This window comes from Amblyraja radiata, chromosome 8 (assembly GCF_010909765.2).
Source record: "Amblyraja radiata isolate CabotCenter1 chromosome 8, sAmbRad1.1.pri, whole genome shotgun sequence".
Lineage (NCBI taxonomy): Eukaryota > Metazoa > Chordata > Chondrichthyes > Rajiformes > Rajidae > Amblyraja > Amblyraja radiata.
This window is the reverse complement of record NC_045963.1, coordinates 13,474,105-13,588,483: the sequence shown is the minus strand read 5'-3', so window position 1 is coordinate 13,588,483 and position 114,379 is coordinate 13,474,105. Positions and strand designations below refer to the sequence as shown.

Here is a 114,379-nt window from a genome sequence, read left to right as displayed (position 1 = left end):
TAAAAATGAAGATCTGCAGGGACCAGGCTGTCTGGGGGATTATTTTTTAAATAATTTGATCATGGTGTGAATTGGGATTTAGAAAAAAGTGGGCAAATGAAGGGAAGAAGTCGTGAGAGAACCCTGGAAGAAGGGTTTGGGGAGATCCCCAAAAGCAATGGGATTAGGGAGCGAGGTTTTGGTCAAGGAATGGAGTCGGGGGTCAGGCAGAAGGGAAGGAGGAGGTTTTAAGCAGGTGAGGTGGATTCGCGCAGGAGGGACAGTGGGACAGGTTGAGAAGAGAGTTTCAGAAGGGATGGACAGGGGACTCTGGCAGTTTGGCAAGTGGTTCCATGGGAGATGGCGAAGTAATTTTGGAGGAGGGAAAGATGTGATTCGCGGGGGAAGGGAAAGGGGAAGAGTTTAAGGGGGACGGGGAGATTTTCAGGGGAAGGTGAAGCAGAGAGAGATTGAATTCAGGGAAAAAGAGAAGTGGTGAAAAGGTCCTGTATGACGTCTATGCTACTTCCATATGTTTTAATTCTCAGTTTTCTCTTTTGTTACTTGAATACCCATAATGTTTGCTGTGTCACAATCCATGGAGATATCGGACAACTGCAGATGATAAATACCAATTCATCTCGTATATCTGTAGCCACCTCTTTTGAAACTTCAGGCTATACGCCTTCTGATCCAGGTGATTTGCCAGCATTTTGTTCCATTAATTTAATGTACTCTTTATTTAATGATCTCTTTAAATTCATAATTCTGACTAGAACATTAATCTTCATATTTCTATATATTTTTTAACTTCTACTCTGTAAAAGGATGCAATATGCATTTTTTCCTTAAATGCTGGTTATTTCTCCTGTATACCTATCGGGTGCCTTGCAACTAACTTTAAGGTCTCCCTCACCCCACCACTCCATCCAAGATCAATCTTCCTAAATTAATGGAGGCACAAGAAATTCCAGCTGTAGCCTCCTTTACATTGACAAGACCAAGCAGAGACCAGGCAACCATTTCACTGAAAACTTGCATTTGGGACCCAAGGATCTCTTGATTGCTGACCATTTTAACTGCCATTTCCATTCCTAAACGGACTTTTCTGTCCTAGAGCTCCTCCACTATTTGCCAGGCTTTTCCTGTTCCCACCTCTCTTCCAGTTTGTTCTTCCCCCCTCCTCATCACAACCAGTCTGAAGAAAGGTCTTGTCCCAATATGCACCTATTTATGTTCCCCAGAGATGCTGCCTGACCCGCTCCAGCACTTTGTGTATTTTTTCCACATATTAACAAACTAATCTGGAATGAAACACTTGAATGTATACCACAGCGTTATAGAAGAGATAGTTTATCCAGTCTATATGAAGATTGTCATTTTAACCATGTTACAAGCACTTTGTAACATTCTGTTTTGTCACAACTATTTTTATGTTCAATAAATTTGTAACTTTTACAGAAGAAATATCCATGTATGTATTTGGATTTCAGGAGTACAAGAGATTGATCCCTTCCCCTCCCCTGCCCACATGCACCATGACTTGAGGTAGTCCCATGTGTATGAATCAAACATGCTTTGCAGACTAAATTAATTGAGAGTAGCTGGCAAGTTTGTATTCTTTGTGTGATAGTGATAGTAAGAAACGTATCTTCTTGGCTGATAAAGAATGCCAACACATACTCCAACTCCCCCAGCTTATAAAATGTAGTAGCTAGGTTTCCTCAATATACTGGCTGAGGGAAAACAACTTGAATGAATTCCACAAATTATTTTGTGAGTTGGTGACCTGACTGTGAAACTGGACGTGACAGATGTTGAAAACTGTTATTGCCAAACCTCGATAACTGCAGCTGTCTTGACTTTGTCAGTCTACTTGAGTGAAGTGTATTGACTGCAGACACATTTCATTAGTCTCACACAAGTTTCACCAATCTTATATTTCCTTTTATAAAATAGGATTTTTTTTTAATTGACTTTGATATTGAAAAACAAGCAATATATATTCCACAGCTAACAACATTTGTTCATCCAAAGAATTATATTGTTTAAATTGATAATTTTTCCTTTCCACTTCATTAACTAGACATCAAAGAGATGCCCTTCCTAAAGCCATTGTCCCCTTTCAACCAAGCTGTTATTTTAGTGTTTTTTATTTTTCCCTCATCTAACAATAGCGACTCAACCACTGTCATTTTTTTTTTTTTTTTTTAAACATTCCATCCTTAGAAAGTGAGAAGAGGCTACTTTCTCAGCATTCATCAAAATATGTGCCATATCTGCACCAGAGCACGCAATCCCATGGAAATCAAGGATAGCTTCGTTTCACAAGTTTAGTTGGTTTTCGTGGGGGCTGAACAGTTCCATGCAGGATCCACAACCCATCAATAAATGGGCCTGGCGATGCTTGCGGTCGGTCATTTGGGATGTTTTGCATTCCATTGCAGTTCTTTTCCCATCTGAGAGACTTGAGGTATTCAGTACATTCCCAGATGCTTCCTTTGCTTTTTGGTCAATTATGGACTTGGATTCCATGAGCCGTGGGGATTTTTAATGCATCTGGGAAGAACTTTCCCTGTCCTTCTTGAAATTATGGACCTTTGAAATTGAGTGCTTGTTGCAGGAGTGTGGTTTGCTGTGGACCTATGTGGCTCACCTACCAAATATAGTTGGGTTTGATCAGAACCTCAATGCTTGGGATGTTGGGATGGGAGGTTTGCTTCACCTGGTAGACACCTGGTCTCAAGTCTCAGCAGGTCCCACAGCATTTGTGGAGAGAGAAACAGAGTTAAAATTTCAGGAGAATGATATTTCATCAGAAGCAAACAAAGCTAAAAGGTATGTTTAAGTTGTGGAGAAGAGGAAAGAAGAATGGAAATGGCTGCATTAGGGAGACTAAGAGAGACTGCATTCTAAACATGGTACGCCTGAGTAAGGACCTTTAAAATTACACCATTATTTGTCTAGAGTGGATGAATGTCAACAGAGAGAATGTAAAATAATCAATGCTGGGACAATAAGATACTCTACATTGCAGTTTCTGAAAATCTGAAATAAAGGGTAGTGTTGAAAATACACAGAGGATATCTGGTGTGAGAAAAAAACTGGATTTCTCATCGGATTATGATACCTTCCACACTAATATTACTGAGATGTCTTTGTCTTTATTCTTGGCTTTCCTTCCACCATCATCGATAGCGCTCTCCAACATGTCAGTTTCATTTCACAAATTCTGCTCCCAATCCCAATTACACCCAAGCCAAGGCTCTCTTATCCTTTCATTCCAGCCTCCATCTTCAACCTCTGTAATTTCCACCAACTTCAACAGGGTATTACCACCAGACACAGCTTCCCTTAATACCCACTACTACACTGCCATTTCACTTCTTCCCTACCCATTATCCAAGGAATCAAACACTCTTTCCAAGTAATGTGGCCATTCATTTGCATTTCGTCCAATTTGTGAACTGCATCAGTTTCCATGATAGTCTCCTGAACATTAGACAAAACAAACCCAGACTAGATTTCAGTTCTGCAGAACACCACCATTCAGTCGAAGATAATCATGCCTGACACTTATCTGCATCTCTCCCAATCTAACACCAGCTTTTTAGCCTCTTCCATCTTACCAATGTAAGTTTAAGAATAGCATCTCATCTTCTAACATGGCAAGTTATAATCCTTAGGACTCAACATACAATGCAATAATTTCAGATTATCAGCCTTCCAGATTTGAGTACTTATAATATTCTGTATTACAGATTCCAAACAAAAAATTATTTTGTCTCATAATTCCAGTATTGTTTCTCGCCATTCATCTTCCATTTACTTCTCGTCCACCAAGATAATCTGAAACTACCATGTACTCTCAGCCAGCACCATTTGCTTCACTCGGTTCTCTAGACAATGACCAAAAACCAAACAGCTGGAGGAACTCAGCGAGCCGGACAGCATCTGTGGAAGGAATGGACGGACAACATTTTGGTCTTTTCTAGATTTCTTCCCTGTGCTCCATCAGTCTGAGGAAGGTCCCACTGCAAAACATCATCTGCCCATTCCCTTCACAGACACGGCCTGACCTGCTGAGATTCTCCAGGGCTTTGTTTTATGCTCAAGATTCCAGCATCTGCAGTATCTCGTGTCTTCTTTGAGCCTGTCTTGACATCACAGCTTTGGTTATAATGAGTTGTTTCCACATGGGTGCCTTTGTAGACAATCCCTTGAAATGCAGCATGACTGGGAGAAAGAACTGGGGCCACATGGAGAAACCGAATCTGCTATGAGACTAAGTGGGGAAAATAAGTCTCTCAGAAGGTCACATGTATCCATATTCATGCAGAAGCATACAGCACAACCCTTTGGACTACTGGTTCTGTGCTGACTACAGCATTAAGCATACATTTACATGAAACCTACATAAATTCCATTGTATTCTCCGTAAGTCCTCATTCACTGCCCCTGAGATTTTACCACTCACCCACACTTTATGGGGCAATTTACAGTTGTGACTGAATATACCATTCCAGACATAATTGAGGTGTGGAAGGAAATCACCTTGATGACCTGGTGGAAATAAACGTGTACACGGGGAGAACATGCAAGCTCACCATACAGTGCCAAAGGTCACGTCTGAACCAGATTCACTGGTGATGTGAGGGAGTAATTCAAATGTAGAAGCAAGGAACTGCAGATGATGGTTATTACACAAAATGGTGGAGTAACTCAGCAGGTCAGGTAGCATCGATGGAGAACATGGACAGGTGGCGTTTGGGGTCGAGACCCTTCTTCAGACTGATGTATGGCGGGGAGAAGAAAGTTCACCCTTTAGCTTCTCCTAGTTTTCACTCCTCCCCCCGCCCGCACACATCTTAGGACTCGACCAAAAACGTCACCCATCCTTGTTCTCAAGAGATGTTCGATATGCTGAGTTTAGCACCGTGTCCTTTTTGGACGGGTAGTTCTGTTTGCTGCAACTCTGTGTGTCGGTAAAGATCTTTGGTAAACAATTCTCCGCCTCCATCACAGACATTCCCTTTCCACTCTTTGGTCGCAATGTATCTGTTTTCTCACTTTCCTGATTTTTATTAAAATAATCATCAATCTGAAATACTAACTAGCTCCGCGGATACTGCCTAATCTGCTCAGCAATTGCAGATTTCCATCATCTGTGCTTTCTCCTTGTTTGGACTGCAATGGATCCGGACTCCGGAGAGGCTGGCGCGGAGCGTTGATGATTGGAATTGACTGGAATGGATCAGGCAAGGCTGGAACGGAGCGTGCGTCTGCGGAAGCGGACTGCGGCACCGACCGAGATGTCTCATGAGCTGTGCTGCTAAATTAGCCATTTGCTTGAGTTTTTTGGTGATAATGTCAAACGAGGGGTCGACAGCAGCGCGCTTCAAATCGGTAGATTATGAGATAAGTGGCCAAGTACAGGGTATGTAGCATATACTCGGGATAAAAATAGACCGTGCCATGTAGGCTGGGCAAAATAGTGGATTCAAGTGGAAATTAACTTTCAATGCGGCATTTTGTGGTTTTATGAAATATCTGTGGCTGGTTTTCTTAAACTTTGAAGGCTTTTAAAAAATTCGCAACTATCGTGGAAAAGTGGTTACTTGAGTGCGTCTGAACTCCGCCTCCAATAACTGAGAGATGGAAGCGCTGAGACCGGCGGGATAAACGCCGCAATGTATTTTTGATAAGGAGACGGATGCTAAGTTAACGAGGAAAGCATAAGGATTGACCTTTGAAAATGCAGCGCGTCACTGGCAGGTGCTGTTTTGCTGTCTTGTGAGAGATGATCCTCGAGAAGCCAAATAAATGTCTGGGAATAACTGAGGCGGGCTCTCGCCATTTCCACGGCCAACAAGCCACAGATAAACACGCCAGTAACTCCCGTATATTAAAAGACATTTCGCGTCCGGCCACCTGATCGGCATGCAGAACGACGCAAACACATGATCATCTGACACATTATTGAAAATCCAGAGCGTTAGACTATTTTTCGCACCATCTCTTTATTTGATTCTAACTCAAATTGAAACTATTTAGCCTGGGACACGAAAGAAATGATGTTGGCTTAATGCTTAATGGCTTAAAGTGGCTTTATGGACTTCAGAAATAGACGATCTTCAATGCCTTGCCATAAGTATCTGTCTAGAATTAACTAAATCGCTTAAATTATTATTTGAATTAAAACAAATATTTAAACTTTCCTAAATATTAAAAAAAAAGTGAGATGTTCTAAATACAATCTTAAAATGAAAACACCTGAAAGCTAAGTATTTTGCAACATCATAATATTTTATTCAGTCTTTGATTTCTGTGCTAATTTGTCACAGAGAAGAAGATCTATTATGTTAATGCTGGATGTAGAGAAAGACCGTTGAGACTACATTCAAAGATTTCAAAGGTCTTTTATTGTCACGTGGACCAATTTAGATACAGTGGAAATTCAATTTCCAGCTCTCAGTTCATGGCCTTACAAGTTGCAGCACATCAGTTTTTAAAAAAATACCGAGTTTGCTTTTACTATTATTGCTTTTACATTATTAATTGACCATTCCTCAGTTATTAACCTTTTTGCTGAAGGAAATCGGTTCTTCCTGTTCTACCCATACAGGCATCTCACAATTTTATACAAGCCATCTAATTCTTTCCGTAGCCTTTTCTCTTGTATAGAAAACACCCCAGGCAGATCTGATCTAATGAACTATATGTTCCCAGTCCCAGAAATATTCTTGTAAATTCTCTTTACCGTAAGAACTTTGCGTAATACAAGTTGCCACATTACAGGAAGGATGTGTTCATCCCCTATTTCATATTTTATCCAACTATTTCATATATCTTCAACATGGCCTCTGCTATCATAATCCACACCTTAGCTAATTAAAAGAAGCATCCTGCATACCTTCGTAGCCACTACTTGCCAGCTGCCTCAGGATCATTAACTTATAACTCTGAACTCTCTTAAGAATGGTGTTCTGCTTTGTATTTTGATGTAGTTTTACATGTATAATGTTCTGCCATCTTTCCCTGGGAGTGACAATGTGTACAAAAACCTTAGGCTGAATTTAAGAAATTCCAGCACTTGCATACTGAACTACCAATACATCTTTTCTGGTGCTAACTTTCATACTTATCTTACACTTCCTGATTTTTCTCTTTGTTACTTCAACATCTCTGGTAAATTTGCCGTAACCTCAGCACAACAGAAGAGATGATCATCTTTCAGTGGTGCTTGATTTTGAAACAAATGCAATAGGTAGATTTTAATGGCACTAGACTAAGATAAATGGAGGGGAGTGGTGGCAAGCATGACATTTTTGGGATGTTATTGGTTTGCAGGATTGGGGTAGATGCTGTGTTGGACAAGGATATTCACACTTCTTGTAGAGTTCCTCTTGGTCTCCTAAAGGGTAATGTCTAACTTTACTGGAATAAATGTTTGGGCCATCTATGATTGCATCTACTGAAGGAAGCTTCATAGTGGACTACTATTGTGCTATAATGCTGAGAACTATATTCTGCACTCTGTATCTTTCCTTTTGCTCTGTTGCACTTATGTATGGCTTGATTGTGTTTATGTGTAGTATTATCTGTTTTGATTGGAGGGCAAGCAAAACATAGCTTTTAACTGTACCTCAATACACATGGCAATAATAAACCAAAACCTTATCTCCAATTCATTCAGCAATTTTCAGGAAATGTGGTTGGCCATTTAAAAACTAGGAAGAGAAATTTTGTTAGCTATTTTGAGTTTTTTGACGAGGCAGTGTGATAGATGTTGTCTATGTAGATTTTAGCAAAGGTTTTAACAAGGTACCTCATGGAAGGTTAGTTGAAAGGTTATATCACATAGGATTCAGTCCAAGCGAGCCATTTGGATACAAAATTGGCTTATGGATGGTCAGTCTTTTCCTTGGAATAGGGGACCAAATACCAGATGCCATAGTTTAAGGTGAGGGGAAAGAGTTAAAAGGAACCTGAGGGGCAACTTTTTTAATATACAGGATGGTGCGTACTTTGAACAAGCTGCAGGTTACCCAGATCAGATCAATTACCCCAATAAAATAAAAAATTGGCTTGGTGATAGGAGGCAATGGATAGTGGTAGAAGGATGTTTTTCCTTTCAGAGATCTGTGACCAGTCATGTACTACAATGGTCAGTGCTGGGACTCCTCTTATTTGTGACATATTATCGACTTGCATGTGAATGTAGGAAGTATAATCAGAAAGTTTGCAGATGTTTCGAAACTTAGTGTTATGGATAATGTTGTCTTAGGCTGCAGCAGAATATAAATCAAATGAAAATTGTGCAGAAAGTTGGCAGGTGGAATTAAATCCCAACACGCATGAAATTATACATTTTGGGAAGTCAATTAATGGTAGGATATTTACAGAAAATGTTAGGATGTTAAAGAATGTTCATGAACAGAGGGACCTTGCATTCAAGTCCATAGCCTGAATGCAGCAACACAGGTAGATATGGTAATGAAGAAGGCATATAGTTTGTTTACCTTTATAGATTGTGGCATAGAATATCACAGTCGGGATGTTATGTTACAGCTTTACCAAATACTAGTTAAAGTGCATGGTATATTGTGTGTAGTTCAGATCACCACCCAATAGAAAGGACCAGGTTTTGCTGTAGAAAGTGCAGAGGATATTCACAAGGATATTGTCTGGATTAAAGGACTTTAGTTTTGAGGAGAGGCTTGGCTTGTTTTCTCAGAAGTGAAAGTGGCTGAGAGGATGACCTGATGGAGGTGTATAAAATTATAAGGGTCATAGAGGGAGTAAATAGTGAAAAACTTTCATCCATGGCAAGGGTATCAAAAATAATGGGACAGGTATAAAGTGAGAGGTGGAAGTTTTAAAGGGGATCTGAGAGGAGAGTTTTTACACAATGAATGGTTGATATTTGGAATTCATTGCCAGAGGACGTGTTGGAATCAGATACAATCACTATGTTTAATAGATATTTAGATGATTATACAGGTAGGGCATAGAAGGACATGGGCAAATAGGATTACTGTGGATAGGCAAAAATGTTGACTTGGACATGGTAGTTAAGGGGTCAGTTCCTCTTCTGAACTCTATGACTGAAAGGACCAAAGAAGCTTCGAAATAAAATAAAAACATCAGATCAAATAACGTTTGTGAAAAGAAAACAGGCACAAAGAAAATAGGATAAATGCCTCGTGCCATACATTTTTATAATTCCGTAAATCATTGACTGTGAGTTTTTAATACATCTACTGAGATCTTAGAACAAGTTTTATTCAATGTAAACTAACTTATAAAATATGTAGTCTTATTGTGTTTTCATACTGTATAGTTAATCTGTTTTTCTTTCTTTTACTCCACACAGGGGTCTGTTTCAGAATGGTAAGATGACCTTTTCAATATTTTTTTGAAATATTTTTAGATTAGTTGAGCAAATACTGCCATTTTAGCTTAGAAATTTGAAGTGAATTCTGATGATCATTTTAATTTGTTCAGTAAATGCTCAGCTTTTTTGTCTCTTGCAGAGAAGCTAGGAGATGGTCTGATCGGAAATGTTCAAAGAAATGGAAGGGTTTAATATACAATTAATGAGGTGCTCTGCAGAATGGGCAAAAAGCAGAGGTTTCTGATGAAAAAGTTACTTTTATAACTACTAAACCAGGTTCGCTTCTTAATAAACAGACACCACACAAACTGTTTGGTAGACCAGTTCAAAACTTTACTTAACATCGGCCGATGGAAGGGAGCGAGAATTCCAGCTAAGTGACCAATATAGACACTCGACTGTCCTCGGTCCCCTTCTCTGAACAACAGAATTACATTGCCTTAAATAGGGTTTTTTTGTCCCCTTAGCACATTTCACAGACATTAGTCATGGTCAGAGGTACAGGAAAAGGTTTCCACAGAATGCATCACATCAAAGGCCTTTTGTTTACATGTTACAAGATAACATTGGCCATTTGGTTTACGACATTTTATCTTTCTACTTTCCTGGTTCCTCTCTCGTCCTTCATAAACATTGGCCATTTGGATAATGCCATTTTATCTTCACAGAGATCACCCTAGCTCTTTCGCTGCTTCCTCGCTGTCATTTGGTCCCTCATAAACATAGGCCATTTGGTTTATGGCATCTTACTTCAAAGATGTGACTAGCTGTTTCTTTCTCTGTCACTTCCTCACTTGGGAGACAATGTTATAGGATTTATTATCTCACACACCCGCAACCTGAGGCAAGCCTAATTTGAGACTAAATATAAGCTGTAAACTAGCCCAGAAGCCAATTTAATATCTTCTTATATTTTTAACTAAAATTCGGCTTCATCACTGATTTAAGCCAATACAGTAGCAAAGAAAATAAGATGGAATATGAGAAATGAAAAATAAACAGGAAATTATGACCTTGGATACACTGCAAGAGAGGGTGTAAGCAGATTCACTAGCGGCCTTCAGAAGGGAATTACATAAACAGTTGGATGGAGAAATACGGTAGATGAATGGTGAGAGACGAATTGAGTCGAAATGTCTTTCAAAGATTTGCACAGTGGACAAGTGACCTCTTGATGTACTGTATAGTTCTTTGTTTCCTCTAAACATTAAAGATCGTACTGAATCATGATTTCACATCAGAATCATTGTGGCAGCTCTGAATAAAAATAGTAGTGGTGGGCAATCAGGGGCAATGTTGTTACAAAGAAGTTTGCTTGAATATCAATAATTAATCGAGAACGTCAGAAAAGATAACTGGCTGTAATCCATTATTTCATGAGGTCACTCAATATTCAAATTTTCACACTGTTAGAATAAAAGCTTTAAAATATTAACATGAATACTGCATTAGCTAGCTATTTAAACATGCTTTTCTCAGAACAGATGTTACCCTAATAGGCTGAGTTATTTATCACCTAATGGTATTCCAGAGATAAAAGACCGTAGCTAGATAGTTTCTTGAAATATTGCCTTATATTAAGTCACATGGGCAGTGGGATCTAGGAGTGCAGGTATATGGTTCCTTAAAAGTGGAGTCGCAGGTAGATAGGGTGGTCAAAAAGGTTTTTGGCACATTTGCCTTCATCCGTCAGAGTATTGAGTATAGAAGTTAGGAGGTCATGTTGCAGTTGTATAAGACATTGGTGAGGCCACATTTAGAGTATTGTCTTCAGTTCTGGGCACCATGTTATAGGAAGGATGTTGTCAAGCTGGAAAGGGTACAGAGAAGATTTATGAGGATGTCGCCAGGACTAGAGGGTCTGAGCTATAGGGAGAGGTTGAGTAGGCTGGGACTCTATTCCTTGGAGTGCAGCAGGATGTGGGGTGATCTTAGAGAGGTGTTTAAAATTATGAGAGGAATATATCAGGTAGATGCAAAGAGTCTCTTGCCCAGAGTAGGTGAATTGAGGACCAGAGGACATAGGTGAAGGGGAAAAGATTTAATAGGAATCTGTGGGGTAACTTTTTCACACAAAGGGTGGTGGATGTATGGAACAAGTTTGCAGAGGACGTAGTTTAGGCCGGGACTATCCCAAAGTTTAAGAAACAGTTAGACAAGTACATGGATAGGACAGGTTTGGAGGGATATGGACCAAATGTGGGCAGGTGGAACGTGTAGCTGGGACACGTTGGCCTGTGTGGGCAAATTGGGCTAAAGGGCCTGTCTCCACGCTGTATCAATCTAGGTCCCCATGACTATGACATGGGATCCAGGGCGAGCCAGCCTATTTCATACAAAGGAGAGAAAGTTCAAATGTTATAGGAGTAGAATTAGGCCATTCAGCCCAACGAGTCTACTCCGCCATTCAATCATGGCTGATCTCTGCCACCTAATCCTTTCCTGCCTTCTCCCCATAACCCTTGACACATGTTCTAATCAAGAACTTGTCTATCTCTGTCTTAAAAATATCCACTGACTTGGCCTCCACAGCCCTCTGTGGCAATGAGTTCCACAGATTAACTACCCTTTGACTAAAGAAGGTCCTTCTCACCTCTTTTTTAAAAGAGCGCACTTTAATTCTGAGGCTATGACCTCTGATCCTTGACTCTCCCAACAGTGGAAACATCCTTTCCACATCCACTCTATCTATGCCTTTCATTATTCTGTGTGTTTCAATGAGGTCCCCCTTCAATCTTCTAAACTCCAGCGAGGACAGGCCCAGTGCTGTCAAAGCTCATCATATGCTAACCCACTCATTCCTGGAATTATTCTTGTAAATCTCCTCTGGACCCTCTCCAGAGTCAGCACATCCTTCCTCAGATATGAGGCCCAAATTTTCTCACAGTACTCCAAATGTGGCCTGACCAGCATCTTATAGAGCATTACATCTCTGTTTTTGTATTCCAGTCCTCTTGATGTAAATGCTAGCATTGAATTTGCCTTCCTTACTACCGATTCGACTTGTAATTTAACTTTTTGGGAGTCTTACACCAGCATTCCCAAGTCCCTTTGCACCTCCGATTTTTAGATTCTCTCCCCATTTAGAAAATAATCTACGATTTTATTCTTATTACCAAAATGCATAACTCCACACTTTGTTGTACTGAATTTCATCTGCCACTTCTCTGCTCACTCTCCTAACCTGTCCTTCTGCAGAGTCCTTGCTTCCTCTACACTGCCCCTCCACCTATCTTAGCATCATCTGCAAACTTGGCCACAAAGCCTTCAATCCCCTTATCCAAATCATTAATATACAACGTGAAGAGAAGCTGCCCCAGCACCGACCCTTACGGACCTAAAGTGGCAGTGCGAGGGATGTTTTCAGAGTGAAGGCCTGTGACCAGGGATGCCACGGGGATCAGTGCTGGGGCAACTGTTGTTTGCCACATATATTAATGAATTGGATGGAAAAGATGGGTGGCATGATGAGTAAATTTGCGGATGACATAGAAATTCCTGGTGTGGTAGACTTTTAAGTACTCAGACTACAACATGATCTAGATCAACTGGGGAAGGGCCAAGGGATGGCAGATGGAATTTGCCATTCAAGTCATGTGCAAAGTGATGCACTATGATACATGAAACATTATGATACGTTAAACCAAGGTAAGATATAAATAGTAAATTATAGGGTCGCATGGAGTGTTTTTATAATATAGAGACCAGGTGTAGACGGATACATAGTTCCCTGAAAATGGGAATATAGATAGGTAAGTTGGTGAGAAAGCCATTTGGCATGCTTACCTTCATAGGGCAGGGCTCTGAGTTCAACGGTTGGGATGTCATGTTATAGTTGTTCAAGACTTTGATGAAACCACACTTGGAATATTATGCATCGTCCTGGTCACGTTGCTATAGGAAGGATATCAATAGGCTAAAAGGGTGCAAAAATGATTGGCAAAGATGTTACCAGAATGGGAGGGTTTGAGCTTTAAGGAGAGATTGGATAGGCTGGGACTATATTTCCTGAAGCCGCCGAGAGGTGACCTTATAGAGGTTTATAAAATCACGAGGGGCATCAATAAATTGATAGTCATACTCTTTCTCTTGGGATAGGGCAATCTAAAATTAGAGGGCAGAGGTATAAGATGGGTGGGGGAGGATGTAAAGGGGACATGAGAGACAGGTTTTCATACAGTGGATGGTAAGTTCATGAAGCGAGCCGCCTGAGTAAGTGATGGAGCCGGGTGCAAATACAACATTTAAAGGACGTTTAGAGAAGACATGGCTAGGAAAGCATTCGAGGGAAATGGGCCAAATACAGGCAAATGGAACTTGGGTATACACCATGGAAGAGTTGGACCAAAGGGCCTGTTCTGTGCTGCATAAATCAATGATTGCCAACACTGCCATTTATATAGCTTCATTAATTCATTTTTGTTGCTCTTGGGTATGTTTCTGAAATATAAAACAAAATTACTCGAGTACAAGCTACTTTGTTCCCACATTATTCATACAAATAGGAAGCCCATATTTCCCTTTCAATGCAATTCAGCTTAATATTTACACTTTCAACTTATAACTATGTATTTTGTTTATTTTATTACACAACAAAATAGATCCCCAACTACTGTGATTATTAAAAGGTCATGTAACCTGACAATTTGAAATAAAACTAAATCCAAATCATACAATTTTATTGTTTTTTTATAGTACACGGAGGATCAAGCAAGGAAACTTGGTGTTGTAGGATGGGTTCGAAACACCAGGAGAGGAACTGTAGATGGACAGGTGCAGGGCAAGGAAGAACTTGTAGAATCAATGTGAGTGATACATACACTTCTCTTTATTGCAGATTAACATAATGAAAAATATTTACTATGTAGGCTCTGAATTTATTTGCAACTCTTAAGAATGAAATTCATTTTTTTTTTGCATTTGCTTAACTGTCATGATTATGTTTGGACATCATTAAAACTGCACAACTCTTACCATAGGGACATTGTTGTTGAAAGGTCTGCAATGTAGTTTAAAATAATTAGTTTAAGTTACATTTATTTTTTACTTTGCTTTCATTTGTCTAAATATATTCAGCCATCATGGTCCAACAAGACCAAGATGGCTGAATATAAAATGGAACATACTCACTCACTCCAAAGTGTCATTTGAACAATTGTACCAGACACATTTATTGAAAATTCAAATGGCCTTATTTTTGCTACTAAAATAAATGTCATTGCCATTTTAGATTTTTAAAAGGACTATGTGAAACTTATGATAGTGAGCAATCTGCTTGGCATAACTACAAAAATGGCAAAGAAAAGGGGAGCACCTAAGTAAAGAAAATGAATTCCCTGCAGGAAATAGGGAGTTTGAAATGGATTGTTCGGAGTCTATTCTTTTATGCATTCAGTTGCCAATTGTACTTTCAGAAGGGATCCTAAAAATAAAGATATATTTCTGGAATGCGCAGGAAAGTGGTTTGGCTGTGTATTCTTAATAAGTGGCAACAGCATATAGAGAGAAAGGAGAGTATGCCATGAATCAGTGTGCAACATGTAATTTAAGGTTGTCACTATCTTTTTCAAACGCAACCCTCCAGTGTTGGTCGGCCTTCTTAACCTCCTGCAATTTATCTCAAAGCTGGAAAGGGTGAAAGACCCAGATCTGCCAGTGCTATTTAAAGAGAAAACATGGCACTGCTTAAATCTTCCTGAAGCTGGTTCACTCGGATTTATTAATCATTAAAAGTATTATATACCTTCTAAAGTTTTGGCACACCTCAGGAGGTGAGGGTTGGTCTGGGATTCGTTTGGGAATAATTCATATTATTTTCTGTTAAGAGTGGGTCTGGTATTTGAACGTACCTGGGAAAATAAAGACGCCATAAGAATCAGAACTGGGCAAAACGGCCCACGGGAACTAGGCCTCTGATGATAATTCTAATCACCTTCAAAATGGTAATGACCAAAATGTGATGTACCCTTAAACCAGGACAAAGCTAGCATTGTCTGCGGTGGCCAAAGTGGCCACGAGCTTTATTTATGATGCGTAAGAAAGAACTGCCGATGGTAGACACAAAATGCTGGAGTAACTCAGCGGGTGAGGCAGCATCTATGGAGAGAAGGAAGAGACCCTTCTTCAGACTGATGTTGGGGGAGGGGGCGGGACAAAGATAGAAAGTAGGCGGGGGACAGTGGGACTAGTAGTGGAACTGGAAAGAGGAGGGGAGGGAGAGAGAAAGCAAGGGCTATCTGAAATTAGAGAAGTCAACATTCATACCGCTGGGGTGTATACCCAAGGTGTATTCTACTTCCTGCACAATTCTACTTCCTGGCATTAACTTGTTTCTATAGTTGGCAACACACTGGCCCACCTACCCAAGCTAAATATGATGTGCTAATCCTCCAATTTGCACTGGGCCTCACTCTGACAATGGAGGAGGCACAGGACAGAAAGGTCAGATTGGGAATGGGAGGGGGAGTTGAAGTACTGAGCAACCGGGAGATCAGGTAGGTTACGACGGAGTGAGCGGAGGTGTCCAGCGAAACGAACGCCGAGCCTGCGCTTGGTCTTGCCAATATAAAGAAGTTGACACCTGGAACAGCGGATACTGTAGATGAGGTTGGAGGAGGTACAAGTGAACCTCTGCCTCACCTAGAAAAACTGATTGGGTCCTTGGGTGGAGTTGAGGGGGGAGGTAAAAGGACAGGTGTTGCATTTCCTGCGGTTGCAGGGGAAAGTACCCGGGGAGGGGGTAGTTTGGGTTGAAAGAGACGAATTGACCAGGGAGTTACGGAGGGTACAGTCTCTGGAAAGCAGAAATGGGGCTAGCTTAGATGGGGCACCTTGGTCAACGTGGACAAGTTGGGCCGAAGGACCTGCCTCCATGCTGTATGATTCTATTTCACAGGTTTACCATGTTATCTATTATTTAATTGTGATCCAGCCTCCTTCCAGACACTGTTTTGGGGGGAGGGATTGTGTCCAGTTTGAGCACCTATAGACTATTTTGTTTTCCATTTGTGTAGGACCATTAAGTTACATTGAGTGAGTTCCTTTTTCTTACAGTACATTGGGAAATTGTGTTACCACAGTTTAAAGCAATGTATCATTCTGTCCTCTAGAGGTCGTTGAAATTCTGTGACTTACCAACCATGATGATGCAGATTTTTTCACAATTCTACTTCCTGGCATTAACTTGTTTCTATAGTTGGCAACACACTGGCCCACCTAACGTTATTTATATTTGAGATCCAGATAATGCAGCAAGGTAAACAGTCTAAAGAGGTGAACAGTTAAAGCAGAGCCTGACTCCTTTGCAAACACCTTGGGCTGCCCTTGGTTTGACTGGGATGAACCAGAAACAGATCCAAGTTGAAAACCATAACCTTATTGGTCCATATGATTTAATGATCAGTGGCACATTTACTGAGCCTCGAGGTTTAATATTCATCTTATTATCTTAGAGGCCTTTTTTCTTGGGTGCAATTTAATCAAAGTATCAAGTTTTCAGATATTTTTGATCTCAGTTTCTGTCTATAGTTAATTAAATTGATTTTGAATAAACATTGAAAGTAAGTATAAAAGACATGGTGTTTAAGAAAGAACTGCAGATGCTGGAAAAATCGAAGGTAGACAGAAATGCAGGAGAAACTCAGCGGGTGAGGCAGCATCTATGGAGAGAAGGAATAGGCGACATTTCGGGTCGAGACCCTTCTTTAGACTGTCTTATGATGACCATGTCAAATTATGTCAAACCATGTCAAATGATGACCATGTCTTAATAGACATGGTCATAATTTGTCAGAAGATGATCCATGCAGGGTACAGGGCAAAGATGAATTAAACATTTCTTTGCTTGCATGTTTACATGTAGAGCTTTGTACTGAATGTTAAGGCAGCGGTTATTTCACTCATTCTGGATCTCTTTTCTTTGAAATGTCTGCTCTGACCTATTCACTGCCAACAAGCTGTAAAGTATGATGTAGGGTGTATATTGGCTATTTCATACTAGCCAATTATAGTGTTTGTTAGTAGTGGCTCCGCCTATTGTGTGCTTCATATTATCAAGAGCTTGCTTACGCTAATTAGTTTAGAGAAGCAGCTCGGAGATGTAATGTCTGCAGATCCTTGCTGTAAGTAGATTTAATAAAGGTGGTGTATCTTGATGTGTGTTCGAGTTGACTCATTACATGGTGTCAGAGAGTGAATCTTGCTCGCTGCACTCATGTTTATCGGGTTTTATTTTCTTTTGATTATTTTGTGTGTTTATTACCTCCATCATGTAGCAATGTTACAATATTTTGAGATTTTAAAAATCAAGTCTGCAATTTATCCCATCAGATAAAGCATAAAAAGAAGTTTAATTTGACACCTAATTCACTTTCATATCTTCAGTATTAAAAAAAGTTTTGGCCATTTTCATACTCGGAAATTAGCATCTTGTTCCCTATTGCTTTTCCATTGACTTAACACAAAAGTTGTGATCAAGGACAGTCAAATGGCCATAACTTTATTAAAAATTAAGAGAACTGAAATACATTTTCAGTTATTATAGATTGAAGCATTCTGAAACAAATATTAAACAATCTCACTTGGATGACCTGAAATTAAAGCATATAATTAGTTAGTTACCCAATTGTAGCTAATTCCAAAATTCAATTACTAGATCTAAACATCTATCCATTTCTTAAGAAAAGATTTACATTTTTAAAGAACATTCCAAAGAACATTCACACAAGAATTCACAGTAAAACATGATTTTTAAATCTCATTGTCATTAATTTATAGGCCAAATGGAAGGAATTTAGTGTTTAATTGCTGTAAATTAATGGCCATTTAAATCAGCTTGCGAGTGGGACGCGCTGGTTTGGAACGTTGCGATTGCAGTGATTTTGAAGCCCATGTCGGCATGAAAAATACTGCCGGTTCGGATGGGCCACCAAGTCACCTTCTCGCAACTTAAAATTTTGAATAAACGGATCTTAAGAAGCACGTTTTAATGTAAAAATAAACAGCCTACCTAGCCTTGTCCCCTACATGAGATCCGTCCCATTGTCGGCGTTCGCGGCTTTAGAGGATGATTTTTAATTTACTATAGCAATTAAATAATCCAATTTAGTTTAAAAATAACTGCAGCGAACGAATTTCGCAGCGATTTTTCGTCAGCAACTAAGCAGGCTGAACATCCTTGATTTCAATAGCCTATAGAAAACGGCGTTTTAAACCCGCCCCCCTCTCAAAGGCGCCAAAGTCGCGCACACGGTCAGTGACAGAACCGCAGCGCCGCTGAAGGTAAGTTTTGCAACAAACCTACATCATGGCAAATCCTCTGATCTTTGATTCTGACAACTGAACGCTGGCGTCTTTTCGAGCGTGACTACACTCATTATGCTTGCATCGTTCATCGCAATGACCCAAAAGTGCAGAGGTTGGATTTCAGAATGGAGAGGAGACCGGCTGAAATGGATCTGAGGGACCGTGAGGGTTGGTAGGGGGAGAGGAGGTCAGTGAGATAAGGGGGGGGGCCAAGTGGTTGAGGGCTTTGTAGGTGAGGACCAGGATTTTGTAGATGATCCGGTGGGAAATGGGAAGCGAATGAAGTTCTTTGAGGACTGGGGTGATGTGGTGCCAGGATTTGGTGTGGGTAATGAGTCGGGCGGCTGCATTCTGGACCAGTTGGAGTCGGTTGATGTTGCTGGAATTAATGCCAAAGAGAAGAGAGTTACAGTAGTCCAGTCGGGAGGAGATGAAGGCATGGATGAGTCTTTCAGCAGCGGGGGGTGTGAGAGAGGGTCTGATTTTGGCAATGTTGCGAAGGTGAAAAATTGATGTTTTGACAACATGGCGGATGTGAGGCTCAAGGGAGAGGGTTGAGTCAAAGATCACGCCAAGGTTGCGGGCCTGAGGAGATGGGGAGACAGTGGTGCCGTCAATTGTGAGAGTGGGGTTGTAAATTTTGGTAAGTGTTGATTTGGAGCCAATGAGGAGAAATTCTGTTTTGTTACTGTTTAATTTAAGGAAGTTGAGTTGCATCCAAGATTTGATGGCTGACAGGCAGGAGTTGATATGGGAGAGAGGGGGGTGGTGGGGTGACTTGCTCGATTACAGCAGATCGACGCACCTATTGAACGTTTTATCAGCGATATGAAGCACATGGCTGCACGCTGTCGATTTTGTGATTTACGGGATGAGCTCACCCGAGACAAACTTGTTGGAAGAATGCTTGACAGCAAGCTACAAGGTGAGCTTCTTCGTAATACTGACTTAGCCCTTGAACAAGCAGAGCATGCCTGTCGGATTTCTGAGATAACGTCTCCCCACACGGACTCTGTGCCCCTCGGTCACCGTTCGCAACATAGTGTCAATCTTACAGACTTCTCCTCTCGCAACCCCCGCACCAGGTCTGCTGTTCCTTGTCAAAATTGCAACTATTTCCATGCTACGGGTCGCCAATTCTGTGTTGCCTATGGGAAAGCCTGTAATTTCTGCAAGAAATTAAACCACTTTGCTCGGTGCTGCCATTCCCATGTGACTCCTGTAGCTTCAAGGACGAGACTGCACCTGCTTCGACATAAACTTACTGATAATGACTTCCAAGAGCCTGACTTGCCATCCCCCGCACCGCTCTCAGAGAGTACAGATACCAGTTTGCCATCCACACTCTCCTCCCTTCGTGTAACGAGCAACTTGACCCTGAGGTAACCATGTTTGTAAATAACAGACCTTTGATCGCTAAGGTAGATACTGGCGCCAAATGCAACGTCATCTCATAAAGAGAGTTTAAAAAAATCCGTAATGCTGAACGTATTGATAAGGCCTCCACAACACTTCGGCCTTATGGGAGAGAAGTTCTACACCCACTTGGACAAGCTGATTTAAAGTGCACCATAGACGAACAGACCCGTACCTTACAGTTTTATATTGTTAAGGGAGATTCAGAGACTTTGCTCGGTATCAATGCATGTCACGATCTAGGCCTGGTTAACTTTGGCCGCGCTGTCCATAAACTCTGTCTCGCTAACGGGCCCATTCAACAGCTCCTCTCTCAATATAAGGAACTGTTTAACGATGAGCTTGGCAAGTTGCCTATCAAATACCACATTGCTGTCGATCCCAAAGTTACTCCTGTGGTCCAAGCGCCACATCATGTTCCGTTTGCCATGCGTGACCGAATACACAATGAACTCAAGCGCATCGTCTGCATGGGTGTTCTTGCTGAAGTTACTGACCCGTCTGACTGGGTTTCCACCATGGTGGTTGGAACAAAGAAAAACAAGGAGGAGATCCGTATCTGCATCAACCCCAGAGATCTTAACACTGCCATCAAACGCCTGCATTACCCAATACGATCGACAGAAGTTGCTGCCCAGATAGGCAACGCAGCAGTATTCTCAGTTCTGGATGACAAAAGCTCGTTTTGGCAGATTCCACTGGATCCAGACTCATCCAATCTCACTACATTCCGCACTCCCTTTGGCCGATACAAATTTCTGAGAATGCCCTTTGGCATCAACTCTGCCAGCGAAGTTTTCCAGTGCACTATGGAACAATTGTTTGCAGAGTACCCATGCCCCATCATTGTTGATGATATTCTCGTCTACGGACACAATCTGGTTGAACATGACGCCAATCTAAAGAAAATACATGACTGTGCCAAAGGCATTCAGCTCAAACTCAATCCCCTGAAGTGCAGGTTTCGAGTTCCAGAGGTTACGTCGGACATGTATTCGTCGGACAAGTGATGGTCTCAGACCAGACCCGTCGAAAGCTGCAACTATCAACAAAATGCCGGTTCCTACTGATGTCGTGAGCTTACAAAGTTTCCTCGGAATGGTCAACTACCTAGGAAAATTTATTCCCAACCTCACGGACATATCTTCCCCCAGGCCCGTACGAAGCTTTTCAAAAAGGGGGGTGGCATGACAGGATTACAAAAAACTTAATGTGAAATAATATGCGTGCTGCGCTCATCACGAGCGCAAAGCGTGAAGTCCCTCGATGCCAGGGTCCAGGGCTCGCTTAAGGGCCGTGGAAGCTCAGGGGTTTTAGATGCTTTCCAATGCAATCTGAGCCTTATTTTGGAGCATTTATGCACCAAATTTATGACCAATATTTCAGAAATTAACAGGAATCTGAGAGGTACTGTAGCTTTTTCACACAAAGGGTGCTGGGTGTATGTAACGAGCTGCCAGAAGAGGTAGTTAAGGCTGGGACTATCCTAATGTTTAAGAGACATTTGAACATGTACATGGATAGGACAGATTTAGATGGATATGGGCCAAACGCATGTGAGTGGGACTAGTTTAGATGGGACATGTCGGTCTGTGTGGGCAAGTTGGGCTGAAGGGCCTGTTTCCACACTGCATCATTCTATGACTAAAAAGTTAAGAAGAAAAATGCACGTAGATAAGTAGAGCAGATTTGAAAGAGGAGTGAAATGTAAAGGCAGAGAGAGGTTTATGGGTGGAAAGGAACATAGGAAACGAGGGGAGAGAGTGGGCTTGGGCAGATGGGTGAAAGGAAAATAGTCACAAAGTGCTGGAGTAACTCAGTTGGTCAGGCAGCATCTCTGGAGAACATGGATAGGTGACATGTCACAGAGTGCTGGAGTAACTCAGAGAGTCAGGCAGCATCTCTGGAGAAAAGGTATAGATTATATTTCGGGTCAAGACCGTTCTTCAGTAATATTCATGATGTGACATGCATAGATATTCCTGAATGTTACCCAAACCATCGTGAACTACTTTGTTACTGTGCTTGCCTTCTCCTATAACGTCTCTGCTGCCTTGGGTGATGCAGGACAGGACACAAGCTTTGGGGCATGGTGTGAAGCTGTTGCCGTCTGTCCCAGCCTGGTAAAAACCTGGATGGAGTGGATTTGGAGAGGATGTTTCCACTAGTGGGAGAGTCTAGGACCAGTAGCCACAGCCTCAGAATTAAAAGACATTCCTTTAGGAAGGAGATGAGCAGGAATTTGTTAAGTCAGAGGGTGGTGAACTGTGGAATTCATTGCCACAGACAGCTGTGGAGGTCAAGTCAATGGACATTTTTCGGGAGGAGATTGATAGATTCTTGATTGATACGGGTGTCGGAGGTAATGGGGAGAAGGCAGGAGAATGGGTTTGAGAAGGAAAGATAGATAGAGTCATAGAGTGATACAGTGTGGAAACAGGCCCTTTGGCCCAGCATGTCTCATCTGCACTAGTCCCACCTGCCCACGTTTGATCCATATCCCTCCGAATCTGTCCTATCCATGTACCTGTCTAACTGTTTCTTAAATGTTGTGATAGTCCCTGCCTCAACTGCCTCCTCTGGCAGCTTGTTCCATACACCTACCACCCTTTGTGTGAAAAACATACCCCTCAGATTCCTATTAAATCTTTTGCCCTTCACCTTAAACTTATGTCCTCTGCTCCTCGATTCACTTACTCTGGGCAAAAGACTCGACCATATCTATCCAAATCATGATTTTATACACCTCTGTTAGATCATCCCTCATCCTCCTGTGCTCCATGAAATAGTCCCAGCCTACTCAACCTCTCCCTATAGCTCTGGCCCTCTAGTCATGGCAACATCCTCGTAAATCTTCACTGTACCCTTTCCAGTTTGATGATATCTTTCCTATAACATGGTCCCCAGAACTGAATACAATACTCTGAATGCGGCCTCACCAACTTCTTATGCAACTGCAACATGACCTCCCAACTTCTATACTCAGCCTGACCCGCTGAGTTACTCCAGCACTCTGTGAAATGTCATAGAACAGGGCAAGATTAGCAAGTTTGCTGATGATACATAAGTGAGTGGTTTTGCAGATAGTGAAGATGGTTGTGAAAGATTGCAGCAGGATCTGGATCAATTAGCCAGGTGGGCAGAGGAATGGTTGATGGTTGCATGGTTCCTTGAAGGTCGTGTCGCAGGTATATCAGGCCTTCATCAGTCAAAGTATTGTATAGAAGTTGGGAGATCTTTCCCTCTCAAACCCATTCTCCTGCCTTCTCCCCATTACCTCCGACACCCGTATCAATCAAGAATCTATCAATCTCCTCCCAGTGGGGGTGGCGTGGGCCCAGCAGGAGTCAGTGGGGGTGGCGTGGGCCCAGCGGGGGTCAGTGGGGGTGGCGTGGGCCCAGCGGGGGTGGCGTGGGCCCAGTGGGGGTCAGCGGGGGTGGCGTGGGCCCAGCGGGGGTGGCACGGGCCCAGCGGGGGTCAGCAGGGGTGGCGTGGGCCCAGCGCAGGTGGCGTGGGCCCATTGGGGGTGGCATGGGCCCAGCGGGGGTGGCATGGGCCCAGCGGGGGTGGCATGGGCCCAGCGGGGGTGGCGTGGGCCCAGCGGTGGTGGCGTGGGCCCAGCGGGGGTGGCATGGGCCCAGCGGGGGTGGAGTGGGCCCAGTGGGGTTCAGCGGGGGTGGTGTGGGCGGGAGATGGCTTGGGCCCCGGCGGCGGGGGGAGGCGAGGGGAGCAGGCCCCGCTGCAGCGGCGTCTGGTGTTGGGGTTACAGCCGCTGGGTTCAGATTCAGCCATTCCCACCCGGCGACGGGAGAACGGAGAACTGGCCATTTCCAAAGTGGAAACGCTGATTTTTTTCCCATCCGATTTTATTTATTTATTTATTTATTTTTCCTTACTCTGGGGGGAAAAGGGGGGTGCGGTCGCACCCAACGCACCCCCCCCCCTTCGGACGGCCATGGCCCCCCTGCGAGAACTGACGCACAAGGATGCGGCATGGTCCTGGTATCCGCAGCACCAAAGAGCTTTTCACACTCCCAAATTGCAGCTGGCTAGCGCACCTACTCTCGCCTACTTTACTTTGGAGTTATCAGTAACTGAGATGCGTCCCAGTACGGGCTAGGCGCAGCGTGCCTGCAGACCACTACAGATGGTGATTTCAAGCCCGTTTCGTACGCTTCCCGTACACTAACTGACACTGAAGAGCGTTACGCCCAGATCAAAAAGGAACTACTCGCAGTGGTTTTCGCCTGCACAAAATTCAAGGACTTTATCTTTGGCAAGTATGTGACTGGTTAGACTGACCACCAGCCGCTGGTCACCATTTTGAACAAACCTATCCACGCTGCCCCAGCATGACTACAGCGAATGATGATGCAACTGCAGTGGTTTGATTTCAACATCGTCTATAAGAAAGGCAAAGACGTGCACATAGCAGACACGCTATCCAGAGCCCCGCGTAAAACTAACGAACAACAACTCTCTGAACAGGACCAATTCTCAGTAATGAAAGTCTGAAGAAGGGTTTCGGCCCGAAACGTTGCCTTTTTCCTTCGCTCCATAGATGCTGCTGCACCCGCTGAGTTTCTCCAGCATTTTTGTGTACCTCAGTAATGAAAGTTTTGTTTGTGCCAACTGATTGTTTGAGCAGCTGCTGATGAGACTTTACAATTGCTGTCTGCAGTCATCCGGCGCGGCTGGCCAGACAAACGACACAACACCCCGCTCGAAATCCGGCCATACTTCCTAGTTCGCGACAAACTAGTATTACAGGACAGAATTATTGTCAAGGGCCACAAGGTAGTGGTCCCAGCTGCCCTCTGGGACAAGTACTTTGAAGACATCCACAGGGGCCACCCCGGCGTGGAGGCAACCCTCCAAAGGGAGCAAAGCATGTTTTACTGGCCCAGAATGACCAAATACATACGAGAAAAAAACTGAAGTTTGTGCCGTCTGCAAAAGCCTGACGCCACATCAGCAAAAACAGCCTTTACTGCCGCACCCAGTCCTTCCTCTCCCGTAGCTACTGACATCTTTGAATGGCATGGAAAACACTATCCGTTTCTTGTTGACTCTTACTCGGGCTGGTTTGAAATCGATTTACTTCAAACCACTACTTCCGAATCAGTTGTCGAAAAGTTGCTGTGTCACCTCTCCGTGCACGGCTCCCCTGCACGTATCCAGTCCGACAACGACAGACACTTCACCAGCTAAGCTTTTAAAAATTTTGCAAAACGATGGGACTTTCAACATTTCACCAGCGGCCCTGAATTCCCACACTCCAACGGACTCGCCGAACGCGCTGTCCGAAGTGCAAAACAACTCGTGGAGCAGTCATACCTTGCCAAATCAGACATGTACCTGGACTTGCTCAACCTAAAGGGCCTTTACCACTTTCACGACCTAATTCACATTTTTCATCATGTTGAAAAAACGACCTAACCTACTTGATGCCACGAGTACCTACGACTAGCATCACCACCTACCTACGACCTCGTGACGACCATGCTGCGAGTATGAGTCAAGGGCAAACTCGGCAGAGGTCGTGAATTAGGTTGTGAAAGTGGGACAGGCACTTAAGGAATATTGCACGGGATCCCATACTGGGTTCTCCAGTCCAACGACTGATGTCTCGCCAAACCCGTGCTCTTCTGCCCGTGTCCCAGCAGCTTTTCCAGCCACAAGTTCGTTCCCCACCTGCAGTTCAGAAGCCACAATTCAAACGTGACACACAGAAACGCTTCTTCGACAAATCCAGCAAGCCACTTAAACTCGCACGTGGACAAGTGGTCCGTCTCCAGACAAACAAGGTCTATGCACGTCTGGGACACATCCACGGCCCTGCCAAAGAGCCGCGCTCTCACTTGGTCGAAGCGGACGGAGTCATCTACAGACGCAACCGTCAACATATCCTTCCTGGTGAAGGAACCGCGTCCTGCGAGTCCATATCCTGATGTCTTGCGTTTCATATACCCTCCCACAGTCGGTCCCGCGTTCCCACTGCCACCTATCGTTTCCACCGCGGTCTCCCCGCGGCGTTTGTCGACTCGCTCGCCTATCTCATCACCCTCCCTGCCTGTCAGGTCACCGGTCGTTTTCCCATTTTAATCCCTCCCCGGTATCTTCTCCAGTGATAGGAGGTGAGGCGGACTCGTACCGCACACGGGCCGGACGGGTTTGCAGGCCACCCGTTAGATATGGCGATTTTGTGTAATTTTGCAAGTGTATTATTAACATTCCACCTACAGTATAATGTAGGTATGTTGCAAAGCCTACCTGAAGCGTCGTTGAAAATCTGTCGCTGCGGGTGTGCGCGATTTTGGCACCGTTTAGAGGGGGCGGGTTTAAAACGCGATTTTCTCTAGGCTGTTCAAATCGAAGATGTTCAGCCTAGTTAATTATTAACGAAAAATCGCTGGAAGACCCCGTCGCAAAAGCTATTATTAGTTTTAAAGGCCTCGTATAATAGTTATAGTAGTTTAAAAATCAATCTCTAAACCCGCGACCGCCAGCAACCGCAGGGTCCCATAGAGCAAACCACAGAAGGTAATGTAGCTTATTTTTACATTAAAAAGGGCTTCTAAAGATCCCTTTATACAAAGTTTAATATTGCGAGTAGCTCATTTTGGGCCCATTATATCCCGCAGTATTTTTCTGGGCATTTGGGGGCACAAATCTACCGCAATGTGAACGTTCTAAACCAGCGCGTTCCACAGGGACCCACTGGAAAGCTGATTTAAATGGGCATTTATTTACAGCAATTGAGCACTAAATTCCTTCCATTTGGTCTATAAATTAATGTAAATGAGATTTAAAAATCATGTTTTATTGTGAATTATTTGTGAATATTATTTGGACATTTAGGCTATTTAAAAATGTTAATCATTTATTAAGAAATGGATAGATGTTTAGATCTAGTAATTGAAGTCTGAAATTAGCTACAATTAGGTAACTAACTAATTATATGCTTTAATTTCAGGTCATCCAAGTAAGATTATTTTATATTTGTTTCAGAATGCTTCACTCTATGATAACTGAAAATTTCATTCAGTTCTCTTAATTTTTAAGAAAGTTATGGGCTTTTGACTGTTCACGATCACAGCTTTTTTGTTATGTCCATAGAAAATCAATAGGGAACAAGATGCTCATTTCCGAGTATGAAAATGGCCATCACTTTTTAAATACTTGAGATATGAAAGTGAATTAGGTGTCAAATTAAACTTATTTTTATGCTTTATCTGATGGGATAAATTACAGACTTGATTTTTAAAATCTCAAAATTTTGTAACATTGCTATATAATGCTTAGCCACCGATGCTGCTTTTGTTTCTACAAGGAAGGATGTAGATTGACTATTTCATACTAGCCAATTATAGTGTTTGTTAGTAGTGACTCCGCCTATTATGTGCTTCATATTATCAAGAGTTTGCTTACACTAGTTATAATGAGTATCACCTCGGAGATGTAATGTCTGCAGATCCTTGCTGTAAGTAGATTAAATAAACATATGTTGTATCTTGATGTGTGTTTGAGTTGATTCATTATAAACGGTATGTCCATCCACTGGAAATAGGAACCATGAGTGAGAAGAGTGAGTTTGTTTTCTGGATTTTGTGGATGCTTCAAGTCATCATTCAAATTCTGGTGTAACCGAAATCCAAACCCTCCCATATCATTGGACAGTATGTTGTTACTTCAATGTGCTAAGACATATTCCTGAATGATTTGTTTCTTATAAATTAAAACAAATGATTCTAACTTGTCAGTAATATTTCCGATAATCTTTGTAAATTGTTGAACCTGCACTTATGCTCTGAACATAACTAAACATCTTACATTTCTCAATAATAAAGCTGTTCAACGTTCAAACTAATATATGAATTGCATTTTGGAATCACTTATCTGTAGATGTGTTTATCTTGTATAGAATGAAATATTCATTTCTTTCCAGACGATGGTGCTAGTGTGCCATGGACAACATGCTTAAGGAAGCAAGGTGCCATGTTCTACATTTATATAAGTTAACGGATAGGAACGTGTGACCTTTTACTTAATGAGTAATCTTTTCACATCTCTTTGAGATTTAAATATAATTAGGGGCACTCCAGTTGGCAAAGCTGTAACTATCCCTTAAGATTAAATAGAAAATTGTCATCTGGACAATGGAAATCATCAGCATTTTGTTTAGAGTCCAGAACTGGGATCACAATTCTCACTTTCTCCAAGTCAAAGGTGTGGTCACAGGTACTTGCATGGGCCACAGCACTGTCTGCCTTTTTGTTGGATACGCCAAACAGTCCTTGTTTCAGGTGCACACTGGCACCATGCCTCAACTCTTTCTCCACTACATCAACGATTTCAGGGCTATCAATGCAGAACTTGGTGATTTCATTAACTTCACCAATTTCTCTCCCCTCCCCCTCACCTTAAATTCACCTGGATGATACCTCTTTCCCCTTTCTTCATCTCTCCCTCTCTATCACATGGGACTGACTATCGACTGATGACCACTACAAACCTCCCACCCTGCCTCTTGTAAAGATGCCGTCCCCGACTCTCAATTCCTCTGCCTCTGCCGCAACAGCTCCCAAGTTGAGGTTTCCTTGCGACGACATCCGAGATGTCCTCATTCTTTAGTGAACATGAATTCTACCAGGCTGTCATAGATGGATCCCTCACCCGTGCCTCCTCTTTGTTCCGTACTTCTGCTCTCACTGTTTATTCCGGATCTAAACTTACTCCCCTAGTCTGGTTTAGTCAAACACTAAGTCAAACTCTGGTTCCAAAACCTTACTTTATTGTAGAACGAACTGCAGGAACGGTTGCCGATCCACTCATGCAAGACAACAATATCTCATGCAAACAGAACAGAAGTCACAATCAACCGACCCACCCCAAAGGATTGCCCACCCTCTTATACCCTTCCGCACTAAGGGCGTGACATTACATGGGGGAGGCAACCCCTACAAGCCAATTACTGATACCGGCTGCAAAACACATAGAATGACAACTCTTTGGCACAATCATACAATAGTACATAACATATTATCAACACATAGCACTTAGGGAGAATCACTTCCATTAAGTAAAGAAACATTATCACTAGATAACGAAACATCTTTGGTGAGGCCACTCTTCTGGATCAATCACAAGTAACGGCAATAAGGCACTGTAACATAATTGAGATATAACATTTCCCCAACCAATCCCAAGCATGCCTCAGCATCAGGGCATAGCTCCATCTGCAGAATCCCAGACATATTGGCAACTTGCAGGCCATCTGGACAGAAACCTCTCTGCAACCTCTTCTCAGGCTTCAGACTCCCTGGAGCCATCCATGTCACATGGTTCTGCAGCTCTCTGCAAATTATGTCAAGCAGGTTTCACAGATCTTTACACAGACATCTTCCATTTTCCCAAGTACCCACATTTTAGATATTAACATCACTATCCCTTCCCCCAGATGTAACAAAGATAGAGTTCTCATTGGCCTCGCCTTTCACCCCACCAGCCTCCGTATTCAACAAATCAGCCTCCAAAACCTCAAAGGTAATCCTAACACCAGTCACTTCTTCCCATCTCCACCTCTTTCCACATTCTGCAGTAATCGCTCCTTCCACAACTCCTTGGTTCACTCATCCCATCCCACCCAAACCATCTCCTCTCAAGTACTTCCCCCTGTAACCCCAGGAGATGTAACTTCTGTCTCTATACCTCTGCCGTCGCCGGAGATGCAATTTTTTTTCTGGATCGTATCTCCGGTCGCTCTGCGGCCTAACATCATGGAGCTGGCGGCCTTGCTCGAGACTGACTTTGAGCCCCAATGCGGGGCCGTGGACTTGCCATCGGAGCCTGGGATCAACGCTTCAACCGTGGCCTGCAGATTTCAACATCGAGGAGTTTGCAGTCTCGGGTAGAGACTGATTTAGGGGAACTCCAAGCTGCAGGAGGTTCGACCAGCCCTGACTCAGGAGTCCGATCGCCCGGCGCGGGGGAAGCTGAGATTCCCCCCGATGCGGGAGTTTGATCATCCCAATGCAGAAGGCTTGACCGCTGGTTGCGGGAGCCAAGATCGCCCCGACAATGGAAGGTTCGAGTGCCCCGACCGCGGGAGGACAAAGAAGGGAAGAAGATTGAACTTTTTTTATGCCTTCCATCACAGGAAGGAGTGTGGGGTAAGTCGCTGTGGTGGATGTTCAAAATTATTTGTTTGTCTTGCTGCTCTTTATTGGTATGGCCATCTGAATTTCACAAAACTTTAATTGGTACATGTGACAATAAACTCACTTTGAAACCTTAAACATTTGCATAGGTACGTGGACAGGAGGAGTTTAGAGGGATATGGGGCAAACGAGTGCATATGGGACTATTGTAGATGGAGCATGTTGGTCGGCATGGGCAAGTTGGGCCGAAGTGCCTGTTTCCATGATATATGATCCTGTGACTCTTGTAATAAGAATATGGAGACACACAAGACTGCAGCTGCTGGAATCCAGGGCAAAAAAAACAAATTTCTGAAGAAACTCAGCAAATCAAGCAGCATTAGTGGAGATAAAAGGGTAACCAGTACTGACGCAGGGTCTGAAACCTGAAACGTTGACCATCCCTTTGCCTCCATAGATGCTGTTTGGCTCACTGTGTTCATGATTTTTTTAAATTCTATAAATAAGCAAACCTTGCTCAGGTATATTTCAGGTAATATTTTCCAAGAAACTTCTTCATCAGTATCAGTACGGCTGTGTTGAAGATTCAAGAGAGCTCTTTGTTAAACTTTGCTGATGTCTTAGAGGATGCCAGATGTAGCTAATAGCCCAGAATTGCATGCAGTTTGATAAGTATCTGGCATCACGTTTTGGTATATTGCACGCTTGTTTTAATTGCTGCAGCATGAATTTTCATTTCACTCTCATTTTAAAAGAAAAATAAATTAAAGTACAGCTATAAATTCTCATCAATATCCATTTAAGACCAGAGTCCTTAGCCAGAAGTGACTTTTATTTCCATTAGTATTGACCAGCATGCGTACTAGGATAACAGCCACCCTGCACATTAGGACCTAAACAGAAAAAAATTACAATAAGACCACAATAGAAAAAAATCACAAAATCACAAGTGCACATTGTCAGATTTTATTAAAGACCATTTTTATACATTTTGGTTTCACCATGTAGAAATTACAACTGTGCTTCTGCATAGTCCCCCCATTTCAGGGCACCATAATGTTTGGGACACATGGCTTCACAGGCGTATGTAATTGCTCAGGTGTGTTTAACTGCCTCCTTAATGCAGGTCTAAGAGAGCTCTCAGCACCTCGTCTTTCCTCCAGTCTTTCCATCACCTTTGGAAACTTTTATTGCTGTTTATCAACATGAGGACCAAAGTTGTGTCAATGACAGTCAAAGAAGCCATTATGAGACTGAGAAACAAGAATAAAACTGTTAGAGACATCAGCCAAACCTTAGGCTTACCAAAATCATGTTTGAAACATCATTTACAAGAAAGAGAGCACTGGTGAGCTTACTAATCGCAAACGGAATGGCAGGTCCAGGAAGACCTCCACAGCTGATGACAGAAGAATTCTCTCTATAATAACGAAAAAAACCCAAACACCTGTCCGACAAATCAGAAAAGCTCTTCAGAAGTCAGGTGTGGATTTGTTAATGACCACTGTCTGCAGAAGACTTCATGAACAGAAATACAGAGGCTACACTGCAAGATGCAAACCACTGGTTAGCTGTAAAAATAGGATGGCCGGGTTACAGTTTGTCAAGTACTTAAAAGAGCAACCACAGTTCTGGATAAAGGTCTTGTGGACAGATGAGATGAAGATTAACATATCAGAGTGATGGTAAGAGCAAAATATGGAGGAGAGAAGGAACTGCCCAAGATCCAAAGCATACCACCTCATCTGTGAAACACAGTGGTGGGGGTGTTATGGCCTGGGCATGTATGGCTGCTGAAGGTACTGGCTCACTTATCTTCATTGATGATACAACTGCTGATGGTAGTAGCATAATGAATTCTGAAGTGTATAGACACATCCTATCTGCTCAAGTTCAAACAAATGCCTCAAAATTTATTGGCTGGCGGTTCATTCTACAGCAAAACAATGATCCTAAACATACTGCTAAGGCAACAAAGAAGTTTTTCAAAGCTAAAAAATGGTCGATTCTTAAGTGGCCAAGTCAATCACCCGATCTGAACCCAATTGAGCATGCCTTTTATATGCTGAAGAGAAAACTGAAGGGGACTTGCCCACAAAACAAGTATAAGCTAAAGGTGGCTGCAATACAGGCCTGGCAGAGCATCACCAGAGAAGACACTCAGTAACTGGTGATGTCCATGAATCGCAGACTTCAAGCAGTCATTGCATGCAAAGGATATGCAACAAAATACTAAACCTGACTACTTTCATTTACATGACATTGCTGTGTCCCAAACATCACGGTGCCATGAAATGAGGAGACTATGTATAAACACTGCTGTAATTTCTACATGGTGCAAACAAAATGTATAAAAATGGCACTTATTAAAATCTGACAATGTGCACTTTAACCACATGTGATTTTTTTCTATTACAAATCTCAAATTGTGGCGTACAGAGGCAAATAAATAATTGATGGGTCTTTGTCCCAAACATTATGGAGGGCACTGGATATTGAACTGGACAAACATTTTTTATTTTAAATAGCATTTAGAGTTTTTCCGCTGTGCCTTGGTACACGTGACAATAAACTAAACAAAACTAGAGAAAATAATTACATTCTTATTCGAGAGCGACTATCATATAAATTATTAAAGGATACACTATATCACAGGTTTTGATTTCAAAAGGATCAATGGGCAAGGCTTTGTTGAATTCTGAAATAACTTTAAAAAACCTTTGTCTAAATTCTGGTTTAGAGGGAATTTGTATATTTCAAAGTAGTATCTCAGCATACAATTAAGTTGGATTTGAGATTTAACTAAAATTCTTGACATTCACTGTAGTAGAGATTGCTGCTGTCAGCCAAGGTTCTCACAATTGAATTTTCACTTGGCTCATGCAGGTGTGGCCTTGAACAAGTTAATCACTATGAGGACAGCTGCAAGGACAAAGAGTGCTGGGAGCTGAATGCTTATCAGCTAAATGTTGTCCTTGCTTTCACTTCCAGTAAAATGATACGAACATTTCCCATCTCCTCAACAGAAATTAACTTAACAGTCAAAAGCCAAAAATCTATGATATAAACAGAATCATTTTTAGAAAAATGCATTGCATATAAAATACACAAAACCAAGAAATACTTTCATTTACCAGTGTTTTTCATTTACACAAGAATTATCCTCTGGATATCCTAAAGTATTTCACAGTAATTGAATTGTATTTGAAATCATTATTTTATAGGCAAACAAGAAAGCCTATTTACTCTCTGAATTATTGCTATCTCATAAAAAAAAAATGAGTAGATTGAACAGTTACTGTGTTTTGAATGTATTGATTGAGATATGAACATTGGCCAATACACATCTTAATGCATTGTCTAATTATCTCCCTCAACAATGTGAGCAGTAAATATCAGAGACTAGAGGACCAGAATGTCCTGCAGCCATTTTCCAATTTGTTTCTGTGGAGCCTGATGGAAGAAATGGGCCATTGAAGATGCTGATATTGAATGTACACCTTCGAGAGTCCTGTCTAAGTCAAAATGTTTAGCTTTATCTGTTATTGTGTTTAATTTAGTTTGGAGATACAGTGCGGAAACAGGCCCTCCGGCCCACTGAGTCCACACCGACCAGCGATCCCCGCACACTAGTTCTATCCCACACACACGAGGGGCAATTTACATTTATACCAAGCCAATTAACCTACAAACCTGTACGTCTTTGAAGTGTGGGAGGAAACCGAAGATCTTGCAGAAAACCCACACAGGTCACGCGGAGAACGTACAAACTCCATATAGACCGGCACCCATAGTCAGGATCGAACCTGGGTCTCTGGCGCTGTAAGGCAGCAACTCTGCCGCTGTGCCAACATGCCACCCGGCCAGCCCGATACTATAATAAGTATCTATCACTATATAGAGGGAGCTGGATATAGCTGGAGGTTACACTATATCCAGCTATATTTCAAAGATTACTTTACTTCACAGTCACTTTTCCGAAGGAGTTCAGCTGGTGACAATCATTATTTTGAAGTTCCCCCTCCCAATCACGGAGGAGATGCTGCCAGCTAACAAAGCAGTTTAAACACAGTTAATTTTTAAATTAAGCATGTTTTATTCAGAAGAGTAATTTCTACAAAGATTATAATTTTCAAAGGATATCAAAATGCAAGTATAATTCTTACAATACTGATAAAATATACCAACGAGATGCAAACAAACAAGTCGTCCATTACAGAGCGAGGCTGAGGAGGGAATTTGGTGTCATCTCCATGTAACTCCTACCTACCCGTACTATCTTCTAAAATTCATACTGTTCTGTGATTTGACATCATCTTCATCTGATGCTTAGCTACCATATTGATCAGGTCAAATGGACAAAGTGACTTAATTAAGTTAACATGGACCTTATTGTTTCCTGATCGGGTCAAGAGGGTCATAAAGTCATCATGGTGAGTATTGTTTCTCTTTATCATGTCAAGAGGATGAGCATGGTGTTTTGGTGTAAGTTTAACTTAATTAACAATAAGCATCTTGAACCTTGATCAATTTCTGCTGCTGTGCTAAAAAATTGAGCTTAACAACAAGGCATTGTAGGCCTGGTCAGTGAGAAGCTTGTTGGGCCTGGGTAGTAAATATCCATCACCCCTCCTCTTGCTAAGAGAAAATTTCTAGCCCAGCTAGTCTTGCTGAAATTAGTTTCAAGACCAGTCTCCTGCCAAGATTCCTCTTCCAGTTTATTTTATTTGTGTTTGTTGTCAGCTGTACCGAGTTACAGTGAAAAGCTTTTATTGCGTGCTAACCAGTCAGTGGAAAGACAATACTTGATTACAATTGAGCCATTCACAGTGTATGGATACATGATAAAGGAAATAACATGAATAATGTTTAGTGCAACATAAAGCCAGTAAAATCCGATCAAGAATAGTCTGATGGTTTCCAATGAGGTTCAGGACTGCTCACTGGTTGTGGTAGGATGGTTCAGTTGCCTGATAACAGCTGGGAAGAAACTGTCCCTGAATCTGGAGGTGTGCATTTTCACACTTCTATACCTTTTGCCTGATGGGAGAGGGGAGAAGAGGGAGTGGCCATGGGTGCGACTCATCCTTGATTATGCTGCTGGCCTTGCCGAGGCATCGTGAGGCATAAATGGAGTCAATGGAAGGGAGGTTGGTTTATGTGATGGTCTGGGCTGTGTCCACAATCTTCTGCAATTTCTTGCAGTCCTGATGGAGCTGTTCCCAAACCATGCTGTGATGCATCCCGATACAATGCTTTCTACGGCCTCATCTGTAGAAGTTGGTGAGAGTTGTTGGGGACAAGCCAAACATACTAAGCCTTCTACGGAAGTAGAGACGTCGGTTTGCTTTCTTGGCCGTTGCTTCAATATGGGTGGTCCAGGAGAAGTTGTTGGTGATATTTACTCCTAGAATTTTGAATTTCTCAGACTCTCACTCCCCCAACTATTCCAGTAGGATACCGATACTAAAGGAGCTTCCATAATGAGGTGCTCATTGTGTTCTTCCCAATGGAAGAGGGTTGGTTTGATTATAATTTGTTTGGGTATTCACTTCCTTAATCTCAGGTGTAAACTTCTCAAAATCTGAGAAGATTTTGATTATAATTTCATCCTACGTATATCATTTTGTAACCGCATGACAACAAATACGGTTCATATGTTCATATAAGAAGTCCACTTTGGACAATATTTGCTATTTCTTCTACATAAACGGTTCTTGTTCTTTCCCATCTTTAAAATATTTTGTTAAGGTTGCTGTCTTTATCACCATTAGTTCATCAGCTAGTGACATCTTACGGTGAGTTGAAATCGGTTCATTCCTTTTCACAGAATGTTCATATCTTCTTTGTATGTTGCTCAGGATTCATTATTTGAATGTTCTGAAAATAAGTCTTGTAAATAAATCACTGACTCTTGTTTCACTGAATTGTGCATTGCTATATTTTTCTTCCTAAGGATTGGTAACCTTAACGGGAATCAAATGCATTAGTTACATGACTCAACAGTATAAGTCTGAGGTGACACAGTTCTAGAGGCAGGCTGCTTTTATATGTACTGAGGTATGGAAGGGTATGATCCTGGTTGGATTTCCCATTCCGGAATATCAGCATAAGGTTTCAGAATGTACGGGTTGTTTAAGTTCCTCCCTTTGGAGTGGTTGCTGTGTCTTGGCATTCTGATACCAACGACAATTTACACAAATTCCTTCCCATTTTATTGGTTCTGGAGTCTGGATATATATGTCCAGATCTCCCCCCTTTATTGTATCAGGGATTGAGCCTGATTTAGAAGAAGTGATCCATCTTCCCAATTTTTCTGTTTCGCTACAAAGCTTTAACTGAGTAAGGGCTACCCTATCCGTTGTCAGTAGAATATGCAGACTGTTCTTGTAACATTAAGCATAACATATATGGCAATATCGGTGAGCTCACTGGTCCAACTTGTTGCACGACAAGAGCACCACATTCACAATATATGACAACACCTAAATAGCACTCAAGTAGCGTAGTCTATCCGAATTGTTCCACTTATTGACAATACAATGCTTTGTAGGCCTCAGGTGCTTTAGGATTACATTGCTGATTCTGAAGAATTCAAACAGAATAGGTCAAAAGATTATGAAAGAACGGCAGTTGCTGGAAAAATCGAAGGTCGACAAAAAATGCTGGAGAAACTCAGCGGGTGAGGCAGCATCTATGGAGAGAAGGATTTGGCGACATCTTTGTTGCATTCCCGAAGGGTAGCCACCTTTCTCCTCCTGGTAAATATTTTACTAAAGGATTATACACATGATAAGTAAGACGTATTGGTTTGAATAGAAATTATAAAGGAGTAAACCATGAAAACTTACCATCATTAGCAATAAACAACATTTTAATAAGATGGCATACATAAAGTCTTAAAAACTGTATTATATATAAAGTTACCCACATTAAAAAGTACATAAGCATTACCCAAATAGGCGAGTAAAAACATTTATTGGATCATCTTTCTGCAACATTGTGTCATTTGATCGATTATTTGCAACAGACACATATAACCCCACATAAGTATGCAGAAATATCCAGTTCTGAAGTTTGAAAAGCAACTGGCACAGACGGAGTTCCTGGCCATGTCCTTAGTAGCTGCGCGGTCCAGCTAGCGGGAGTATTCGCGGACATCTTTCATTTCTCCCTACTCCGTTCTGAGGTATCCACCTGCGTCAAGAGGACCACCATCATCCCGGTGTCGAAGAAAAGCAAGATCTCATGCCTAAACAACTACCATCCAGTGGCCTTGACATCCACCATCATGAAATGTTTTGAGAGGCTAGTTATGGAACTCGTTAAATCCAACTTACCCGGCGGCCTTGATCCACTGCAGTTCACCTACTGCCACAACAGGTTCATGGACGATGCATTCACTCTAACCCCACACTCATCACTGGAACACCTGGATAAGAGAGACGCCTACGTCAGACTCCTATTCATAGACTACAGCTCTGCCTTTAACACCATCAAACCATCAAAGATTATCAACAAACTCACGGGACTTGGTGTCCTTCTGGACATCCGGTGGCGCTGTTGCTAGCTGCCTCCGCCCACGGTCTGGCTGTCTTTTTTTATTTTGTTATGTTTAGAGTGTGTCTTTTAGTTTTTTCTGTGTTTTACGTGGGGGGAAGCGGGTAGGGTCCTTCAGTCGCTTCCTGGCGAGGATGCGGCTATTATCCGAGTCGCGTCCTTACTCCCCCCCTCCTCGCGGCCTACCAACTGGATTGGCGCGGCCTTTCCTGCCGGACTGGACCAGAGCTTCAGCAGCGGCAGCGGGGCGCTGGAAACGTCGCGGAGCGGGCGAGGCATACCTGGGATCGCCGCTTGGAGCTCCGGAGTGTTGGGCCGCTGCTCCAACATCGCGTAGCTGTGGGTACGCTGATCTCAACATCGCGGAGTCCTGGGACCCTGTGCCGGGGGTCGCCAGCACGAATCTCCGCCCAGCGCGGCCTGTGGACTCCGATGGAAGGTGGCCGTCGAGACATCGGGCCGCCCGTAGTGGCGACTACGTGGTGCTCGGGAGGCCCCGACCACGGGTGAACATTGGGGAACATCAGCGAGGAGGTTAACTGGACTTTGGTTCCTTCCCTCACAGTGGGAAGCTTTGGTGCCACTGTGGGGATGTTTGTGTTGCGGACTACTGTGTTCTGTGTTTTGTGTTTTTTTTTGTTATATTTTATTTTTTTGTTTGACAGTAAGGGAAAAAGAATTTTGTTGTCTCTTCATTGAAGACAATGACAATAAATTAATTCAAATCAAATCCAATCAATTCAGCACACATCTCTGCAACTGGATCCTCGACTTCCTGACCAACAGACCCCAATCAGTGAGGATAGGGGATGAATCATCCTCTACAATAACCCTCAACACTGGCGCTACACAATAATGCGTTCTCAGCCCCCTTCTTTACTCTTTGTACACCCATCACTGTGCAGTCATGTACAAATCAAATCCAATTTTCAAATTTGCAGACAACGCCTCCATTGTGGGCTGAGTATCAAATAATGATGATACGGAGTATAGGATGGAGATCGAGAACTTTGTGTCCTCGTTTTGAGACAATAATCTTTCTCTCAATGCCAGCAAGACTAAGGAGATACTCATCGACTTCAGGAAGCGAAGAGGTACACATACCACAGTTTGCATTGACGGTGCCGTAGTAGAGATGGTTGAAAAATTCAAATTCCTCGGAGTCAATTTCACCAACAACTACTCCTGGACCACCCATATTGAAGCAACGACCAAGAAAGCACGTCAATGCCTCTACTTCCTTCGGACATTTCGGTATGTCCTCTGCAACTCACGCCAACTTCTACAGATGCACCATAGAAAGTATTTTATCCGGATGCCTAACAGCTGGGTTTGGGAACAGCTCCATCCAAAACCGCAAGAAATTCCCAGCTGTTTTCAGGCAACTGAATCATCCGACCACAACCAGAGAGCTGTGCTGAACACTCTGGTTGCTCTCGGACAATCCTTGATCGGACTATGTTGGCTTTACTTTGGACTAAACATTATTCCCTTATCATGTGTCATTTACACTGCAAATGGCTCCAATGTTATCATGTCTTTCTGCTGACTGGATGGCACGCAAACAAACGCTTTTCACTGTACGTCAGTACATGTGACAATAAACAAAACCGAACTTAACTGATTTGCTGAACACTGACTGTCCACAAGCAGGTGATCTACAACATTTCAAGATTTACAACCTTCTGCAATAAAGAGGTTTGTCCTCATCTTTTTCTTATGTGGCAGATAATTTGAAAATAAAATGTTGACATCAATCCTATTCATGCGCAAAATATTGTATGTATATTCCTTTAAATTCCAGTGAGTATAGGCCATTCTTGTACACCATTGGCAGATCCCAGTCAATGTAATGAATCAATGCTGCCCTGACTCTAAATCAAGATTATCCTTCAGGTAAGAAGATAAAGTAATTCTCCAAATGATGTCTACCAAAGCCCTGTGTAATTTCTCTGACATCCTTTACTTTTGTACTGCATTTCTCTACCCATCCTTGTTGCTTGCTGTGCCTGAACATTTACTCTCCGCATCTCATTGATTATTTACTAGCTTTTTACTTTTTAAAACATATTTTGTATTTCTATTTTTCATATTTTCTACATTTTCTCTATTGATAATTTATTTACCTACTTGCTGAAGTAATCTACGTTCCTTCTCCATACAGTGCAGTTTTCCACCTAGTTTTATTCCATCAGCAACCTAAATCTGTTGCATTCACATCTTTTCTTCTGCCTCATTGATGAAGAGCTCGGCACAGAACATTTTGGTATCCCTCCAGTAACAGTGAACCAATCTGAAAATGACCTAATTACTACTAATATGTACCCACGCCAATATCTGCCCCAAACCCTTTAAGCCCTTAAAATACAAATGTACTTCTACTGACCTCCTCATTACATACTCTGCCAGTTATATCATTAAAAGAAATACCGCTAGATTTTCAGACATGACTTTTGCTTCTACGAACTTCATGAACCATGAACTTTTTAGGGTATAACATTTCAAGATATAACTGGCAAAGGTGATGAGGAGATCAGTATTTTAAGAGTTTAAAAGGTTTGGGGTTAGAAATGCCCTGTAACCATATCCTTGATGGCATGGTCCACAGTAGATTAGACTAGTATCCAACTACCTTGGTAATTGATCTGTACATGTAAAATCAAACCAAACTGTCATGACTAGAGAATTTAAATTCAAGTAATAAACAGGAATTAAGTGCTAAGGGCAGTAATGATAAGATTCCCAACTGTGTAAGTACCCAACTGGTTCATAAATCTCTGGTACGTATATATATTTATTGCTCATTATTCTATGTTCGCTCTTCTGGGGAGATGCTACCTGCATTTCGTTGTCTCTGTACTGTACACTGCACAATGACAATAAAGATTGAATCTGAATCTAAATGTTCTTCCATGAGCAGAAATACGATTTAGTTTCCATGCGATTCCAAAGCAAGGTCACTGCTCGTGTCAGTCTGCTCTGTTTGACCTCTTTCAGTATTTAGATAATTCCTGGCCACTCTAAGTTTTGTCTGTCCAAGAGCATTAGTAACAGTCTAATTGAAATGGATCGACTACCACTGATGCCAGTTGATGATATGGAGATCCTATTCTAGGAATGAAATTCTAGGAATCCTATTCCAGGAATCAAAAAATATATTTTCTGAAAGCTCTGTCAAGCCATGTTCTTATGTGTTTTGAGACCTACATACGAATGCTGTGAACACGGCATTTTCAGAGGTGATGCATTTGCAGGTGGCAAACAAAATGAAAAACAGTGTCAGTTTTAAACATGCACAGCAGATTGTCACCAGAACTAACTTGATTCAGATGGTTTAACTTCCTGTAATTGCACATGCTGCAATCACACACTACTAAGAAATGAAGATCTGAATATGTGGTGAATAATTAGCAGAGCACTGAAAACAATTTGTGTGTTTAGAGAGTTTTCCAAATTTCCCAAACTAATCGTTATCTGACTGATGTTAGAGATTATGAGAGGCATAACATAGGCTAGACAGTCAGAATCCTTTTCCCAGGATGGTCAAATCAAATATTAGAGGGCATAGCTTTAAGGTTAGGGGGACAAAGTTTAAAGGAGATGTGCGGGGCAAGGTTTTTACAAGGAGGGTGGTGAGTGCCTGGAATACGCTGCCGGGGGTGGTGGTTGAGGTAGTTACAATAGTGGCATTTAAGAGACTTTTGGATAGGCACGTAGATATGGAGGGATGTGGATTATGTGCAGGCAGATAATAAAAGGCACAAACTGTTGGAGTAACTCAGCAGGTGAGGCAGCATCTCTAGACAGCATGGATAGGAGACAATTCAGCTCAGATCCTTTCTTCAGACTGATTGTAACAGGGGCTGGAAAAGGAGGGGGGCGGAAGCTAGAAGAGAGGAGGGGCAGGACAACGCCTGGCAAATGATAGGTGGGGGCTGGTTGATAGGCAGATGGTTGGGCAAAGGCCAGAGATGAAAAGACAGAAGGTGTGAGACAAAAGGATTGATATGCTAGATGAATGAATATGGCTTAAAGAGGAAATAGGTGCACGTCAATGTGGGGCATAAGGGAGAGAAGGGGGGGGGGGGGGGGGTCGTTAATTACCTAAAACTGCAGAATTCAATGTTTATACTGTTGGGTTGTAAGTAAGTAACTAAATGCCTCCTCCTCCTCCCTATCACCCCCCCCCCCCCCCCCCCGTTTGACACAGAAATTGTGTATCGAAGAGCCTGTTCTTGTGCTGTACTGTTCCATATTCTATATGTTATATCTTCATGTTTAGATCTGTGAACTGGGATGAATTTATCAGCATAAATATCAGCCTGATGCTAACATTTCTTAATGAGGTAAAAATGGAAGAGGAGCATCATGCCATTCTTCATGTGACCTTAAAATCTATATCTTTTTGCATTCCTTAGTCTCTCCTGAAAGATCGTAAAGGCACTGTTTCACCTGACCACAATTATATTTATTTTGGCTTGGCTCACATTCCTTTCCCTGGCATGGACAATTGGCTTCAGCCTACTAACTTTCCTTCTCAATATATATTGGTTTCAGTGGGCACTTATTAACAAGCATCACCTTTGTAAAATGATAAGTTTTCTTATTTTCACAATTGTTAGTGATTTATTTTTATCTTATTTAAAATGTATCACTGTATTTTCTTTTGCACAAATATTAAACTATTCAATTGGTGGTAGTCTTGTGCAGTCTGGATCATTCATCAGCTGATTGTTTTTTCAGTTTGAATAATAAATGAACAGCAGAGTCCAGCTGGGTATGTCTATAGTGAAGACACATGTTTTCCTCGTGTGATCATGTAGTTGCTGGGAGACAGAAAGACCTTGGGAAAAATCATGCTTGGCATCTGATAGCAGTGTTACAATTTTTTCACAGCATAATACATAACTGGATTTGACCACCATAGTTGAGAAAGAGCTCCACTTTTAAACAGATCAGGGTGTTAGGGATCTTTTTCTGTCATATAATTGTGTTGAATCATACCTGATTCTGAAACTCATAGATTAATGCAGCGTGGAAACAGGCCCTTCGGCCCAACTTGCCCATACCGGCCAACATGTCCCAGCTACACTAGTCCCACCTGCCCGCGTCTGGTTCATATACTTCCAAACCTGTCCCATCCATGTACCTGTCTAACTGTTTCTTTAAAGATCAACATGTCGATCTCAGCCAGCTTCAAAGAACACACAAAGTTGACAATTTGTGCCTCCCATAGGGCAGTCTGCCTGATCTGGAAAATCCATTGAATGGTGAATCAAATCTTTATCCCATCATGCAATCATAGACATTTATTGTGCAGGAGGAGGAGATTCAGGCGTTTGTGTCCATGTCGGCTATAAATGAACTTTAGGTTCAGGTACATGTATTCATGCGTACTATATTCTGTTGTGCTGAAGCAAAGCAAGAATTTCATTGTCCTATCTGGGACACATGACAATAAACTCTCTTGAGTCTTGAGGTTAATTCCCGATGCAGGGTCTTGAACCGAAACATCGACCATCCTTCCACCTCCATAAATGCTGCCTGACCCAGTAAGGTCCTCCAGCCATTTTTTTCTATTCATCAGATTACAGCATCTGCAGTGTCATGATTCCATATTAGGTTCATTCTACTTACTTTGAGAATAACACCTTCTGACTGGAAGGTAACAAATGTGATCATTCGTTAAGAAAGCTAAAAGAAAACACAGAACATTTGGCTTTATGTTAATGGTGGGGAAAACGTTAGAATCTGTTCATGGCAGCAGGACACATACAAAATAATATTAGGATTGTGCAGAGACTACATGGATTTCTGAAAGGGATACAATGTCTGACAAATCTTTTCAAGCTTTTGAGGTTGTAACTAACAACAGATAAGGGAGAACTTGTGACTATTGTGCATTTGGACTTTAAGAAGGCCTTGATAAGGAGTGTAATTAAAATGAATTGGACAGAATTAAAGTGGATGGGATGGGAGTTATATTGGTGTGGACTGAGATATGAGACTGACCATGGGAGTACTGCAATGATTTCTACTGATGCCTAGGTCTTCATTATTAATATCATAATTTGGATGAGGGAACCAAATGTGATCTTTCGAAATATAATAATAATAATAATAATAATAATAATAATAATAATAATAATAATAATATCTGTTATTGTCATTGCACATAAGCACAACAAGATTTGGTATTCAGCTTCCATCCGATGTCATAACATAAATAACTAATAAAATATTGATTTAGATACCCAGAGAACATGGATTGTAAAAAGAACAGTAAAATAGTCAAAACAGTTCAAACAGACTAAAGTGCATATGTGTCTGTGCGACATGACCATCCGAGGGAGACAGTCCAGGGGGGATGGGGGGCACTCAGCAGGGCCAGTTCAGAGCCACTATAGCTCTGGGAATGAAGCTGTTCCTGAGTCTGGAGGTTCGGGCGTAGAAGGCCTTGTAACGTCTGCCGGAGGGAAGTAGTTCGAACAGTCCATTACAAGGGTGTGAGGAGTCTTTATGGATGCTGACGGCCTTCCTGAGGCACCGTGTGTGGTAGATGCTACACACGGCATCTACCACACACGACATATGATGATGATACTGGATGTGTGAAGGGTATAGAGAGATTTCAGAAAACATTGGTAGGATAAATATATGCGCAAATGAAGACTTAACGTTGACATTGCAGTAGAAAAATAGAAAGGCAGTATTTCTTAAAAGATAAGGCAGTATTTCCTAAACAATAAAAGATTGAAACATGTTTGAGTTCAGAGGACGTGGGTAAAATAAATAGCAGCAGGTGTCGACCATTTGCCTACGAGGATGAAGTGGGCTGTAAAGACCTGTTTCTGGGCAGCTCTTCTCTTTGATTCTATGACGATTCTGCACTCAAACCTGATCTGGCATTCATCATGATATTCTACCTCAACATCATTTTTGTGCCACATCCCCATTTATCCCTTCATTTCTCTAACATCCTGAATGCAATTAATGACTGATGCTCCGCGTCCCTCCAGGATAGAGAATTGCAAAGATTCAGCACCTACTCAGTGCTGGAGTTTCTCATCATTTCAGTCCTAAAAGGGTTATCCTTTATTTTAAAACTGTAATCCCCATTTCTTGCCTCACCAGCCATGAGAACATTCTCCCAACATCTGCCCTGTCAAACCCTATTAAGTATTTTGAACATCAGCACTTATTCTTCTAAACTTTAGAAAACAAAGGCATAGCATATATTCCCTCCTCATGACAGAACCATCGTCTTAGAAACCCCCTCTGTTTGAATGTGCTCCAACATCCATGATAATGATTATAACATTTATACTTTCTACTCCACCCCGCCACCTCCCATCCTTTACCATCTTAATGATTCCAAGATTACCAGGTTCAAACTCTTGCTCAAAATACTTAGGATGGTCAAATGGTCAAATGACATTGTTTTGTATTATGCCATGTAATACTGTGCTGATGTAGTATTTAAAAAGCTAATAAAAACACTTGTATTTGAGCATTGCACTGAATTTACATGAAGCAGAGGTCCAGCAACACTAGGAAGAGATAGATGGAAACATTGCGGGGAGCCACCAGATTACTGATCTTTTTTCATTTTTTTATTGGCTTTGTCAGAGAAGTTTCAGAGGCAGTTTGTCTGTCTGCACTTTTAGATACTAATTATGAGTAATTTTTGATGACAAGAGCCTTAAAAGAAAAAAAAGATAATTTATTTAAGTTAGTCCAGAAAGAAAAATGAGAAGAAAAACTGCATGTTTCAGAGAAACATATTTCTTCAGTGAAAAGACAGTTTTTGAGATTTACTTATCATCTTAATTTTGTAAATGGACAAAGTTTAACATAATTAAATGTAAAATGTTTGAAGTCATTATTTTGCCGCATTCATCATGTTTTTACTTCATTCTCCTTAGTTTTCTTGGCATACTCCAATGCTGTTCAAAATGCCGAGCAATTAAGATAGAGTACTCAACAACTTTCCGTGCCAATCCCTTTGCTATAACTTACAGTATAATTATTTGAAACTCCTTTAATCAGCAGTGCCAAGCACAGACCAGACACATCCCGACAGGAAGATTGGTTCAACTGTGGGTCACTCTGCGAGGGAAGCATTCATCAGGAAATTAAATTCAAAAATCAGTCTGTTTAAGATTAGAGAGGCCCCCTTATAGTTTATTATTCACAAGGTTCCAGTCATGTTCCCGTAACAGCAGAGAGTGGATAGAATTTATGAGCAGCCACATGATAGATACGGATAACTAATGGGAAAGTTAGCACACTTGAACAATGAGCATTGAATGTTTAGGGTGGGGTTGGAAAAGCTACTGTACAGTATGTCCCACTAATTTTATCTTTTGCTCCTTAGTATAATTGGAAGCAAGTGAAGAATCATCTCCCTTCACCATTAATTGGATTTGGGGCAATGCTTGGTTATGGTACCAAGTAAATTAATGCCCCTCGATGAACTTCCCATGAAACAATATATGTAGCTCCGTTGCTCGATACTTTGTTTTGCTCCATTGCTTTGTAGCTTATTAACAGCTGTATCATTTTATTCCTTGAATAAATGTGCTGATGGTCTGCTGTAGTTCTTCTGTGTCTTACGTGTTGGGTCAAGTGGACCCAAGTCCTTGTGGTCTTGGAACTGACTGAGAATTAGAGTAGTCCTCTTTCAAGAATACAGTTTTCAGTATGCTGAAAATATGTTGGAGGAAGGGTCTCGACCTGAAACGTCACCCGTTCCTTCAATCCGGAGATGCTGCTTGTCCCGCTGAGTTACTCCAGCATTTTGTGTATATTGTTATCATCGTATGAATATACATCAAGACGGTGCAGATCGAAGTTTGCCAGAAAATGTATTTTATGGCAGGGAAGAGAATTGGCACTAGTATTTTTTTGGACAGTGCATAGAAACATAGAAACATAGAAACATAGAAAGTAGGTGCGAGAGTAGACCACCAGGCCCGTCAAGCCCGCACCGCCATTCGCTCATGGCTGAACACTAAACAGACACACTTACCCACAAACAGTAGACACAAGACACAGAACACAAGACATTACCCTCCCCTTTATACCGCTATCACCCCTCTCCACCCCAAGAACCGCAGAGGCCTTGGAGATAGTTTTGTCATCATGGGGCCTGGAGGCCATCCAGGCATACTCACGTGGAATGGGAGACCCATGGTGTCAATGTCAGGAGTCAAGACTAGAAACTTGGATACAGTGTCATAAGAAGTTCCATAATTTTGCACACATTGTAAAGATCAGTGAATGGACCCTCAACATCCATTCCAATTGCACTAACTGCCTCAGATGCTTTTCTGTGCATCACATCACTATCATTTTAACAATCATGCAGTCAGAACTCAGACCTAACACTGTAACACATACTCTAACGCTGACCACTACTCCAAGCTCTGAAAACTTGAGTTTACTGTGAGTTTCAAACATTTATCACTTTGCACATTGACTGAATGGAATCCATTCTGCTTGTTGTAAATATCTATTCTTGTTGTGCTGGCAGCAATGTGTGTGCAAATGGCGTACCCTGCATTATTTTAAACATACAAATGTATAAAATTCCTGCAGCTTCCTTTATGCCACAATGACAGTTCATCTGGAAAAACATTTCTCTGAGAGTAAAGGTTTAGAGGGATATGAACCAAATGCAGGCAAATGTAGCTCAAGTTGACATCTTGGTTGGCAATGGCAAGTTGGGCCGAAGATCCTTTTTCCATACTGTATAACTCTATGGATCTATACCTCCAGTTTAAATGTGGACACACCCAAGGTTCATAGTCATTGGCTGAACAACTATTGAGGCAATGGTCATCGGTATTTGGAATTGTGGTTTTGCACACGTGGCATATGCTGATTTGGACCTTCTTACTGTTTCTGGCATGAGAAAAGTGTTTACCGAAGGCCTTAAGGGACACATGGTGTTGCAGCTAATAGAACCACTGCCTCACATCTCCCATGAACCAGGTCAATTGTGACTTCTGGCAGTGTCTATGCTGAGCTTGCTTATCCTATCCTCCCTGTGTTCACAAAGATTTCCTTCAGGCCACCTGGTTTCCTCCCACATCTCAATCAGTTTGGGGATGATAGGTTAAACGACCATTGTAAGTTGCCCCAAGTGTACAAGTGAGTGATAAAATCTGGGAGGAGTTAATGGGAATGTAGTAAGAATACAATGGGATTCATGTAGGTTTAGTATAAACCAGACTAAGTGGGGGTCCCTGTCACATGGGAGGCCTGGTCCCCTAACACAAACCGTTCCCCAATGCAATATTCCACCACTCACGCATAGCCCCCAACTGCGTAGGCATAGCTAATTTCCCCTCATCCCTCTCCTTTTCACCCTCTTCTTTCCCCTCTCCTCCTCCCCTCCCCAATCCCTCCCTCACCTCTCACTCCCTCTCCTTTCCCCTACCCCCACTCCCTCCCTCCCTCCCTTCATAACACCTCTCCCCTCCCTACCCCCCTCCTATCCCTCTGTCCCCCACTCCTCACCTCCCCCTATCCCCCCCACTATCCCTCCTGACCTCCCCCACAGCCCTCCTCTCCCTCTATTCTCCACTCCCTACCTCCCCCCCCCTCCACTCCCTCTATTCCCCCTCCTCCCCCACTTTCCCCCTCTCCCTCCCTACCCCTTCCTTCCCTCACTCCCCCCACTCTCCCTTCTCACCTCCCCAGGATACATCCATAAAAAGCAGTACCTGCAGTTCCTTCCTCCACAGGTCATTCATTGTTAGCTGGGGTTTAGATCCCGTTGACTTGACGATTTGCATCGTGTGTGTGTGAGCATGTGAGTTACTCTGACTCCGCGCAAATTGCTCAGCCACCCTGCAACCTGACCCTCCCTCCCTCTGCCCACTCCGGCTCAGCCGCCGATCGGCCCATCCTGTCTGACCGCCTGCGGCTCGGCCCGTCCCCGCCCTGCCCGCCCGCCTACCTGCTCGCTGCCTCCGCCTGGCCGCAAAGTGGGGGGAGGAAATGGAGTCACGGTGGGCACCTCGATGAGCTGGTGGAGAAGATCTCCTCCGAGAAGGCCGTGAGGGTGAGTTACCGCAACGGCGGCGGCGGAGGAGACGGACCCGGGGGGACGGGTAGACGGGACCTCCATTGCCGCAGAGGGTGGGCGGGGGGTAGAGTGGTGAGTGATGAGGGAGAGAATGATGAGGGAGATGGGACCAGGGTCTCCACTGAACATCCCCCCCCCCCTCCCCGCGGCTGCTGCCGGTGGTGGGGGAGACGATAGACAAGTTACTGTAAGGAGGGGAGAGAGGAGTTTGTGAGTGAGGTGGGACAGGCAGCCACCGGTGAGGCAGGAAGGGGCGTTGCCATCCCGGCCGTGGCATTGACTGACAGGAGAAGAGACCAATCTGCACGGCGCTGACTGAAGGAATCTGCACAAACGTGGTTTTTAAGATTTTTAAACCTCGATAACTTTTACAATATGCCACCGAACGGAACGAACTTGTTGCACTCACAGCACAGTAGAACGGCGAGTAACCTGGTGAAAAATCGTAGCGCTATCTCATACCGTTTTTGCGCAAATAGGAAAACCCCGCAAACTGGAAGAACACAAGAAGAGAGAGATGTATGATTCTGCATGACTCCATATAAAACTATATGATCTTGGGTGAATGTGACCTGCTGAGATCCTTCTTCTCCACTCTTAGTCTTACAGTAGTTTTGCTTTCTGCGTGTGCCCACTGCTACCTGTGCCAGTCATGCTGCATTTCAAGGGAATGCCTAACAATACACCATGTCTAGAAGCAGCTGATTACAGTCAAAACCATGGTCAGGATGGGCTCTTTCATCATCTCTTAGCAGTGGATGACAATGTCGGGAGCTCGCAGGTCACAGACTGGTGCCTGTTTTCCGGAGCTCCCGTTGCAACAGCTGCGTCCGCTGGACTGGAGGGCGGCAGCTTCGACCACCCCCGGGCTGCGGAGCTTGAACCGCGGGACTGACTTACCATCGCCCGGTGGGGTATCGCCTCGGCGCAGAGGGAGAAGAGGAGGGAAGAGACAGTAACTCTAAGACTTTTGCCTCCATCACAGTGAGGAGGTGTTTGGTGAACTCACTGTGGTGGATGTTAATTTGTGTTTATTGTGTGTTGTTATTATTACATGTATGGCTGCAGGCAGCAGCATTTCGCTCAGACCGAAAGGTCTGACTAACAATAAAGGAAATCTAATATCTAATATCTAATCTAATATCTGCCACACTGTTCCCTAAGGACTTCTGCTACTTGACAGAAGCCTAGAAGCATGTTGAACTAATACCAGTAGAAAGCATATCAGCAACTAACCTGTAAATAGTTTGCCATCCTTTGAAAGATGTTAATTGGAGAACTTTCTCAATGTACTCAGCTGTGCAAGGTGAACATATCGTCTATTAGCTGTGTCATTTAGCTTCATTAAAGTCCTGTCCCATTGTACGAGTTCATTCAAAGAGTTCTCCCGAGTTTTCCCTGATTTGAACTCGGAGATTTACGGTAATGGCCGCTCACAGGTACTCGGGGCTCTCGTGGACATTTTTCAACATGTTGAGAAATCTTCACGAGTCTTCCCGAGTACCTGCCGTTAGCGTTACGAGCTGCTAAGAGACGTCCCTGAGCTCCGACGTACTCGCTACGCTCATTCTACGTGTTTACCACGAGTTTGATTTTTTTTAAACTCGGGAGAGCACTTGAATGAACCTGTACAGTGGGACAGGGTCACTATGTCCTAAACAGTGAGTGGCCAAACTGTAAGGTAAATTTAGTAACATATGTTAAAAACATATAAAATCATTCAATTTTCAACAAAAAAAAATTTCCATTAAATCAATTGACCAAAAATTAAATATTGAAATCAAAGACTCATCTGAATTTACTTTAATTAAACTTGTCTTTAGAAGCAAGTGTTTGATGGGGGGAAAGTGGCAATTTCCTGCGCTGCTGCTTATAGACATTATAATTTTATGTTATATTAGTATCACATTATTAGAGACTAACAATTATTTCTATGTATCGTGGGTTTTTAAAGAATACTAGACCAAGTGCAGATTCTGTTTCCCCAACGGCGTTTGCGGGGGGGGGGGGGGGGGGGGGGTGAGAAGAGGGGAGGGAGGGGAGAGGAGGAGGAGGAAACGGGATAAATTTGGGAGGGAAAGGAGAGCGGGGTAGGGGGTGAGAGATGGGGAGAGAGATGTGGGGGAGGGGGGATGGGGAAGATGGGGAGGAGGGAGGGGGAGAGGGGTGGGGGAGAGAGGGGAAAGAGTGGGGAGGGAGAGTGGAGGGGAAGGGGGAGAGAAGTGGAAGAGTGGGGAGGGAGGGAGGGGTAGGGGGAGTGATGTACCTGCCTTCTCTCCATACCCCCTGATCCCTTTAGCCAACGTAGCCGTTCCCTACCCGTAGCCCCCACTGGGGGGGGGGGGGGGCGGCATCACACACACTAACCATCCCCACACACAGAGTTGGAAAAGCGTATAAAGACCGTTCCCTACCTTTAGCCCCCAGGGGAGACGTGGTCGTCGAAGTCGGGTCCCGGCCGTCTTAAAATAGTGTATCTTGAAGTCGTCGAAGTCGGGTCCGTCTCGGCAACGCGGGGGGTGGCGGGGCGGCATCACACACACGAAGCATCCCCACACACAGAGCCTTAAAAGTGTAATGCCCCAACGCAGCCGTTGCCTACCCGTAGCCCCCATGGGAGACGTGGTCCTCAAAGTAGAGCCGTTCCCGAAAGGCCGTTTTTAAATGGCGTCGCTTGAGGTTGTGCTGCGGGCGCCAGCAGCCGTTATGGTCGCTGGCCAGCAGGAGGCGACAAAATGAGTGAGTGGGGGGGTGAGGGGAGAAGGTTTAATGAAAAAAATGGACATAAACATAACGAAATGTAATGAGGAGTGGATAGCTGGAAGGGAAAGTGAAATGTCTACCGAAATGGCTGCTTGTATGGGTGAGAAGCCAGTTTATTTTTGAAAAACTGGGGGGTGGGGGGGGGGGGGGAGAAGGATTTGATTTAAAACGTGTACTTAAACACAACGAAATGTAATGAGGAGCGGATACTTAGAAAGAAATGTGAAATCTCTACCGAAATGGAAAAGATGTTGGCGATTCTGCTTTCCCCCTTATCCTTAAACTTTGACCCCTTGTTCTGGTCTTCCCCAACATCCGGAACAATTTTTTTTGCATCTAGCCCGTCCAACCCCTTAAGAATTTTATACGTTTCTATAAGATCCCTCCTTAATCTTCTAAAATCTAGCGAGTACAAGGCGAGTCTATCCAGTTTTTCTTCATATGAAAGTTCTGACATCCCAGGAATCAGTCTGGTGAACCTTCTCTGTACTCCCTCTCTATGGCAACGATGTCTTTGAGCATTGGGCATTGTGACATCACACGATGGAACGTTCACCATTGGCTGGGGCTCCTGCATAGGCATATGTAAATGAATCCATTCCGATTGGACATATGTGAACATTGGGCATTGTGACATCACACGATGGAACGTTCAGCAGGGGCTGGGGATGGTGCTGAGTCTATGGGTGTGAAGCCAGTTTAGTTTTGAAATATTGGGGGGGGGGGAAGAATTTGAGTAAAAACGTGTACTTAAACACGACGAAATGTAATGAGGTGCGGATACTTAGAAAGAAAAGTGAAATCTCTACCGAAATGGAAAAGACGTCGGCGAATCTGCGTCTGGTTTCGGAGTTGCAGGGAATCAAAGGAAGAAATGCGGCCGGAAGCCGTACATGTAAATGGATCCATTCCGATTGGACATCTGCGAGCATTTGGCATTGCGATTGGACATCTGCGAGCATTGGGCATTGTGACATCACACGATGGGAACGAATCGAAAGGCAGGCAGGCAGCCGGGCGGACGGCAGGCGACAGGCACACAGTTTTAATATATAACTAGACCAAGTGCAGACCGTTTTTAAATGGCGTCGCTTGAGGTTGTGCTGCGGGCGCCAGCAGCCGTTATGGTCGCTGGCCAGCAGGAGGCGACAAAATGAGTGAGTGGGGGGAGAAGGATTTGATTAAAAACGTGCACTTAAACACGACGAAATGTAATGAGGAGCGGATACTTAGAAAGAAATGTGAAATCTCTACCGAAATGGAAAAGATGTTGGCGATTCTGCTTTCCCCCTTATCCTTAAACTTTGACCCCTTGTTCTGGTCTTCCCCAACATCCGGAACAATTTTTTTTGCATCTAGCCCGTCCAACCCCTTAAGAATTTTATACGTTTCTATAAGATCCCTCCTTAATCTTCTAAAATCTAGCGAGTACAAGGCGAATCTATCCAGTTTTTCTTCATATGAAAGTTCTGACATCCCAGGAATCAGTCTGGTGAACCTTCTCTGTACTCCCTCTCTATGGCAACGATGTATTTGAGCATTGGGCATTGTGACATCACACGATGGAACGTTCACCATTGGCTGGGGCTCCTGCATAGGCATATGTAAATGAATCCATTCCGATTGGACATATGTGAACATTGGGCATTGTGACATCACACGATGGAACGTTCAGCAGGGGCTGGGGATGGTGCTGAGTCTATGGGTGTGAAGCCAGTTTAGTTTTGAAATATTGGGGGGGGGGGAAGAATTTGAGTAAAAACGTGTACTTAAACACGACGGAATGTAATGAGGAGCGGATACTTAGAAAGAAAAGTGAAATCTCTACCGAAATGGAAAAGATGTCGGCGATTCTGCGTCTGGTTTCGGAGTTGCAGGGAATCAAAGGAAGAAATGCAGTCGGAAGCCGTACATGTAAATGGATCCATTCCGATTGGACATCTGCGAGCATTTGGCATTGCGATTGGACATCTGCGAGCATTGGGCAATGTGACATCACACGATGGGAACGAATCGAAAGGCAGGCAGGCAGCCGGCCGGACGGCAGGCGACAGGCACACAGTTTTAATATATAATAGATATTTCAAACATGTCATTAACATGATATAAAGTACATTTTTACGTGTATGATCAATACTTGCTACCAAGCCACAAAGGGCATTATGGCATATCTAAATGGAGCTAGGTTTTGAGGAGAGATTATATAAAATAGCAATTAAGGGAGGGAATTCTATAGATATCACCTGTACAGTTCAAGGGATGGCTACCTTGATGCAGTAATAACAAAGTTGAAGACTTAAAAAGCTACGCTTGGGAGAAACACAGAATCCTTGGAGGAGAGTAAAAATGAATAACGTTTCAGTTTTATTGAGGGCAATCAATGAAGTGATTTGAACACACGAATAAGAATTTTAAAAGCATGACTTTTCTGGGTTGCGAGCCATCAGCGAGCAAGCCTGGGCTGAAGGGTAGTTTATTAATATTCTTTAATTGGCCATTTAGAGATGTTTAGGATGAGCAAAGTCTATTTCCTTTCCTGTTGTACCTGAATCATTGTGCACATTGCCTGTCGAGTGTTCATTTAAAGTATGACGGCTTAGACATGGTTCTTTTGTCTTCTAACTTCCTCCAGCAGCTATCCAGCATTAACCATTCAGTCTGAAGAAGCCCCGCCCCAAAATATCACCTGTTCATTCTCTCCATAGTTGCAGCCTGACCCGCTGAGTTACTCCAGAAATTTGTGTTTAGCTCTTTACTGTTTATATGGTGTTAAGACAGTTGCTCCATCTAAGCTTGTAATATAATGCATCAGTGCTAATTTTTTAATAAATATGTTAATAAAATCCATACAGTATAAGAGTGAAGACTGAGCAATTTGCTGTAACTAGAAATGGAATACTCACAAAATGTGTGTGTTCCGTGTCTTTGGTATGTCCCTATTCCTGGACGGCTCCACCCAATGTAATTGCATTTGTGCATCAGTTGCTATTTAGAAATTCTGTCATTGCTAAGTTAAGCTTTACATCTGTACCTTTCTTTGAGATACCAGTGGTATTTGGAAAATGTGTCAAATGCCACATGACCGCTGAGACAACTGAGGCTTTTATAAACAAAGCAGGTGGTAGTGAAATAATATGGCAGTTGGAAGATCGGCTGGGATCAATCTCAGCCACTTGTGGCAGCTGTTAATGTCCTAATTAGGTGACGTTGATTCTGTAAACTCTGGGTAACACCCATGAACACAACAGCTGATAGAGAATATAATGATTTTTTTTGGGACAATGGAATGCAAGTTGTTACAGCTGGTTTTGCCAATGAGTTTTCCGAATTTAACAACACTGCTTACACTCTGATCCAAACCAGCTTAGAGCATTGGCATTTTTTGAGGCATTGAGTACCACAAATCTTTAACAGGCTCAGCAGGCATGTTTCCACTATGCCCTGTATTCACATTCTCACTGTGTTTACTGGTTGCTCACACAGGGTATCACAAATTTCCATTAAATCATTTCTTGTTCCCAAAAAATGGATTTTGTCAGGGAGTCATGTACTCGCTAGAATTCAGAAGATTGAGGTGGGATGTTATAGAAACTTACAAAATTCTTAAGGGGTTGGACAGGCTAGATGCAGGAAGATTATTCCCGATGTTGGGGAAGTCCAGAACAAGGGGTCACAGTTTAAGGATAAGGGGGAAGTCTTTTAGGACCGAGATGAGGAAAACATTTTTTACACAGAGAGTGGTGAATCTGTGGAATTCTCTGCCACAGAAGGTAGTTGAGGCCAGTTCATTGGCTATATTTAAGAGGGAGTTAGATGTGGCCCTTGTGACTAAAGGGATCAGGGGTTATGGAGAGAAGGCAGGTACGGGATACTGAGTTGGATGATCAGCCATGATCAGATTGAATGGCGGTGCAGGCTCGAAGGGCCGAATGGCCTACTCCTGCACCTATTTTCTATGTTTCTATGTTTGCGAGATTGGCATTTCAGAACAGCGTTGAAGGAGCACTTCACTTGAAGAAACACATGAGATTTTAGAGTAAATCCCTGTCTGTGCTTTCAGATGAGCACTATTTAAAAGAATGATCACACCTCAAATCCTGACCAATACTCCCTTAATTAACAATACAAACAGATTACATAACTGTTACCACATTATCATTTGTGAGTGCTTGCTATGTACAGGCTGTCAGCCAGAATTCCTGCCTTACAATACTGTAGGCACTATGACAAACCTTCATGGGCTGTGAAGTCATGGAAAGCCATGTATTACTGCAAGTAGCTATTTATTTTAGTGTCACTCGCATCTCAAGTAAAGCACTAAGAAGTGCTCACTGAATCCTTCATACAACTAAATTGAAGCTGGAAGTAAAGCATGTTATTGCTATATATTTTCATATTTAAGTCAGTAATTCAATGAAGTAATGATTTGTGACATAATTCTTTCCAGTGTCCTGAAATCCCAAATGTGTTCAATGTTCAGGCACAGATGTTGGAGTAGTTAATATGAACTTAAGTGTCCATGCAGAATATTTAAACATATACTGGGTTTCACTTGTATTATTACAACTTTTTTGCTAAGAAATGAATACAATTCACAGTGTTTTCTGTCTTTAAGCAAAAGTTTATAATTGTTTCTCCCCATTTGGAATAAATCACAGGTTATCCCACAAATTAAATTTAGTATTTTAAGTATTTCAGTATTAGTAAATTAAATGCAAGGAACTTCAGATGTTGGAATTTTGAGCAAAAAGCTGCTAGAGTAACTCAGCGGGTCAGGCAGTATCTCTGGAGAACATGGATGACGTTTTGGGTTGAGATCTTTCTGCAGACTCTGGAGAAGGGACCCAACCCAAAATGTCGTCTCTCCATTTTCTCGAGATATGCAGCTTGACCCATTGTGTTACTCCAGCACTTTATGTTAATTGTATTACTTTAATAGATTGAAAATGTTGCAGAGCTTTCAATGTGGATTGGTTTGAGTAAGGCTCACGCTATCTTTTGATTGCAATGGAAATACTAATTTTAAAATGGGAATTGTACATGGGGACTTGAGATCAGAGAATTCAATTAATTAATGGAATCATTAAGAGTTCCTTGCAGCAATTATAGATCATAATTAACGTGTCAGGAGTCAATAATATTACTTTGCTTTGAGGACACTGCTGCTAAACAGTGATCATAGGTCAAAGGTGATTTAAAGTAAGGAAAACTTTATCTGGTCTCCGACAGATTGCTTTCTCTTGAGTAGGAGCATCTGGGGTGATCTGTGCCCAGACCCATCTTCTTTGACAAGACCCAGATGCAATTAGAGCCATCCTTACCAATTTGGGCAAATAAATCCCCAGGAAAGACGTCATAAACATATGAATTAGTGACTTTATTCGTGACTTTAGAGAATTTTCGTCAACAGGGAAATTGCACCCAATTGTAGGCTTGAGTTTCTTCTTCAGTCGCAAAGTCGGAAGGGGATGTTTCAAACACAATTCTCAGATTGTGCAGATGCATTTTTCAAGATCTTAGTCTGTTAAGTCCAAGCTTTATCTGAGTGTCACTCTCCTTGCTTTGATCCATTTTCATGTTGGAGGTCAAAGGTGAAGGTTTTCGACCAGGAATATGCGCACACTGATTTCTAACCTGTCTATAGGGCCTGTCCCACTTACGTGTCCTTGGCACGCAAATTACGCGACCTCGTCATCGCGTTGAGGCGCACGGGCATCGTATGGCCGTGCGGGGCCGGTCCCACTGAGAAGCGCGGAGGGGTATGTAGTTGTGCGCGACATTGCGCAGGGCTCCGAAATGTTTGTAGCGAACGAAATCTTAGCGCGCCAACGGCCTGTCGCATAACTGATGGCCAAAGTGGGACAGGCCCAAGACCCTGGCGCGACGCAACGTCTCACCTCCAACAGCAGCAGAAGCAAGCAAACGATCACCGAACTTGGCCTGGGGCTCACGGCCGTTGCGGTCCGGATCCGCCCCCACTTTTACTCCCAGAGCGGGGCCAGGAAAATTGAAGATAGACACAAAATGCTGGAGTGACTCAGCGGTACCGGCAGTATCTCTGGAGAGAAGGAATGGATGACGTTTTGGATCAACACCCTTCTTTCAGACTGAAGAAGAGTCTCGACATGAAACGTCACCCATTCCTTCTCCCCAGTGATGCTGCCGGTCCCGCTGAGTTACTCCTGCATTTTGCGTCCATCTTCAAATGACGTTACGCGCTCCAGACGGCTGTGCGGGTGCATGAAATCGCGCGCAACCTTAGCGGGACCATCGCGCCTCAACGCGACCACGAGGTCGCATAATTAGCGTGCCAAGGACACGTAAGTGGGACAGGGGCTTAAGTTACCACTCAGTAGAGTTGTTTCTTCTTTTTTTTTAAATGACCAATATTGAATTGCATCCACGTTTTAATGCTTTAATGTTTCTTGGAGCACTGCAAAGTTATGCGCCTGTCCCACTTAGGAAACCTAAACGGAAACCTCTGGAGACTTTGCGCCCCACCGAAGGTTTCTGTGCGGTTCCCGGAGGTTGCAGGTGGTTGCCGGAGGTTGCAGGTAGTGGAAGCAGGTAGGGAGACTGACAAAAACCTCCGGGAACCGCACGGAAACCTTGGGTGGGGCGCAAATTCTCCAGAGGTTTCCGTTCAGGTTTCCTAAGTGGGACAGGGGCATTACTGCAGCACCTTGGTGATTGAAGAAAATGTAAAATCAAGACTTGATCTTGAAAAATGGGAAATGATTTTGCATTGGGATTTTGCACCAATGTAGGATGAGCTAAATGTTGTGCCAGGTTGCCATCTATGCCACTAAATTCAGGTACCAGCTTTGATACTGACATTTGTACTTGCTGTGTACATTCTGAGTTGACAGTGTCTGCTAATGCTGAATTTAAATAAATAATTTCAGCACAAAAACACAGATGTCATTTGTCTCAGCTGATGTGCATTGGTTGATCAAGGGGACCTTGGAATGACTGGAGTTGCTTACTGCCAAAGGCACTCCACCCTCCCAGCTGCAGGAAATCATGTAAAGGCAAGCTGTCTCATGAGAATACATTGGAAATAAAAGGAATAAAGCACATCTCTCTTTAATTCTTTAAATGTTAGTGAAATTCTACGCAATATTTTAGATTTTTGTATCTTGATATTCCATGTTAGTCTACAGTTAATTTGTCTCTTAAAAGTTTTAATATTGGTACTAGAATCCAGCTTTATAGTCTGTTACATGGATGGATTGAAAGATTTTGTAAAGAGTGTTATAATTCAGTTTTGTATCCTGGAGATAGTGCTGAGATATGTCAGAATAATATTTCTACAACTTCTGTGGTTTATCTCTGTTCTACTCTGAAATGAGTCCCATGGGTGAGCAGCTGTACAATTGAAAGAAGAGTGAAATGTAGGAATAACTAAACTTCAGTCGAAGTGTACAAAATTTGCAAGATAATAAATAATAGCAACAAAAAAAAACTGAAAGTACTCAGCAGGAAGGAACTATCGGCAGAGAGAGAAACAGATTGAAAATTTCAGTCCAATGACCTTTCATCAGAACTAAATCTTGTGCCAGATCACCAGCTATGCTGCTAAATTCAGACATGATGAATTTAGCACAATAGCTACCAGCTTTGTTAATGACATCTCTGTCCCGTAAATTAACACGTTAGAAATCAGCATGTATCTGAGACATTGAGATGTGCAAGATTCTGAGACGGATTGGCAAAGTAGTTGCTGAGTAGTCATTTCCTGCAGCTGGAGAGGCACTGGGGGGGAAATGGGACCCGTACAAAATGTACGGTCTGGACAAGGACATAATTAAATCCAAGATTCTTGCAGGGTGGGGTGGATTTGGCGATGCTGTTGTGGAAGATTTAAGCTAATTCAATGGGAAAAGAAAAGTAGGAGTACAGTAAGGATTGAGGAAAAGCCAAATATGGAAGGAAAATAAAGTCAGACTACAAGCATAGAACTTGCAGGACTTTATAGGACACATGTGAAGAATGCAAGACTGGAATGTATCTCTTTTAATTCAAGTAAGGCTGATGAATTGACGGCATTAATGAGAATATGGGAACATGATAATTTGCCCAGGGAAATATGGTTGAACGACAGACACGAGTGATAAGCCAACATTCAAAGATATAGAATTTCTACGCATGTTGGAGGAGGTGGCATTGCAATATTAATCCATTATTGCAGAAAAGAGGAAGCATATAGAAACATGGAAAATAGATGCAGGAGCCGGCCATTCGGCCCTTTGAGCCAGCACCGCCATTCAAAGTTTGTTTGTTTATACTATTCTTATAACAAATGAAAAGCACTTTGGCCAACGAGAGTTGTTTTTTATTTTTATTTTTTTTTATTTTTTATTTTTATTTTTTAAATTTATTTTATTTTTTATTTTATTAGAAGTTAATACAGTACAAAACAGTACAGTGGAGCCTAATTTTAGGTGCCAACTATGTCATACCGTAATCCATTATATGTACAACCTCTACTTTTATGTTATGAGAAGGAAGTAAGCAAGACAAGAAAAAGAAAACAATAGAAAGGGGAAAAAGAGGAAAAATAGATGGTAGAGAATAGAAAAACGTGAAGTGTGTATATAAAAAAAAGAAAAAGTAGAATGTAGAAATAGGAAAGAAGGCCACTTAAAAGAGAAATTTTCAAATCTATATTCGGAGATGTAGATCTATCCGCGGCATGAACTGAAATCAGCAATCCTTATGGTACCGCTGCATCACATGATTCCAAAAAGTCGATGAAAGGAGACCAACTCCTTAAGAATTGGTCATATTTATCTATTAGTCGGAGTCTCATTTCTTCAAGGTGTGCTATGTCCATCATATTCCTAGTCCACATTTTAACAGTTGGTATGGTTGTATTTTTCCAAAATTTAAGTATCAATTTCTTTCCAATTATTAACCCATAATTAAAAAAAACGTTTTGGTCTTTATTTAAATTGATATCTTCTACTATTATTCCAAATATAATCCATTCCGTTTTAGGTTCTATTGTGGACTTAAAAAGCTTTGTAAATATATCAAATTTATCGCTCCAAAATCTATTCAACTTTGTACATCCTACAAATGAATGTGTTATATTAGCGTTTTGAAACAAACATCTGGGAGAGACGTTTGGATAACATTTATTCAACCTCGTTTTTGAATAATATAGTCTATGTAATAATTTGAATTGAATTAAATTATGTCTTGCATTAATAGAACAATTATGTGTGTTCATCAGATACTTTTCCCATCTATCCTTCGAGATCTTTATCATTAGCTCATGTTCCCAATCTTCTCTTAGTGCTTCTGTTGAGGGTGATTCTCTATTTAATATATTATTATAAAAGTATGATATTAGTTTTTGTGAATCAGCCTTAATATTCATTGCTTCTTCTAAAGGGTCTAAAAATATAGTTTGAAATCTATGTGTATATTTCTTCATAAAGTCACATATCTGTATATATTTAAAATATTGATTATCCTTCAGTTTAAATTTTAATTTTAACTGTTGAAATGATAACAGTTTGCCCAATTCATACATATCCCCTACTTTCCTAATCCCCAGTCTATCCCATTGTTGATATGTGTTGTCGATGAGAGATGGTTTGAATGCGGGATTGTTCACTAGTGGGGTTAGTACTGATAGATTATTTAATTTCAAGGATACTTTTATTTGTTTCCAAATTCTTATTATATTGTGAATAATTGGGTTCTTCTTATATATTATACTATTCAATTTTATCGGTGAGAGCAAGATCGTTCCTATATCGTGCGGATAGCACTCCTCTTTCTCCATTCTTATCCACTCTAACTGCTGAGTGGAACTATCCAACCAGTACATTATGTTCTTAATATGCACTGCCCAGTAGTAATACATAAAGTTAGGTAATGATAAACCCCCAACTTCTTTAGGTTTACACAAATGCTTTCGTTGAATTCTGTGTCCTCTGTAATCCCATATAAAATTAGTGATAGTAGAATCTAGTTTTTTGAAAAAGTATTTTGGAATATATATTGGGATCGCTTGAAACAAATATATTAATTGTGGTAAGAAAGTCATTTTTATAGCGTTAATTCTACCTATCAATGAGAGCGGGAGCGTTTTCCAAAATTTAATCATATCATTCAGTTTATTTAATAGCGGCATAAAATTGGCACTAAATAATGATTTGTGTCTTCTCGTAATTTGAATACCCAGATACTTGAATTTTTCTGTTGCAATTTTGAAGGGGAATTTTAGTAAGTGTCTCGAATCCTGTGGTTTTAAAGACATAATTTCGCTTTTATTCCAATTTATTCTATATCCTGAAAAAGAGCCGAATTCCTCAATTAATGTTAATAATGTGGGTATACTCGTTTGTGTATTAGTAATATATAAAAGGATATCATCAGCGTATAATGAAATTTTATTCTTTGAGTTGTTGTTTAAATGTGCTATATAAATAAATGTGACTTGACTTGACTTGATTCAATATAATCATGGCTGATCATCCAAAATTAGTACCCCGTTCCTGCTTTCTCCCCATATCCCTTGATTTCGTTAGCCCTGAGAGCTATATCTATTTCCCCAAAAGCAACTGGGATCTTGTTGGTAGAGGATGGAATTTATACGATGAACCCAGCAGAGCACTTTAAGCCTATATTAAGACAGTACCATTGGAGAGGAACCAATAATGTACCTAGACTGTGTGAAATAACCTGGCAATTGGTGAGAGTGTTAATGCGAGAAAAAAATTGAGATAATGATAAATGTGTAAGTTTTAAGGTAGTTGTGGAGAAGGACAAGGATGAAATGGAAATTTAACTGAAGATTCAAAATGTAGCTGAATATGTATATGAACGAAAAGAGTTTGCAGACCTTTGGCAGGGAAAGGGCTAGCTATCGTGATAATACAAAGAGTAAAGACGTAATCTTATAATTTGATATAAAATGATCATCTAAATTTCTGCTTTGTTTCCTGCTGAGCCTCATAATTTTCATGCTTTTGTTCTGCACCTATATTCATGTAGACGTTGGAGCTTTTCTCCTTCCTGCTGTTTCTGTTAAAGTTAGAATTACATTTCCTCTTTATCATTTACAACAAAGAAAACATTTATTGTTGAACAAAATAAGAGAAAGTGATATACTAACGTTGATTTAGGATCATTTAACAGACAAATACTGAAGAGAAATCAATGGGCCATTTTGATTTCAAGGATAATGCTGAAATGCTGGTGTTTCATCATGAATTACTATCAATATTTGGATAAAGTGAAATACGTCCAAGTTTACCAATGATTGCAAGTTGGATGCAATATAAGTTGTGAGGAGGCCGCAGAGAAGCTTCAAGAGACAGAAATTAGCTTAGTGAATGGGCTTAGTAAAATTTCTTAGTCAAATAAATATAATATGACAAAACGTTTAGAAATTTATTTCTAACTTATTTCGAACTTAAGACAAACTTATTTCCACATAACTCGATCCTATAACCCCTGGTTAAATCCCTCCCTACCTATGTCCAAGACACCTCACACGCTCTTCGTCTCCTCCATGACTTCTGTTTTCCAGGCCCCCACTCCCTCATCTTCACCATGGATGTCCAGACACTACATTTCCATCCCCCATCAGGAGGGTCTTAAAGTCCTCCGTTTCTTCCTCGACCGCAGAACTAACCAATCCCCATCCACAAATACTCTCCTCCGTCTATCGGAGCTGGTCCTTACCCTCAACAACTTTTTCTTTGACTCCTCCCATTTCCTCCAAATCTAAGGCGTAGCTATGGGCACACGCATGAGCCCCAGCTATGCCTGCCTCTTTGTAGAGTACGTCGAACAGTCCTTGTTCGAGGCGTACCAGGGCCCTATCCTCAAACTCTACCTCCGCTACATTGACGACTGCATTGGTGCTACCTCCTGCACCCATGCAGAACTCATTGACTTCATCCATTTCACCACTAACTTCCATCCGGCACTCAAATTCACCTGGACCATTTCCGACATCTCCCTACCGTTTCTAGACCTCACCATCTCCATCGCAGGTGACAGACTACTGACCAACATCTACTATACACCCGCTGACTCCCATGGCTATCTGGACTACACTTCTTCCCACCCTGCTTCCTGTAAGAACTCTATTCCCTAATCCCAATTCCTCCGTCTACGCCACATTTGCACCCAGGATGAGGTGTTCCAAACCAGGGCATCGGAGATGTCCTAATTCTTTAGGGAACGGGGGTTCCCCTCCCCTACTATAGATGAGGCTCGCACCAGGGTCTCTTCTATATCCCGTAGCTCCGCTCTCACTCCCCATCCCCCCCACTCGTAACAAGGACAGTCCCTCTTGTCCTCACCTTCCACTCCACCAGCCGTCACATACAACAGATAATCCTCCAACATTTTCGCCACCTCCAACGGGATCCCACCACTGGCCACATCTTCCCATCTCCTCCCTTTTCGGCTTTCCGCAGAGACCACTCCCTCTGTAACTCCCTGGTCAATTTGTCCCTTCCCACCCAAACCACCCCCTCCCCTGGTACTTTCCCTTGCAACTGCAGGAAATGCTACACTTGTCGCTTTACCTCCTCCCTTGACTCCATCCAAGGACCCAAGCCGTCTTTCCACGTGAGGCAGAGGTTCACCTGCACCTCCTCCAATGTCATCTATTGCACCCGCTGTTCCAGGTGTCAGCAGGCTTGGCGATCGCTTCGCCCAACACCTCTGCTCGGTTCGCAATAACCAACCTGATCTCCCGGTGGCCCAGCACTTCAACTCCATCTCCCATTCCGAATCCGACCTTTCTGTCCTGGGCCTCCTCCATGGCCAGAGTGAGTCCCACCGTAAATTGGAGGAGCAGCACCTTATATTTCACTTGGGCAGTTTACAACCCAGTGGTATGAACATTGACTTTTCCTATTTCAGATAGTCCTTGCTTTCTCCCTCCTTCCCCTCCCCTTCCCAGCTCTCCCACAGCCCACTGCCTCCGCCTCTTCCTTTCTTCTTCCCGCCTCCCCACCTCCACATCAGTCTGAAGAAGGGTCTCGACCCGAAACGTCACCTATTCCTTCGCTCCATAGATGCTGCCTCATCCGCTGAGTTTCTCCAGCATTTTTGTCTACCTATAATATGACAAAATGTGAGGTCAACGACTTTGTTAGAAAAAATAGAATAGTAAGTTACTTTTTAATTGGTAAAAGATTAAAAGGCATTGTTGTTCAGAAGGATTTGGGTGTCCTTGTAAATGATTAACTGCATGATAACATGCTCCTGCAGCAAGCAGTTATGAAAGCAAATTGTATGTTGTGCTTTATTCCAAGGAGATATGAGAACAAGAATAAATATACCTTGCTGCAGTTATATAGTACCTGAGCGAGAACATTGTACACAATTCTGATCTCAGGCAGGATATATTTGCAATGGATAAGCACAATGAAGGCTCACTGGATTCACCTGGGAGGACTGGGGCATTGTCCTTTGAGGAAAGATTGCACCTAGACTCTGTGAAGCTAGGAGATTATTTCATTGAAACACAAAAATGTTCTTGTGCAATTTGATAGGATAACTATGGAGAGATTCGAACAAAGATTCAAATAACAATATATTCAACTATTTAGGACAGAGGTGAGCAGAAATGCCTTTGTTGTTAGGATCATTAAGGGCCTGTCCCACCAGCATGCGATTGCATGCATCTAGCGCGACCAAACGTGGTCGCTTGAGGCGTACGGCCTCGTGGGGCCGGTCCCACTTCGATCGGCAGAGGCGTATGGAGTTGTGCGGGGCTGGTCCCAACATCGCGCGGGGCTCCAAAAATCTTGCACTGTCCGAAAATTCCGCACGCCAACGGCCTGTCGGCCCGCAGGCGCATTGAGGCTGTACACAGCGTCTCGACGGGTGTACGCAGCTTCTTGACGTCGTACACAGAGTCTTCTCATCGTACGCAGCGTATTGACGGCGTACGCCTAGCGCGTGGCGTTGCGCGATGACGTCACCGCCCGACGCCGTGTGACGTCCAAATTCAGTCGGCCCGCCTCCTGCCCAGCTGATTGGTGAGTTTGACGTAAATTACGTCACGCGCGAACTTAGCGCGAACTCCGCTTCCAATTGGTCGCGCTAGACGCATGCAATCGCATGCTGGTGGGACAGGCCCTTTACTCATTGGAATCCATGGATTTGCTGCGTATATACAAGTATATTCAAATTGGAGATTGGTGGGGGACTGAGAAGGAAGTGTGGCCATTAATGCTATATTGAATACTTTTGTAACATTGTTGGCACTCTATACTCTTTGCATATTTGTCTATTGCACGCAAAACAAAGAATTTCGCTGTACCAAGTACATGTGATGATAAAATATCAATCAATCAAAGATAGACACAAATTGCTGGAGTAAATCAGCGAGACGGGCAGCATCTCTGGAGAGTAGGAATGGATGACATTTTGGGTTGAGACCCTTCTTCAGACCCCAAAACGTCACACATTTCTTCTCTCCACAGTTGCTAACTGTTCCGCTGAGTTACTCCAACATTTTGTGTCTTCTCTTCTGTGTAGGCCAGCATCTGCAGTTCCATCCAACACCTATCAATCAATCAATCTATCGATAACTTTTTGAAGATGAAGGGAATCAAGAGATATGAAGGCTAGTTTAGAAACACGATGCCAACATGAAAGATCAGCCAGGATCTCATTGAATGGCAGAGCCAGGGCAAGAGATCCCATTGCAAGAAAGAGATTAGTTAAAACAAATGTAGGTCCCTTGCAGTCAGAAACGGGTGAGTTGATCATGGGGAACAAGGATATGGCGGACCAATTAAATAACTACTTTGGTTCCGTCTTCACTAAGGAAGACATAAATAATCTGCCGGAAATAGCAGGGGACCGCGGGTCAAAGGAGTTGGAGGAATTGAGTGAAATCCAGGTTAGCCAGGAAGTGGTGTTGGGTAAATTAAATGGATTAAAGGCCGATAAATCCCCAGGGCCAGATAGGCTGCATCCCAGAGTACTTAAGGAAGTAGCTCCAGAAATAGTGGATGCATTAGTAATAATCTTTCAAAACTCTTTAGATTCTGGAGTAGTTCCTGAGGATTGGCGGGTAGCAAACGTAACCCCACTTTTTAAGAAGGGAGGGAGAGAGAAACCGGGGAATTACAGACCAGTTAGTCTAACATCGGTAGTGGGGAAACTGCTAGAGTCAGTTATTAAAGATGGGATAGCAGCACATTTGGAAAGTGGTGAAATCATTGGACAAAGTCAGCATGGATTTACAAAAGGTAAATCATGTCTGACGAATCTTATAGAATTTTTCGAGGATGTAACTAGTAGCGTGGATAGGGGAGAACCAGTGGATGTGGTGTATCTGGACTTCCAGAAGGCTTTCGACAAGGTCCCACATAAGAGATTAGTTTACAAACTTAAAGCACACGGCATTGGGGGTTCAGTATTGATGTGGATAGAGAACTGGCTGGCAAACAGGAAGCAAAGAGTAGGAGTAAACGGGTCCTTTTCACAATGGCAGGCAGTGACTAGTGGGGTACCGCAAGGCTCAGTGCTGGGACCCCAGCTATTTACAATATATATTAATGATCTGGATGAGGGAATTGAAGGCAATATCTCCAAGTTTGCGGATGACACTAAGCTGGGGGGCAGTGTTAGCTGTGAGGAGGATGCTAGGAGACTGCAAGGTGACTTGGATAGGCTGGGTGAGTGGGCAAATGTTTGGCAGATGCAGTATAATGTGGATAAATGTGAGGTTATCCATTTTGGTGGCAAAAACAGGAAAGCAGACTATTATCTAAATGGTGGCCGACTAGGAAAAGGGGAGATGCAGCGAGACCTGGGTGTCATGGTACACCAGTCATTGAAAGTGGGCATGCAGGTGCAGCAGGCAGTGAAGAAAGCGAATGGTATGTTAGCTTTCATTGCAAAAGGATTTGAGTATAGGAGCAGGGAGGTTCTATTGCAGTTGTACAGGGTCTTGGTGAGACCACACCTGGAGTATTGCGTACAGTTTTGGTCTCCAAATCTGAGGAAGGACATTATTGCCATAGAGGGAGTGCAGAGAAGGTTCACCAGACTGATTCCTGGGATGTCAGGACTGTCTTATGAAGAAAGACTGGATAGACTTGGTTTATACTCTCTAGAATTTAGGAGATTGAGAGGGGATCTTATAGAAACTTACAAAATTTTTAAGGGGTTGGACAGGCTAGATGCAGGAAGATTGCTCCCGATGTTGGGGAAGTCCAGGACAAGGGGTCACAGCTTAAGGATAAGGGGGAAATCCTTTAAAACCGAGATGAGAAGAACTTTTTTCACACAGAGAGTGGTGAATCTCTGGAACTCCCTGCCACAGAGGGTAGTCGAGGCCAGTTCATTGGCTATATTTAAGAGGGAGTTAGATGTGGCCCTTGTGGCTAAGGGGATCAGAGGGTATGGAGAGAAGGCAGGTACGGGATACTGAGTTGGATGATCAGCCATGATCATATTGAATGGCGGTGCAGGCTCGAAGGGCCGAATGGCCTACTCCTGCACCTAATTTCTATGTTTCTATGTTTCTATGCAACTTCTGCCATTTCTTGTATGTCAACTGTAGAGGTTATTTATATGACTTTTTAAATCAGAGATTCTTAGAACTGCTAAGACTTCAAATTCTATTTTGGATTTTAAAACTACAGGGTCTACTTTGTAATTAGTTATTTGATTTTTTTTTGTGAAGATTAAATGTTCCAATGATTAAGAGACAACTCATTTCCTATTTGTCAAGCATCCTCTCATGCATAGCTGACCTTTGGCACCATCCCTTTGGTGAATAGCATTTCATACAACCCACACACAAGTAGTGTTTCCAGTCAGATTTTTTTTAGCTTGTCTTGTGATTTCTCTGAAAGCTAACTCCACAGGTCAAGACTAGGGCTCGTCAGGATAAGAATTTCGGAGCAGTTTGACTTTATTCACAATTTCCTTTTTAAATTCTCAGCTTGATTATAAAATTTAGCAAGAAGGATTTTCCAGCTGGTTAGATACATATAATACAGTTTTCTATCAAAGTGCCTGCACTTTTGGTGTTCTGTTAGTCCAGCAATCTCAGACAGCAGCATTTAAAATATGGGGAATAATGACCCAGCAGAATGCTTCGGAGAGATTATGAAGATAACAGATTTGTAAAGCCTACATTCTCATCATCTAACTGGTCAATAAGTAATTTGATAAAATGTAGCTCAGGATCGTAAGGCAACAACCTCTTGACTTCTTAAGTTTCTTGTAGTTTTAAATTGAACCCGTCATAGTTTCCTGCCACTAGAAACAAGATGGGAAGTATAAACATAGGCCTTAACTCATTGATGGATAGAGATTTTAACATCCAGATTGCATAAACATTCAGTGTGGCATCTGCCCATCTGAAACAAACATGAAGGGGCAGCTGGCAGACTCCAGCAGCCAAAGATCAGATGAACCAGAAAGAAACTGCTGGCTCGCTGTTGAATGGGTTCAGCAGGGTTACAGCAGTGGGCAGCTTGGGTGTGTATATGGGAGCCTGGATTTAAATTCCCTAGCCCAGAAATGCACAGCTACCTTTGCTGGTCACCCTAAGGAAAGTCTTTGCAGCCTTTACTGGATAACACAAACTTCACTCCAGTGGTGACCACACAGCCAAGTAGTCAGCAGGTTGTTCAATTGCCTTAGGATTGTAAACATAGAAACATAAAAAATAGGTGCAGGAGTAGGTCATTCGGCCCTTCGAGCCTGCACCGCCATTCAATATGATCATGGCTGATCATCCAACTCAGTATCCTGTACCTGCCTTCTCTCCATACCCCCTGATGCCTTTAGCCACAAGGGCCACATCCAACTCCCTCTTAAATATAGCCAATGAACTGGCCTCAACTACCTTATGTGGCAGAGAGTTCCAGAGATTCACCACTCTCTGTGTGAAAAATGTTTTTCTCATCTCGGTCCTAAAGGATTTCCCCTTTATCCTTAAACTGTGACCCTTGTCCTGGACTTCCCCAACATCGGGAACAATCTTCCGGCATCTAGCCTGTCCAACCCGTTAAGAATTTAGTAAGTTTCTATAAGATTCCCCCTCAATCTTCTAAATTCTTGCAAGTACAAGTCGAGTCTATCCAGTCTTTCTTCATATGAAAGTCCTGGCATCCCAGGAACCAGTCTGGTGAACCTCTATGGCAAGAATGTCTTTCCTCAGATTAGGAGACCAAAACTGTACGCAATACTCCAGGTGTGGTCTCACCAAGACCCTGTACAACTGCAGTAGAACCTCCCTGCTCCTATACTCAAATCCTTTTGCTATGAATGCTAATATACCATTCGCTTTCTTCACTGCCTGCTGCACCTGCATGCCTACTTTCAATGACTGGTGTACCATGACACCCAGGTCTCGTTGCATCTCCGCTTTTCCTAATCAGCCACCATGTAGATAATAGTCTACTTTCCTGTTTTTGTCACCAAAGTGGATAACCTCACATTTATCCACATTATACTGCATCTACCATGCATTTGCCCATTCACCCAGCCTATCCAAGTCACCTTTCAGCCTCCTAGCATCCTCCTCACAGCTAACACTGCCCGCCTGCTTCGTGTCATCCGCAAACTTGGAGTTGTTGCATTCAATTCCCTCGTCCAAATCATTAATATATATTGTAAATAGCTGGGGTCCCAGCACTGAGCCTTGCGGTACCCCACTAGTCACTGGCTGCCATTCTGAAAAGGACCCGTTTACTCCCACTCGTATTGTACCTGGGTAACTGGCTGTGGATACATTATTAAGGCATCTGCCTCTGACAAATCAATGCCTCAACTGCCTGTGCTAAAGTAGCTGAGAGGTGAAGAGCTGCTTGGTTTTAACTCCTGTTCTGCTAGTTTTTTACTGACCAAAGGCAATAGAAATCTTCCCGATACTTCAGCTGTGGTATGCAGTAGGTTAGACAATACGTACTTTTATAAGTCAGGAGCACTATTTCATTCAAAATCTTTATTATGAAATTGTAAGTTTATCCATATCTTTTGGTAAATAGAGAAATATAATAGATGCTTTAAAAGCCGGGCTATTGCTTAGTATAATGGAAACCTAAAAGCTCATGGTTTATGCTTTTAATTGTGCTATCCAATGGACTAGCATTGTTTGTCATAATTAAAAGCAATAAAATTGTTAGTGCCATTTTTTTTAATGTATTTTAATAATTTCAGAGATCTTGTATGATTGTTAGGAGATGCCAAGTTCGCCCAAAAGGTTCCTAAAATAAAATGACCTTTCCAAAGTTAGAACAGTGACAAAAATCTAACAAGTGAGGAGGATATGGGCATAAAATGTCATGCATATGGATGCTTGATCTTTTGCTGTGATCAAAAGATCAGTCTATTCCAAAAATATTCAATCAACCTTTTATGTGAAGGTTGTGCTGAAAATACGGATAGTGATTTAACTCCCTCCACTGTTTGTTGGGTCCTTGCTAAAATAAGGCCACTAAAATAAGGTTTTGGGATCCCATTGCCCACATCAAGTCAGGCCTGGGCACAAGATATTAATCTGGACCTGGTTGTTAAAGACCTGTTAAGGCTGGCACAGTGGAGCAGCAATAGAGTTGCTGTCTTACAGCACCAGACACCCAGATTTGATCCATACCTCAGGTGCTGTCTCTACGGAGTTTATACGTTCTCCCTGTGACCGCATAGGTTTTCTCTGGGTGCTCCGGTTTCCTCAAACACTCCAAAGATGTACAGGTTTGTAAGTTGATTGGCTTTGGTAAAAATTGTAAATTGTCCCTAGTGGATAGTGCCAGTGTACGGGGATCGCTGGCCAGCGTGGACCCGGTGGGCCGAAGGGTCTGTTTCCATGCTGTATCTCTAGCGTCTAAAGACCTGGTTGAAATGAATGTCCAGCGACCAGCCTGGACCTCAACCTAGGCACAAGGGAGTGGCCTGGACATATCAGTTTCGGGCATTAACTACAGTTTCAAAGATCCCACTAAATAGTTTTTACAGGCACAATGGGCAGTGAAATTTGTTGAATTATTGTCTCTGCTCCAACCTCTTTCTCAGATATTAGTTTTATTGGAAACAGGCGCGTATACATAAACTGGAGGGATTCCCAGATAAGCTGATCCTGCAAAGGACATTGTTTTTTAAGGAAATATGTACAACTTCCTGACATAGGGGAATGAGTGACATTTGCCCTGCGCGATTAAAGCATGAACAGCTTGTCATTTGAGGAAAAAAAAGCTTTTATATATTATTCCTGGACCCTTTGGGTGTTGCATTTACAGTTTAGTGGTCAGATTTCAGGAATAGTTTATTGCCAGATTCTACTTTATATTTCCTTTTTCTCTTTCACTTATTTCCTCTTTCATTTATTTAATGTAACTTCACACAATGTTCATAGTTATGGGAAATAGTTTGGCCCACTTGAGCTTGTGTCGATTTTGTGATTCACTGTTCTACTGTGAGGTTTTGTGTGATCCAACCCACGCGATCCATCTAAGTCTCCATTTCTTTGCTGAAAAACAATTCCGTCATCCTCCATCTGTAAAAAAAACACATCCGTAATATCTGAAAGATTGAAAAGAGAGCTTTCAGATTGTTGCTTGTCCTCATCAGCAACGCATTTGAGGTCTACACAAGATTTTATGCAGGAAAAAAATAGCAAAAGTGGATGCAGGACAGAATTCAGCCTGAAAAAGTCAAGCATGGAGAGGTTTCGAGACAAATCTTTTAAGAGAAAAAATTCAGGCAACAAAAAGAGAAATCCTCATATAGATTTAATATTGCATTTGGCAATCTTGTAATGCCACGTCTTGTTTTTGATAATGAAGTCTGTGTCATAGGATTATTTTATGAATGCTCACATGTTCAGGATTAATGGAAAATTATATTTTGAAGAACCCGTCACGCACATCAAGATATTTTCAAGCCACTGCCAGTGTGACAGATAGCTGGCAAAAATGACAGTAAAATGGGCTAGAAAAATAGGTCAAAAACAAATCATAAAAATACAAAACCTGAACACGTTAAGGAAGGGGAGAATGGAAAAGGGAATAGAGAAGTGGTAGGAGTGGGCAGATTTTACTGTAATAATAAGGATTAAAATCACGTGAACTATATGTGACAAAAGACAGATCACTTGTTTTTCTCTGCCAAAGGTAACAAATATGGTCAGTTAAATCAGAAAGCTATATTCACTATGGGGGGGGGGGGGGAAGAAGAGGGGGTGGGAGGGAGGGGGGGGGAGGGGGGGGGGGGGGAGGGGGGATGGGAGGGAGAGGGGGGGGGGGGGAGGGGGGAAGCACTTTTTTTGGTTTGTTTATCAGGATATTATCGGATTTTAAAGTTAGTGGTTATAAGGAGAGGTTGGATAGGGTGGGTAATTTTTCTCTGGCATGTAGGAGACTGAGGTATGGCCTTATGAGATTTATAAAATCCTTTTCCCAGGGTAGGGGAATCTAAAGCTAGTGGACATGTCTTTATGGTGAGAAGAGAGAGATTTAAAACGGATCTGATGGGTAAATAGAATAAGTTGTCAGAGCAAGTGGTAGATGTGGGTATAGTTCTAACATTTGGATAGGGAACATGGATAGAAAAAGGTTGGAGGGGTTTGTGCCAGGCATAGACGAGTGGGACTAGCTTGGTTAGACTTGGCAAAGTTGGGATGAATAGCCTATTTCCATGCTGTATTGTGCAATGAGGAGTATTTCCAACATTTTCTTTTTTTATTTTAGATTACCAACATCTAAGGATGCTGGTATTCAATCTTGGTAGCCAGCATATTATCTTTGGGTAGTGTCAATCTCTATCTGTGTGTTTAAGTGCCAAACTTCTCTTCAGTGTGTGAAAAACTTCTGTTTCTCTTCTTCCAGCCACATAATTTGGTGCATTCTTCCTGAGGCTTAGAACCAAAACCCTAATGTTGTAGTGCAGTAGAATCAGTGTTTTACATTTTTTTTTTGCATCTGTTTATTATAGTTTAGTGATTTGTGCGTATGTGCCTCTAAATCTCTTTGCTCTTTCCCAGTCTTGTTTCTCTCATCTTTAAGAGAGTATTCAGATTTGTATTTATTTTTTGACCTCACTCCACCCCATGTCTTTTTTTATTGTCACGTGTACCAAGGTACAGTGAAAAGTTTTTGTTGTGGGCTAACCAGTTAGCGGAAAGACAATACATGATTACAACTGAGCCATTCGCAGTGTACATAATGAATGGTATAACGTGATAATGTTTAGTGCAAGTTAAAGCCAATAAAGTCCGATCAAAAGTAGTCCGAGTGTCTACGTGAAGGAGATAGTTCAGGACTGCTCAGTTTTTGATAGGATGGTTCAGTTGCCTGTTAACAGCTGGGAAGAAACTGCCCCTGAATCTAGAGGTGTGCATTTTCACACTTCTGGTTGATGGATGAGGGGAGAAGAGGAAGTGGCCAGGGTTCGACGTCCTTAATTATGTTAGTGGTTCTGCCGAGAGAGCGTGAAGTATAAATAGAGTCAATGGAAGGGAGGTTGGTTGGTTAGTTGTGCATATTTCCTTAAAAAACAATGTCCTTTGATCTGGGCTACGTCCACAATTCTCTGCAATTTCTTGCAGTCTTGGATGGAGCTGTTCCCAAACCATGCTGTGATGCATCCCAATAAAATACTTTCTACGACACATCTGTAGAAGTTGGCAAGAGTTGTTGGGGACATGCCGAACTTCCTAAGCCTTCTAAGGAAGTAGAGGCATTGGTGTGCTTTTCGAAGCAATGGCCAAGAAAGCACACCAACACCATGTTAAAGGCTTTTTGCCTCACTTGGTCTGTCTAGGCTCAATCATAACCTTCTGTTCCTTCCAACGTACAATAGACAATAGGTGCAGGAGTAGGCCATTCGGCCCTTTGAGCCAGCACCGCCATTCAATGTGATCATGGCTGATCATCCCCAATCAGTATCCCGCTCCTGCCTTCTCCCCATATCCCCTGACTCCGCTATCTTTAAGAGCCCTATCTAGCTCTCTCTTGAGAGTATCCAGAGAACTGGCCTCCACCGCCCTCTGAGGCAGAGAATTCCACAGACTCACAACTCTCTGTGTGAAAAAGTGTTTTCTCATCTCCGTTCTAAATGGCTTATCCCTTATTCTTAAACTGTGGCAATATTTCTTACTACCTGCAAATTTGGATATTCAACATCTCAAGTCATGAGAAGATATCATCAAAACTGTTCATATTGTTGCACTCACCGGTGACACATCTGCTGTGTGGAAGTGCTTTGAGAGCTTGGCTCTGATGCATATCAATTCCTGCCATTGTAAACACTGGACTGATTACAATCAGCTACCGCCACAATAGATCATCAGCAGATGCAATCTCGCTGGCACTCCGCTCTGCACTGACCACTTAGACAACAAGAATGGATACATCAACTGCAGCTCGGCATTCAACACAATTGTTCCCTCTGAACTTATCATCAAATCCAGGGGAGACATAGTGTTGGAGCAACTCAGCGGCCTAGGCAGCATTTCGGGAGACCATAAATAGGTGACGTTTCACACGGGTACCTTCTTCTGACTGATTGTGGTGGTGGTGGTGAGGGGAGGATGGCAGGAAGCGGGGTGGAGAAAGCTGGAAGAGAAATGGGAGCAGGACAACGCTTGTGGATACAGGTGAGGTGGGGTTGAATGGAAGATGGTTGGACAAAGGCAAGAGAGGAAAATACATAAAGGTAGAAGAGGTGTGAATTGTGAATCCAGAGGAAGAGATATAGGTGAAGGGGACAGGGGGAGGGGGGAGGAGAGAATTTGGTACAAATCCAGGAAGGACACAGCTAAGAGAGGGAGAAATATATTTATATATGTATATATATATATATCTTTTTTGTCATTTCATCTATATATATGTATATATTTCTATCCAGAATGGAAAGGTCTGTCTGGGAAGGGGAGTGAAAATGGTGAGCAGTTGGGAGATTAAACAGACCTTGGTGGACAAAACATAAGTGTTCACCTGTAGGAACACCAGATGTGGTAGTTGAAGTTGGCAGAGGTGCACGTGAACCTCTGTCTCATTTGAAAGGACTGCAGGCGTCCCTGGATGAATGCAAGGGAGAAGGTATAGGGACAGGTGCTACATCTCTTGCAGTGGCAGGGTATGTACCTGGGGAGAGGGTGGTTTGGGTGGAAAGGAATGAATGAACCATTCAATGAATGTAGTTGTGGAGAAAGTAATCTCTGAGGAAGGCAGAGAGGGGTGGGGATGAGAAGATGTGGCTGGTGGTGGGATCACGTTGAAGTTGGTGGAAATGTTTTGCTTCTTTACCCCTCCCTTTATTTTGATCCACCTGGATTTGCACCCACTTCTCCCCTTCTGCCTCCTCCCACCCCCCCCCCCCCCCCCCCCCCCCCCCCCCCCAATATTCCTTCTTCTGGCTTCACAATTCAGACCTCTTCAATCCTTATCTCATATATTTAGTCTTTTCATCTCTGGCCTTTTTACAGCAATCTGCCAATCAAAAAACCTCTCCCCTGTATCCACCTATCACTCGTCAGGCTTTGTCCTGCCCACACCTCGCTTTCACCTCTCTCCTTCCCCGCCACAGTCTGAAGAAGTGTCCCAACCCAAAATGTTCTCCCCGTTGGATTGCAACCTTGTCGTGGTCGGGGAGCTTGTGTGTCTCAGTGACCCCTAGAGCTATGCCAGCAGGAGATTCGTCTCCTGTTAGGGTCTCCCATGCTGGACAGGTCGAAGGGTAGAGGTGAGACGAAGCGCGATCCACTGGTCCTCCAGGTTGGAGGTTGAGCACAGGGCTAACAACCCTGTCTCGTAAAACAAGTATGTTACGGAAACAGCAACTGAAGGAATCAACTCTACTGAGTGGAGGAACTTCGTTGCTGCCCTACATGCCAGGAGGCATAATAGGCAGTAAGTAAGTAACCTAAAATATCACCTATCCATGTTCTCCAGAGATGCTACCTGACCAACTGAGTTACTCCAGCACTCTGACTCAATTTGTATAAACCAACATCTCCAGTTCCTTGTATCTCCGTCAAACTCAGCGAATCGGATTTGTATTGTCCCGATGCAATTGGATCCTCAACGTCAATCAGCATGAATTGGCCACAATACTTCCTCCTTGCTGATCATCTGCACAGAGGCACCTCAAGGCTGTGTGCTTACTCTCCTGCTTCACTCTCTCTATGTCTACGATTGTGCAGCCAGATGCGGCTCCAATGCCATCTTTCAATTTGCCGGTGATACCACCGTTGTTGGATGAATAACGGGTAACGACGAGTCTGGATTGAGGTTGTTATTCTGACTGAATATTGTCAGAGAAACAATCTTGGTCTTAACTTTAGCAAGACCAAGAAGCTGATAGTTGACTTCATGAAGGGAAAGCCGAGAATCCCTGAACTTGTCTTCATCAATGGGACAGCGGTGGAGAAAGTCAACGGCAAATTTTTGGGCGCACATATCTCTAAAGATCTGACCTGGCCACAGCATATCAATGCAATCACAAAGAAAGCTCATCGATGCTTCCATTGTCTCTGAAGTTTGAGGAGATTCAACATGTCACCGAATACTTTATTGAACATCTTTAGGTGTAAGGTGAAGAACTGCAGAAAGTGGTGGACATTACCCAGTCCATCACGAGTATTGACTTCCCCACTATTGATTGATTGATTGATTATACCTTTAATAATCCTTTACAGGAAATTACAGTGCCATGACAGCTTCAAGACAGACATAACACCATACATTTCCTCAAATGGCCTCCATACTTAACAAGTTAAAATACAAGTTAAAATACAAGTTAAAATACAATTAATTTAAAAAAAGTGCAGTTATTTATGCGCATTATATAACCTTATAGCAGCTGGTAAACAGGACTTCCTATGTCTCTCAGTTTTGCACATTGGTGCAATCAGCCTCTGACTGAAGATGCTGCTCTTGATCACCTTCAGGGCATGGAGTGGGTGAGTGGGGTTGGTCATTATTGAACCCAGTTTGTTCAGAGTTCTGGCCTCTGCCACCTGCTGGACCGTTCGTTGCTCAGCCCCGACCACTGAGCCGGCCTTCCTGATTAGCTTGTCCAGTCTGTTTTTGTCCGCTATGCGGGCGCCATCTCCCCAACAGGAGCCATCTCCCCAACTATGGAAGGGAGCTTCAGATTTTGCTGTCACAATGAAGGCATCTTAATATCCAAGATCCACATCATCTTGGCCATGCCTTCATCTTCCTGCTACCATTGGGAAGACTTTTTTGGCAGGAGCTTGAGAACAATGACCTCCAGGTTCAAGAACAGCTTCTTCCCATCAACCATCAGGCTCTTGAACCACACTGCACATCCCTAACCACAACCCGTACCTCAGCAATGATCTAATATGGAATTTGTATTGGTTGCACTAGGTTACACCATTATGGGGACACAAGGAATTGCAAATGCAGGAATTTTAAGCAAAAACTGTAGGAACTGTAGTACTGAAGGAACTCGTCAGGTCAGGCAGCATTTGTGGAGGGAATGGACACACCTTGCTTTGGAGTTGGACTGTTTTATTTCACTATTATGGTCTGGTTACCTGGTGTTACAGATCATGGTATATTAATTTGTTGTTAAGGGGCTGTTCCACTGCGGTGACCTAATCTGCAAGTTTAGACAAGTTTGCCCTCGACTCAAACTCGCAGCATGGTCGACACGTGGTCCCAGGAGGTCCTATGAGGTCACTGAAACTCTCCTTCATGCTCGAGAGAAGTTCCTGAATACTCACGGCCTCAGCTAGGTTGCGGAAATTTTTTCAGCGTGTTGAAAAAATTTCCGCGAGTAAAATTTGGCCGGTATGGTTCTTTTGAACTCGTAGTGTAGTGGAGTGGGGTAGCTATTTAGTTACAGGCAGTCAAGGGCAGCCGTAGGCAAACTCCTTTGCTGACCAGGCATTTTGATTGGCTCATTGGAGTTTTCAGGACCAAAGAAAACCGACCGGTAGGTAAAATGCCCGCTAAACTTTATTAAATGTTCTCTGACTTTATAAAAGTGTCTCCACTCCTGCTCCCCCCTTCTCTCCCCTCTCCCCCCCCCCCCCCCCCGCCCCTCTCCGCACTCCCTAAAGGACTTGTCCTACTGAGCAAGCCGTCTTTTACCTTCTTCTTCATCGCGTGTGTGAATTTCAGCCAGCGCTCCCCCGCTTTCCCTGGCCCCCGCGTTTGCGATGTGTTTGTGTGTGTGTGTGTGTGTGTGTGTGTGTGTGCAGTCGGTCGATCGATCCAGCTCGCGGTTTCAACGCAAACGGTCGATCCAGCTCGAGTTTTTCCAGGCGAGTGCCCTCGAGCTTGAAGGTCGAAGACACTCTTCTTAACTCGCGGATTAGGTCGCCGTAGTGGAACAGCCCCTTTATTGTGATAATGTGCCTTTAAATGTGCAAACGGTAGACACTTTAATTGTTTAATTCCTAATGCATATGACAAATAAACACTTTTAACTTGACTCTTTAACAGCACTTCTCACATTCAATCAGAAAATGTTCCCTTAATCCTTATTTTTCGTCTGTCACCATCCGATTACCAACCTTGCATTGGAGGTGCTTCTAATTTTATAAGATTATTAATAATTCTAAAATTTATATAAGGACATTTATCAAATGCTTTCTGAAGTTCATCCATGGTTGGGGGTTAGGGGTTTGGAGAAGGAGAAGGGGTGACAAGGTGAATATTCTCTTGATTTAATTTAGTGTTCTACTCCGTCAGTCAGCAGCAGTGTTGAGTCTGTTTTTTAATGGCAATATGATATAATTGCTGACTCAAGCCACACACTGCCCTGTGGGGAACCTAAATTAACAATGTGGTCTTTCCTTTATTGGTATATATTTTATTGCTTTTGAGAGGACATAAAAAGTAAATGTGCATACAAATGCTGCATGAAACAAGTGTTAAGGTTGCTACACAGTTTTAAGTGCTTTTATGCAAAGTTTCGGAATAACATTGTCATTTTTGTTTTGATATTTATTTCACTACAAAGTTTTATTTTGTACCTGTAATACCTATTTCTTGGACCGATATTTAAGTCCAGCATATAATGTGATATTGAGCAAATGTCATCAAACTGCACATGTATACATCAGGTCTGGATATTTCATTTATTAAGTCTGTTTTCAATTAACTTTGTTTTGGCTGTATACTCCCTTTCAAGATCAACAGCAGAAATACTTTCTGCAATTCAGGGATGTTGCAAGGGCAATAAAAGAAAGGGAAAAAAAGATGTATTGTTCTTAAACTATGGGAGATAGTAAATTCAGTTTAGAGTTGTTATTGGAATTTTTGAGAATAATAACTGAGGGCTTACATGTCAATGTCGTGACCTTGTCTAAATATTTTGCATGCCTTTATTGGAACTCAACCGTCAGCCACAGTTCTCTTAAAAAGGATCCAGATGTGCCTTTAAATTATGTTGCACACAACATTTAATTTCATTGTCGGAGGTGCAACAGGCCGACTTCCTATTCTTAAAATTATAATACACACTGTACATTGTTATTTTGTTGCTAATTTTGTGAAAGTAATTTATAACTGGTAACCCAACTTTTATAGTATATGGATGATTTAAAAACTCTCTTCATCATCTCTTATTGAAAAACATTACACAGAGCTGAACTGATTTTGCTGAATCATTGCCAACATTTTATGGGGTTAGAACCTCAAATCTTGAAAATATTCTCCAAACTATAATGTTACTGTATTCAAATAAGACATGCCAGAAAAAGGCTTTATTCTACAGTGGCAGAATTTTCATGTAATAAAATAATAATATATTATCCAGTGAATATCTACTCTGCCATAAGTCTTAACTGTTCTTAATATCAACACCAGCTTGCGTTTATCATTGCATGTGATAGTAACTTAGTTAAAATGTAAAAGCCAAAGATAATATTGTTCCAATATTATTTAATCACATTTTATAATTAGATTTATTATTTTGTTTTAGATCAATAAAAGTTTATGATAGGAGGTATAACATAAGGGACCAAGTTTAGCTGTCATAATATCCATGAATTTAATGCGCAAGAACAACAAATTGTATTTATGCAGCAGCTTAGTGTAAACAAGAACATTCTCTGAAGCACGATCAAAGAGTATTTGACACTGAAGCAGGGAGATATTATGACAGATGATGGTGGCTTGGTTAGGCATTGATTTTAAGGAACCTTTTAGGTTGAGAGAGATTAAAAAGATGGAGGCATTTAAGGTGGGAATTCCCGAATGTATTGAAAAAGTAATGGCATGATGAGGGTTGTTTAAGCAGTGGATGAATTTAGCCGAGGATAGTCAGGTGATATCGGAGTCACAGAGACATAGGAGCCTACAGGTGCTGGAATCTTGAGCAATGCATAAATGCTGGAGAAACTCAGCAGGTCAGGCAGCATCTGGGAGGGAAATGGACAGGGAAATAGAAACAAAACACTTTTCTGATTCTTACTTTACTGTGTATTTTGTTTCTCATAATTTTAATTATTCATTACAAAGCATCAAGAATAATTAAAGCATTAAAATAAGGTAAATAAAGTACTTACCAGCACTTATCTTTTCCAATAGGGGTGGAGACCATTCATAAACAAATCTTCCTGAAATAAAGCAAAAAGCAAAATGATGGAGGAACTTAATGATGAGGGAAATGAACAGATATTGTTTTGAATAGGAAGGAACTGCAGATGCTGGTTTAAACTGAAGATAGACACAAAAAGCTGGAATAACTCAGCTGGTCAGACAGCATCTCTGGAGAAAAGGATAGGTGACTTTTCAGGTCTAGCCCCTTCTTTTGAGTCAGGACTGATGTAGTGGAGGAGGAGATACCTGGTACGGAGATGTGAGGGGAAGGGTAGAATAAAAACCAGCAAGTGATAGGTGGATTCAGGGCAGGAGGGGTGGTTGACGGATGAGTAGATATTGTTACAAAGACTGGAGACAAAATGGAAGCAAAAGATGTGGGATCGGAGTAGGAAGAAAGAGGAGGAATGAAATGTGAAACTAGAGGGAGAGATAGTGGATGGAGGAGAGCAGAGGTAGGGAGGGAAGAGGGGGGGAATAAAATAATAATGGGGGACTTATGAAAGAAGGAGAGGATAGGAACTGGGTGCCGGGGAAATGGGAGTAAGGTGTGTCCATCTGATTGAGGTCACAGCAACTGGGACCTCAACGCCTGTCATCTCGTCGCCCCTTCTCCCGTCACGCAGCGACCCTCTGTGGCTCCGGTTTCAACACACTAGGAGCATGGAGAACCAGCTGGGAACAGACTTCGCAACCTCCTCAATTCACTGTTGCACCAAACACAACAGCCCCACCCGGCTCGGATCTGCCACGAACCGGCTCCGTATAGGGGTCGGCCGGTTCAACGCCAACATGCATCGCTGGGGGCTGCATTCATCAGCAGCCTTCATGTGTGGAGCAGACCAGCAAACAGTGCAGCATGTCATTTTCGACTGCGCTGTCCTCACCCCCCCTGGTGGAGGGGCAGACCTCACGGCCCTCGACAACTGGCTACAGCGCCTGGAGGCCGTTACATAACCTCTGCTGCCTCAAACGCAAGAAGAAGATGGAGGTGGTTACAGCGTAGATGAGAAGAGGGGGTGGGGGCAGTTACTGGAAGTGGAGCTGAGGGTTGGTGTTTGGCATATTCAGTTTCTCTCTGGGGTACATCAGTGCATTGCTAATGGGAGCAATGGGGAGCCCATCAACTATATAAACAGGCCTGAAACAGTGACAGCCAGCTGTTCCCATTGAAGCCATTGGCTATGAGTCGCTAGAAATTCAGACCAAAACATATACGGCAATGCAATACTCCTCCATTACTGCATAAGAGAGTCAGCCCATATTTAAGAGTGGTTTGGTCAACTAATTTATTTTGAAATTGATATATAATAATACTAAATACTTACAAATGAACATGTGAAATAATTATCTTAATAAATCATTCACATGCCTGCAATCGGTATATTTGAGGGAAAATATTATGATTGTTAATCAGGTCACAACTATGGGATATGGTAGCTGTTTGCAGTGTAGCTGCCTGCAGTGTAGCTGCCTGCAGTGTAGCTGCTTGCAGCTTGCTGCAGCAGGTGCCGACTATGGCTGCCACGGTGTACTGTTCCGTGCTGTTTTGTATGTGTTTGTTCGTTTGTGTTGTCTGTCAAAACCCTACAAAGATTGCTTTCACAAGAGAGGTACTCATAAACATCGGACTTACAGTACCTCCAAACATTGTTGTGGAATTCTCTCACTCGCTGGATTATTTGGACATACTCGTCGGCGGGGTTGTGGCTGCGTTCCAGGTCTTGAGACGGAGGAGGACCCATGGGAAGCGCTCTGGAGCACTCGCCCGACTCCGGCGACGAGGATCACGCACACCACTCCCGAGCATATTCCTGGTACGTCCTCTCAATAACAAAGTGAACGAACTGCAACTCCTGCGCCGGACAAACAAGGACTTCTCTCGAGCAGCTGCCCTGTGTTTCACCGAGACCTGGCTGTGTGAGTCGACCCAGGACAGCGTGCTGCAACTGGTTGGCTTCCAACTACATAGAGCGGACCGCGAAGTGGAGGCAGCGGGGAAATCAAGAGGCGGTGGAATATGCTTCTATACCAACCAGGATTGGTGCAGCGACATCACGGTACTCTCAAACTTCTGCTCTCCCAACCTAGAATCCCTCTTTATAAACTGCAAACCCTTCTACTCTCCGAGGGAATTTAACTCCTTTATTCTCGCTGGAGTTTATTTCCCCCTCATTCCTGCGTACGTGAGGCGCAAACGCAAACTCGCTGACCAGGTAATGAGGGTAGAGAGTGACTTCACGGACTCCACGGTCATTGTTTTGGGGGACTTTAACAAAGATAACCTCAGCCGTGACCTTCCAAAAGTACAGACTTCATGTTACCTGCCCCACCAGAGGGGAGAGAACACTCGATCACTATTACACGTCAATCAAGAACGCATATCGCTCTGTTCCCCGGGCCGGTCTGGGTCTCTCTGATCATTGTCTAGTTCACCTTATTCCGACCTACAGGCAGAAACTAAAAGCTGCTAAGCCTGTGGTCAGAACAACAAAAAGGTGGACAAGAGAGGGCATTGAGAACCTACAATCCTGCTTTGACAGCACGGATTGGAATGTGTTCAGGGAAGCAATCACAAGCTTCGATTAGTATACGCACACTGTATCATCATATGTCAGCTTTTGTGAGCACAGTTACATTCCAACTAGGGTCCGGACATGGTTCAACAACGCAAACCCTAGTTCACTACAGAACTCAGACAGCTCCGGCAGTGTAAAGAAGAGGCCTACAGGAGCGGGGATGCAGACCTCTACTGGCAGGCCAAGTACAAGCTGAGAAGAGGAATCAGAGCTGCCAAGGTCTAAGAAGTTGAGGAGCAAGTTCTCAGCTAGTGACTTCTTCAGTTTGAACGGGCTTGCAAGAAATCACCAGCTACAAGAGGAATGCCCCCCCCCCCCCCCGCTCTTTGGACAATCATCAGTTGACCAACGACCTGAATGAGTTCTACTGCAGGTTTGACAAGCACAAACGTAAGCCTGGTACCCCCTCCCCCCCTCCCCAACCAACACAGCCAGACCCCAGTCTGCAAAGACTGGACCCTTCTGCACCCACTTCTCCCCATTCACCACTTCACATCTCTTTAAAGCAAGACTCCAGTCTGAAAAGACTGGACCCTTTCCCACCCACCCCTCTCCAATCACCACTTCACACCCAATTGCCCATCCCCTCCGTGCTGCACAACATTACTTCTCCATCATCAACAATAAAAATAGAGGAGGTGGAGAGGCTGTTCAGAAGACAGAAAAGCCGGAAATCTCCAGGACCGGACAATGTTTCCCCCTCTACTCTCAAGCTCTGTGCCGAACAACTGGCACCAGTCTATGCAGGCATTTTCAACCAGTCCCTGCAAACATGTACTGTCCCTGCCTGCTTCAAAGTCTCCACTATTGTCCCTGTACCCAAAAAGGCAAGGATTACTGGTCTTAAAGACTACAGGCCTGTCGCAGTGACCTCTGTAGTCATGAAGACCCTTGAAAGACTTGTGCTGGCCAAGCTGAAAAATATCACGAACCCCCTGCTGGACACTCTGCAGTTTGCATATCGGGCCAATAGATCTGTGGATGACGCAGTCAACCTGGGCCTGCACTTCATCCTCCAGCACCTAGACCGCCAGGGGACTTATGCGAGGATTTTTTTTGTTGATTTTAGCTCTGCATTCAACACCATTGTGCCAGAGCTACTACACTCCAAACTTTCCGAGTTGACTGAGCCTGAACCCCTCTATCGGTGGATCACCAGCTTCCTGACAGACAGGAAGCAGCATGTGAGGTTGGGAAAGCACATCTTGAACCTGCAAACCGTCAGCATAGGAGCACCGTAAGGCTGCTCTCCCTCTCCTCTACTCTACTCTCTCTCCTCCAATGACTGCACCTCCACTGACTCCTCTGTCAAGCTTCTCAAGTTTGCGGACGACACAACCCTGATTGGACTGATCCAGGATGGGGAGGAATCTGCCTACAGACAGGAAGTGTCACAGCTGGCGTCCTGGTGCCATCGCAACAACCTAGAGCTCAATGCTCTTCAGACAGTGGAAATGATAGTAGACTTTAGGAGAGCTCCCCCTCACCCCACTCACCACCAACAACACCACAGTCACACCTAAAAGGAGGGGGCGCCATCTTGGGGCACGGCTGCCTAGCCAGCAGCTGTCCGTCTTTTTCACTCTTTTCCTTAATTTTTAGTGAGTTTTGTGTTTTGTTTTTAGGAGGTCTAGACTTTTTTATGTGGGGGGGGAAGGGGGAAACTACTTTCTAGGTCCCTACCTGGTCGGAGAGGCAGCTTTTCTCCGGGCTGCACCGTCGACCCGTCCTCGCAGCCTACCAGCGGGCTTGGAGCGGCGTTTTCCTGTGGGACCGCCCAGCACCTTCGGCTTCGGTGGCGGCACAGCGCTGGAGCGCTACCGCGGAGCGGAGTGGGCAATGCCTTGCCTGGGTCGCCGCGCTGGAGCTCCGGTGAGCTGAGACCGCCGAGAATAACATCGCGGAGCTGCGGGTCTGTGGAGCGGGCAGCTGCGGGTGGCGGCGCTGTCTTTAACATCGGGAGCCTGGGATCTCTCGATGAGATCGCCAGTGGTGGAGCTCCAACCGTCGCGGCCTCGTCGGCTTCGGAAGCTGTTGTCTCCAGTAAGGAAGCGGCCGTTCCAGGTGTCCCAAGCCGCTGTGAGGACTCTCCCGATGCCGGAGCAACAGCACCCGGCGAGAACGGCCTGGAACATCGGGCCTCCATAGAGGCAACTGTGGAGGCCTCGATAGGCCCGACTATGGGTGAACTGGGTTTGGGGACTGGACATTGTGCCTTCCCTCATAATGGAAACCATTGTGGGGGGATGTTTTTATGTTAAAGATTCTTATTGTTCCATTTCCAAGATGGCTGCCAGAAGGGAGAGTGAACGCTGGCGCGATTAGCTGCCGCTCCTTTCTCTTTGAATTGTGTATTGTTGATGTCTTTACTATTTTCATTTTTTTATTTTTTTGTTGTTATTTTTTTGTTTTGTTTCATTCCGCTTACATATTTTGTAATCTGTTTACTAAATTTTGTAAGGTGTCCTTGAGAGTCCTTGAAAGGCGCCCATAAGTATAATGTATTATTATTATTATTATTATCTGTGGAGTCTTTTAAGTTCCTGGGAACCATCATCTCCAAGGACCTTAAATGGGGGGCTACCATTGACGCCACAATCAAAAAGGCACAACAGAATATGTACTTCCAGCAGCAGCTGAGGAAGCACAATCTGCCACAGGTAATGAAGGTCCAATTCTATACGGCCATCAGAGAGTCTGTCCTCACGTTCTCCATCATGGTCTGGTTTGGCTCAGCCACCAAGCACGACATCCGGAGGCTGCAGCGAATCGTCCGATCAGCTGAGAAGGTTATTGGCTGCAACCTTCCCTCCATTGATGAACTGTACACTGCAAGGGCCAGGAAGCGAGCGGGTAAGATCATCTCTGACCCCTCTCACCCTGGCCACAAACTCTTTGAATCACTTCCCTCTGGAAGGCGACTCCGGACTGTCAAAGCTGCCACAGCCAGACATAAAAACTGCTTTTTTCCACAAGTAGTAGCTCTGCTCAATAACCAAAACCTGTAGCCTCCTTTTGCTCTTGTACTTTACTTAATTCACATGTTTAATCAATAATGTTTTATTATTAATGTTTTATGTGTTATTCCCAACTGTCGCTGTATGTCGTTGTCACTTGTGGGCGGAGCACCAAGTCAAATTCTTTGTATGTGAATACTTGGCCAATAAATATATTCATCATAAACTTCATATGAACAGAAAATGCAGGAAAAGCTTAGGTTAGGAGGTATCTGAGGAGAGGGAAATGGAGTTCATGGTTTATTTCCGTGCCCTCATCAGAACTGTGTGATCTATGCAGTAATCGTTTTGTTTTACTCTTATTGTGCCAAAAAGAGCAGTTTTGTGCTTTTCTACCTTGTGGGTCACTTTTTTGCCTGAATACTTCCATGTATTGCAGCATTACAATGGTAATCGAGTAGGTGAAGATAGCATTTCAGGTCAGAATGATTTTAAGTGTACATTATGTTGTTGTTAATCATTTCAGTTTAATTTCAGTTAATAGAATTAAAAAATCAATGCATCTCCTAACTTTCATTTAAAGAGCAAAAAATAGCCAATTATGGCAAAGATGGGATAAAGGATAAATTATGACAAATTCAGAATAAAACCCAATTTGTACTGAATAAAACTGAAAAGTCAAACTCTAATTATAGCTTATTTTTTTATCCTCTCTGTAACCCATCATTTCTCTGGTTGAAGAATTGTAATTTAGATCATTTGTTTTTTTCTTAATAGTTTTGTTTTTGTAATTATGAATCAGTAACACAGACACTGAAGACTCCAAATTCTGCAATGAAGCTATATAGTTTTTACTGAAGTAATTAAAAGTAATGCCTTTGAGCTGCACAGAGAAAACCACTTCCTAATTTAAAACATGATTTTGGATATAGAGGCTGAAAAGAATATGGAGTAAATTGAAGGAGTGGTAAATAAATAGCTTATAATGTCTTTTCATGTTGCTGCAAAAATATAAATAATTGAATAGAACACAAAGAATTAATACTAAGACATTTTACTTATGAAATCTATGACTAAATTGTAACAGATTGTGCCCATTTCAGGAATGAACAAAGATTTAATAAAGCAATACTGAGGCCAGAGAGACTTAGCTATGTGGATGAAACTACAAAAACTGGGGTTTATTGTATGCTGCAATCAAATTTTTTTGATAAATTTCTGTTTAGTTGTTTTATTATAAACTAAGTACGATACTAGGTTAACATATGATGAGCGTTTGTCGGCACTGGGCCTGTACTAGCTGGAGTTTAGAAGAATGAGAGGGGAACATCATTGAAACATACATAATAGTGAAAAGCTTGGATAGAGTGGATGTGGAGAGGTTGTTTCCACCAGTGGGAGAGTCTAGGACTAGGTCGTAGTCTCAGAATTAAAGGACGTTCTTTTAGGAATGAGATGCGGAGGAATTTCTTTAGTCAGAAGGTGGTGAATTTGAGGCATTCTTTGCCACAGAAGGCTGTGGAGGCAAAGGCAGTGGATATCTTTAAGGCAGAGATAGATAGATTCTTGATTAGTACAGGGGTCAGAGGTTGTGGGAAGGCAGGAGAATGGGGTTAGGAGGGAGAGATAGATCAGCCACGATTGAATGGTGGAGTAGACTTGATGGGCCGAATGGCCTAATCCTAATCCTATCACTTATGATCTTATATACATAAAGTATGTCATTATTGCATAAGGACAGCATTTATTATGCGTCCTACTCTCCAGAACACTGAGCTCATGAAAGTTATTATTATTAACAATGAGGGAAGATTGTGGAGGAAATGTTGTTAAAAGATATTTTAGGGAAAGAGTAAAAGGCATAACTAAGGGAAGTTGGGGAAGACATAAAAGATAAAGACCCTGTGAGGGTCTTTAACAGAACAAATGCAGCTCACAGATTGTCATGAACAGTGTTAGCAAGTCATATGTCCTCCATTAAATACATGACAAATGACTCCCAATCTAGACTTTCCTTTCCTGGCACAAAGTCAACAATTTAGCTTGCTTCTGGCAGCACATCATACATTGTCACCAAAGTAGTAATTGTGATAAAGACAAATCAGAAAATAAATAATTTCATTGGCAAATGATCAATTTCTGGTGCACCACAAAGTATGATGACACGATGAAGAAAATTAACATGGGGAACTGTGGCAGAAACAGATTTCAAGAGAGGAGTGGGCAAGTATTCAGAAAAAGAAAGTTTGCAGTATGGTACTAATTAGATTGCTCACTGAAATGGACAAAATAATATTTGAACTTAAAGATTTCCTCATCAGACATAACGTGTGTGTCTTGGTTCTTTTCTTGTTGTATGGCAGCTGAAACCAAATTTTGTTTGAACTTCATTTGAGGTTCAAATGACAATAAACGGTATTGTATTGTATTGTGTATAAATATACAAAGTCTCCACCAGTCAGAATATTGAAAAATAAACAAACATTTCAGAATTTATTTGGGGAAAAGGAAGAGAGAATTCTGGTTGGAATGTAAAAATTTGCTGAAATAAATAAAAACGGGGACTCTGGAGATGGAAACAAAAACAGAAAATGCTGGCAGTTCTGACAGCATATTTGGAGAGAATAAATGTGCTAACATTGAGGGTGTTCATGCATTGTCTGGGGCCTGGGTCCACACCCGAAACGTGAGCTCATCTATTCCTTTACAGATGCTTCTTGACCTGCTGAAGCGTTCCAACATTTTGTTGTTTCTGGTTCATATTTCTGCCATCTGAGGTTTGTGTTTTTCTGGCCTCTTAATATTGAATCTGGCTGGGTTAAATACACTGCAGTTTTACTTTAAAAAATAATTACTAACAGAGAGAGAGAGAGAGAGTTGGAACTGTAAATGATAAAAGTAGCTGATAAATGTTAAAGTTGAATAATTATGGTATATTTTGTGAAAGGATCGATTTATTAACTATTTTCATCAATGGATCAGAGCTTTTAAGGTAATTATTATTGCAGATGTGTGTAGACAGCGGAGTAAACAGAACACACATGTTTCAACGGTTCTCTATGATTTAATAGGATCCAGTTGGAATATAAACACACACAAATATTGCATATTACAAATTGGCAGCACAGATGTATAGAATAGATTTCACATGAAGAAAAACAAACGGACAGTGTCTGAAGTACAAAGATTTAACTTGTAGCTGATAGAACTGGTGACCGCTGTGGCATTTTGAGGTATAAGCCATGTTGCTGAGCATAACAGAAACGGACCCTAGTACGTGTGAGCACTGGACCAAATACTAGCCAAAACTTTGTACAAGAAAGGAGAACAGCTTGGCTTGAAATGCTCCTAGCCAAGTAATTTGGGTGAGAGCCAGCACAATACTTGCCGAGAAATTCAAGTTAACACAGATACAATGTAGTCAACCGAGTGACTTGATGTTTGTGTGAACTTGGAGAAAAGACTTTCAACACATCCACCGGCAATACATTTGTTTTAAGAAGATTCAGTTGATGTGTCAGAAGGTAAGGCCATGTAGCTAAGAGGGAAGTGGTACCACGAGAAACTCCATGCATACAGTGTGATGGGAATGGCAGCAGAGGAAGAAGAGGACAAAATGGCAATTCAACAACAAGCTGGTTACAGCTTGAGGTGCATATGATGATGTGCATGAACCTGTCACCGCATACATAGAACATATGGAATTGTTCTTCAGGGCCAATATCAAAGTGAAAACATATGGTAATAGAATGCATCTGCAGAAAACATCGCTGTACATGAGCATATAAAAGCTACTCTCTCAACTGAAGTAAATTGCCAAATATGCAGTTGTTAATAACTCTTCTGACCTTGAAAAATTAAAGATATTTTGTTTGGTTGAAATAATAGAGAAGTTAAGGATTAATATAAATCAAAGAGCAAATTCCATCTAAAAATTATTAAACTCAAAGAACCCCGCATTTGATCTATATGCAAAATTATGACATCTGTGGCAATGCTATACAGAAATCCAAGGTGCAAATATGACTACAGTTTGAAGTCGTAAACCAGTAGCAAATGCTACAGTTCCACAGCAGAATCCTAGACATACAGACATGAATCGTGCAAATTGCCAGTATAGAAGTAGTGGAAGCCAACAACTGCAAATGGCAATTTGAATCGTCAGTTCAACAGCACAAAATGTTGAGTATGTTTTCATTGGCAAGAGAAAGACACATTTTCTCAACATGAAATTCTTAACTTAAGATGGTTAACCAAATAACTCCTCCAATTAAACCACAAGCTGGAGAGTTTACACACCGTATTGAACCAAGTGAAAACATTGGGAAAGTGGCTTTGTACGGCATTTTTGCCACCATTGACAATGTTGGATAGTGGAGTAATTTCACAGCATTCTTATGTAACCCAGGTATCAGTGAAAGCAGAGATATTTCAGCAGATTTCTCAATTGTGGGTGAAAATACACAGCGGAGTTCAGCTCAGTACCACTGAATGACGGAGTAGTGAACTGAAAAACATTGAAGACAATGAAGGCAGAGTTGTCATGGCAAGTAGGTTGAGAAACCAAATTTTCAAAAAGCTTCACATTCTGCATTTCTGAACAAGAAACCATTGGGTCGGAGTTGGGGCAACAGCAGGAGATGCAATACCTGTCCCTATACCTCCTCCCTCGACTCTGTCCAGGGACCCCGACAGTCCTTTCAGGTGAGGCAGAGGTTTACTTGCACCTCTTCCAACCTCATCTACTACATCCACTGTTCCAAGTGTCGACTCCTGTATATCGGCGAGACCAAGCGCAGACTGGGCACCTTTGCTGAGTACGCCTCGGCCTGTGTGATCTCGTAGTTGTCAAACACTTTATCTCCCTTTCCCACACTGACCTTTCTGTCCTGGGCCTCCTCCATTGCCAGAGTGAGGCCCAATGTAAATTGGAGGAACAGCACTTCATATTTTGCTTGGGCAGCTTAGAACCAAGCGATATCAATATTAATTTTTCTAACCAAGTAACCCTTGCTTTCCTCCTCGCTCCACCCCTTCCCCACCCTAATCATCATCCAAGTTTCACTGTTGTCCTGTTGAGTTTCACTGTCTCTACATTTCATTATCACCTATCCCACAGCCAACAATGGACCATTGTGGGCTCCATATTTCCTTGACCATCATTGCTTTTTACATACCTTTCATTCATTTGTCTAATGTACCTTCTACATCTCTCGGTTCCCATTCCCCTGACTCTCAGTCTGAAGATGGGTCTCGACCCGAAACGTCACCTATTCCTTTCCTCCAGAAATGCTGCCTGACCCACTGAGGTACTCCACCTTTTTGCGTTTATTTGAATTTCCTAGCTTAGCTCAGATAAAGATCTTAAACAATTAAAAAGTAACAAGTACTATCTGCCTAAACTGCAGTGCCAAACTAGTGGCCAATAAGACTGTTCCAAAGAATATACATTTATCAATTCTTTTATCACAATAATCACTTCTTAGTATCCATATATAGTCACTTCAACTAGATTGAAACAAAACACTTGGGGCTTGTACGGCAACAGAGTGTACTATTGAGGAATGAGATACATTCTCTCATGTCACAGCTACTAGAAAAGTTAGCCTAAAGGGCCTGTCCCACTTGCATGCGATTGCGTGCGTTTGGCGCGACCAACCGGAAGCGGAGTTCACGCTAAGTACGCGCATGACGTCATTTGCGTCATGCTTACCAATCAGCTGGGCAGGAGGCGGGCCGACTGAATTTGGGCGTCGCACGACGTCGGGTGGTGACGTCATCACGCAACGCCACGCTCTAGGCATACGCCGTCAAGACGCTGCGTACGATGTCAAGACGCTGAGTATGATGTCAAGACGCTGCGTACGACCGCAATGCGCCTGCGTGCCGACAGGCTGCTGGCGCGCAAAGATTTCGGCCACTGCAAGAGTTTCGGAGCCCCGCGCGATGTCGGGACCAGCCCCGCACAACTCCGCGCTTCTAAGTGGGACCGGCCCCGCGCGGCCATACGGTGCCCGTACGCCTCAAGCGACCACGAGGTCGTGTAATTTGCGAGCCAAGGTCGCGTATGTGGGACAGGCCCTTTACCTTACATTCTCTGGTTTTAGTCATTTCTATTGGAGCTCTTTATGAAACAAATTAGTATTAAGCACGCACTTATTTCAGCATTTCATGCAGCATGGTGAAAGAAGTGCGTGCTCAACAAGTAGACCACACGTATTGTCAGAAAAATCTAATATTCTAAGGGTGGTTCAGTTTAATAATGAGACATTCATCAACAGGAGCAACTACAAGCAAGACATTGCAGTCCAACATGGCAAAAACAGAGCTCAGCTTAGTCTAGTGTGGTCAAATCATAAGGAGAGGAAAGAGAGAAGAGAAATAAATGAATAAAACTAAATAATGATTCAAGCCGGGGTCGGAGACATTTAAAAACATGTATCAGAGCTTCTGTGTTAATATCACCAACAGATCCGACACTCAGATACCTCCAGGGATATTGATAGTGGAAGTAGAGATACCTTGAGAAAACGTAAATCTCTTAATTTCTGCAAAAGATGTTCAAATATCAAGGAGTATTGCAGAAGGTCACACCGCCTCTCAGACTATCCACCCACCTGCCCCATCAGGCATTTCTTGCCCCGCCAGTGGACGAGTCGGTGATTCTCACTGAAATGGAAGAAAGTCATTTTCAATCCTGAGGGATTGACTAAATAGATCGCGGAAGTTAATCCACTGGAGGCCGTGGGAGAAAAAGCATATGTTCCACTGAATTAAGTCAAGAAGTGACACTTCCTCAATCAATAGGTGAATTCATTAACACAAGTACCAATGAGAAGATCATTGAAATTCAGAAACCCTGTAGAGAGATTAAATCTGAAAATAATGTGAATCTTTTCGAAAAGGTGAAGCAGGATGGTGAATATAAATGTATGACACACACACACACATTGGGTAGTTAGAATAAACCAACTGCATGTGTCTTTTTCACCACTCGTCCTTATGGCCCATGTACATCCAGGTGTACATCCATTTTTCCCGCTTCCTTTTACCTTCCCACCCCCTCCCCATGCCCCATCCCTTCCACATATATCCTTTCCTCTAGTTTCACATTTCACTCTACTCTCATTATCGTCCTTATAATGCTATGTACGACAGTGATCGCAACTTCTACTGAAGTGTGGATGGCTGTTGGTTCGCGAGGAGCTCATCCGCCCTTTGACAGGTCTTCTTTTTGGTCCTGCTAGGGGCCCACAGCCCCCTCCTCACCTGGCAAAACAGGTGAGGGAGATGGTTTAGTCGCCGACTATCCGACCATGGAGCAGGTAGCATGGGATTACATGGTACCCGTGGCGGGGGGATCTCCCCCCCGACCTGCCCGTCAGAAACCAGCACCACAGCACCGCTAATGCTTTCAACGATTTAATAATTAAAAAAAGAATAATCATTATTGTGCACCCTCCTTTTTTATCTCTAACCTTTGTCCACCCATCTGCCGACATCCCAACCCACCCACCCCCCCCCCCCCCCTCCCCCCACCCCCACACCAGCAACCACCTATTTTGTTTGGTTCCCTGGATGGTAGGAAGAGAATAACTGAAAGAAAGCAGGAAATGCAACACTTGTCCTTTCCCTTCCTACCATCCAGGGTGTTAATCCTCTGTTCCTCCTTGCCTAGAAAACATTGCTCATTTTACATTAGCATAACATGGGCACCATCTCTCAATGCCCTGTTTCCATTCAGCAGGGGCCTGTACTATTAGAACAAATGGTGACTGAATATCCTCCTACAAAGTTACAGTGGCTTGCAAAAGTATTCATACCCCTTGAACTTTTCCACATTTTGTCACGTTACAACCACAAACGTAAATGTATTTTATTGGGATTTTATGTGATAGACCAACACAAAGTGGCGCATAATTGTGAAGTGGAAGGAAAATGATACATGGTTTTCAAATTTTTTAACAAATAAAAAACTGAAAAGTGTGGCGTGCAAAAGTATTCAGCCCCCTTTACTCCGATACCCCTAAATTAAATCCAGTGCAACCAATTGCCTTCAGAAGTCACCTAATTAGTAAATAGAGTCCACTTGTGTGTAATCTAATCTCAGTATAAATACAGCTGTTCTGTGAAGGCCTCAGAGGTTTGTTAGAGAACATTAGTGAACAAACAGCACCATGAAGCCCAAGGAACACACCAGACAGGTCAGGGATAAAGTTGTGGAGAAGTTTAAAGCCGGGTTAGGTTATAAAAATATATCCCAAGCTTTGAACATCTCACGGAGCACTGTTCAATCCATCATCCGAAAATGGAAAGAGTATGGCACAACTGCAAACCTACCAAGACATGGCCGTCCACCTAAACTGACAGGCGGGGCAAGGAGAGCATTGATCAGAGAAGCAGCCAAGAGGCCCATGGTAACTCTGGAGGAGCTGCAGAGATCCACAGCTTAGGTGGGAGAATCTGTCCACAGGACAACTATTAGTTGTGCACTCCACAAATTGGGCCTTTATGGAAGAGTGGCAAGAAGAAAGCCATTGTTGAAAAAAAGCCATAAGAGGTCCAGTTTGCAGTTTGCCACAAGCCATGTGGGGGACACAGCAAACATGTGGAGGAAGGTGCTCTGGTCAGATGAGACCAAAGTTGAAGTTTTTGGCCTAAATGCAAAACGCTATGTGTGGCGGAAAATTAACACTGCACATCACCCTGAACACACCATCCCCACTGTAAAACATGGTGGTGGCAGCATCATGCTGTGGAGATGCTTTTCTTCAGCAGGGACAGGGAAGCTGGTCAGAGTTGATGGGAAGATGGATGGAGCCAAATACAGGGCAATTTTGGAAGAAAACCTGTTAGAGTCTGCAAAAGACTTGAGACTGGGGCGGAGGTTCACCTTCCAGCAGGACAACGACCCTAAACATACAGCCAGAGCTACAATGGAATGGTTTAGATCAAAGCATATTCATGTGTTAGAATGGCCCAGTCAAAGTCCAGACCTAAATCCAATTGAGAATCTCTGGCAAGACTTGAAAATTGCTGTTCACAGACGCTCTCCATCCAATCTGACTGAGCTTGAGCTATTTTGCAAAGAAGAATGGGCAGAAATTTCTGTCTCTAGATGTGCAAAGCTGGTAGAGACATACCCTAAAAGACTTGCAGCTGTAATTGCAGCGAAAGGTGGTTCTACAAAGTATTGACTCAGGGGGGCTGAATACTTTTGCACGCCACATTTTTCAGTTTTTTATTTGTAAACAAATTTGAAAACCATGTATCATTTTCCTTCCACTTCACAATTATGCACCACTTTGTGTTGGTCTATCACATAAAATCCTAATAAAATACATTTACGTTTGTGGTTGTAACGTGACAAAATGTGGAAAAGTTCAAGGGGTATGAATACTTTTGCAAGCCACTGTATATGAAATACTTTTAAATCCTTGTATGTAGGCACATGTTTACGTCCTGTGAATGTCTAATTTTTCCATCACACCAGGAAATACCGTGTGATTTTTGTAGAAATAGAAAATTTCCTATTTCTAACTCTATCTCTTATTTTTTGCACTGATTAACTCATTTTTTCCACATGACTCAGTCCAGCACTGATCTTCCAGCCGCCATGCATATGTATGGTGCTTGGGACAATTCTAACAGTGTGACAAGTCACAGACATGTAAAAGCTCAGCCTCCAATGCTTGCTTCTTCACTCTCATTGTCTTTAACTCTCATATATGTAATCCACTCCAGGAGACTGCACGTTTTTGCTCTTCCTGGTCTCAGGCTGGTGGGTGCTGTCTTCACATTACTATTAGCTGCCTTTACCTCCAGAGATCACAATTGCTGCCTTCCCGGCAAATCTTCATGAGCCCACTTTATTTTTGAAGGGCTTGAGGTACTTTCATGTAAAATCTGTTAAAAATCAGTGTATGTATGAAGGAATTTAAATCCACCTCCTGGCTTAGGGAATGCATAAACAAAGGGCATTGTCACAAACAGCTTTCTTGACACTGAGGATGTGTTTGTAGGTGGGTGTGGAAGACTTTCTTGATTGTTCAGTGTTCACAGAAAGCTGTGAATGTAGCTTATAACCAGCCCTGGGAAAGATGCAAAATATCTTTGCCCTTTTAAATTAAAAACATGATAATGAACTTTGGAGATTATGAACTGTTTAGAGATACAGTGGGAAACAGGCTATTCAGTCCTCCGAGTCTGTACCGACCAGCAATCCCCGCACAATAACGCTGTCCCACATACACCAGGGACATATTTTTTTACACTTGTACCAATCTAATTAACCTACAAACCTGTACGTCTTTGGAATGTGGGAGGAAACTGGAGATCTCGGAGAAAACCCACGCGGTCACGGGGAGAATGTACAAACTCGGACAGACAGCACCCGTAGTCGGGATCGAACCCAGGTCTCCGGCTCTGCAACTCTACCGCTGCGCCACCGTGCCGCCTTGCAGTGTTTCTCCAGTATACCTGTCTGTCCAAAACATATAACCTGATACATCCGAGATGCCTCCATCAGCTCCAGCCATTGTATACATGGTTTTGGAAGGTCGAATAGTTGTAATTGCTGTTAATATTTTAAATGTTCTTGATTTTTCTAGCTTATTTTCTACAGTGTAATTAAGACACCAATCCAGATGTTCAGCATTACTTGTAAGGGGATATATCTGTAATTGCTCCAACTTTATATAAATTGTAAAATATCTTCACATTTGGAGGAAGTGAAAGTAAAAGAACAAAATAAATGTTTAACCGTTTATCTCTGCCTCAGCTGTGTGAAAGCAGTTTTTTTAAATTCAAATTACCAAAGGATCCCTGAAGCAGAAGGATAAATTATTTCCAGAGTTTTAAAGTATAGGCATAAAGGTAAACATGTATTACAGTTTAAAAAATATGCAGCAATAATCATTTTCAAAGCACTGCTGGGATTCAGATGAAGAACTCAATCACTGATAAATAATTGATAATTTTCTGGTGATGAGAGAATGCATATAGTATAATTTTAGCACAAGGTCACGTCATCTATTCTATCAATCAATCAATCAATCAATCAATCAAAACTTTATTTCCATTTAGAAATACATCGATATATGCAATTCTAAACGAAATCCGTTGCATTTGGCTCCCCGTGCAACACAAAAATAAACGGAAGGATAAAATGGATAAAAACATAAAATGGATAAAAAGATAAAATAGATAATGGTGGCAGCCCATTTACATGGCATTCAAGAGTCTGATGGCTCGTGGGAAGAAGCTGTTGAAAAACCTTGACGTTCTGCTCCTTATGCTACGATATATTTTGCCCGAGGGCAGCAGAGTGAACAGTCCATGATGGAGATATGTGTGGGTCATTTATAATACTGCTGGCCTTAGACAAGCAACGTTTGCTCGCAATGTCCCCGATTGAGGGGAGAGAAGTCCCGATGATTTTTTCAGCCGTTCTCACCACTCTCTGCACGGACTTCCAGTCGGAGGCTTTACAGTCCCCAAACCAGACAGAGATGCAGCTGGTCAAAATACTCTCTATGGTCCTCCTGTAGAAAGTGGTGAGGACGGGATGGGGGAGGTGAGCTCTTCTCATCCGGCGCAGAAAGTGCAAACGCTGCTGCGCTCTCTTAACTATTGATGTGATGTTATTTAACCAGGTCAGACTGTTCGTGATCTGCACCCCCAGGAACTTAGTGCTACTGACTAACTCCACATCGCTGTCATTAATGTGTAGTGGTGTGTGACTGTGCCGGTTTTTCCTGAAGTCGACGATGACCTCCTTTGTTTTTCCGACATTCAGGATCAAATTGTTTGTATTGCACCAGTCGTTTCACCTCCTCCCTGTAAGCAAGCTCATTGTCGTCCCGGATAAGGCCCACCACTGTTGTGTCATCTGCGTACTTCATGATGTGGTTTGTACTAAACCTGGCACAACAGCCGTGGGTCATCAGGGTAAACAGCAGTGGACTCAGGACACAGCCCTGATGGGAGCCGGTGCTCAGAGAGATGATGTTGGAGGTGTTGTTTCCAACCCACACTGACTGGGGTCTGTCAGTGAGGAAGTCCAGTAGCCAGTTACACAAGGGGGTGCTGAGGCTCAATGGACCCAGTTTGCTTATCAGGTGCTGAGGGATGATTGTGTTGAATGCTGAACTAAAGTCCACGAACAGCATTCGCACATGTGTGTTCTTCTCCTCTAGATGTTCCAGGCTCAGGTGGAGTACGGAGGATATAGCGTCCTCTGTGGAGCAGTTTGGCCTGTAAGCAAACTGGTATGGGTCAAGTGTGGAGGGAAGTCTGGAGGTAATATGGTCCCTGACCAGCCTCTCAAAGCACTTCATCATTATGGGAGTGAGTGCTACAGGGCGGTAATCGTTGAGACATTTTAGTGCAGATTTTTTGGCACTGGTATGATGGTGGCAGTCTTGAAACATGATGGGACAACAGCCTGGTTCAGCAAGGTGTTGAAGATGTCCGTAAGGACATGTGCCAGCTGATCAGCACATTCCCTGAACACCCGACCTGGTATGTTATCAGGGCCTGCCGCCTTCCGTGGGTTCACTCCTTTTAGGGTCCTCCGGACATTCACTATATCAAGACTGAGTGCCTGTTCATCACAGTGAGGAATATCTTTTCTCGCAGGTGTGTTGTTGAATGCCTCGAACCGTCCAAAATATTTATTGAGTTCATTGAGGAAGTTAATGTTGTCTTCACAGCGTGGTGGAGCAGTCTTATAGTCCGTGATTGTTTTGATTCCCTGCCACATGCGCCTGGGTCATGAAAGAAGCTCTGGATTTTCTGACCATGGGCACGCTTTGCTATTCTGGATTGCACTGGAATGATAGACATGGAGGGTGAATAAACTTTGATCAACAATACACTACTAGTTGTGGGTAAATGCATCACAGACCACTGTACACCTGTAGAAGTTCAAGAGCTTATTCATCGACATACGGAAATCTCCTCAATCACCTAAGGAAGTAGAGGCGTTGATGGGCTTCCTTCATGATTGCATCAATGCGCTGGATCCAGGATAGATTTTCAGAAATCTGGACGCCCAGGAATTTGAAGCTTTTGACTCTCTCCACCACCGACCTGTCGATGAAGAGAGGGTTGTGGATCCTCGGCCTTCCTCTTCTAAAGTCAACAATCAGTGCCTTGGTTTTACTGATGTTGAGAACGTCGTCTAGCATCATTCAGTCAGACGATCGATCTCCCTTCCACTCATCGTCATCCATAATTCATCCAAAAACAGTGGTGTCATTGGCAAATTTAAAGATGGAATTTGGAACTGTGTGCAGCTAAACATTCATGGGTATAGAATGAGTAGGGGGCTGAGCACACAGCCTTGAGGTGCTCCTGTGCTGATGGGACTAGGAAAACGAACAAGAATTTGTGCAGGAAGATACACCAATTATTAAATAGCTAGGGTATTAGTACTATATTTCTAATTGAATTGCACGGTTTTTAACATGTAATGTATTAATTATTAACTTTCTTTGCAAATGCAAAACTAGATTTACCATGGTACAACTAGATCTACTGTATCATCAGATTGCTAATAAAGTTATCAAAATAGGTACTAAAAGGAGAAATAAAGACGACGGCATGTTAACTGAACTAGAATTACACATTTTTAGTGGGTGGTTAAACAGCAGCCTGCCTGGACCTCTCTCTAGAACATGGTGCAAAGGGGCTTAAAGGAATACATTCAAAAAATATGACAATAAAATATTATGTTCTTTTGATTTTCTTCATAGGAAACATTGGTTAAGCAAAGTTGGAAGTCCAAGTTCACGGATTCATCAGGCACATTTTTCAAATGAGAAAGAAATCACCAAACTGGAATTCGGAAATTTCAACACCAGATCCTGAGAGCGTGATCTTACATTGGTCCTCAACTCAGAATGGAAGCAGTCACTTGGAATCATACTAATATTGTCCATGTTCAGTAGAGTGCCTCGAATTGCATGATTGCTGCTTGTTGGTAAAACACTCCTTTCATTAAGGAAATATGCAATGATCTACTGTGAGTAATATGATATAGCTTGCACTAATATACACAGGGATTCTCCTCTGCACAACTGTAGAAGAGGATGTCTTCTTTCAAAATACGCTAATTAAGAAGTGCACGTTTGTCATATTAAAAATAAATACTTTTCGAAGTAGCCTTTATGCATCTTTAAGAAAATGTTTCAGAATATAAAAATTATGAATTGACTAGATTTTGAATGTAAGAAAATAAGTCAACTGTGAACTATGGTATTTATGTCATTTTAATTAGAATTCCTAAATTGCTTTTGATGTAGCACAGTTTTCAAAACTTGCCTGAACGTTAGTACTAATACCAAGTATTTTAAAACATTTTTTGTCATGGCCAATGAGTAAAATTATTTAAAGCTTATTTTGTTAGTTGTGTTATTAGTGTTGTTTATCTCTATAATACTAAAACTCTTCCTATTGTTTGTGTTCCTGCCGACGATCTGCTTTTCCTATCTTCTTCCAAACGCTAGGCCACAGCCTTCCCATTTTCACATATCCTACTCACATTTTTCTCGTCGTGGCAATAAACATCTTCTCGTCGCATTCCCACCTCTATTTCCAATTATATTAATCCTTTAAATTTAAAAAACAGCCCCAAAAACACACCCAATTCAGGAAAACAAAACCCGAGGAACGTCACAATGCACTCGCAAGGCAGGACGCTACACTCCAGGAGGGAGGGGCACTCCAGCGCTCATGCGGCGGCTGCCGGCGCCCGACACCTGGTGGAGAGGGAGGTGTCGCGTGCCCTGGCTGGAGCAGAGCCTAGTGCTCGAGCTGGAGTGAGGGTCGAGCCCGGGGCTTGGGATGGGGCCGTGACCGGGGCCGAGAAAGAAGCCACCGCTGGAACCAAGGACGAGCCAGGATCCAGGATCCAAGGGTCTGTTTCCACGCTGTATCTCTAAACTAAACTAAACCCACTGAGTTACTCCAGCTCTTGGTGTTTTGCTCAAGATTCAAGCATTTGCAGTTCCGTTGCATCCCACCTCTACTTGTGTATTCAATTTCCCCTGGCAATAAGAAATAACATTCCGTTAGCCTTCCTAATTACTTGCTGTACCTTTGGATTCACCTTTTGTAAATAACATCAGAGCACCCAAATCCTGCTGCATATCAAAGCTCTGCTGCCTCTCAACATTTTGATAATATGCTTATCATGTTTCCTGCCAAATTGGATAATCTCACATTTTCCTTTATTACACCTTACATGCCAGATCTTTGCCCACTCAATTAACCCAACAATATTGTTTTGTTGTCTCTATATGCCCTTTCAGAACTCACATTACTTCTTATATTTTTGTCATCAGCAAATTTAGCATCACACCTTTCGTCTTCATCCAAGTAATTTGAGCCAATTATTAAATGTTGAGCCCCAGCACTGAATTCCTGCTACACACCATTTAAAACATCTTATCAATCAGAACAAGACCCATTTGTGTCTATTCCATTTTCTATCTTCTATCCAAGTATTATCTTCTAAACCAGGGGTCAACAACCTACGAATGCGGCCCGTAACCCGAAATCATCCGGCCCGCAGGCGGAATTTCCCCCCCATAATCATCCAGCCCATCGAGCGCCCCGAGCAACGGCCGGGTGCCCCGAACAACAGCTCCCCGAGCAGCGGCCGAGCTCTGGCTGTACCGCATCCTGCGCAAAGCTGCCGGCACGGCCGCGCACCTTCTGTGAGCACGTTTAAGAAAGAACTGCAGATGCTGGAAAAATCAAAGGTAGACAATAAATGCTGGAGAAACTCAGCAGGTGAGACATGCAAGCATTGCATGAGGCTGCCTCACGCGCTGAGTTTCTCCAGCATTTTTGTCTACCTTCTGTGAACACGTGACTTGATGCCTGCCATCCGAGGCGGGATGGGGCAGGATGCACATGTACACGTGATAGATGTGGCCCGCCATGCGTCCTGGCACCTATGCAGAACAAGGTTGCCCATCCCATGATTTTATTTTTTTATTTTTTGTTTAATGTAATTTTTTTGCAAGATCTTTTGATGTAGCTCTTATCAAATAGTTTCTGGGGATCTAAATTAACTAGTTCCCCTTTACCCACAGCATATGTTGCATCTTCAAAATCAATAAATTGGTCAAACATATTTTCATGAAACCAGGTTAACTTAGAATTTTTCAGAATGCCCTGTTATAACATTTTCCTGGTAACAGATGTTAAACTCTGTGGACTGTATTTCCCCGATCTGTAGATAAGCTTAAAAATTAAAGTATGACTATTATTTAACGCAGCATAAAAGTACAGAGCTCACAAAGGCCTGGTTTATGTAAACCCCTGCTTTATGAATACAACCAGTGGGATGGACTTGCTTGCTGCATGGGGGGGGGGGGGCTGCAAGGCATCTTCTGCCATGTGGGAAATTAGTCCACTACAAACACATCTCTGGGACAGAAGAAGAAAGAAGGATATACGGATGCTGGTTTATACCAAAGATAAACACAAAGTGCTGGAGCAACTCAGTGTCAGTCAGCATCTCTGGAGAAAAAGGGTGGGTGACGTTTTGGGTCAAACCATTCTTTAGCTGAAGAAGGGTCACAACCTGAAACATCACCCCATTCTTTCTCTCCAGAAATTCTGCCTGACCCGTTGAGTTACTCCAGCACTTTGTGTCTATCTCTGGAGCAGAACCTTGCTGTAACCTGCGGAGGGCTATAAGGTAGACAAAAATGCTGGAGAAACTCAGCGGGTGCAGCAGCATCTATGGAGCGAAGGAAATAAGCAATGTTTTGGGCCGAAACCCTTCTTCAGGCGCTGAAAGGTTCATTTTTAGATTAGAGATACAGCGTGGAAACAGGCCCTTCTGCCCACTGAGTGCGCGCTGACCATCGAGCACTCGTACACTAGTTGCCACATACGCATCCTACACACTAGGGGCAATTTAGAGAAGTCAGTTAACCTGTAAACCTGCATGTCTTTGAAATGTGGGAGGACCTGGAGGAAATCCACGTGGTCACAGTGAGAATGTACAAATTCTGCACAGACAAGTCAAGTCAAGAGTGTATATTGTCATATGTCCTGGACGGGACAATGACATTCTTACTTGCTGCAGCACAACAGAATATGTTGAACAAGGGGTCACAGTTCCAGAACAAGGGGTCACAGTTTAAGGATGAGGGGGAAATCTTTTAGGACCGAGATGAGAAAAAAAATTTTCACACAGAGTGGTGAATCTCTGGAATTCTCTGCCACAGAAGGTAGTTGAGGCCAGTTCATTGGCTATATTTAAGAGGGAGTTAGATGCGGCCCTTGTGGCTAAAGGGATCAGGGGGTATGGAGAGAAGGCAGGTACAGGATACTGAGTTAGATGATCAGCCATGATGATATTGAATGGCGGTGCAGGCTCAAAGGGCCGAAATGCCTAATCCTGCACTTATTTTCTATGTGAATATGTAAACATTGTATATAACGGGGAAAAAAAGAAAAAGTTCAAATAATAACAAATATAGTGCAAATAACAAATAATAATAGTCTTTTTGCAGTTCAGGGCTCATAGCTTATTCGTTGTTCTTAATAGCCTGATGGCAATGGGGAAGAGGCTGTTCCTGAACCTGGACGTTATAGTCTTCAGGCTCCTGTACCTTCTTCCTGATGGCAGTGGTGAGATAAGTGTATGGCCAGAATGGTGTGGGTCTTTGATGATTTTGGCTGCCTTTTTGAGGCAGCGACTACGATAGATCCCTTCGACGATGGGGAGGTCAGAGCCGGTGATGGACTGGGCAGTGGTCACAACTTCTTGTAGTCTTTTTCGCTCCTGGACATTCAAGTTGCCGAATCGGGCCACGATGCAACCAGTCAGAATTTCTCTCTACCGTGCACCTGTAGAAGTTTAGGCGAATCCTCTTCGACATGCGGAATCTCCGTAATCTTCTCAGGAAGTAGAGTCGCTGATGTGCCTTCTTTACAATTACATCGGTGTGCAGGGTCCAGGAAAGATCTTCTGATATATGCACGGCCAGGAATTTGAAGTTATTGACCCTCTCCACCATCGTCCCGTTGATATAAACACGATTGTGGGTCCTCATCCTTGCCCTACTAAAGTCCACAATCAGTTCCTTGGGCTCACTGATGATGAGAGCCAGGTTGTTGTGATGGCACCATTCGGTCAGTCGGTCGATCTCACTTCTATACTCTGACTTGTCCCCATCTGTGTTTCGTCCAACCACAGTGGTGTCATCGGCGAACTTGATGATGGAGTTTGCACTATGACCAGCTACGAACTCATGGGTATAGAGTGAGTACAGCAGGGGGCTGAGCAGGCAGCCTTGAGGTGCTCCCGTACTAATTGTTACTGAGGATGAAGTGGTTCCTCCAATTTGAACAGACTGTGGTCTGTGGATGAGGAAGTCGAGGATCCAATTACAGTGGGATGCGCAGAGGCCCAGTTCCGTGAGCTTGATAACCACCTTGGAAGGGATGATTGTATTAAATGCCGAGCTGTAGTCTATAAACAACAGCCTGATGTAGGTGTTTTTATTGTCCAAGTGGTCCAGTGCAAAGTGGAGAGCCAGTGAAATTGCATCTACCGTTGACCTGTTAGGGCAGTAAGCGAACTGTAGTTGGTCGTGGTTCTTGTCGAGGTAGGAGTTGATGTGCACCATAACCAACCTCTCAAAGCACTTCATCACCACAGACGTTAGTGCCACTGGTCGGTAGTCATTGAGGCACGTCACCTTACTTGGGTAGTATTGATGCCCTCTTAAAGCAGGTGGGAACCTGAAAGCACCCATAGTCAGGATCGAACCTGGATCTCTGGCTCTTTGAGGCAAATTATTTTATGAAGTTGTGCTAACAGAGAACATTCATCAACACTGGCTACTTTTACCCGATAGTAACTACCCAATGAAAAAGTGTTACAGAACATGTGCATTTCAAAGGTGGTTCTTCTTATTTACTCCGAGCGGACAGGACAACAGACTCCGGTAAGACCAGAGGTGGGGGTCTGTGCATTTATGTAAATAAAGCATGGTGCACGGACTTCACCATCATCGAGAGTCACTGCTCAGCTAACCTTGAGTTCCTCTTGGTTAGATGCAGACCGTTCTATCTGCCCAGAGAGTTCACCTCCACTGTTGTGACTGCAGCCTATATCCCTCCTGATGCTAATGCCAAGCTTGCAATGAAAGAGCTGCATACTGCCATTAGCAGTATGCCTTCATTGTTGCGGGTGGCTTCAATCACTCCAACCTGAAGACTGTACTCCCCAAATTCCACCAACATGTCTCCTTCGCCACTAGAGTAGACAAGACACTGGACAAAGTCTACACTAACATGGCTGAAGCTTACAAAGCCGTCCCCCTCCCCCATCTTGGTCAGTCTGATCACCTCTCATTGTTCCTGCTCCCTAAGTACTCCCCACTCATCAGACGGGTTAAACCCATTGTGAGGACAGTTAAAGTCTGGTCAGAGGAAGCGGACTCCACACTTCAGCAGTGTTTTGGAAACACTGACTGGAAGGCGTTTGCAGCCCAGGCCACCCTTGACTCCCACACGGACATTGATTCCTACACATCCTCTGTTCTGGACTTTATAAACTCCACCATCAATAGTGTCACCTCCCTCAAACGGGTGACCATATTCCCGAATCAGAAGCCATGGATGAACAGCGAGGTCAGGCTACTGCTGAAAGCACGGGACGCCGCTTTCAGGTCAGGCGATGCTCGAGCCTACAGCTCATCCAGGGCTAACCTGAAGAGGGGCATCAAGAAGGCCAAGCACTGCCATAAGCTCAGGATTGAGGAGCACTTCAACAACAACTCCGACTCCCGACGCATGTGGCAAGGCATCCAGGCCATCACGGACTATAGACCCACCAACACCACCCCCACATCCAGCGACGCCTCCTTCCTTGAGGAGCTTAACCACTTCTATGGCCACTTCGACAGGGACAACCTAGAGACAGCCATCAAGGCTGTGCTCCCTGCTGATCACCAACCCCTCACACTCACCCCCTACGACGTATACGTGGCACTGAGTAGGACTAATGCACGTAAAGCTGCTGGCCCTGACGGCATCCCCGGGCGCGTCCTCAGGGCCTGTGCTGCGCAGCTGACAGACGTCTGGACTGACATCTTCAACCTGTCACTTGCCCAAGCAGTTGTCCCCACGTGCCTTAAAACCACCTCCATCGTGCCAGTGCCAAAACACTCCACTGCGGCAAGCCTCAATGACTTCCGCCCAGTTGCACTTACTCCCATCATCACCAAGGGCTTCGAGAGGCTGGTCCTGGCACACCTCAAAGGCTGCCTACCCCCCACATTGGATCCCTATCAGTTTGCCTACCGCAAGAACAGGAGTACGGAGGATGCCATCTCAACCGCACTTCACTCTGCCCTCTCCCACCTCGACAACAGAGACACTTACGTAAGAATGCTGTTCATCGATTACAGCTCAGCATTCAACACCATTATACCCTCTAAACTGATCACCAAACTCGGTAACCTGGGCATCGACCCCTCTCTCTGCAACTGGATACTGGATTTTCTAACCAACAGACCCCAGTCTGTTAGGTTAGACAAGCACACCTCTTCAACCCTCACCCTGACCACCGACGTTCCACAGGGCTGTGTGCTGAGCCCCCTCCTCTACTCCCTCTTCACCTACGACTGCACACCTGTACATGGTACTAACACCATCATCAAAGATGCAGATGATACAACGGTGATTGGCCTCATCAGCAACAACGATGAGTCGGCCTATAGGGAGGAGGTCCAGCTCCTAGCAGCATGGTGCACTGACAACAACCTAGCCCTTAACTCCAAGAAGACCAAGGAGCTCATTGTAGACTTCAGGAAGTCTAGGGGCGGCACGCACACCCCCATCCACATCAACGGGACGGAGGTGGAATGTGTTTCCAGCTTCAGGTTCCTGGGGGTCAACATCTCCGATGACCTCTCTTGGACCCACAATACCTCAACTCTGGTCAAGAAGGCTCACCAGCGTCTCTTCTTCCTGAGGAGACTGAAGAAGGTCTCCTCAGATTCTGGTGAACTTCTACCGCTGCACCATCGAGAGCATCCTTACCAACTGTATCACAGTATGGTATGGCAACTGCTCTGTCTCCGACCGGAAAGCACTGCAGAGGGTGGTGAAAACTGCCCAACGCATCACCGGTTCCTCGCTCCCCTCCATTGAGTCTGTCCAAAGCAAGCGTTGTCCGCGGAGGGCGCTCAGCATCGCCAAGGACTGCTCTCACCCCAACCATGGACTGTTTACCCTCCTACCATCCGGGAGGCGCTACAGGTCTCTCCGTTGCCGGACCAGCAGGTCCAGGGACAGCTTCTTCCCTGCGGCTGTCACACTACTCAACAATGTACCTCGGTGATTGCCAATCACCCCCCACCCCCCACCCCGGACACTCCTCCCACAGGAAAAACACTATGACTGTATGCATGTAAATAGATTTATTTATTGAAATAATATTCTGTGTCGCTCTTCCAGGGAGATGCTAACTGCATTTCGTTGTCTCTGTACTGTACACTGACAATGACAATTAAAGTTGAATCTGAATCTGAATCTGAATCTTATAGGAACATGTTTTAACTATGCTACTACGATTTGAACACACATGGACATCCATGTCCACAATACTCAATAACATGACAGCCAGTATCATTATTGCATGCTGGATTGTAGGATTATAGATTGTAGACTTGAAGGAAAAAAGCTTGCAGTCATCGTCATAGGCGAGGAAGTATGGCTAAGAAATGGCTTGTTGCAATGTGAGGCGGAAACGTTTGCTATTTCTGAGTAAGGAAAATAGAGAGAGTATGGTTAGCTTGTCACCCTTGCTGACACTGATCATCAGTTAACTGTGAATAGTCTTCTCTGAATGATTGATGTTTGATATGTTTTATTTCACCTTAACAAACCTGGGCATCACTCGCAGAGCCAACATTTAGTACTTAGCCCAAATCTTGAAATGATTGGAATGCATTTTAAGAGTTAACCACATAGAATTAGCCATGGAGTCAGAAATAAACCAGACTGGGTAAGGATGGCAGATATCCTCTCCTGGAGGATTTATTTTTGCATGAAATCTAGCAGTTTTGTGTTGACCAATACTTAGAAAAGTTGGTGGTGTATATCCAAATTACCATGGTGTGACTTGAACTTAGATAACTGGAGTGAAGGTCCACATTTTTGGGTCGTCTGATAAGTTGAGCACTGCCACCACTTTATCTTTCCAGTGCCTCTCGGAAGCAATGCCACATTATTTTAAAACTGCCAACACCTCTTAAAAACTGTAGTTTGGCTGCATTATAGGGCGGCTCTGACACGCCAAAGTCACCTTGCAAAACATGAGAGAAAACAGGATCCAGTTTCCTCTCTGCAGTTGAGGTGAAGGGATCGGACCCAAAAGACCTACGGTCTATTTCACTCCCATTGCTCTGGCCTCCAGTATCCACAGTCTCTTGCGTACCCAGTTTTCTATCACTATATTATAGATATTGGAAGAGCTTATTGAAAAGAGGCGGCGTGGCCAATTTGTACAGAGGCTTAGGAGACACTGTGGACTCATGCTGAAAAGCTATAGATGGTGTTGGAGAACAAGCTTCAAGTGTGAAATGTACAATGCCCTCACATATCTTACCAAGGTTTGGGAAGCACCCAGATCTAGGAGCAGCAATAACATCCACAACTTAGGCCAAGATCAGACTTGTTATTTTCAGAAACCTAAGACTTAAGGCGAAGTAGACTTGATGGGCCGATTGGCATAATTCTGCTCCTATCACTTGAAAGTTGCAAGTGTTGCCATAGCGTGGCGATAGTGTTGCAAAGTAGAAGCCCTTCACAAGACGATCTACTATTATCCACTACAACCATGACACTCTTTTACTTGTTTATCATTGTGCTCATGGTATGATTTGTCTGGATATCACATAAAACAAAATTTTTCATCATATCTCGGTACTCTTGACAATAATAAATTAAACTAAACGTTGAAAAAATTTTGCCTTTTCACTTGCACGGAACACTATGCTGAGGAAATGGTCAATCGATTACATACAATGATGAGGGCTGCTTTGGGAAATACGCCACCCAAAAACATACATATTTCAGCTTTAAATGCACAAATCTGAAGATTAACTGGTGGAATGTAATATGATATATTTGACGTTCAAATATAGCAATACCTTGTGTCCTTTCACCCAGAGAGCACTTAAACAAATTACAGTATTTTATCTTGGCATTGAAAAGAAGATGAACAATGCAAAATGTACACCTAATCAAAGAACATGTCAGCATTCAACTACATATTTCTCACCATGAAGTAAAATCTTCAGCTGCAAAATTTGGCTCCAGTACACTCACCGTTTAGGTGCTGTGGGTAATTAGTTAATTGTAAATCAGTGATTGATGCGTGCACACATACTTGCAGACCAGCTTGTGTCAGCTGCATATTGGTGAGCATGCACAATTTAATCTTTTCCAGAGTATGCAGAGTAGACCGGTGATGTTATTAATCAGCATGGAAAGTTGATTTGACACCAGCACTGTACATATGGAGCGCAACACTCTAGTTAACATTCTCTCGTGATCTTGCACAGTTGAACATATGTTCAGCAGCAGGGAGGATCTGCCACTGATGCATTTTAAAATGATCATACAGGTTGTTTGTTGAATGATTTCTATTGACTTGACATCATGATTCATTGAGTTTTTGGTCCTTTCCAGATTTCCTCAGCACAATGTAACACAAGCTGAAGTTCATAGTCACACAGCAGAGAAACAGGTCCTAAGGCCCACCTGTGCATCCTGACTATTAAGTGTCCAACTTTAGTCATCTCATTTACCAGCACATGGTCTTACCCTTCTATAAGTTGACAATTTTAGTACTCTGGTGTCTTAATGAAGGGGGAACTTTACTTTGTGGGAGAATCTAGAATTAGGGATCTCAGTTTAGTTTAGCTTAGTGTAGAGATACAGCACGATAACAGACCCTTCACTCCACCGAGTCCGCGGCAAGCCAATTAACTTACAAACCTGTACGTCTTTGGAGTGTGGGAAGAAACTGGAGCACCCGGGGAAAACCCACGTAGTCACGGGGAGCATGCATAAGCTCCGTACAGACAGCGCCCATAGTCATGAACAAACCTGGTTCTCTGGTGTTGTAAGGCAGCAACTCTACCACTGCACCACCGTGCCGATCTCTATTTACAGGTCAATGGCAATCCATCTTAGAAGGATAAAACTCATTTCCTCACATGCATCTTTCTGCCACTAAGAGCATTCAAAGCAGTCTTGGATATTTCTGAGGCCGATGTAGTTTCTTGATACTTGATTAGCAAGGAAGTGAAAGGTTACTGCAGGCAGGTTGCAATGGTGAAGTGAACTTGCAATCATATCAGCCATAATATTAAACGGTGGAGCAGGTTTGAGGAGCTGAGTGACCTACTACTACTCCAATCTCACATGTTTACAAGACCATGAAGACACTTAAAAACTGGTGTAGCTTTTACAGCTGTTGAAACGATATATGCTCTGCTTTCCCAGTGGTGAAGCTGTCAGAGATATTCAGGTATGTGGCCTCCTTCATGCATCATGTGAGGCCCTGGTTACTATGGTGACCTTGCCACTGGACTCCAGGGTGTGGGAAGAGCATCAGAACAATCTGACCTATTATGAAGGTCTTGTGGAGGCAAAATACCAGGTATATAAAAGCATTTATTTTTATTTGGCAAAATGATTCCAGTTGGCTTTATTGAAATATAATTTATGGTAGTTTTACAGTCTCAGCATAGAAACAGGTTATTCAGCCTGATAGGTCCATTCTGTGTTCATTTTCTAGCCGAAGTTCCATCCTCCTTCATCTAAACCCATCAACAGATCTGTTCACTTCATCAAATAATTTTGTTTTCTCTTAAATCCATCTACATTCTTTTCCGCAATTAGAGTAATTAAATCTTACAGCGTGGAAACAGGCCCTTCTGCCCAACTTGCCCACACCGGCTAATATGTCCCATCTATACTAGTCTCACCTGCCTGCATTTGGCCCATATCCCTCTAAACCTGTCCTATCCATGTACCTGTCTAAATGTTGCGATAATACCGGCCTCAACTACCTCCTCCAGAAGCTCATTCCATAGATCCATTACCCTTTATGTTAAAAAGACACCCCACAGGTTCCTATTAAATCTTTCCCCCCTCACCTTAAATCTATGTCCTCTGGTTCTAGATTCCCCTACTCTGGGCAAGAGACTCTATGTGTCTACCCAATCTATTCCTCTCATGATTTTGTACACCTCTATAAGATCACCCCTCATCTTCCTGCACTTCAAAGATTAGAGTCCTAGCCTGCTCAACCTCTCCCTATAGCTCACACCCTTGCGTCCTGGCAACATCCTCATAAATCTTCTCTTCACCCTCTCCAACATTTTCCTATAACATGGTGCGCAAAACTGAATACAATATTCTAAATGTGGCCTCACCAATGTCTTATGCAACTGCAAAATGACTTCCCAATTTCTATACTCAATGCTCCGACTGATGAAAAGTCAATGTGCCAAAAGCCTTTTTGACCACCCTAATCATTTAATGTAGTGTTGATTATTTCAATGGAAAGTCTGATTTTAATTTCCCTCAATAAGAAGACCTTTGAGTTTGTAAAACACAAACTGTTGGAGGAACTCAGTGGGTTAGTTAGCTCTGTTGGAGGTTCATCTCCTGCTGCAGATGCTGCCTGGCCCACTGAGTTCCTCCAGCTGTTTGTTTTTTTTTATCACGATTCCAGCAACAGCAGTCTTGTGTCCCCTTTGAATTAAGTCTCCTTCCACGAGGCAGATCAGCATAATAGAACAGAGAGTGGAGTTCCTCCATTTATCCCAAACTCCATCAAGGCAAAAGGTGTGGCACATAAACTGTAAACAATTATACAGGACTTCAAGTCTGCAGCAGGAACCCACCATTTCCCCAATTGATACAGGCCTGTTTAAATTAATTGCCCATACCACAGCCCGACTTCATGGGCATAATCTACAGCCCTGTGTTTCATAAGCATTAAAGTTATTTTGTGTCTTTCTCTCAATGACAACCAGATGACATCTGCAACGTAGCCCTTGGCCCTAAACCTATCATAAACATTCCCTTTCATCACTCTACCCTTATCACCTCCAATCTATTTCTCTGCAACTTGGTGTCTCTCATTTTTACTTCTACTGAACTGGGAAAATTAATTCAGTTTCTTTCTTTCCACGGATGCTGCCTAACCTGCTGTGTGTTTCCAGCATTTTCTGTTTTTATTTCAGAAAGCCTTTAATAAGATCCAACGTGGGAGACTGGTTCAAAAGATTAGGGCTGATGGGATCTGGGAAAAGCTGGTAAACTGGCTTTACAATAGGCGATAGAAGGTGATGGTACTGGACGTTCTTGCAACTGCATGTCCGTGACTAGCAGTATCCCACAGGAATAGTCCTTGGGATTAGTCCACAGGAAGGGTCAGACCATGTTATTTGTAATAATCATGAATGAACAGGATGTGGGAGGTAAGAACAGTAAATTTGTGGATGACCTGAAGTTTGGCAGAGTTGTTGACAGTGTGGAAAGTACTTTTAGGTTGAAGAGAGATATCAATATGTTGGTGAAAAGGTCTGAAAAATGGCAGATAGGATTTAATCCAAATGTGAGGTGATCCATTTTGGGAGCATTAATGGCTCTAGGATATACACTATGAATGTAATGTTATGGAGATGTTATGGAACAAAGGGAGTACAAGTCCACAGATCCTTGAAGTAGATAGTAGACAATGATTAAGAAGATCAGTGGGATACCGGCCTTCATTTGTCAGCACAATGAATACAGAAGTAGGAAGATTATACTCCAATTTTATAAAGTCTTGATCAAACCTCAGCTGGAGTACTGCAGTGCACAACTGGTCACCAATGTATAGGAAGGATGTGGTAACTGGAGAGGATACACAGGAGATTCACCAGGAATTTACCTGAGATAGAGCAGTTTAATTATGAGGAGAGATGGGAAAAGCTAGGTCATTTCTCCCAGAATAGGGGAAGTTAAGAGTGGACATGATTGTGGTACATACAAGTATGAGGAGTTTCGATAAGACTGCAAGAAACTATTCCCCATACTTAAGGTAGATAAAACTAGAGTTCACAGAGTTATGCCCCTGTCCCACTTAGGAAACATGAACGGAAACCTCTGGAGACTTTGCGCCCCACCCAAGGTTTCCGTGCGGTTCCCGGAGGTTGCAGGTGGTTGCCGGAGGTTGCAGGTAGTGGAAGCAGGTAGGGAGACGGACAAAAACCTCCGGGAACCGCACGGAAACCTTGGGTGGGGCGCAAAGTCTCCAGAGGTTTCCGTTCAGGTTTCCTAAGTGGGACAGGGGCATTAGGGTAAAGGGGAAGAGACTTTGAGAGGATATGAGGGGGAACCTATATCACTCTGAATGGTAGCCACCTGGAATGCCCTGCCTGAGAGAGTGATTGAAGGTGGGTCACTGACGAGACAACTGAATTGCTTAAGCATAGAGGGGTATGGACCAAGTGCTGGGTGATGGGGTTAATAAGGAAGGGTCAGCATGGGTGAGTTGGACTGAATGGTCTTTTTCTCACTGCATGATTCCATGAT

The 114,379-nt window shown here is 43.0% G+C and overlaps 1 protein-coding gene across 1 annotated transcript; it reads left to right on the top strand.

Moving 5' to 3' along the window:
* The first annotated feature begins 5,153 nt into the window (after positions 1-5,153).
* On the top strand, positions 5,154-101,144 carry acyp2 (acylphosphatase 2). Its single transcript, XM_033025227.1, has 4 exons — positions 5,154-5,416; positions 9,356-9,372; positions 14,072-14,181; positions 100,498-101,144. Exons 1-4 carry the CDS (start codon positions 5,299-5,301, stop codon positions 100,610-100,612), a joined length of 360 nt encoding a protein of 119 aa, XP_032881118.1. The 5' UTR covers positions 5,154-5,298; the 3' UTR covers positions 100,613-101,144.
* The last annotated feature ends 13,235 nt before the right edge of the window (positions 101,145-114,379 follow it).

Excerpts from the sequence above, each read along its gene's own strand:
- acyp2 (XM_033025227.1), top strand. The coding sequence starts at position 5,299 with ATGAGCTGTGCTGCTAAATTAGCCATTTGCTTGAGTTTTTTGGTGATA. Across the intron at positions 14,182-100,497 it reads GAAGAACTTGTAGAATCAAT|GAAACATTGGTTAAGCAAAG; the intron begins GTGAGTGATACA and ends TTTTCTTCATAG.